Source organism: Nesoenas mayeri (genome assembly GCF_963082525.1).
Source record: "Nesoenas mayeri genome assembly, chromosome: 20".
Classification (NCBI taxonomy): Eukaryota; Metazoa; Chordata; class Aves; order Columbiformes; family Columbidae; genus Nesoenas; species Nesoenas mayeri.
Window position 1 is genome coordinate 5,356,986 of NC_137569.1, and position 133,718 is coordinate 5,490,703.

Here is a 133,718-nt window from a genome sequence, read left to right on the forward strand (position 1 = left end):
CAGGGATAAGTCTTGTGGGACTTGTCCCGTGAAGTTTAAATGCCGCAAAGTACCCAGCGGTTTGCAGGATTAAGTCCGTTCATGTGTCGGCCACTTAATGAGCTAAATATCCATTAGCTTATTTATAAAGCCAGGGATACAAGAAATGATCTCATCTGTGTCTGGAAAACAGCACAGGGAGGTGAAAGAGCAATTCACAAACCCCAGCGTTTAAAGACAAAACAAAAAACCCCTTCAGGCCAAAGACACAGAGCCCTGCTTGCATCAGATCAAAGGATTTCAAACCACCCGCTTGTGATGGTGACAATGAGACACCAGTGACACCGCCGGTGGGATGAGTTCCTCCGGAGCAGGACGGCCGGCACAGCTGGCCCTGCAGAACTTGGCTCTTGCCATCGCAGCGGTTTTGAAAGCAAATACATCCCATTGTCTAAACACGTTGGCATCTCTCTCACGCACAAGGCGCGGGCGTTTTGAAAGCGGCGACTGTACAACGGGAGCGAGCGGGTCCGCCACTCGTCCCCGTGTCAGCTGCCAGCTTGCAAGCAGCTATAGAAGTGTAAACACTTTAAATATTACCTAAAGCTCTGAAGGAACACCATTAATGCTGCTAATGAAATCATACACAGTGCAGCCCTTTTCTTTGAGCTGCTTATGAGTGGTGTCAAAATTCACACTATTAAAGGTGGGACAAGACAGAATTTAAATCCCATCCCCACCATGGCTTTTTGTTCCAGACTTGCAGTATTTTCATCATCCTCTGCCTCCTTTATGGTTGAGCTTGATTTGTCAGCTAAAAGGAACTGAATTTAAACCTTAATTCTCCCTCCACAGGCGCTGCCATGTGGCCCCATCGCTTTCTGCTCATCACGGGCAACTGTTGGTTCAGCCGCTGCGGTTTGGCACCTTTCCTGGGGGGACATGAGGAGGCCAAATAATAAATAACAATAAATAATAAACAAAATCCCATTGCTGTTGGGGACAGGCTCCTTTGCTGGATCCAGCACCCTACCCTGGCGGTGTTTTTTCCCCACTTTGCAGCGGCTGAACAGCTCAGCCTGGGGTGTTGCTTGAAAACCCTTGGTTTAGACCCATTTATTTATTCCCAAGGTTGTATCTTCAGGTCTTGAGCGAGGCAACGTTGTGAAACGGGTGAAGCCTGAGCCCCTGGGCCAAAGTCTGGAAGAACAGTAAATAGGGGAAGGATGAGCAGGACCTTCAGGAGCTCCCTCTTCTTGTTTGGTTTCCATCAATCATTTATTTTTACGGTGGGCTTTTGAAACAGAACGTGGCCTGTAATGCTTGATATGAGCTCGTGGAGACGCTGCTGGGTTTGCTACAGGGAGGGGAATGGCCCTAATTGAAAATAGAGGAGGTACCTTCGTTAGAGAGGTGATGGGAGCGGTGGGACCCAACTGAGAACCCGAGGGTGTGAAGACATTTGAAACCTGCGCCCAACAAAAAATGGCCTGTATGAAACGATAAATTAACTGTAGACAAGCGACGAAATCCAGACCTTGCTCCCTGTCCTCTGCTGTAACCACCGGATAACATCCCCCTCAACCATAAAACAGATGTTAAATTAAAAAAGCAGCGCGGAGAATAATAAAACACAGCAAAGAAATCATCTACCAAGCTTCTGCGCCTTTATGCGAAAAACCTGGGGCACAATAAGAAACAGTCTCTTTTCTTTTTTCTTAAGAAAACCAAAATTGCACCAGCAGAGACAAACAATAAACCCGTCTTCCTGCAATAGCACTTGGAAATCAATGAAAGAGAACAGCCATCAATGTGCTGGTTTTCCAGACTGCGATGGGGAGAGAGGGAACAGAAATAGCAAAATCAGGAGCGCTCGGCCCATCCTGCATCCAACACCCCCCACGGCTTCTCCATCATTTCCTCGTACACACACATACAAAGAGATGATTAACAGCAAATGCTAAATGCCTCCACCTATTGCCATAGGAACCTGCTGAATTCTGTAGGTGTCATCCCTGACATTAACTTCTGCTTGTTCTCCTACATCCTATCCTATAGGAATATCCTATTTCTTGTTTTCCTGAGGAAAAATGAGACTTTCTCCGCCAGAAGCAGAGCAGAAGGGGCAGAACTCCGGCCAACGTGCTGCTGACGCTTGTAAAATGAAATAGGAAACTTGCTTCACTCATGTGGCCGGCAAGAAGCTTTTACCCTTAGATCAGGGCTTTCGATTCCAAATACTTTGGGTTCCTTTGGAAAGAAATCCCAGCCTGGCTCTGCAAACAGCCTCTGCCTAACCCAGGGTGGATGGAAAATGGTTTTGTTTGGTTTATTTTTTTGGTGGGTATATCCACAGCTCATTGCACAGACGTGATGAGAGGCAGCAATGATGGCAGCAAACCATCGGGGACCCAGATCTGCGATGTAGCCCCTCAAATCAGCCGTGTCCATATGGAAAACCTCCCCACGCCAACCTGGGGCGAAAGGCAGATCTGTTCTCCCCACCGATCGTGGTAAAGCACCAACCTGCAGCCGCTGACACCAGCAATACATGGTCCTGTTTATCTGCAGAGCCCCCATGAACTACTCTGTGCAAAGATGTGAGACATTAATCCTAAAATGCATTTATTTCTATAGATAGATATAGATATAGAGATAGATGATATAGATAGATATAGATAGAGATAGAGATAGAGATAGAGATAGAGATAGAGATAGAGATAGAGATAGAGATAGAGATAGAGATAGAGATAGAGACAGAGATAGAGATAGAGAGAGAGAGATAGATGATATAGATATAGATATAGATGATATAGATGATATGGATATAGATAGAGAGATAGAGATAGAGATAGATGATATAGATATAGATATAGATTATAGATATATAGATATATAGATAGATAATGCACATTCATGTACTGGAACAGGCCCCCCGGGGAAATGGTCACAGCACCAAACCTGTCAGAGTTCAAGGAGCATCTGGACGATGCTCTCAGTCATATGGTTTAGTTTTAGGTAGTCCTGCGAGGCGCAGGGAGTTGGACTCGATGATCCTCATGGATCCCTTCCAACTTGAGATATTCTATGTTTCTACATACATATATATATGAGAATTTCTGCCCTGGTCGGTGTTTTCGGTGGGGTGGCCTTGGCTGGCTGCTGGGGGCCCACCCAGCCGCTCTCTCCCTCTCCTTAACAGCACAGGGGAGACGATACGCTGTAAAAAAAGAGCTTGTGGGTCAAGATAAAGACAGGAGACACCCCACGGCCACCAAACCACCGCTCTGGCGGCTGCAGCAACACCCACCCATGGTTTGAATGTCCAAAATCATCCAACAAGTGCTTTTCACCAGCATCAACGCAATGAGACACAAGCAAGGCAGCTCCGCTATTTCTCCTCCAGTGACTAAGAAAATGTGACTATGCGATCAACCCTCATGAATGTGTTTGGGGAAGGCTGCCAGTGCCTGCATTTGATTTTTTGCCTAAACTCCAGCCAGCTTAACGTAACATCAGCTTGGAAGCCATAAAACATGAGACAAACAATGTAAACCAATGCAACCAGCAAAATTTAACAGGAAACAGGCTGTGCTCTTTATTTTCTGGATGGGAGAGCAGCTGGCCAGCACAGCCACGATTACCTCTGAAAGTCCTCGCACCCGTTTGCTTATTTGCAAGCAGGTCAAAGTGAGCTGAAAGTTGATTTCATGTAACGTGGGGTTTGGTATAAATCAACTGTATATGACTTAATGTTGGACAAAAGACAGAAAAGTCACAAAGAGAGAGAGATTGAATACCATTAGGCTAAAAGACTGGAGAAAAAGCAAGTAGCGGGATGAAACTGATGTCTGGAGATGCTGGGATTTATTGCTTATCTAAGGACTCATAGCAAGGGGAGCGGCACATGTCGCCACAGGAGTGAATGTCTGTGCCACGGAGCTACAAATAACTGCACTTAAAACCTCTTTGGGGTATTTTAAGGCAGGGAACAAGGCTGGCAGAGAGCTCAGTGTCACTTCTCTCTGCAGCAGATATATTCTCACCATGGTCAGGGCTGTGCTGGAGGGTCTCAGCTGTGCTCATCGCTCCCAAAATGACACCAGGGATAAAGCCGGAACGTGGTGCTGGGAAGGCTGGGAGCCAAGCGCTGAGCCATCAGGGCCAGCTCACGAAGCGCCCAGCTGATATCATCCCTCTCACAGGCTGATCAAAGTCCACTAAAATCCATTTCCATTCATTTTCTCCCCTTATAGAGCTGCTGCGAAACCCTGGCGGCAGCGCCCACTCAGTGCTGCGTGTCCCAGCACTGGAGTAACGTCACCAACACCTTCGCATTGCCAAAACCACCACCCCAAAGGAGGTTTCACCAAAACCACCACCCCAAAGGAGGTTTCGCCAAAACCACCACCCCAAAGGAGGTTTCACCAAAACCAGCCACTGCCCCAGGTACCACCCACCTTGTGGAAGAGCATCCTGATCGCCCCCAGCCCAAGCGACGCAGCCCCGACTCACGGCACTGCCGAATTTCACCTTTTGAGGCTCAAACAGGTGATTCTGGTCCCCATGGGCAGCGCCGAGCGGCTCCGGGCAGACCCCGTCCTTCCCACCGCAGCCACCGACTGCCAAACGGATCACCAGTATTTGGAGATGGGATCACCAGTATTTGGAGATGGGATCACCAGTATTTGGAAGCAGGATCACCAATATTTGGAGAAGGAATCACCAATATTTGGAGACGGGATCACCGATATTTGGAGAAGGGATCACCGATATTTGGAGAAGGGCTGAGCCTGTTGCTGGAGCCTGATTTCAGGCAGATCGGGAGGATCTCCGCACGTCGAGAGGCGGCTCAGGACACGCATCAGGTCCTCGGTGATCTCTCCCCACCAGCTGCTATTTCTTCCCCACCCGCTTTTATAGGAGCCTGATGGCTCCCATTGGCTCGAGCCACGCTTATTCTAGTGACTACTATGACCCATTTAAATTGCGTTAAATTATTTCTCAGTTCATTGTCCTGCAGAGATTAGTTACATATAAGCATATTTTAATGATTAACTATTGGGCTCTGCTGAGGCCCCAGCAAAAAAATGCAGAATCCGCAGCCTCCTGCCGTCCCTCCCTCCCCTCCCGCCAGCTCCCCACTTCATCACCACTCTCACAATATTGATGATTGTCTTCAGAGCCACCGCTCCTGGCCTGATCCAACCAGCTCGGCTGGCACTGGAGGGACGGCTCCAGCTCTGAGAGCTGCAGGAAAGCAGAGAAAAGGGCTGGAAGAGCTCAAAACGAAGCAGCAACTTTTGGAAGTTAAACCATGAACAAGCAGCGTTAGTAGGGTCAAACGTAGGTTTTGGAGTGAATCACAGGCTTTCTCGGTGCGCTGTGCACTAGAGATGAGCTGGAATCCACAGTCAGACCTCGGTCTCTGTTGATGTGATGGAGCACAACAAGATGCTGGTGAAGTGAGCCGGGCCAGCCAGGGTCAGTGCAGAACCACGGATGCCACCTGCGGTGCCCTGGGCAGTTCTTCCTACACACACTGACAAGGCAATTTGGGGCTGGATTCACCTTTTGAGCCACTCCAAGCATTTGTGCACAAGGAAAATATGTCAGAAAGCAGCAACTGCGCATCCTTACGTGCACAGAGCCCTGTCTGAGCACCCCCTGCTCCTGCACCCACATCCGCAGGGCAAAGCACGTCACTCCGTGCAATAAAGCTGAATGGGATAAGTTGTATTTTGCCGGAATAATATTAGACACTTGCACACTGCTCATCACTGCGTGGGGATGAGTTACGCGCTGACACCAAAAGCACCGCAGGGTTGGGGGGAATGTCCCTGTCACCGGCTCGTGCTGGACCCCGGGAGCTGTGTGTATCACCACGACCTGCAGCTGGCTTGATGAATTAACCACAACTTCTGCTATAAAGTCATCACAAGCCTTGCCAAATGCCACATCGGTTTCCTCCCAGAAAAGGCAAATTCAAGTCTTCATCTTTCCCTGCAATATTAAAGCAGGAGAGCGATCGTGAACCAAGCCCATGGCCACCCCAGCAGCCGCTCTGTGGCTGCTCTCCGCCAGCTTTTTGGAGCAAGAGGAGCATTTTAGGGCCATTTCCAGCCCAAATGGTGCTTGAGCCACCTCCTCTGGTTTCTTCAACCGCTGGGGTCCCAGTGACACACGGACCGGGGGTCCCGTCCCCCTCGGCGCAGCCCCATGCGGCTGGGAAAGAGCAACTTTGTGCGGCACCCACGCCTGGGGCAGGACGTTGCACAGGAAAAGGGAAAATGTTTAAATTGGCCCGAAGCGGCCCATTTCCAGCCCCAGCCGCCCACGGAGGCTGCGGCGTGGGCAGCTGGCAGCAACAGCGCGCGGGGAGTTTTACGGGCTTTGAAGGAGCAAACCTGCTGGGAAGAGGCGGCTGGATCCCGTTGGGTTCCGTGGGTGGTTTTTGCGCTTCCTTTTCCCTCCGGCTGCTGCACCCCGAGGAAACCTCCAGCCCTGCCTGCTTGTGGCGTTTTCTAAGGAAATCGGTGACTAATACAAAAGGGAAAAGAAAACACTTTGCGGATTAATTTGAAGAGTATATATACATAAAAAAGTAACCATTTCTTAACATAATACAGCAGCAGCTTTAAGTTTTCTGCTGCGGCTGGTGAGGCCGGGAAGGGGCTGGTCCAGAGCCGGCCTGGGATGGGGAAACAGGCTCAGCCAAGTGCCTGAGATGGTGAACCTGGTGTGGCAGCTTCTCCCATGGGACAAGGGACACCGAGTGCCTGATGCATTGGGATGGGGACAGGGATGCCACTTGCAGAGGTATCAAGGTGCTTATCCTGCATGTTTCCCCCAAAACCCACCTGTTTTGTGTGCACCCATATTTCAGAGCTCACCGTGCATCGCTATTCCCTAACAGCCAGCTAACTGAACACATCTAATTAACAAAACCCAGCAATTTGAATCAGGCACAGAGAGCTCAGCCCAACGCGAGGGCAGACACTTGAACCAGAGCTGCTGATAAAACACCCCAAGTTCATCCGGCTGATTTCTTCCCTCCTCCATGGGCACCATAAGGAGCAAAAAACCCAAAGGTCCTTTTAAGACTCGGCAAAAATCTCTCCAGTCCAACAGAGTGCTTTTTTAAAAGCCTTTAGCATGTCTCCAGGGGCGAACTTTCACTATATATAAATATATACATATATAAAGTGTTGGAGAGCTAGGAGAGCACACCTCCCCCTGCTCTCCGCTGAGCTGGATCATTTCAACAACTCAGACTTTCTATTTTTGGATGGCTTTTTCCCTGACGGCATCTGGTCTGTAACAAAAGGGATTTGCTCCCCTGAACTGACATCCCGCGATGCAGGAGCCCCAGGGACCCTTAGATGGGGCCGGGGAGCCGGGCTGGCTCTGCGCCCCCAGACAGCCCTGGGTTTGGTGCGGAGGGCGAGGGGTTGGGGTGAAGGGGGTGGTTTATCCCGGAGTTGTCCCCAGGGTGGCACAGGGGGTGAGGACAGGCAGAGCTTTCCCCACAGATGGGCACAGCTCTGGTTTAATCTCAGGTTTAACGTGTCTTTCTCCATCCCTGATGCTCTGCGGACCCCACACCCAATCTCCAAGGGAACAGGTTGGGTTAATGGAGGCATCGCCCGCTCAGGGGATGGGCTGACACCCGCCAGCACCCCAACCCCATCATGGAAACCTCTGCGCTAGCAAAGCTCTGGGTAAAGCAAATATTTACCTTTAATTTCAGGGGAGTGCTGCAGGGGTCAGACACTGAGGCTGGGACAGAGCCCAGCGAGAAGCTGCTCCTCCAGCGGCTCCTCACCGTGAGCACAGCAGGAGCTGCACCCAACACGTGCTTTATTTCTGTAGCTTTTGAGAAGATGAAAACAGCCAGTGCATGAAGAGCAAGCCCGGCGGGAGGAATCACCCTGCTGTAGAAACATACAGGTCCCTGATGTGCTGCAGCAGCCCAGCGCTGACCAGAGTGATGGGGAAGGTGCCCGGTTACTCGTTTCCCACTGGGATTGATGGTTTGAGCTCTTCCCCGTCCCCTCCACACTGATATCCCAGGTGAAAGCACCGCTGCACAGCCCCGCTGCTGCCCCGGCTCCCATCAGATCTCACCGTCCTGCAGCCACGTCTGGCTGGGAAGCGACAGGGCATCCGTGCCCACGCTGTCCTGCTGTCCCTAGAGAGACCAGCGGGGGGGATTTTTTGGGGTGAAAGATGGAGGACTGCACGAAACAGCTGGGTTTGGTGGTTTTTTCTTTGTTTTTTTTAGCCGAACAATGGATTTTCTGCCTGGTCCCATACAAGCGAAGCGCCGGGCGCCTCCTGCCAGCTTTCCTCCCACAGCTCGGCAGGGCACCGAGCGGGAGCCCGGCGGGGCCGAGCACGAATTGCGCACAGCCCGGTAGAAAGAGAACAAGGGGTGGGATGTGCAAACATGGGCTCAAAACCCCAGCGGCACGGCGAGCTCTTGTGCTCAGCACCAAAGCCCAGCCAAGGCAACCAAAGCCACCACCCGCCACACCAGCGGCCACCAGCGTCAGCTGGGAACAGCCCGGTCCCCATTCAAGGGAAATGCTAAAATAAACCACAGAGCCGTGCTGCAGCCAGACCTGGGGGGCTGCACAAATATGCACCATCGGCGCCGTTTTGCAGGTGGCCATGAGAAAAAGCCCCAACGGCAAGTCTGGTTGTAGGAAAAATGAAGCACAAATGGGGATCGCGGTGCCAGGCATCCCCGGTCCTCCCGCGAAGCAAGTTAACACAATAAAGAACCTTAATGCGGAGGGAAAATAATTCAAGCAACATATGCAGGGAGACTCTCGCTCGTGGCAAAGTTCTCGGGGCTTAACAAATGTTTCCCAAGCGCTCGCTGCATTTGAGTTGTGCTTTGGCCAGAGCTCTGATTTTCTCAGCTCAAGCATTTCTTTTTGCTCAATAAAAACTTTGGAGCAGGGTTTCTTTCTGTGGGAACAGAAAATATGTTCTCTGTCAACGTCTCCGGCAGCTCCAACTCAAACAACGCTGCCATCGACCCCCTCGGGGACAGCGGCTGGACCCCAAACTGCACCTCCGGGGCAGCCCCTTGGAAAGGGGGTTTCGTGACCTTCCCCTCTCTGGGAAGGACACAAACCCATCACTTGTGGTTTTAAAGGCTGTTTTGGGCTTCTTTAGAGAAGAACCCCATGGGGGTTGGTTGCATGCAAGCTGCTGTTGAAATATTTTAAAGAGCTTTAACATCCCAAGCTGCATTCTAGTTAAATTTCTCTATTTCTTCTAAGGTATGACAGTTTCAAAAACGTGTCTGGTTCCATTATTCTTCACATGTCAGGGCTCTGCTGCGACCACAGCAGCCACACATCGACCTCTGACGCTGTATCATGATGTGGCTGGTTCATTACTTTAGGGCTCGATGTAAATCAGCCCGGTTTGGGTGACCTCAAAAGCAATAGCTTTTTAGTTTGCGAAGAGCAGACCTGAGAGCAAACACCACAACACAAACAAACCAGAGCAATTCCTCACCTGCACGAGCACGGACAGTGGATTTTAAAGAGGTTCTTGCTGGAACGCAGATGTCACAATCCCGGCTCCCTTCAAATGTTACTCAGCATCTCACTTCTAGGGAAATTATAGTTTGAGTATCTTGAGGCTGAACAAGCTATTAATGCATTTGTACAACTTTAATACATGTATCCATCTGGAATTGATTTTTATAAAAAGGTTAAATACAATAGCAAGGGAAGGGGTTCTTGTATCTTGTACAATTCGCATACGACAGGAGGCAAAACGGATGTTGGCAAAAATCCACTGCGATAACCAATCGGCAATTCCCAAGATGGAACATCCAGCTACAGAGATCTGTTAAAATATCCTTGCTGGCTAAAGATACTTGTGATCTGCTTCCATCTGCTTTTCGTAAGTTTAGAACAGGCTTCAGTGACTTAATTTTAGAAGAAGACAGATAAAAATGTAAACACTCGTAGCCCAAGGCCACAGCACATCAAACAACATCAATGGCTGCGAAGAGCACAAGTGCTAATTTTAAAACTAACGTCATTCAGTGATATGATCTACTTATCCGTTTTGTCTTGTTGCACATTTAGAGATTAAAAGATATATTGATGTACCACAAAAAACACCAAGGACTTTCCTTCTCTAATGCTACACTTACCCAGTCAACACACACCTTTACCCTCCAGCCTTGCAGTGCATTTAATCCAAGATAAATTATCTTTAAGAGGCAAATACACTTTCCAATAACTTCCTTTCCTCTCCACACATCAAAGAAATAAAAATACCATGGAAATGCTTATCACAAATCCCCCAGACACTGGACGTTATCACTCCTTTTCATACACGGCACAACTAAAGCTCAGAAAGGATAAATTTTTTGCATAAACACACAAAACCATGAGAGAAGTGGAGGAAAGAAAGTCAGATACTCTGATTCAAGGTCTTGTATCTTGTCCATAAGCCACAAAACTCCCAAGACGTACTTCAAACTTTATTTGTATTCCCAGTATGTTACAATAATTATAAAAGAATGGCCCGCAGTCACAGTATAAAACCAGTGCCATGTGTACCTCATGATTTTATGTATAAATACACAAAAGATTTATTAAGATCATCGATGCTTTCAACATTAAATACTTGATCCTGAACTCCTTAACCAGGCAAAAGCTCAGCACACAGAACAATCTGCTTCCACCAGGACAGATTCTCAGTCTTTTAAAGTAGATCAGGACTCCAGTGCTGACTCATTCATTTATTCCACGGTCAACAACATGTTCACAGGACTGATCTGTCTACATAGAAATATTGGAACAAATGTTCTAGGGAAAATATACACCCCACACCTACATTTTCTTCTGTTTGTGTTACTAAGAGCCTTGCCATTCCAGTCCAGAGCCTCAGCTGCTGCAAACTGGTCCAACTCAGCTGATTTCAGGGGCAATATGTTGATTTAGCTGATGATCGGGATCTCTCTTTATTAAGTACGGACTGTCAGACACCCTGAGAACAGTTACCTGACCCCCAGATCCTCCATTTCCATGCCAACAACCCATGAGAAATTGTCTGGCCGGATTCTGAGTAGTTTCTTGCACAATATTCTACGCCCCGATCCCCTAAACCAGCCCTTTTCACACATGGCTCCACAAGCCGCCTTTGTATTGCAGACTGTGTTCTGAAAACCAGTTGGGCAATTCAAAAGCATATGAAAGAAATTATTATTATAGCACTGCTGTGATAATTAAAACCTTGCCAGCTGTATATAAGCCTATTCAAATGTACAGCTGTTATATGGGTAGTGGAAAAAATACAAAAGCTTCAGATTCTGTGACCCATTTCTCAGGGTGCTGCATTATGAACTCTGTTACTACCATCCCCGTTTAGGACAAAATGCCAAAACAATAGCGTCCTTTTCCGTGCTTTCTTGTGAACAATTGTTTCCCTCATCACCTCTGAGTAATAAAAATTGTAATATATTTTACAAGGATCTCCAATACCAGATTAAACTGGTATCAAGTAAAACAAAACAAAATAGAAAAATAATAGCAGATTCTTCTCTGTTGAAATTGTTGCCAGCTTTGGTCTAGATGCCTCCTACACTTGGTCACCTTTGTCTTCTGTTGCCATTTCTGAGTCTCTCTGCTGCTCCTCTGGATCCCCTGGCAGAATGCTGGTGACCGTCTGGAGTAGAGACTCAATCTGCTCTTCCGTTAGTCTTTCCTCGCTTTCTTCCACCATCTGCAGGTCAAAAACAATCCAATGCAATCATTAAACCCACACTTCCTTCCTCAGCCCCAAACAGAAGGACTCAACTCATCGGGAAATACTCATTTCATTGGATGCAAGGCATCGTCTGAGCTCATTACAAAAGCATTTTACAAAGGGGAATTCTTGCAATACTTACAAAAATATATAAGAGATCCATTGTTAACCATGACAATTGGTACTCTAGAATGAGACGCTGCTTTCTTTACAGCGAGGAGAACACCATGCTTGGCACAGGATTTCCTCCCTGCTTTCTCCTACAGCCTCTCTCAACCTCCAGCTTGAGCCAGGCTTTTTGTTAAGCCCCTGCACAGACCTGCTTTCCAGAGCTATATTCCTAAGTTCCTGTGCTTTCATGTGGGAACTGAAATAAGAAAACCCGAAAGTGGTTACTTGAACCTCTGTATCTTACCCAGCACCCAGAGTAGAAGTAAGCAGGCCATAAAAGAAAGCACCTAATCCTACAGCAGCCATATGTTAGTGGAATTAACTTAGATTGTGACATTCCTGAATATAAAGGCATGTAAAAGCTCTGAGCAACACAAAACCTGCTGTCACGCATTAACAATAAAATTCTGTACGATTAATTAGGGACCTGCTCTAACTGTGGAGCTGTGGGAACTCTTATATCACTGCTACCATAAAAACAACTGCCCTAATTTATAGGCAGCTGTTAAAAGGAAAAGCTTGTCAGAGCGCTGGAAAAGCAAGTCAAATGAACTCTTCAAACGCAAACGAAACCAATTAGGATTGCGGGGTTTGAGATTTTCTTTTTTATCCAAAGTGCTTTAAAATGTCCTTTGAAGAGCAGTGATTTATATTAATTATGGTTGCAAGTCAACACAGGTTTAATCAGTTCTAGCTATCAATTGCCAGCAATTCGGATGCATCTTCTAAAGGCAGAGTGGTATATTGAATTAACTTTCTTTTTCTCCTTCAATGTCCTACGAGCCCTCTTTGCACAATCCGATCATCTTTCATCAGCCATTACCCACAGATCCTTGACGAGAGGAAAGCGAGCGCGCCCGCATCCACTCATGTAGCAAAAGGCAGACAGTGAACATCCATTTGCAAATGACAGTTTCTGGGGACCATCCTGATCAAAGGACGATATTCTCCGCAGCGTGACTTTCCAAATGCACTTAGCTCAACAACTACCATGGGACCTTGGCTCTAAAATCAGCCCTGGCTCTCATTACCAACAGCCGCTCTGCTGTACCAGTTAAAATACACTAAAAATCCTGCCAACATTACCCTTCTGTGTCGGCAACTGCTGCAGCTGCTGAAATGGGATCAGAGAATTGTCTTCTGGAGTCCATTCCAGAGGTGACACCTCAGTGGCTTGACCAGCGTCCCTCGGAGCATCAACATGCGCATACGTACCCTCTTTGCTGCCAATAGTGCTGACAAAGCCATTACTCTACAGATGACCTACACTATTAAGCTTTGTAGCGCATTATCAGCCTTGTTTTTGGACCGGATTTTAGTGTTATTAATTACTGTTACATTGAACCTTAAAGGTGACAGCCCCACAGCAGCAGGAACCGTACAAAGAAAAAGCCCCCGTCCTTTGGACAGGCAATATCGCCCAGGGCACAATGATTTATCTCTCAGCGGCCAACACCTCTGGCATTTGTTACCATCCCGCTGCTCTTCCATCTTCAGGAAAACGGCACCATGCCTGGTTTAGGTTTGATTTATTGGATCACATGAAGCCTGCCTCTCTTCTCCATTTAAATTTCATCCCTTGTCCTTTCATCTCCAACCACTTTCTCCTTTAGGTACTTCCTTAAAGTACCCAAAGTTAAACAGAAGGATTTGATCAGAAATTAAACAGATAAAAGAGCGATTTCTGATTTCTAGATCAGCATCAACTCTTCTCAACTTCTGCATTTAAGGCAGAAAATACTTACGCAAGTGTCTAACACTCCTTACGTGCTCCTGAGTGTTGAAGGAGCAAAGCCCCAGCTCCCAGTATGAGCCATCACAGTGATGTGGTTTGTGTTGGCCGAATGCAGGAGCCTGCAGGACAGACAAACTGCAGATACCCCTTGGGACATCAGCAGACGAGCTCTGGTGACTGCTCCAGCAGCTCAAGAAATCACGCTTTACCAGAAAGATGATGACAGAAAATAGCCTCTCATGTTTCAGATGCTGTAACTGATGCCTCGTTAAACTGTTGAGGAAAGCGTCTTTAAAGAAAGGTGCTGGACACTGTGCTGAGGAGTGGGTATTGCAGCTCCAAATTCCCTTCTGTTGACAGATCCGTGGTCTGTGCCAGAGGGAAGGGGCAATCCCTTAAACCACAGCAGCAAATTCATCAAGGGCTCACCTCTCGGTGCCTCCGGGACGTTGCACCCTCACTGGATGAACAGCTTATTATTCAAAAGCTGATGCTTCAGTGTTATTTTGCTGTGATACTATTCAGGAGTTCAAAGGATCAAAAGCATAAACTGTAAAAATCAATTCTTTTCACTCTTCAGAGAAACAGCCCGAGCAGCAGCTTATGAAAACATCAGCAATTAGGAAGCAGCAAAGCAGCGTGCCGACGGGAACAATCCAAAATGAAGCACAGAGGGCATGTAAATTAAGTGACAAATGAAACTCTCCTAAAGGAAAACGTATCAAGGGAAACGAGGTCACTCAGAGGCTCATTCTAGATCCAACAGATGTTCGCAGAGTCTTCTAGTTTTGAGCTATAAGCCAAAATACGTTTGATACTGACAGCACTAGGAAATTACGTTATGTTGCTCAGAAGAGAAATTATGCATAGGAAAAAGCCTAAGAGGCAAAAAGAAACAATTGTATTCAAGTACCTACTTTTCCAGCAAGAATTTTACAAATATATGAAGAAACACCTATGAAAATTCTTGCTAAGTTCTAACTTGCAACTGGCTGAAACTGCTCAAGCAAAAGATTCAAACCATACGCAGTCAGGAATGCAAAGTTTATACTAAGGAAAATAAAAATGCAAACGTTTTTAATCAGTGTATGACATAAGATGTTTATGTTGGCAGTGCCACACACGCCCAATGGAAACACATTATCCTCACAGATGACGCCATGTGCAACGCGTAGATATCATCGACCAAACCCCCGCCGAACTGTGTATTTGCAATATTCAGGGGTTTGTGCAAGTAACAAAATTGGCCAATGTTCCAGTAACACAATTTGTAGATAAAAAGCACCCTGATGTGCAGCGAGACAAGGATGTCTCCTTCTCAGGGCCGAGAGCAAGGATTTCATTGAAATGAGCAGTAAGTCATGTCAGCTGTGCTGCTGCTGGTAATAAATAATTCCCTAGTCATTACTGCTTTTCAGCATTCAACTCTATACCACAGCGAAATAATGACAGTGTTTTTGCAGCAAATGTTGTAGCATATTCTGTCACTCATACATATATACAGTATGTGTTTCCTATGAAATGCAACTACATGGTCAAGGTCAATTCAGTCAGGTCAGGCCTCAATAATAACTTTGATTTCACCCCAATCAGTAAGAGTTAGTTTTTAAACTCTCATCACAATATACACACACACACTAAGCAATATTCACATTACATTTAATTTCCCCCCAGCTAATGCTCTAGACAATATCACCTATAAAGAAGGAATCAAGGAAGGAAGCAGCCAATTGTTATTTGGTAACTTAATTGGTATAAAATCCTTACAGCTGAATAAAATACCTTTCAAGCCTCAGTACCTAGAGTTCTTTCTTATTGATAAAAACAGCCACACCTCTAGAACTGTGGAATATATAGGAAATAATCAGAAGGCAGCCGAAGCCACTGTGCTGCTCAGCTCTGAAAGCAATGCCACCTTTATTCCAAGTCTAATAACCAATTCTTCACCTTCTCAAGCGCTTTGGAGCTACAATCGTTAAGCCACAGCTTATGTATTGACTTAATTTCAAGTGCCCAAGAGGTCTAACTAACTTAACTGGACTTAAAGCTTAAAATGAAGCAAACTTACTAAATGGAGAGTATGTCAAGCAAAGGATGCTGGTTCTGTTCTGCCTCTCCAGACACATCAACGCGTGGGCTTTCTAACAGCAAAATGAACCGTGCATCCGACATCCATCACTGACTCTGCCTACAAGAGAACGGACAAATCGCTCATCAACTGCAGAATTAAACACTGGCAGGTGCCTTCCCAGTACCGGAACCGCTACCAGGAACGGGGCTTATTAAACAAAAGCGTGTGTGGAATATTTTATTGCCACGCAGCCTTTCCAAGCCACACATTTCAGAGCAGCTTTTATAGATGGAGCGCTATGTACGAATTTCTCAGAGGAATAAAACAACCGTAATTACCAAATTGGAACGTAATAATAGAATAACATTAAGCGGTAAGTCACTTAGAAACCTGTCGAGAAATTCTCATGGCATAAAGTTATTTTCAGAAGCTTTTAAAGGTTTTATTTATGGAGAAGGTAAACCAGAAACTAACAGCCTGACTATCAAGAGAACTGCAAAGATTAAGGTGATTATTCATAAAATAGATCTGTAAATCAGTACGTTCGTAGTGCCATGTACACATGTAAGCACAAAATATGAACACACACATATGTATACATGCATACTTGTATCGATTTTTATATGGGTGAAACAAGGACAAAGATTTTAGGAACATGCTCTCACTAACTATAACCACCTCTTTTCTTCCCCACTTACCCAAGTAAAAGCAAAGTATAAGAGATTCATCATCCTCTCTGTGCTGCTTTTATGCTTTCAGACTAATGCTTATTTCATTTCGCCTCCTGAGACAACACAATACGCTGCCAGTGTTGAAGAATAAAGAAAACCACACTGAGCAACTCTAAAAAGATCTGAAAAAGCTAAGAAACCATCTCAAGGATAAGTAATATATGATGGGTAACAAACCTCAGCGTCACAGAACAGAACAATCTGTGGGTTAAACGCTATTGTTTATTTGAATAATAAGCAAATAATTCTATTTAAAAAATGATCAGTAAAATATAGCAAAAAAAAAAAAGGGGGGGTTCTGATGGCTTCCAAAGCTATCAAGCACATAATTTAACTGCAGTGTAGGAGGCGACATATTTTATGAGAAAATAACTGCTATTTCCTCCTTTGAACGGTAATTTGAAATTGTTCGGCATTAACATGCTAATAGAAAAAAGCACATAAAAAAGAAATAAAGTTAAAGAGTGAATGATTGGATTAATGTCCCTCAGAGATAATTAACCAAGTATGCAAAGAGGGAAGCAAAATAGATTGTTGAGAAATTAAAATGTTTAAATCCTCTAATATAATCCATTTTCTAGCAGGATATTTCACATGATCATTTTCTATTCAACAATAAAAGACAAACTACCAGGCTGGTTAAGCAGGGCGTATATCACAAAGTACAAAGCTCTCTGAGATGGAAATCCAGGTTTAAAAAGCACAGAATGAAAATCTCGGAGAGGAGAATGTGGAGCAATTTGTTCATTAGCAAAGATGATGCTTTATCTTCAAACGCATCACGGTTCAGCATTAAGTCGAGCTGGACCAGTCAGGTTTAGAGCAACATCAGTGTCTTCTTTTCCCCCTTCATGAGAGCAGCCCCACAATCACAGGCCCTGGTTGTGAGATGGTTGTGATGATCCTGCAGTGTTATGGCTATAGGAGGATTTAAGCAATGTAATGAAAAAGTGAGCTGAAATGTCAGTGATTGCTTCAGCATTGTCCACAAAGGTCCCTTTCGAGGTCCCTTCCAATCCCTAACATTCTGTGATCCTGTGAATCACTGAGCCAGCAACAACAGATGTTAAAGATTAAACCAGGAGGTCAAGATCGCTGCAATGTGTAGTGTTTTACCCCATGGGATGTGAATTGGAATTTCATGCTCCTTTTCTTGCTATTGTTGTTTCAAAATAAATCCTGTCACACAAGCCACAAAAGACAAATGTGAACAATACAGCAATTTATGCAAAAAGACTTACAAAAGAACTTGAGATCAAAAACATCACAACATAAATTGGCTTTTTAGCTTAAATGCAATTTTATCAGAATTGATTTATTGTCTGTATATAACTAAGGACACGGAATTTTATAGAAGGAAAATAAAAAACCCAAAAAGCTGGAGAGGCAAAAAAGCAAGAAGCAGCAGTAAATACCCTCTTGCATCAGCTATTAAAAGCCTATCAGGTAAATCTGACTCGATCCCATGGACATGCAGCATTGAATAAAAGTTTGCGATGTCAGAACTATTTGAGCAAGTGAGAGAGATGGAGAATCTGTCTCGTTTGGCATTTTGTTTAAAGCTGCTTTTTTAAAAAATAAATGCCTACATTAGATGAAGTGGTGAGAAGTTCTCATCACCATTTCTTTGCGATTTCCACTGCAGGAGTGACTCGGAGCTGTGGAGTGGCAGGGCCAAGTTCAAAGAGAAGAGAATGATGGCAATTCCAGACCCAGCATTCATTCTCTGCAGTTGTCTCATCCACCAACTGCAGCGCATTGACCTGCCTGCATGAAATTCCTGTACGGGTGATCTTCTCCTCCCGACATCAAGGAAGAAAATGCTGGTACCCTCCACGGTTCTGCAGTGTTTTATACCCAAAGATGAGCAGAGACGACAGAGGTTTTGTGTGTTCAAAGACGTCGCGCTGCTATAATCTCTTTCCCATGTCCTCACCAGAAACCAAAATGATTCAAGACAGCAATCGAACAGCAAAATCATTTCCTTGCCACAGCTCCTGATCTCTGTATTCCACTAACAAAAATGGCCCTTAGTTTCCTAGCAGCTGTTGAGCTCAAAAGACTTTGATGTGCTTTGATGGAAGAGTAAATGTGCTGCAATTTTGAGGAAGCTCAATTTAACACAGTGTTAACAATCCAGTCAACCTAGCTTACTGTCATACCAGTTTTGGAGAAACTTACCCTGGGAATTACAGGGGTATTGCAATGTAACAGAAGTAACTGCATCCCCAATACTTCCACAATGATACAAATTCAGGCTATTCCCCAAGTGTATGAATATTACATTTTCCACAAGTTGCTTTTGCTCATTAGAGAAGGGTTACATGTCAATAATAGGCTGATAGGGAACTCAAATCACTTACCTGCATTCTGTAAGTTTAGCAATGAGTTTTATCAAACTCTGTCATTGCAAACCTTGGAATAGCCGAATTGCTATGCTCACTACAGAAACCTGACTTCCAATATAAAGGCCAAAATTTCTTATACTTGCCTTTAATGTCACTATAAATGTGACACAGGGCACAAAACTACGTTCAGTATTTTATGGATAGGTAAGGTAATGCGGAACTAGGGAAGATAATGAGGGCAGAAGGGATAAGACAGCCAAAACCACAGTCACCTGAAAGCAGCAAAAGGTGATTGCATTTTAAAGAAGAAAAGGGAAAGAAAGACCATATAAGGCCTACATGTGAATGTAATAAATCTCTGCCTAAGCACATGAAGCTAACAAAGGTATGAGACAGGATCTACCTCATCGCTTATGAATAACTTGCTAAGCAAAACCCATTGAAGCCTTAATGCTCTTGCCTGGGTTGATGACTGACCCTGATCTCTTCAATCACAAAACACAGGATCCGTCCCTCAGCTAGAAGCATTTTATGAGACGCCTTCAGCATTTCTATGTCTACTCCCTGGCCATGAAATAAAAAATAGTCCTACTGGTACCTCTTTAATCCTTCCCATTTTTGCTGCAAAATACGATACTGTTACTACATAGTTTGGTTTCAGGATAAGATTGTAAACAGATGTTCTTAATGTAAGAGATCTTTATTAAAACAATATCCTTATTATAATAATCTCTTTATTACCACAGGATTTTGTGTTTCTAAGGAGATACACTTCAGAGTATATAACCATCTACTTCTATTTAGCGACAATCCCTCTTTACACCAGACTTATGCTTAACAGATTGACAATGGCTACTTTCCATCAGAAAGTCCATTTATAACCATTTCTCACTCTGTGCCACAGCTCAGAATTCCCCATCAGTCAATACTCATTGCTTTTTAGCACGTTTGGTTTTACTATAACACACAACCCTGCCATCCAAACAACCGTGTCATCACAGCTGTCAAAAAGCGAAGTGCCTGATCACGGAGCAGCAGCAAAAAGTCTCAGGTTAAACAGATTTAGTTGCAATACTGTAAGTAACCCTTCATGACTGCAAGGGGCATTTTCAGTATGTGACGCTGCAGCAAACAGAGGTGGAGAATCTGGCTGAGAAAAAGACGGGCAAGTCTCTAAGGAGGCCTCAGGAAGCAGAGTGGATTTGAAACCATGAATGTAAAGACGTACATAAAGGGAAACATTCAATCACTGACCATGAGAAAGCAATTATTCAATTGATCTTCAAGGTTAAAGCTGTTTTCATTTAAGTTTTGGACAGTCAGGAGGATTCTTACTTACCAGCTGTATTTCAACTGCCGTCACAGGCCGGTGGTTCAGCAACTGGAGCTTTTCTGCCCTGTTTGAAAGCAAAATGTAAACCAATCTGTGTTACTATATAATTTGAGGATCCCCTCAAATGACTGGTAAGATGCAAATACATTCCTGATAACTTAGGCATGAAACGCCACTGCCAGGAATAATTCTGAGTGGGTTTGCAGTGAGGTTTAATCGCCAAGATAATTTGGGTATTTTAAATACAATACTTTCTAGTGTGTTTAGACATACCGCTGTTGCCACCCCTAGTCTAAGGTAGCAAGGCAGACGTGCTTAGATCATTACTGTACACGCATTAATTAGCATGCACTGTTGCTTTGTTTAACGCTGTACAGAAACACCAAATGACTTGTCAAAGACCACAGATGGCTTTGCTATGAACACGCGGCCACAAGAACAACTATCACACCTAACAAGTTACCATCCATCGGCCAAATGGCAATAACTCATTTATTCTTTAGGCCAATGTCTTTTTTCATACATTATTACAACGGGTTGAGGTTGTACTTTTACACACGCATCTTTGGGCAAAGAGAAATCTTCAGCCCTGTTCCCAAGTGAATCCACCTTTCTGTTGTGTTTCTACACCTTCTGGGCACCGCACAGCAAACCAGGCGAGGACTGAGCTGGGCTGGACACATAGAAAACCTCTTTTTCCTGGCTTGTTTTTGACTTGATTCAGTGCACAGTCCCACTAAGACTCATACGACCACAAACAGCAAGGCAGCAAAGATATAGAAAATGCCAAAACAACCCTCACCACCCCCAATCAGTGCCCGAGTTGTGAATGTACAGTCACTTATTGCAGTTTGAAAGACAAGTGATAATTCACTGATTTACAATAACCCAAACACTTCTGATTACCTGCCCACACTCTAATGCAGACAGAAAGCGACTCTATAAATTCCAATTTGCAGCCCTGGGTCTTTAGCATAACAGCACTTCAATCCATAAAGGCTTCTTCTGGGTTGACTTTAGATACGAACCGGGTTGCATCTGGATTTTTAATAGTCCAATTCTGTTCTCCTCCGCTACACAGGGGAGAAGCCAGAAAGACTTGTCTGGTTTTGGTACTTAAACACAAACGCTTTAATACTTAGAGACAGTTTAGCGCTACTGAAGCCGGTGGCAAAATTCCTGATACATTCAGAACCGTCATCAAGCTCATCCGGTCTCATTGCTTCTCTGGATGTATTTTCACCAACTAGACATCAGCTCTACTTTCTCATCAAGAAATCATGAGACCTCACAAATGTCCATTAAAACACTTTGATCATTAAAACAGAAAAAAAGGGCCATGAGGGGAAAAAAAAATCATGGACATCTAAAAATCTTTTTTTGTTGTTTTGGAATACGTGATCAAAGCAGCACGTTCATCAAATTGAAACCACAGCATTTAGGCAATAGATCTGCAGTCAAAAATTATTAATTTTACTTCATACTTAAATACAAATAATTCTAAAAACAAAGCAAAACCCAGCTGTAATATGCTACTAATGCATATTTCATTAATTTCAGAAGCTCAAAACATTAATGACCACATAATAGCAGCATGGCTAACGATCTGAGCTGATCTTTGTGCTTTAGAACAGAAAAGCACAATAATACAACACTCCCAAAGATAAAACAGATGCTTAAAAGGGCATATGAAACAGTAACAAACGCACTGTTATAGTAAAAACATACAAATGCAGTGTGATAATAATAGATACCATGAGTAAATGACCTGAATGTGCATATTTGGGAAAATCTTGAATGATTATTACTTGACACACAGCCTCTCCTACCAGCCATTTATGTTTATGTAGCACAAATTTACGCGTTAAAGTGAGAACTGACAGTCAACACACACGATTGCCCAGTTTGTGACGCAGCGGCGAGCTACGGTTTTGAAGAATTAAAGCCTAGAATTTTTTTAATTATTTAAACGGCTTCTTTAAAGCATATTTAAACTACTCCTGAAGAGTTTCCCCCTGGTTTATTGGAGCTGTGGGCGGCTTTGAGGAGCAGACGGCCGCTGGAATTCGCAGCCCCAGCTCCCCCACGCAGGCGTTTACAACCGATGGGGCGACGTCTACGTGTCTGGAGATATTTCAGAGACCCCGTCTCACTTCCAACAGCCTCCAACACCGCCTGTCCTTGAAACCCAACACCTGGGACAGCGTATAGCGCTGTCAGACACCGCAGTGCTTTAGCACTTGTGTATATTCACCGGGCGAAGTTCAGAGCGAGGTGGTTACACCCCTCAGTTCCAGCAGGACAGGGAACTGCTGGAGAGAGTCCAGTGCAGGGCAACAAAGATGCTGAAGGGAGTGGAGCATCTCCCGTGTGAGGAAAGGCTGAGGGAGCTGGGGCTCTGGAGCTGGACAAGAGGACACTGAGGGGTGACCTCATTAATGTTTACAGATATCTAAAGGGTGAGTGTCAGGAGGATGGAGCCAGGCTCTTCTCAGTGACAACCAGTGACAGGACAAGGGGTAATGGGTTCAAACTGGAACACAAGATGTTCCACTTAAATTTGAGAAGAAACTTCTTCTCAGTGAGGGTGGCAGAGCCTGGCCCAGGCTGCCCAGGGGGGTTGTGGAGTCTCCTTCTCTGCAGACATTCAAACCCGTCTGGACACCTTCCTGTGTAACCTCATCTGGGTGTTCCTGCTCCGGCGGGGGGATTGGACTGGATGAGCTTTCGAGGTCCCTTCCAATCCCAAACATTCTGTGATTCTATGTGATTCTTTAGGAGAAGCCCGTGATGAGCGATGTGTTGCTATGACATGGACGTGCTCACCCGTGTACGTGTCAAGAGACTGAATTTCACCGTTCAGGAGGCAGGAGCTGACAGCCAAAGAGAATAAGGCCCTTCATTTACCCGCTGGATACGCCGAATGAGCAGCACCAGCGTCAGATTTTCCTGGCTGACGTCTCCTGAAGGAAAAATCCCGTAATAGCACAGATTGGATGACCTAAGAGACCCTCTTCAGCTAAAACACTCATGATTGTGAGAGATTTAGCGATGGAGACTCCTTGTCTCAGACAAGAGCTTTGCTGATACCAACCATTGGGCTTTGTTAATCTGGAGTGTTGGGATGTGTATTCACAGCCCTGAAGAGCAGAAAGCAGCTGTGAAGAGGTGACACGCAGACGGGTGGGTTGAGATCCTGCCCCCGGCGACAAGACCAAAATGCTCAAAGAGACACGTTTTCAATTGTTCCACCTCATCTCCAAGCCATTCTGCCATTGCTTCTGTAAAATGCTAGAAAATAATGCTAATCATGATTTTCAACTTCAAAATGAAAGCCTGCTATTTTAAAACGCATTTGTGAAACATTAACAATTCACAATGGAAAGCTGCAAGAAATCCTCATATATAACCAAAAAGCATGCACAATTCAATATACTAAATGTACACTTACTTTACAAATACACCTATTCTTTCACTCTCTAAATTCCAAAATTGGAGAAGGGGATAAGGAATTTTATAAAGGAGAGGAAAAAAAAAACCAAGAAGAAAATTCCATTTTAACCACAGAATTGTTCAAAATGTCTGTTTAAAAAAAAGAAGAGCTCAAACATTTTGGGTCCCACCCTACCCTTTTAATCCTCTTTTCTGCGTCTACAGAACCACATCAAACATGAGAGGGGACGATTAAGGCGCATCCAGGCTGCAAAAATACAGGAGGATGCTAAGGAGAAGGCCCTTTGTGTCAATTATAGCATTAATCAGTATTTAAAGGCAATTCCCAGTGCAGTGACTGTTTTCTCTTCCCTCCTTCACAATAACTGTTTATATTTCCCCCCTACCCCATTAACAACCCCTTGGCAGTGCGGGGTTTGATCCTGAATATCGCGATTTAACAGAGGACACAAAGGGATGGGAATTAGCTTGGTTAGCCAGATTTATTAGAGTGCTTCGGTTTGGGAGAATCAAAACCAAAAGCCAAACGTGTTTCCACTGGTGGGAAGCAGTGAATACATCTCCTTTGTTTCCCCATGCTAATCACTTACATCTATTTGGCAGCCTGATGTTTACAAGACTATTAAGAGCGTGGCTGGATTTAACACTGAACTGCAAGCATCACTGTTGGCTAGTGTATTGCCAAAAAGATAACGTATTCTTAACTGCTTCCATTTAGACTGCCATAAGTAATAAAAGGAGAGAAATAAAACCTTAATGTTGATGAGAGACAAGTACTGAAATACTTTAGACCAGAATTAAAATGGAGAACGGGTCATTTAAGGAATCAATGAGAGACAAAACCGCTTCCTTGTAGAACTGTAGCGAACCACATCACTGCCATAGAAGAAGTCCTGACAAGGTAAAGGTAAAATAACATCTTCAGTGTACAAAAATCTGGCCAATTCGCCTAAACGAATGTATGAAAGATTTAGTGTTTTTTCCTCAAAAGTTGCGAAACTGTGGCGCCTGGTGCATGGGATGGAGACGCAGACGCTGGTGCTCTGGTCCACATGTCAATGTTATTCGCCTTATTGTCCCGGCCAAGCACATCTGTGCCTCAGTTTCCAGCCATCCAAATGTGCAGCTCTCACAGGAGAGCTGTGATGATATCTACTTGTAAAGCACGTCCCCCTCCTCCAAAGACCTATCACACCTCTGCTAGAGAATGCAAATTCTATTTATCCAGACCTATTTTGAAACAGGTAGAGCTCTATTATGTTTATTATAGAAAGCTTACTGGCAGAGCTGGGAGCAATAGAACTAAATTAAAACCAACTATACATCATGACTAAATCAGTTAGTGAAACTGTTCACGTTTCCTGAAGACAAGAAATACGGGACACGATAAAAAAGGTCACCCTTCAAAGACTTCTTGCTCATAAGCCATTAACATTGCTGTAAATCATTAGGGAATAGGTGGAAATTTTGCAGTCAGAACAAAGGGATCTCAGAAGCATCACTTCAGCAAAGATGGTATCATTCAGCGTATTCGCGGTTTTTAAAATGTGTACAGAAGAATGAGAGATAATTAGCAAGTAAGTCATTAAAATGTGTTATCTGGAAAAATTTCATGCCTGTTTTTGATCTGCAAAACTCTCAACTGGAAAAATGACTTGGAACATCAAAAAGGAATTAGCAGCAGGGTGTGAAAAACCAAAAGCTACATAAAAGACATTTCATCTGAAGGTGCTTGTGTAGTGTTACAGGGCTTTAGAAATTATAAATACTAATTAACACTGAAAAATAATAACCGTTAAACATGGTTAACATTGTATAATTACGATTTAAGCAAAGCATTTCTTTTATTTATGTAGAGACTGAATCCAAAGACATGAAGAAATGACCAACTAACCGCCATGTGAAAACTGGTAGCTGGCCAGTTATTTGCTGATCAACCCAAACACCATTCTGATATTGCGAGATGGCAAAGGGATAACTGACTGTAATCGAAAGCATTTGGACAAATCTGTTGACACGAGTGTGTGTACACTGGATACTAAGATTTCTTGCTAGCATGCACACAAATTAGAACCTGAACACCCGCAGTTCCATCAGAAATAAGCTCTAAGGAAGGCAAATTCTGCAACCTGAGCGTGCACCAGTATCAGTGCTGACTATAGTATTTTGCATGGGCACAGACACGATGAGCATGAATTTAGTTCATGCTCCATTACATCTAAAAAATAAAAGGAACTTTTTCCAACTGAGATGAATCCATCTTTAGACGTCCTACAGCGTGCGTGTTTACACTTAGGCTCATTAAATAAAAAGGATAACTTGTCCCGTGCAACCAAACAGAAGGTAAAGAATATTTTCAGCTTAATTGCCCCCGGAAAGTAAGTCTTTGTATTTTCTCTGGACTGTCTGGATTTTAGTAACACTGTTGAGAACATTAAAGCTGCTCATTCAAGAGAAGAATAGATATAAAAGATGAGTGACAGCTGAAAGCCATTTTCTCACATAAAAGCAAGATTCCACTAATCAGAGTTAATCGTCCAGGCCACATCCAGCAGTAGCTGAGACCCAGAGCCAAGATCAGCATTTCCAGCTGAGGGCAAAGCCCTGTGGAGCGGCTTTGGGATATACAAAGCTAGGACTATGGGAGACAAAAATGTGTGGTTATGGGGCAAAAAATGGGGTCTGAGGTCCACATTTGAGGGGAGAGTATATATTGCAGGATGTGAGTATATAAGATTGTATTAGTGCAGCCCTTAACAATCAAAAAGATAAGTTCTAGAACACCAAAAAACCACCAGTGTCTTACGTTCAAGATCACACTGTGTATCTGGGTAGACAGAACAGATAAGGCATTGCCACAGTGCATGATAAATTCACAGATTCTAAAAAATAATAAAACCAGTTAGTGTTGCACAAATTAAGACAAAATGTATCCTATTCTGTCAGCAGCAAGCCAAATATTTGCAGCGTTTATATTTTAACCAAAACCGTATTATGTGTCTTGATATCGCCCACTGGCTAATGAACTAGACTGTATGTAAATATATGCACATGCACGTGTTGTTTCTCTAGTAAGAGATCTATAGGCACGGGGAAAAACAGAACAGTATTAGTGCCAAGATGCAGCACAAAGAAAAAAGCCTAAACCATGTGTGATTGTGCAGAAGAGAAATTTACCCTCAGGAATGTACGTTTTGTAGTGGCTAGAAGAAATCATCAACAGCGGTATACGCAACAGCGTGTTATACCACTGGCTGGAAATATTTAAGCGCCAACCCCTACGGTCCTGAATGGAGCGCGGCAGCTCACGGGAAACGCTGTCTGAACGCCCATCGCAGGATTTGGCTGAGCAGCCTCTGAGCCGCGGTCGGTGCGATGGCAGCAGCAGCCGCGCGTGGTCGGTGCGAACGTACCGGGGTTACGGCTGTGCTGCAGCATCGGTGCGTTTGTGCAGGATGGAATCTGAGGGCTGCAAATCAGATCTGAACGCAAAGGAAAGAGAAAATAATCGAGCAACGCTGCTCCAGATCAAAAGGTTAATTTCAAATCAACTCAGAGGGAAACACACAATAGTCTCTGTGAAGACTATTAAATGATGCTGTTGTTAAACTAGCACCAGGCTGACTTTGGTGTTGAATGTTCACTTTGAACGTTCTGGAGGAGACAAAAATTACAAAGTAAATCACTCAGCCTCTAATATTGCTGAGGTTTATATTTGTTGTGCTTCTTGGCAACAATGAAGGAAAATACTTTTGAAAAGTACCACTAATTTTCAGCTCAACACTTCCATGAATGTGTTGATTTAAAGACAGAAAGGGGCAATGCTTATATCCAATTTAAAAAATTATAATAATATGCAGTGATTGCAAATTCGATTATTCCAAAATCAGATCTAAGATACACTATCGGGAACAGGAAGAAGTACAAGTAGAGCCAATTTTCATCTCACTGCAATTACAGCTTAATAAATATTCTTTTCCTGCCACGCTGTTCACACTGGCTTACAAAATATGAAGCCATTCCAGGGACTAAAACTGGAAAATTAGCTGCTAGTGGCATACTGTACTTCCAAGTACAACACAGCTTACTGTACTGCAGCGTTAGCCAAAGCTTGAGGCCTCAACAAGGTAATAATAAAATTCACTACTCTGCCAGTTCACAGTTTTTCACTAAAATAAATCCCCTCAGTTCTACAGTTTGAATTTTATCAAAACAACTGAAAAAGAAAAACAAACTGTGCTTTCACAGAATCACAGAATGTCAGGGATTGGAAGGGACCTGGAAAGCTCATCCAGTGCAATCCCCCCATGGAGCAGGAACACCCAGATGAGGTTACACAGGAAGGTGTCCAGGCGGGTTTCAATGTCTGCACAGAAGGAGACTCCACAACCCCCTTGGGCAGCCTGGTCCAGGCTCTGCCACCCTCACTGAGAAGAAGTTTCTTCTTAAATTGAAGTGGAACCTTTTGTGTTCCAGTTTGAGCCCATTACCCCATGTCCTATCATTGGCTGTCACCGAGAAGAGCCTGGCTCCATCCTCCTGACACTCATCCTTTAGATATCTGTAAACATTAATGAGGTCACCCCTCAGTCTCCTCTTGTCCAGCTCCAGAGCCCCAGCTCCCTCAGCCTTTCCTCACACGGGAGATGCTCCACTCCCTGCAGCATCTTTGTTGCCCTGCGCTGGACTCTCTGCAGCAGTTCCCTGTCCTGCTGGAACTGAGGGGCCACAACTGGACACAATATTCCAGGTGTGGTCTCCCCAGGGCAGAGTAGAGGGGCAGGAGAACCTCTCTGACCCACTGACCACCCCCTTCTAACCCACCCCAGGATGCCATTGGCCTTCCTGGCCACAAGGGCCCAGTGCTGGCTCATGGTCATCCTGCTGTCCCCAGGACCCCCAGGTCCCTTTCACCTGCGCTGCTCTCTAACAGGTCATTCCCCAACTTATACTGGAACCTGCCATATTTTACTGACTGTATCAGTGAGATACATGTTTAAATGCCTTTGAATTTGCTCCATTTAGCAAAGCAGCTACCTGAAATTACCATGAAAGGTTTAAGTCGTGTTGTTTGTTTTTGTTTTTTAATTTGCCCTTTAGGAAACACGATTTAGCTCTGCCTGTAACACTAAAGAGAAAAAGCCATCACAAAATGGATGGCCATCAGCGGAAAACGTATGCTGGTCTGTTAACCTGGTATTTTGAGTGGCAAATATGAGCAATAACAAAGAAAAGATTTTCCAGGAATGGCACCATTTGCCAGCACAACACTATCGGTTCTGTAACTAGAGCCAGAACATTTTTGGACACCGTATGCAGACTGATGAGCAACACATTCTGCATGGTCAGTACCGCGAGTTCGTAGCAGGAGAGCAGGAAAAATGAGAATTCACTTGATTAAAAGCTCCACTCTTTGAATGTGCCTCAATTCTGGGTGCTTCTCTTGTTGGTGTCTGTTCTTTACTACCTTGAAATTCTCACATACAGCAGCACAACCTAGTGCTCGTGTGCTGCAATAACAGCCTGAGCAGGGAAAGCTCCTCACCAACCACCACCACCAGGTTTTTAGATGTAGCTGAAAATCCTTCTTATATTCAAAGCCCTGAAGCCCTTGTGTTAGATGTCACTGAGCCTAATTAACAGTACAAACACACTGCTTAATTGTTTCCTCATTGATTAGAGGCAGAGTCATGACATGGGATTTCAACAGCGGAGGTTTAAAGATGAGTGGGTGTTTCTGACCAGTCGTGTCTTTTAACCAGAACCTCTGCTCCCCTTGCAATGAGAAAACAGAAAACATCGCTGTGTCCTCACTGAGGACAGACACCAACTAACGTGTATCTCAAATCACATCATCCACCCTCAGAAAGCTGTTACCAGCAGAGACAGCGTTATCACTAGCCGGAGATGAGGGGAGAGAGCACATCTCTGAATGCCTTACCTAGTAAGGAAGCAGCAAAGACACCCTCTGGAGTTCATTGCTCTTCGTGGGAGGAAAGGTCATTACAGAGAGATCATGTAAGAAAGGTCCTGGAGAACAAACATCACAGGTTCCTTCCTCTCAAAGGGGAGGAAAGCTCTCAACTGAGTGGAACAAAATCTCTAGCGAAGCCTTTTAAATAAATAGCCTCTTCATCCCACACAACGGAAATTATTAAAGTCTTTAGTTTTTAATTTATTTAACGGTGGAGCAGTGTTGAAATTATCTTGGTTATGAACCAAAGTGCAGTTCAAAATTTCCTTGGAGGCATTATTATTTTAAGTGGTTTAACATAAAGTGCATTATATAGCAATTGCACACCATATGCTTCCCAGGTTTTGGTGAGAAGAGGCTGCCAGATGGGCTCCGATACTTCTCGCTTGAAGTGTCTGAATGGAAAAGATTAGAAGAGAAAGTGCCAGGACCACACTAAGCAATTCCATTTCTTATTCTGTAAAGCATGTGGCAAATGTGGTGCAGGCCAGTTCTTTACCAGGTGCCAAAGTTATTAATTAAAGTTGTAGAGACACAATAAACCAAGGCTAGGTTGAGTTTTTTTGCAGTTGTCTTACTCTGTTCAAAACCCAATTCCAACTTACAGTTTCTTCCTCAGAAAACATTTACGAACTTGCACTTGGACCATGTGAGATCACGCTAAAAACTGAAATACTGACAAGAATCTGCTTGAGAAATATATTGGAAAACACAGGCCCACTTAAGGAAATTCTCGTCCATACATGCGTTAATGAGCAAGGGAGATGATGAGTATTTAAATAATGGCAGAAAATACTTGGAATACATTAATAAAAACCAGACAGATTATCACGCTGTTACACGGGGATGAGTTTTTCAACATTTTCATGAGCTTCTATTTTTACTCAAAGGCACATCTCTACTTACTTGGTTAGTTTATGGCCTTTCATTGCGATGAGGAAATCTCTCACGGTCTCAGGACTCTGGTACCTACAGGGTGTTTTTGAAATGTACTTCAGTGTCTGCAAGGGATAGGAAGGCAGTACACATTATTTCACAGTTACTATTTGCTTTACCAGTTGTGTATGAAACAAGTCAGTTTGGGAAAGTCTCCTTTTAAAAATTACTCAGATTCTTCTCAAATTGAAGTGGAACCTTTTGTGTTCCAGTTTGAGCCCATTGCCCCATGTCCTATCATTGGCTGTCACCGAGAAGAGCCTGGCTCCATCCTCCTGACACTCACCCTTTAGATATCTGTAACCATTAATGAGGTCACCCCTCAGTCTCCTCTTGTCCAGCTCCAGAGCCCCAGCTCCCTCAGCCTTTCCTCACACGGGAGATGCTCCACTCCCTTCAGCATCTTTGTTGCCCTGTGCTGGACTCTCTCCAGCAGTTCCCTGTCCTGCTGGAACTGAGGGGCCACAGCTGGACACAATATTCCAGGTGTGGTCTCCCCAGGGCAGAGCAGAGGGGCAGGAGAACCTCTCTGACCTACTGACCACCCTCTTCTAACCCACCCCAGGTACCATTGGCTTCCTGGCCACAAGGGCCCAGTGCTGGCTCATGGTCATCCTGCTGTCCACCAGGACCCTCAGGTCCCTTTCCCCTACGCTGCTCTCTAATAGCTCATTCCCCAACTTATACTGGAATCTGGGGTTGTTCCTACCCAGATGCAAGACTCTACACTTGCCCTTGTTATATTTCATTCAATTTTTCCCTGCCCAACTCTCCAGCCTGTCCAAATGTCACGATTAGGTGGTATCATCTGCTGATGGATCATCTGATAGATATCTGATGATAGCAAGTTCTGCCCTGGGTCTTAAAAGGACAGAATATCTGGAATCAAAAAACCCAATAACAACAAAATCCATACAACTACACAGTTAAAATACAGGGTGGGTTATTCTTTTTGTGATAGATTTCAATAAGAGCAGCTGCACCTCTCTGCCCTGACAGCACAGTCAGCCTATAACCTGAATAAACTATCCGCAGAAAAGTGGCAAAAACCCCCAAATGTCACTGTGGGTTTTTTTTAATAAGTGACATTTGATACAAAGCTATTAATATACAGCCCTAAGGATGTGAATTGCTCCAGCTTGGGCTAATTTGCAATGGAATTCCACAGCGCTACTCACTTCATACATGATTGTGTTCAGATTCTGCTGACCAGAGCTCTGCTTGTTTTTCCCACTCTCTTTGCGCTGCTGCTTAAGATCCGTAAGTAACTGGAACACCTGGGAGCAAAAAACACCATTCAAGAGTATTTCACTTAGAAATATTACAGTAGGAAAACATAAATGAGCAATGCAAAATCCTATCAAGCAAACAACAAAAATCATCGTGGCTTCTTTGGTGAATGCACCTGCAATTGGAATTAAAATGTTTTGGCACCAGAATGATGACCAGGTATGTAAATTGTGGGGTATGAAAATCACATACAGGTCTTGCCGATTGCCACTGGCAATTTCCAGCTTCCAAAGAAGTACACAAGTGGTTGATTACAACTGCAAACTGCTGCTTTAAAACCGGGACACAGACAAACTTACCTCAAAGTTACTCAGCAATGCGGCGTTTGCATCTTTTCTAAAAGGAAAAATGAAAATGATTATTTATGTTCCAAATGAAACTGTTTAGAGTTTTCTTTGTTGAGTCACGTAGACTCTAAAATAACAGAAACTATTTGCATAAAATTAAAAAAAATCCCCAAGAAATCTATTTTTGGTGATTCTACAATTATCAAACTGGTGCCACCCCTACAAAACATTTTTCCATGTTACATAAATATACAGTACATTTTGCACAATTTGCCCTACATATCATAATACACCTGGACTACATAATCCTTTTACTGAGCCACTCTATTTCATTCACTCACCCAAATTTACAAACTAAATCCAAATTTCCTTGGGCCTCCAGTTTTACTTGAATGAAGACTGAGAGGAAAGTAATGCAGATTACACACACTATTTATTAGTCAAGAGCATGGAAAAAGAAAATACAATGACTATTTTAGCACCATGTACATATGTGTGTGTATAGATACAGCCAGGGCACTATATTAGACATACTGTACCGAGGGAAAAAAACCAACTTTATTACATTTCCTTGTTATTTATTCTTTGAATCTTTATGTGCCCACTTCTTTATTAGCAGGGAAAGGTTGTGAGTTTTCTATCTTCCACCAGCCAAACACTTCCCCACTAACTCTATTCCAATTAAGCACAAATCCTTATCCACCACTGGTAGGCTGAATGCACTCAAGTGCAGATTTAGATTAATCGCACCTCAATTACTACCGGATATTGTAATTTTATATTTTTAAATTCAATAAAGGAGAAAACCTGACGCAGAACATCCTATATTCCCCGAACAACACGTTCTGCTGAGCAGTCAGTAGCCACAACAACAGAAAGTTTCCATACAAAAGGAAAAAAAGGCTTTTCTCAGGTCTGTGCAGCAGCTTATAAAAAAAAGGGGGGGAGAAAAAGGTACAATGTATTGTTAAGCACCATCAATTGTTTGAATAGAACTGTCACGTTCATCACTTTCAAACGAGTTACATGTGTCCACAAACTTCCACAGGTTCTATCATTGTTTTTAAATGAAAAGGACCTTCTAAAATACGCTGAGATGAACTTCAACTTCCATTCCGCTGACTCGAGTGAAACTTCAGCAAGTGAGCTCACACACGCATTAGTTTTCATTCATGTTTTACAAACCATATAGCTTTTGGTGTTAAGTAAATGCGATTCTTCAGAATGTTTGCATTCAGGCTATTGCTACAGAAATCCCTATGGATCAAAGACATTCTTTGTTAGAAATAATAATGCTACAGAATAGCTATATAGGGAATTACTCCGTTCAATAAGTGAAAGGGTCATATAGAGTAAATACGCTACTGTGCAAACAGGTCTGTTAAATCTGAAGTTAAATTATTTAAGATGATTGCTTCCTTTTTAATTCTACAACACTTTATTATTTGGAAAAATACTTATATATTTTTTTCTAATAACGGATAGCAAACGAATCAATCTCAGCTCCTCAAAAGATTTTTGTTGTGCTGAAATACCAGAACTATAAACTGAAGCTTTTGCAGAGCTTAAAGCAGAAGTACAATTTTCTTCAGTCTTAACTCTCATGAATCCAAAGTATTATTGAAAAAGTCTTCTGCATTTAATATATATATATATATAAATCTATGTAGCTCCAAAAATATCACTGACACTTCATCTTTTTAAATCTACTGCTTAAAATATGTTGTATGTTTAAACCAGGCTGCTGTTCATGTTAAGGCTAATTTAGTACGAACCCATAATGCAGTGGATGTTTCCTATTTATTACCTGCTTTGGGATTTTATATATAGAAGATCTCATTATAATAGTATAGAAGATTTAATGACAATAAAGCGTCCATGGATAACGTGAACTATAGATCAGGAAAGGGAGGGCAAGGGAGATGGGGACGGGGAGCGGGACCCAAGCTGAACCCCGACACCTTCTGTCCAACAAGTGAGATTTTTAAAGCAAACACAAAAAAACCTCAATTTCCCATCAGGATGCCTGAATACACTGCTGGTTATAGGGGTGTTAAAGGCCAAATATACCCCCCATACACTGCAGGCAGGCCCATATAGATATACCCAAATACACTGCACAGTGGCTCATATAGATATACCCAAATACACTGCAGGGAGGCTGTATAGATATACCCAAATATATTCAGGGAAGTGACATAGATATATCCAAATCCACTGCATGAAGGCCCACATAGATATACCCAAACATACTGCAGGAAGGCTCATACAGATATACCCAAACATATTGCAGGGAGGCCCATACAAATATACCCAAATACACTGCATAGGGACCACACAGATAGATGCAAATAGACTGCAGGGAGGCCACATAGATACACCCAAACACACTGCATGGAGGGCCATATAGAAATACCCAAATGAATTGCATGGAGGCCCATACAGATACACCCATATATACCGCAGGCAGACACATATAGATATACCCAAACACACTGCATGGAGGCCCATGCAGAAATACCCAAACACACTGCAGGGTGGCACATATGGATATACTCAAATACACTGCATGGAGACCATATAGACATACACTGCATTGAGGCCTATATAGATATAACGCCACACACACACTGCAGGCAGGCAGGCCCGTACAGATGTATCCCACCACCCCGGCCCCGGAGCCCCCGCTGCCGCCACACCGGGGCCGCAGTTGGGGGCGGGCGGCAGCGGCCCGTCCCGCCGCTCCTTACACCTCCATCCTGTCCGCCGGGACAGAGCCCTGCGCTTCCTCGCCGCGGAGCTTCCTCTTAGGCGCAGACACGCCGCAGCTCTAGAAGTTTTGGAGGCCGGGACGGAAGCGGAAAAGGAAGGAGAAATAAGGTGGAGGCAAAAAAACAAACCCAGCTGCATTGGCCGGGAATCGAACCCGGGCCTCCCGCGTGGCAGGCGAGAATTCTACCACTGAACCACCAATGCCGGTGATGAAAAGTTTGTCTCCGCCCCCCGACTTGTAGCCACTGCGAACAAAAATATTCAATGTTAAAACGGCAACTGTGCCAGAACATGTCCTAAAAAATAGATTCTCTGTTGTTAAATCTGACGAGGGGGAATTGTATAGGTCCTCCCAAACCAAATCTCTAGTCACATGCAAAAAAAACCCCCACTGTAAGGCTGAACTAGTTGTGTAACACTCCTATAGTCTTTTAAAGCACCTGTACACATCTCATCAAGCTCATCGGCATCACACATCTCTTCCTGCCATTGCGGGGATTCTTCCCCATTTAGTCCACGTGCTACTAAATTTTGCAAGAGCCCTTTTAATTCTCCAGTAAACTGCAGAGACGTCATCGAGTGCAAATAGCTGAAAATCCTGTTGGCTACAAGCAAAATTGTCTGGCTCAGAGACCAAGAGTCAGGGGAACACTAATTAATTTATTTTGCCATTATCACTCAGGTAAAAGTCTATATGCAAACACACCACTAACTCCCAAAGGAGTCACATACACCTGCTTGTTTGCAGCAGAGCTGTAAGAGCAATCTAGAGAACCAAATGTGTTAAGTCTTCTTGTGCTCACAACCTCCAGCTTGCAATACTAGCACAAAATCCCCATTTTCCCCCAAAATCAAGCCTGAAGAAAGCCCACACCCACTTGTGGGATATTGCTTCTCCTTGGGGTGTTGCAAATCCTAAACCAATTCTGACTAACGTGAGCAAACTGCAGCGCTTCAGGAGCAGTTTTCAGTACCAAGAGAGGGCAACAAACAAATTAATTCTCCAGAAGCAATTTTCATGGAATCTTAAGGAAAAAAGAGCCTGGAGAAAGCTCTTCAACCTGCAGGCTGCCAGCAGTTGGGCTGACTCGGTGGATGGGATGGAATGGATGTTGTGCTTTTTCATGTCAGGATTAACTGACCTTGTAAATTGGCCAAAACTGGCACAGCAAATGCTCTGTAACATCTCTGCCATGTTTAAAATGCTGCACGTGAACCTGCCTGTCAGGATAAAGGGAAGAAAGGAAAGAATTCTGGCTTTCATCGGAAAATACCGTACCTCCAGACTATCAGAGTTTCGTTCCAGAAATCTACTAACCCTTGCCTGCCTCTCATGGCTCTCTTTACATATGGGTTCAGAATCATATTAATTTTATTTCCCCTTTGCATCTCCTGTTTATTTCACTTCCCCAGCACAATTTTATCATCTTCACGTTAACTTTTCTCCAAAATTTTCATTCCAGACTTTTGCTGATATACTTCTTTGTAATCCATGATGATGACGCCCAACCGCAGCTGCTGGGAAGAATGACCATAATACAAATGCCCCTCTCAACAGCTTGCTTTTTTTCCTCAAATAGAGATGTTCTTCGCATATATTTTCCAATGGAAATATACAGCCTGTTAGGGTGGAAATACATATATGGACCAACTACAGGTCTACTGACATGCAAGTGAGAAAAGAAATAACTAAGAGAATTCATTACCCTTACATACAACTTTTTTATAAGCTCGGTTCACTTTTATTACTCCTCTTTACGTGTTAGACAGTTATGCTACACCATCCATAGGGAATGCAGACATAGGTTTTTTCTAAATGTGCTTAGCATGTCAACATTTTAAGCATTGGCTTGTGATTGTTACCGCTAAGGCTTGGTGAGAGAGGGGCCTCGGTATTAACTATTGAAAGCAGGGGGCCTAGTAATTGCTATTGAAAGCAGATCTGCGGGGTATTTGTGTTCTTTGTCATGAAAGATGTTTACTGTATTCAGCATTTCGCTGATCACCCTATAGTGTCTTTTTTTCTTTTACATTCAAAATTCATTAAACAGAGTTGTTGGGGTTTCTTTTTAACAAAAAATGTCAGCACTGCTTCACACCAGTCCAGCTGACAGTGCGTTTAACTGGTGATTTCAGCCCACAGAGCTTTTTTGCCTTTTTCTAAACCAAAATGACAGTTAGAAAAGTTTTTAAAGAAGGTGCACTGTAGCAGTTTGTTCCATCCTTTTTCTTCACTGGGCTCAGTTATGAAAACAAGTCCTATTACGAAAAGTGTATTTCTAGAAAGCACTGCTTCAGAGCTACGCTCCCCGACTATCGCGCTCTTCCAAAAAACAAATGCTCTCCAGAATAAATAGTAAGGCTGTGACTGATTACAAAAGCAAGTACAAATGAAGTTAAAATCTTTGAGGACATAAAAATGTTAATTAAACCTCTCCATGCTGCAAAATGGAGAATTTACTCTCTAGTGCTACCTCATTGTACATCAGCTTGGAAGGGTGTAGGTGGGAATATTAATGTATGAATAATGTGCCATGTGCTGCACCAGAAGGGAAAATAAGACCATATTTTGCAATGCTATTTCACTGTTTTCACCTCCAAAATTTCAACTCTCCAGCTCTAAGTGTCTTTAAGAAATCCTGTTTCTTCAATGTTCATTTTACATGGACAACTTCTGCTTGGATTTACAGTTCCGCTTCCGTTTTTATTATAAAAATATTACTCTACAGTCTGCATTGCTTATTATACAGAAATGATCGTTATTGCCTGTTTCATCTGAAAATGGGAGAGAGAATTAATAATCTCCTAGTTACAAACTGGGACAGGAGTTACTCAGCGTACTACAAGCAAACTAATCCCTATGAAGTTTGCTAAACACACAGTGATACTGCTGACAGATCCCATGTGAAAGCACGCGCTCCTGCCACATGTAGTATCAGACATAGATTAATAAGATTAATAAGATCTTATTGACATAGATTCACTCTGGTTATAAATTCAGCGCTTACTATTTTCCCAACACATCAGCAATCTCCCGTCAAAGCTCAGAGTAAGGACAAAGCCACTCCTAAAGGGTGAAGAGGACAAGAAAAAGTGGTAAAAAAGAGGCATTTCAGAGTAGAAAGGAACATGATCACAAAATAATCAAGCACTATTTCCCAATGGAAATATCCTAGTGTGAAAAGGAAAAGGAGATAAGTTGCGGAACTGGGAGAAAAACAGCAGGAAAGGAAAAAACAGTCAAAGGATGTGGATGAGAGAATTGGAATATGTTTCCTGAGCTCTGTGAAAGGTTTGGACCATGCAGATGGAAAAACATGATACTGTAGTAGCACACGCAGGCTGACCAGCACAGATTCTGCTTTCTGTAGAGAGGCTGCAGAAAAGTGCCCTGTGTCTGAGGATTTAATGAAAAATTGGTGCTGAGCTGTCACTTTGCAAGTTGCTGCTCCCAAAGCTTTCCTGTATTTTAAATCGGTTCTTTACTTCCTTGATACTTAAGGTTTGATGACAAGGCTGCACACCCCATGGCCACAACCTGAGGCTCACAGGAGCCTCTTGGCAAGAGTCAATTGGTGACACAGGGAAGCCTCAAAGCTGCAGCATCCTTACAAGTGGGGTGGAAAGTCTTATCCACACAAATTGGAAAGGGTAACTAGTGCCCATCTATTTTATTGTGTGTTTGCTGGGGTGACAATGAGGACAGGGCATCAAACCAAGTGCGCTCATACCAATGATTACTTATTAGAGGGGTATGACACAGAGTGATGTGTCTTTTAGTACAAGGCTATTCCCAGAAAAGGAGCTGACCTGTCAGGGAAAACACACAGAAGATCCCAGGGCACTGCAGAAAGAATAACTTCAACAAGCAACATAAGAGCATCTCTCCCAACTTCTCTCCTTGCAGCAACCCTGGCTCCAAACTTCTCTCGCCGACTTGCTAATCGTGCGCTGGGCAAGCAGGGGCCAGAGGCAGGAGAGGGGTGGGAATGGTGCAGGGGCTGAAGGGGGGGACCAGAGTGGGGCTGACCCTGGGGACACCCCGCCCCGCCGGGGCGGGACGAGCTGCCAGCCCCGCTCCAAGGCATGTAAAAGCGGGACAGCGGAGCCAGAGAGTAGGAGCAACCAGCCGGGACTGCGCTGCGGAGCAGGTGAGCAGGGCTGCGGGCCCAGAGGGACCAAGCGGGCAGCGGGGACCGTGACCTGCAGCCAGACCCGGGACCAGTAGCAGAGCTGAGCCTCACCTCTCGCTGTTCCACAGGTTGTACCAGTTGCCACGATTGCTGCACAAACGAGCAAAACGTCGTCTGAAATGGCAGCCGAGGTGAGGGTGAACTTTGCTTCTCTGGCGGGGTGGTCTTGGGGTGCTCTGGCAGACGCGAGCTGAGCTGCGTGATAACCCCAGCACGGCAACCTCCCATGCTCATTTGGGTGCTTCTCTCTACTTGATTTGTTTTCCTGGGGTTTAGAGAAGGGGACTGAAAACATATTTGCTGCAATAGTTCTGACAACCCACCTCTCATTCTGGTGAAAACCCATGGTAGTGAAGATCTGTTTAAAATGCCTCTTCCCCATCCAAGCGCTTAGCTCCCAGCGCTGGCTTTTCACACCCCGTGCCCTCTCCCACTCACCCCAGGGGATGGTTTTCCCAGCACGGAACTGCAAAACTGGGCTTTTTCAACTATGATTTCCCCTGCCACAGCTCCTACTGACCAACCTGCTTCAAATAAGAGATCTCTAGCACCCCGTGCCTGCATTCTACCCGCTGCAGGCTCTCTCCCCCCAGGCACGCTGGTTCAGACAGTCGCTGGGGAAAAGGTCGCTTGGGGCCACCGCTCCCAGCCCTGCTCCGCCCGCTGTCCATGGTAGCTCTTCCCTTTTAATTTTATCGGAACATTTGTGATACGGAAAGGTAGCCAGACCTTCCTGGAGTCTGCAGTTTAACCTGATTTACGCTAACTTTATGCCAAAGCTTGCAAGAACATCATGGACTCTAGAGACACTTCAAACGTTTCACAGTTACAGGAGTGTTTGAGGATGTGACTTTTGCTGGCTCACAGCTCTTTGTTAACTGAATATTTTCTTATAGTCTCCCTAAAAGAGTGGGGTTTTGTAAATATTATTTCAAGTAACAGTAGACACCAGCTTTCACTATAACCCTGACTCATTTTCTCCCTGCCAAGAGACTATCAAAGGGTCAGTGATTGGCAGCTGCCTTAAAAGAAAGATCCATGCTGGTCCTGCACCATATGCCCTGATAATAATTTGTAAGGACAGGACATACTCTGTCCAGAGTCCTGCAGAGGTAAAGTATCTTGGAGGATTCCTTAGCAAGACCTGACACCTCAAGGGCTAAGTTCTAGTGACAGCGCTATGTTTTCCAGCTCTACAACTACTTGCCAAAGGTCTCAAAGTCTGGGGCTTTTCTACTCAGTGGTACAGCACTGAAAAAAATGTTCCTGAGTACGTCCTCAGTTTTACTTGAATAAGGAGTGGGATGGACATCAACTGATTTTTAGGGGATATATCTGTAAGACTTTTGACTCATTGCTTGCAGGGAGATAAAATGTTGGGAGGAAGGTTTGTCGGAAGCACAGATCCAGTCATGGAGATGCTCAGCGCTTCCATTACCGTTGATCAGAGACTGGCTGAAGTTGATATCCAGGGGAGCATGGCTTATGCCAAAGCCTTGGAGAAGGCTGGGATCCTATCTAAAAGTGAGCTGGAGAAGACCCTGAGTGGCCTGGAAAAGGTATTTATTTCTTCACATCTGTCATGTATGCTGGATGAATGGCTACTTCTCTGACAACATCTGTAGTACCCTCCCCGAGTCGCCCTCTGTACACTTGGAAGCATTCTGGGCAGGGAACTGATGCTAAAATTCCATCCTGCTAAAGGCACTAAAGCCCAAGAGCAGGATGTGAACCAGCTGACAGCCCCAGTGAGAGCCTGAAGCACATGGTCAATGCTCATTGTGGCAGCCCCAGTGCCTCAGTGGGGTGTGCTCAGTGTGACCTGCCCTCTCATCCTCTTCACACTGAACATTCACCAGGAATTGTTTCAGTATGAATTAGCAATATTCCTTTTCTGCTGGCACTTGGGATCCTTTTGAGTCTGCCTGCCTGAGTTAGTAGGAGGCAATGCATACATAGCGCTGTATAGGGTCAAAGAGAAGTCAGCAGCTAAGCAGTTTTAAAATATCCATTGTTGTTGCTCACCCACCATGGACAATGGTGACTCTATACAATATTTGTATAGGAAAACCTTTGTGGACAATGCTAAAGCAATCACTGTCATTTCATCTCACATTTTCATTACATTGCTTAAATCCTCCTATAGCCATAACACTGCAGGATCATCACAGGTAGAGAGATGGATCCCATCAGCGCACTATAGAATATCTGCACAGAGCAAGCAGCCAGCGCTGGCCTGAAAGAACAGGAATACCAGAGCTCGCATGAGATTTAACACTTTGATTTCCATTGGGATGGCAGAAGTTGTTGTTTGCTGGGGACACTTAACAGCCCTGACGCGCAGCAGGGTAACAGTGGTGGCTGACTGGTGTTTCTGCTGATGTTTGTAGATCTCTGAGGAATGGTCTAAAGGAGTCTTTGTGGTGACCCCAACTGATGAGGATATCCACACTGCCAACGAACGCAGACTAAAGGTTTGGGTCCCCTAACCTCTTGTTCCTGTTCCTCTGTAGCTAGATCTGCCTGACGTTAAGTGCATGCGCCTCCTTCCCACTGTGAAATTCCTCCGGACCTTTTGATACTGAAACCCCAAGCGTACTATGAAGTATCTCCAAGACCCATTTTGTGGAAGAGGCACTGTACGAACATAGAACCCAAACTTGCCCTTCCCAGGAAGAGATCCCATGGCTACTTACAGGATCCTAGAGCTGAGTCCCTTCCAGGCAGGGAGCAGGTCTGCTCACATGGAGTCTCCTCCTTAGAATACAGAGACACTGACAGAAATCCTCCTCTTGTCCTCAGGAGCTGATTGGAGACATAGCTGGAAAGCTGCACACTGGAAGAAGCAGGAATGATCAGGTATGTACAGAATGTTTTCCTTTGTATACCCTCTACCACCTCACTTCAGGAGACCTCAGACCAGATAGGCCTTTGGCTCTTTTCCTGGAGAACCAGATACAGTGACATTACCACATCAAAACGATCAGATTTTGAGAGGAAGATGCATCTTCTCATCACATAGAACAAGGAGGGGTTTACTTTACAGTAAAAATGGCCAATCACCAAGAATATCACATTCTGCTTTGACTGACTGTGGCCAATCTCATGCAGGTTGTGACCGACTTGAAGCTGTTCATGAAGAATTCCCTCTCTGTCATCTCCACTCACCTCCTGCAGCTCATTAAGACCCTGGTGGAACGCGCTGCCATGTAAGTCCTTTTCCAGATCCAGGACCTTGGTCTTGCAGGGGCAGGAACCTCCTAGGCTTGCTCTTTGATACCAACCAGGACAGCAGTAGGGTCTTCTGTGGAGGAAGCTGCAGACAGGCAGTGTCATAACACAGGGAAAGACAACAGACCCTAATTCACCACAGTTCACGTGACAAGAGACTGTCCTCTTCCCCCAGTGTATCCTGGCAAAGGAATTGAGGTGGGAGGTCCACAAAGGACACTACAAGGCATCAAATCCATCTGAAGAAGTTGGAAACTTGAACATGATTCCGGTTGCAATGCATGAGAAAAGCTCAGCTGTGTTAACCCCCTGTCTAACTCTCCCCACACATCACACTCCCAAGCAGTGGTGGGCTGGTGAACTTTGCCTGCCACAGATGGATTGCTGGACCAGGCAGTTTCCCAGGGAGGCCAAGGGCAGACACACCACACTGCAGGATGGGGAGATCTAAACCCAGTATGCTTGGGTAGCAGGTGACAGGAGCACATAGACCAAATTCAGCACAACACAAGCTAAAGAAGTTCTGTTTGTCACCTTGCCACAAAACCCTGCAGTGTACCTGCCACTGCCCTCTGTCCTGGCAGCTGCTGCTCACCTCTTTGTCTCCTTTCACATGCAGAGAAATCGATGTCATCCTCCCTGGCTACACTCACCTGCAGAAAGCTCAGCCCATCAGATGGAGCCAGTTCTTGCTCAGGTAAGCACCTTGTACAGTTGGCTGCAGGAAGCCTTCTGCACCTTGGGGCCTGCTGAACTGGAGCCTAAAAGCACATTATCCTCTGCGGGAACAGCAGGGGGGATGACAAACGAGGGCTCATCTTGCAAACTGTTCCTGTGTGGCTCTGACAAACCCAGGACCCAAGCACAGAGTGGGCAGTAGAGCTTGTATGCTCCAACCTTTGGCCACAGTTACACCTCACTAATGGGGTAACATGGAGACACTTGTATGGCTGCAACTGTTCTACTTCAAAGGGACTGAGTGCCTGGGCTCCATTTCAAGCCTCTTCTGTTTGAGAAGGGATCCCAGGCTCCAGGCATAGCAGCACATTGCTTGGGAAGGGAAGTGACATGTTCTGACTTCAGGTGCTTCATCTCTCATGACTTTTCCCAGCCACGCAGTTGCTCTGACCCGTGATTCTGAGCGCCTGGGAGAGATAAAGAAGAGGATCAACATCTTGCCTTTAGGAAGGTAAGTTCTACTGGTTGGGGAATAACTGAGCTTTGCTTTGCTCTGTAAAGTCTTCAGAGATGCCTTCCCTGCTTCCTAGAGCTCAGTTTTGCTTGGGGTGTGCAAGGTATGAGGCATGACTTCTGTTTCTTTCTCCCCTGGCAGTGGTGCTTTGGCTGGCAACCCACTGGAAATTGATAGAGAGCTTCTGCGAAGCGGTAAGTATCTCCCTATGACTGAGCAGCACAAGAATACTTGTAGTATCTAGGAGGGAAGCACTGATTCATGGCTCCCAATGGCACCATAAAGCATTGTTCTGGAGCCAAGGCCTTTCTTTCTTAAGGGTTTTTACTGCAATGAGACAGGCAATCCCAAGTCTGATCTCCTCTGTCCATCTCTTCCTTACAGAGCTGGACTTTGCCTCCATCAGCCTCAACAGCATGGACGCTGTTAGCGAGAGAGACTCTGTGGGTAAGTCTCATCTTCCCACCACTGTTTCAGAAGCAGGCTTCTGAGACCTTTGCAGCTGAACTCCTTTAACAAGGGCACTGAAATCCCTCACTAGGAAGTAATTATACAGAAAATCTGTTTGCTCGTATTTCAACTCCAGTCAGGGCTCCCTGGCTTGTCAAGCAAAAAAGCACCTTTTCACCTCCCGATTTCCTGCCCTCTCTGCAGTGGAATTCCTCTCTGTTGCCACCCTGCTGATGATCCACCTCAGCAAGATGGCTGAAGATCTCATCATCTACAGTACCAGCGAGTTTGGCTTTCTGACTCTCTCTGACACTTACTGGTAGGTTTCTGGTCTCTGGGGAGTAATTCTCCTCAGCTATCCCCTCCAGAGAGAGTGAAACAGTGGTTGGGGTCTCCCTGCTGCACAAGGCTGACACAGCATTACAGTGCTGGCAGAAAGGCAGCCTTAGGGTGAACACTCCTCACTAATGACCGGGTACTTCTGATTCTGGTAACACAACCAAGTTTGCATTCACCAGACACTCCTCCCCAGCTGGCAGACAGAACTTCCTCCTCTGCTGGCAATGCCTGCCAAAAGTCCTTCCTTAATTAGCTGGGTTTGCAATCCAGGAGATTTCCTGTCTCTCATGGCAGCACAACCACAGCCCTCCTTCTCTGAGGTCCCAATAATGCTAAGACTGACCTGCTGATCCCAAGTCTGGAGGGGCTCTGAGGGAAGCCTCCTTTTTTGCTGCTTCTTTGGGAGATGGGACGGCATGGTAGCTCCAGACAAGACTGCAAAAACAAAGGCCCTGATGTGGGAATAATGAGAAATTCAGAGCACTCAGGTCACTGCATACTGCTTTCCTACACCTTAATAAAGGCGTTTGGGGAAAGTGGACCTGTGTGTTGGGTTTGGAGGGCTGGGTCAGTATGACCCAATACCTGTCTTAGCCTGTGTCTATAGGGGCTGGGGTCTTGTTCACCGTTACACTCCACATGCCTTTCTTTCAGCACCGGCAGCAGTGTGATGCCTCAGAAGAAGAATCCCGATAGCCTGGAACTGATCCGCAGCAAAGCTGGTCGTGTGTTCGGACGGGTGAGCCTGCTAAACAAAGAAGTGGGATGGGGAAACTACTCATACTGGGGATGAAGAATCCTGCCCCTTCTTCTTGCCCCTGAGTAAAGCAATGTGCCCAGTCCAGGCTCGGAGCCTCTGCTGGGGCAATGTGCTTCCCTCCCCAGAACTAACTGCCTCACCTGTTTCTCTCTGCAGTTGGCTGCCATCCTCATGGTGCTCAAAGGACTTCCAAGCACCTACAACAAGGATCTGCAGGTAAAACAGATGTTAGTTCTCACACCATCTCTCTGAGCAGACACAGCCACCTTCTGCTCTTGAGCACTCCTGCCACTGCCCTTCCCTCTACAGACCCTGCTTGTGTGTGGGGTGCTGAGAAAGGGGCTGATGCACAACATGCTGCAGCTGAAACCCCTGAGCAGGAGCCCCTGGGATGACAGGCTGCTCTGGTGGCTAAAATGCTTTGGCTGTTGAGCTGCATCAGGTTGACTTACAGCCATTTCCATCCCTCTTCTAACACAGGAAGACAAGGAGGCTGTCTTTGATGTTGTGGACACCCTGAATGCCGTGCTCCAGGTTGCCACTGGAGTGATTTCTACCCTCCAGGTAAGGCCTCAGCCACTTATTAGTGAATATGTTTGGGAGGGACGTTCTGTGAGTAACACAGGTAAACACACATTCCCAAGGAGGAGCTGATGATAATGTTTCCCTCTGACTCTCCTCCTGCAGATCAACAAGGAGAACATGGAGAAGGCACTGAGCCCCGAGATCCTGTCGTCTGACCTGGCTCTCTACTTAGTTCATAAAGGAGTAAGTATCAGAGAAAGATGTGCAGTTGTAATCTGTTTGGATACAGAACACTGCTCAGCGAGGGCCTTAGATGAGGCCTTCTATTCTGTCCCCAGGTGATGACCAGTTTGGGTCAACAAACTCGGAAGCTGGAAACCTATTCTTTATATGTATCCAAAATAATGGAATTGCTGCCAGGTGGACTTGATTGTAATTTACAGGTGGCGTTTTACCACCTAATGCATCCATTCTTCACACTCCAGAAACTCAAATTCACATTGTATTGCCCTAAGTGAAAACAAGCCAACCAAAAAAGGCAGCACATCCATTTTTTCCTTTGAGGCTGTACCCCAGTTACTTGGTCACTGACTGCAGCCTCTGCTTCTCACTATAGATGCCATTCAGACAAGCCCACGTTGCCTCTGGGAAGGCCGTCCACCTCGCCGAGTCTAAAGGCATCACCCTCAATAATCTCAGCCTGGATGACCTGAAGAGCATCAGGTTTGTTGCACTATTGTTTTGCCAAGACTCCCCTGAACATGTGCATATCAGCTTCCCTTGTATGGGCCTCCTTATGGTGCCCTTCCCCAAAATGCCTTGGCCAGACAGCTCCCCAAATCCTCCTGGTCTGAACATCAACACTGCTACCAGTGGGCCAGAAAACACTGATGGGCTACAACATCACTCCCACTCAACTCCAGAGGGGCCTGGGCAGCCCCTACTGGGAGAGACTGGAAGAAACTCATACCATGAACTGGAGGCACCAGTTTCACTCCAAACTTATCAGTCTTGCCTCAGAGCTGACTCTTGGTCTGCCACCAGCAGCGGCTGCCAGGCACTCCAAGTGCACAAGCAGGGCTGCAGCAGATCTTTCCCCTTGGATAAAGGCTCCATCTCTGCTCCCTCACCCTCCCTACAGGCACTAAGCACATAAAGCAGCCACCAGCCCCAGCACTCTCCACTCACACCTCTTCTCTTTGCCTCCCCAGCCCCCTGTTTGGCAGCGACGTCTCCCAGGTCTTCAATGTTGTCAACAGCGTGGAGCAGTACACGGCCATGGGCGGCACCGCCAAGAGCAGCGTGACTGCCCAGATCGAGCAGCTGCGGGAGCTGCTGAAGAGACATAAGGAACAAGCTTAGAGTGTGGGGAGATATCCCGTGGATGCAGCATTGTGCCTATCACACTAATCTGGAGTTAATAAACACTGGGTTGCATTGTAGTTCACTGAAAATCTTGTCTTGTGTCTTTCTTCTATGAGGCAAGATTGAGCTGGGCTTCCTTGGCCCTAGCAAGCCTTGGGGAAATGTTCACTGGTATGTGAAAGAAAGGGGGTTCTCCCCTTTCTTGCAGCGGAGCTGGGTGATGGGTTGTTCCTGGTAGTGCATCTGCAACTTATGCCACAACTTCAGCTATCACTGCACTCAGGAGTATGCTTGCCTGCCTCCCTGCCTTTCTGGCAGGGGGGATTAAGTGGCCAAAAGAAGCCTCCTCACCACCTGGCACCACAACTTGTATAGCCTTAGGCAGGACTTTGCCAGCAGGTCAACCCACAGGTCATTCCAGCCCATCACAAAACCAACCTTGGCTCTGGTTTACATCAAAACACAGGGGCTGCACAGTCCCAGGCCAAGTATTTTCCTCTGTGTGACCCAGGCCAAGCCAGTTGGAGCACAATGCTTGTACAGAGATGGGCATGGCTGGCTGCCTCTTAGAAATCTTGTCGTTACAAAAGATAATCAGAACAAAGACCAGGAAAAGCCTTACTTGGGGAATGAGAATGCAGCAACCTTGGCTCTTTCAGAGGATGAAAACATTTGATTAAACAACCACTTGAAACATTATTCCCCACTATTGTTCCGCAGTGATTTCTGCATGGAATATGCCTGCTACTTGATTCAAAAGGTAGAGGAAGAACAGTTGTTTACAGGGAAGGTGGGGCAATTTTCACTAAACACTAAACCATCTTGAACCTGACACCTACAGCACAGTAGCACTAGCTTTGTCATGGACAATTTCTTTTCTGTCATAGCACTTTAAAGCTGGTGCCTTGCTCAGCACCCTGCCCTCCATGCTGACACAGGAACACGTTATTGACTCAGTACTGCAAGAGTCTGTAACAAACATAGGTAATGACAGTAATGCAAGAATTGCCTCACCACACTTAGGTTAAGGGCTGTAGCACAGACAGTACAAATATGAGCTTTATCCCCTGCCATTAATGAAGTCCCTCAGCAGACACAAAGTGCTTTCATCCTACCTTTACAGCATTTGTGCTTTAAACATGCGGCAGAACCAGCAACAGAACATCCCTTTCTTCAACACTTGCTCTCCAGCCTCCATCTCCCTTATTCTGGCCATAAACCTGATCTATTCTGGCATTTAAAGAACAGCTCATTTCAATCACTGCTCCATAAACCTCCCTTGTGTTCACTGTGTTACTTCCTGCTGTGTTTCCATTTGGACACTTGTGGCTCACTCTACAGATAAGTTAGCTGCAGCCACAAAATCATTTCTGTACGTTTAGCTGATAGAAGTAAGGAGCGAGAGAGGGAGTGGACACCAACTCATCACCAGCAGAGCCTGAAGAAGGGATGTTTCCTCATCTCCACCTCACATTTTTTTTTTTCCAGTCCCATAAGCTTTCTCATTCTGTCCTGTTCCTCTCTTTTCCCCTACTTGTATACTCCAGCTCCTGCTCCATACCTTCGGAAGCCTCAGCCAAACAGATTTTCTCTCACTCCCAGCAGCACATATCCAGCATTGCTCCTGTTGGCCAGTGCTGAGTACCACAGGGCCCCGCCAAACTGAAAGCAAAAGGGAGGGTTTAGCAGATTATCACATCTCAGTTTCCTACTTAAATGAGTAGTTCACGATCACTGGTACTTCCCACCCATCCACCCTTTTCTTAATATTGTGAAATAATTCAGACTGGGAGGGACCTGTGGAGGTCTCTGAAGCTCCAGAGACATTCTAGGAACACGTGGTCCACAGTATCTTCAGGCGCTCACCATCACCCCGTTGTAACTCATTGTGATTTGGGTTTTTAAAGCACTGTCCCTTACCACAGGAAGATCTGTATCGGCAGAACGATCAGTGGCTTGGACACTACTCTAGACTTGGTCTTAAATCCCTTCCCCATTACAGACCACAAGAAGGGACGTAAGCCAAGAATTCTCATAGATCATGAGCTGCTGAAACTCTCAGCAGATAGCTACATAACTCTGATCCAAGACCCAAGCAGGTTACAAACCTACAGAAGGGCTCTTGAAACATTGCAAAAAGTAGTGAACTCTTCACTGGGTTCCCCGAAGGAAAAGACCTCTACACCGATTTTACACTCTGGAACAATCCTGCTGAATATTTTGTCTCCTAAACAAATTGCTGTGCCCAGTCTTTTTATCCCCTGGTTCTCTATTGAAGAAGCTGAGCTAATAAAATTTCTCTGCCACCACAACAGTGTTGTGAGAACAGATGCACTGCACAACTGCAACATCCCCTGCAGGCACCATGCATGAATTTAAGGCAGCAATATCCAAATGTGGCCATCTAGACTGGACTCCTCTTTGCCGGGAGCAACACAAACTAACTTAATTCTTCAACCATTTATTTTCCTTATGTTACAGAGAGATGCACATAGAGAGAAGTGAAAAAAAAAAAAAATAGAAAGAGGCCTGGAACTAACGGAATAGAGACTGGAGCTTTCACTGTTAAGTATAAGCATGTAACTGTTTAAATACTGGTAATATTTAGAAATCAAAGCTGTCGTTTATCACACAAACAAAGGGTCAATTATACAAAACACAAATAGCAAAACAGATACAGGGGTGCTCTCAAAGTGCCACAGAAATCCCATTTTCCCTTTTCTAGCCCTGTGGGTCACAAATGGTCCCTGAGGGGGAGGTGCCAGGACCAGTGTGGTGCCTTCTAACCCCTCTGGCTGCAGTGCCTTGGGCACCCTCCCTTTTCCCTTTTGGCAATTCCTGTAGTTTTTCCAATGGATGTACAATCTTTGCATGCTCTGTGTACATTCCACGTAGTCAATCTCAAGCCTGTACCACAAACAACATGATGTAAAGCCTCTCCTTGTATATGATTCACTGTGGGTGTAAATCTAGTCCTTACTATTTTGCCAAATTCATAGCAACCTCCTGTGAAAGCCCAGAATAAGGACAAAGACACTCATAAAAGATAAACATGGCAAGAGAAACATTACAAATGAGGGACTTCAGAAGAGGAGGGAACTTGGCAACAAAATGGCTCAGAGAGTAGTGTAGACAGCATGATGCCCTGTTCATCTAGAAGTCTGAAAGGGAACAGGGACATCACTCCAGGAAAAAAATGATTGTAAGAGGAAATTTTTGAGAAACAGTGAATTAATAGTTGGCTATGAATCCAGATACAGTGTTTGAGCCTTGTTCTGGACTGGTACTAGAGGCAGCATGCTGGAAACTCAGCTGCAAAAGGTACTTGCTCCTTCAGGTTGAGTAGCCACAGCCAGGCTGATGCCGGTTGTCACTCTGCCCGTGTCCTCTCTGCTACAGAAAGCAGCACACCCTAATCACACAATCACACGGTGCCCTAGACTGCGGCACACAAAGGGAGTGAATAGTAGGACAGAGAAGCATATAGGAAATATGGTTGGACTAGGTCCCTTCCTACCTGAATTATGCTACGGTCCTGTGACAACAGGGCTGGTTAAAGGGCAGAAAAACCAAAAAGGGGACAAGCAAACTGGGACGCACATTGCAGACTCTGACCGTGCACGAAGAAAGAAAAAAACATGCCGTAGTAGCACATTCCCTCCTGCAAACCAGGAACTCCCCTGTGCTGCGGGGTGGGAGCAGGGGAGGGGGGACCGACGCCGGGCCGACCCCGGGGACACCCCGCCCCGCCGGGGCGGGACGAGCCGCCAGCCCCGTTCACAGGCGTGTGTGTAAAAGCGGAGCCCAGGGGCCGAGACCGGGAGGGACGAGCTGGGACCGCGCTGCGGAGCGGGACCGGGGGCAGAGCTGAGCCTCATCTCGCTGTTCCGACCCCTCTCGCTGTTCCGCAGGTTGTAGCAGTTGCCCGGATCGCTGCGCACACGAGCACAACGCCGTCCGAAATGGCAGCCGAGGTGAGAGTGAACTTTGCTTCTCCGGCGGGGGCTCTGACAGACAGGAGCTCAACCGAGTTAAAATCCAAGTTGCTGCCGTTCCCTTCAGGTTCTTCCTTCTACCTGGGAGAGACAAATGAGCGATGCGGTTCATTCCTGACAACCTGCGTTCAGGCGGGAGGTGCTTTATAGCAGCTTGTGTAAACACTTCTCTGTACAAAAGCTGTATTTTCAGTTTCTGTGGTTGGTAGGAGAGACGTGACTATCATCTTAGTGAGTCATGCTTTCTGCCTTCCAAATGGTCACTACAACCCTGGCCTCCTCTGCTCTGGGTTACAGACAAGTGGCCATCAGCTGCCACACTGTACTGGAGAGTCCTCGAGTTGAAGTTAATCTTTCAGTTTTGATTCTACTGATTGCAAGTATATATGTGTTGCAATGTTTCTGCTGACTTTCTTACTTTAATGGAAACACACAATATTGAAGTTATACCTGGATAGACCCGTTCCCCATTCAAGCACTTGACTTCTGGCACTGGCCTTTAATTTAGCATCCCCCATGCCATGCTCCTGTGGGCACCAGGTGCACACTGAGGATCTGTAACACTTTTCTTTTTCAATTCTGATTCCCCACTTTTCCTTCCATCAGCTTTTTGACAAAGTTACCTTAAAGATATCAAAAAAGACGTGCTGACACTCTTACCTCCGTAGACTCTCTCCTGCTGTCCTCTCAGGCATGTTGTTTCAGCAGGGATGGGCAGAGATGTGGAGACAGTCACTAGGGAAAACGTTTCCAAGGTTACTCAATAGTGCTGTGTCTGACTGATAAAGCTCTGGCACGGATTAGTCTACAGCTGTCCCACCAGCTTCTTGCTGTCCATGGTAGTTACAGTGCACAGTGTGAGAGGAAACTTGACAGAGCTGTTTAAACCAAGTAGATCAGTAATTATGACCCACTCTGCAATGGCAATTGTATTTAGGCCCTTCTTTTAAATGTCCTGCAATTTCTGTTTTGTGCCTGCTAGCACTGGGGAGTTGCTTCTGAAATCTTAGATAAGTTGTAAGGTATCTGCATGAGTAAAATTTAAATCCATTTCAGTGTGAGTTTGCCAGAGTTAGGGCTTCAGTGGATGTCTTACCCAGACAAGCAAAAAGCTTCTGATCAAGTGACATACACAGCTCTTAGCTAGTGAATCCATTCAGTTGCTGAATCACTGGTGAAAAAAGCTTACACACCCCTACTGTGATGCATAACTGGAATTGTGTACCTGTCTTGGGTCACCCAGTGAAGTCGTCATACAGATGACACATTCAAGTGTGCATGGTTACTCTATGAATCTTGGTTAGGGTAGAAAAACAACTTTTGGTTTTATGTATTTTAAAACCTTTTTGTTGAATTATTTTTCTGAGTATTCTTGATGCTGAAACATACCTAGACCTTCCTTTTTGGAGTCTGCACCTTAACCAGTTTTATGCTCACCTTATGCCAAAGGCTGCAAGCACATCATGGACTCTGGAGATGCTTCAAATGGTAACTCCAAGCACTTCATAATGTGACTTGTGCTAACCTACAACTCTTTGTCAATCAAACAGATCACTGGATGTTACATGCATAGGACCATAACTGAAGTTATTAGGCCTCTTTAATAAACTTCTTCCTCTCTCTCAGGGGGATAAACTTTGGGGAGGAAGATTCAGTGGAAGCACAGATCCAGTCATGGAGATTCTCAATGCTTCCATTACCTATGATCAGAGACTGGCTGAAGTTGATATCCAGGGGAGCATGGCTTATGCCAAAGCCTTGGAGAAGGCTGGAATCCTATCTAAAAGTGAGCTGGAGAAGACCCTGAGTGGCCTGGAAAAGGTATTTATTTCCTTCAGAAACTGTTGTGCATGCTGAAACAAATGGCTTCTTATCTAACAGCATCTGTAGTAGTCTCCCTGATCTGCGGTTCTAAAAAGCACCATTTTAAGTCCTCATGTCCTATTGTTTAGACCCTGGTGCCTTGGTGAGTTGTGCTCAGTGTGACCTGCCCTCTCATCCTCTTCACACTGAACATTCACCAGGAATTGTTTCAGTATGAATTAGCAATATTCCTTTTCTGCTGGCACTTGGGATCCTTTTGAGTCTGCCTGCCTGAGTTAGTAGGAGGCAATGCATATAGCATTGTATAGGAGTAAAGACAAATCAGCAGCTAAGCAGTTTTAAAATATCCATTGTTATTGCTCACCCACCATGAACAATGGTGACTCTATACAATATTTGTATAGGAAAACCTTTGTGGACAATGCTAAAGCAATCACTGTCATTTCATCTCACTTTTCCGTTGCATTGCTTAAATCCTATGCCCATAACACTGCAGGATCATCACAGGTAGAGAGATGGATCCCACCAGCGCACTATAGAATATCTGCACAGAGCAAGCAGCCAGCGCTGGCCTGAAAGAACAGGAATACTAGAGCTCGCATGAGATTTAACACTTTGATTTCCATTGGGATGGCAGAAGTTGTTGTTTGCTGGGGACACTTAACAGCCCTGACATGCAGCAGGGTAACAGTGGTGGCTGACTGGTGTTTCTGCTGATGTTTGTAGATCTCTGAGGAATGGTCTAAAGGAGTCTTTGTGGTGACCCCAACTGATGAGGATATCCACACTGCCAACGAACGCAGACTAAAGGTTTGGGTCCCCTAACCTCTAGTTCCTGTTCCTCTGTAGCTAGATCTGCCTGACGTTAAGTGCATGCGCCTCTTTCCCACTGTGAAATTCCTCCGAACCTTTTGATACTGAAACCCCAAGCGTACTATGAAGTATCTCCAAGACTCATTTTGTGGAAGAGGCACTGTACGAACATAGAACCCAAACTTGCCCTTCCCAGGAAGAGATCCCATGGCTACTTACAGGATCCTAGAGCTGAGTCCCTTCCAGGCAGGGAGCAGGTCTGCTCACATGGAGTCTCCTCCTTAGAATACAGAGACACTGACAGAAATCCTCCTCTTGTCCTCAGGAGCTGATTGGAGACACAGCTGGAAAGCTGCACACTGGAAGAAGCAGGAATGATCAGGTATGTACAGAAGTGGTTGTTTTTCATCCTTCGCTATCCCTCCCTCATCTCAGTTCCTTAATCAAATTTCTTTATGCCATCTTTCGCATGTTCTGACTCTCTCCAGCATGTACTCCCTAGGGCATTAAACCAGCAATGCTGCAGTGACTCACCTGCACAGGGCTACAGGCTCTGCAGCTTTGCTTCCAGGTGGTATAAGGCCACAAACTTGCAATGAAATCCCTTTCAAAGCCTACAGAAACCATGACTTTACTGGCTGGGTATCAGGCATCTTTCAGGATCAGTCCTTCTAATGATGACAGACTTGTGTCTGTTGGGGATTTTCTGATCCAAAGTTGACAATACCTGAAAAGTCCACTGTAAAGAATGGACTTTGGTTCTGTTCATGAAAAGCAAGATACAGCAGCTTTCATGAATCAGTGACCAGGGGTGTATCTGGTAAGAGAAAAATGTCCCTTCCCATCACATAGAACAAAGAGGGGATAATGCTGCCAAGGCTTTCTGCTGAACAACACTTGGTCACCAAGAATATCACATTCTGCTTTGACTGACTGTGGCCAATCTCATGCAGGTTGTGACCGACTTGAAGTTGTTCATGAAGAATTCCCTCTCTGTCATCTCCACTCACCTCCTGCAGCTCATTAAGACCCTGGTGGAACGTGCTGCCATGTAAGTCCTTTTCCAGATCAGCTGTGTTAATCCCCATCTAACTCTCCTCACACATTACACTCCCAAGCAGTGGTGAGCTGGGGAACTTTGCCTGCCACAGATAGATTGCTGGACCAGGCAGTTTCCCAGGGAGGCCAAGGGCAGGCACACCACACTGCAGGATGGGGAGATCTAAACCCAGTATGCTTGGGTAGCAGGTGACAGGAGCACATAGACCAAATTCAGCACAACACAAGCTAAAGAAGTTCTGTTTGTCACCTTGCCACAAAACCCTGCAGTGTACTGCCCTCTGCCCTCTGTCCTGACAGCTGCTGCTCACCTCTTTGTCTCCTATCACACACAGAGAAATCGATGTCATCCTCCCTGGCTACACCCACCTGCAGAAAGCTCAGCCCATCAGATGGAGCCAGTTCTTGCTCAGGTAAGCACCTTGTACACTTGGCTGCAGGAATTCACCTTGGGGTCTTCTGTGAGGACAGTGGTGGGTGACAAGCCAGAGCTAACCTTGCAAACTGGAACAGGAACTCCTCGTGATCCTGTGTGGCTCTGACCAACGCAGGACCTAAGCACTGAGTGAAGGCCAACTCCCTGTACACTCTGTCTTTTGGCCACAGTTACCTCTTGGGTCGTGTGACATTTTCTGACTTCAGGTGCTTTATCTCTCACATCCTTTCCCAGCCACGCTGTTGCTCTGACCCGTGATTCTGAACGCCTGGGAGAAGTGAAGAGGAGGATCAATGTCTTGCCTTTGGGAAGGTAAAGCTCACTTTCTGTCTAATCCTTTGGGCCACACTTTGCCCTGTGAAGTGGCTAACAGGCAGATCTTTACATCCCCTGAAGCACCAGGGTTTGTATACCATATGTGCTGCGGAGCTGTGAGGTCGCAAGCCCTGCTTCTCTCACCAAAGAGGAGAGTCTTCCAAAGAGAAGACTCTCACCACAGAGACACTGTTCTCCCTTCTTGAAATCAAGAACTGCAAGGTTTTCGTCAAGCAAAGCTCCCTCTTCAGAAGCAAACTTCTGGTTTAGTCCAGAGTTTGGAGCCTCAGGCCACGTTGTGTGACACCAGAATGAACTTGGGAGGGAAATCTTCAGAGAGGTGTCATCTCTGCCTGCTAGAGCTCAGTTTTGGTTGGCATGTGCAAGGTATGAGGCATGACTTCTGTTTCTTTCTCCCCTGGCAGTGGTGCTCTGGCTGGCAACCCACTGGAAATTGATAGAGAGCTTCTGCGAAGCGGTAAGTATCTCCCTATGACTGAGAGGCACAGGACTACTCATACCTGGGAGTAGGGAAGCATTGATACATTGTCCTGATGTTATTTTGGACACATTGCAGCACCTTAACATAGGGATGGAAGGTAATAAATACAAAAAATAGACTATGCTCTGATACTCAGTGACACAGGCGGAAGGCAGCTCCTAGTGACTTGGTAAGACAGAAGGCTTTTTACTACCATGAGACAGCAGATGCTTGTAGGTTTGGAGCATAACCAGAGCCAACCCTGCTGCACACTAGCTGCCTGGTGCTAATAACAGAACTGCATTCTGCATGTTTGTGTTCCTGGGACTACTCAAGGGCTCACAGTCACCTCCACGCTGAGACAGTTGTTCCATGCAAGCTCCAGACCAGCAAAGCCTAATCTCCTCTGTCCATCTCTTCCTTACAGAGCTGGACTTTGCCTCCATCAGCCTCAACAGCATGGACGCTGTTAGCGAGAGAGACTCTGTGGGTAAGTCTCATCTTCCCACCACTGTTTCAGAAGCAGGCTTCTGAGACCTTTGCAGCTGAACTCCTTTAACAAGGGCACTGAAATCCCTCACTAGGAAGTAATTATACAGAAAATCTGTTTGCTCGTATTTCAACTCCAGTCAGGGCTCCCTGGCTTGTCAAGCAAAAAAGCACCTTTTCACCTCCCGATTTCCTGCCCTCTCTGCAGTGGAATTCCTCTCTGTTGCCACCCTGCTGATGATCCATCTCAGCAAGATGGCTGAAGATCTCATCATCTACAGTACCAGCGAGTTTGGCTTTCTGACTCTCTCTGATGCTTACAGGTAGGTTTCTGGTCTCTGGGGAGTAATTCTCCTCAGCTATCCCCTCCAGAGAGAGTGAGACAGTGGTTGGAGTCTCCCTGCTGCACAAGGCTGACACAGCATTACAGTGCTGGCAGAAAGGCAGCCTTAGGGTGAACACTCCTCTCTAACAACCAGGTATTTCTGATTCTGGTAACACAACCAAGTTTGCATTCACCAGACACTCCTCCCCAGCAACTGCTGGCAGACAGAACTTCCTCCTCTGCTGGCAATGCCTGCCAAAAGTCCTTCCTTAATTAGCTGGGTTTGCAATCCAGGAGATTTCCTGTCTCTCATGGCAGCACAACCACAGCCCTCCTTCTCTGAGGAAGGGCTTCTTTGGAGGGGCTCTGGGGGAAGGCTCCTCTTTGCTTCTCCTTTGGGAGCTGGGACTGTGGATTTGCTGCAGACAAATCTGCAAAAACAAAGGCTCTGATGTGGGAAACATGAGAAGTTCAGTGCACTGTTCTACACCCTAGAGAGGTGTCTGGGCAAGTGGGACCTATGTGTTGGGTTTGGAGGGCTGGGCCAATATGCTGCATGACCTGTAGGAACTGAAGTATTGCTCACCGTTACACTCCACACGCCTTTCTTTCAGCACTGGCAGCAGCCTGATGCCTCAGAAGAAGAATCCCGATAGCCTGGAACTGATCCGCAGCAAAGCTGGTCGTGTGTTCGGACGGGTGAGCCTGCTAAACAAAGAAGTGGGATGGGGAAACTGCTCATACTGGGGATGAAGAATCCTCCCCTTTCTTGCCTCTCAGTAAAGCAATGTGCCCAGTCCAGGCTCAGAGCCTCTGCTGGGGCAATGTGCTCCCCTCCCCAGAACCAACTGCCTCACCTGTTTCTCTCTGCAGTTGGCTGCCATCCTCATGGTGCTCAAAGGACTTCCAAGCACCTACAACAAGGATCTGCAGGTAAAACAGATGTTAGTTCTCACACCATCTCTCTGAGCAGACACAGCCACCTTCTGCTCTTGAACACTCCTGCCACTGCCCTTCCCTGTGCAGATGCTGCTTGTGTGTGGGGTGCTGAGGAAGGGGCTGATGCACAACATGCTGCAGCTGAAACCCCTGAGCAGGAGCCCCTGGGATGACAGGCTGCTCTGCTGGCTAAAATGCTTTGGCTGTTGAGCTGCATCAGGTTGACTTACAGCCATTTCCATCCCTCTTCTAACACAGGAAGACAAGGAGGCTGTCTTTGATGTTGTGGACACCCTGAATGCTGTGCTCCAGGTTGCCACTGGAGTGATTTCTACCCTCCAGGTAAGACTTCACCTCTTGAACACAGCTGAGGGGCACATTCTTTGAGTAACACAGGCAAAAGAGCTCTAGACTCATTTTAAAATGAAGGCTCTTCAGTTCATCACCCATACTGCTCATTATGGCCCCCACTGTCAGCTACTCAGGAGGTCGGAGGGTCCTTTTAGAGCCATGTCCCTTCCAGATTAAGTCCCCTCACCATGACTGCTAATGTGTCTCCAAGGTAGAGCTGATAATAATGTCACCTTCTTACCCTTCTTCTGCAGATCAACAAGGAGAACATGGAGAAGGCTCTGAGCCCTGAGATGCTGTCAACTGATCTGGCTCTCTACTTGGTTCGTAAAGGAGTAAGTATCAGAGGGAGACGTGGAGATATGATTTGTTTGGTTGCAGAATACTGCTCAGCGAGGGCCTGAGATGAGGCCTTCTGTTCTGTCCCCAGGTGATGATCAGTCTGGGTCAGCAAACCTGGATTCACATGGCATTACCCTAAGTGAAAACAAGCCAACCAAAAAAGGGAGCACATCCATTTTTTCCTTTGAGGCTGTACCCCAGTTACCTGGTCACTGACTGTGGCCTCTGCTTCTTGCTGCAGATGCCATTCAGACAAGCCCACGTTGCCTCTGGGAAAGCCGTCCAACTCGCCGAGTCTAAAGGCATCACCCTCAATAATCTCAGCCTGGATGACCTGAAGAGCATCAGGTTTGTTGCACTATTGTTTTGCCAAGACTCCACTCAACACGCACGTATCAGCTTCCCTTGCATGGGCCTCATTATGGTGCCCTTCCCCAAAATGCCTTGGCCAGACAGCTCCCCAAATCCTCCTGGTCTGAACATCAACACTGCTACCAGTGGGCCAGAAAACACTGATGGGCTACAACATCACTCCCACTCAACTCCAGTGGGGCCTGGGCAGCCCCTACTGGGAGAGACTGGAAGAAACTCATACCATGACCTGGAAGCACCAGCCCTCCCAGGAGTTTCACTCCAAACTTATCAGTCTTGCCTCAGAGCTGACTCTTGGTCTGCCACCAGCAGCGGCTGCCAGGCACTCCAAGTGCACAAGCAGGGCTGCAGCAGATCTTTCCCCTTGGATAAAGGCTCCATCTCTGCTCCCTCGCCCTCCCTACAGGCACTAAGCACATAAAGCAGCCACCAGCCCCAGCACTCTCCACTCACACCTCTTCTCTTTGCCTTCCCAGCCCCCTGTTTGGCAGCGACGTCTCCCAGGTCTTCAACATTGTTAACAGCGTGGAGCAGTACACGGCCATGGGCGGCACCGCCAAGAGCAGCGTGACTGCCCAGATCGAGCAGCTGCGGGAGCTGCTGAAGAGACATAAGGAACAAGCTTAGAGTGTGGGGAGATATCCCGTGGATGCAGCATTGTGCCTATCACACTAATCTGGAGTTAATAAACACTGGGTTGCATTGTAGTTCACTGAAAATCTTGTCTTGTGTCTTTCTTCTATGAGGCAAGATTGAGCTGGGGTTCTTTGGCCCTAGTGAGGCTTGGGGAAATGTCTACTGGTGTGTGAATGTGAATGTGACGCTGGTTATGGGGTGTCAAGCTCTGGGGAGCTGGTAGGTAGAGAGCAGCAGGAGTGTCAGTTCATGTGTTGAGGGAGGCTTGTGTATGTCCACAAAAGAGATGCTTGGTACAACATCTACAAGAGGTGCCACATCTCCATCTATCACTGCCCTCCTCCTAGGATTTTGTTTCCCTGCCTGCCTTCTAGCAGGAAAAAAAAACAAAAACAAAGAAAAAAATAAACCCAGACTCCTCTTGGCAGTGGAACTTGCATAGCCACAGGATGACTTGGCCAGCAGGTCAACCCACAGGTCATCCCAGCCCATCACAAAACCACCTTTGGCTCTGGTTTACACCAAAGCACAGGGTTGCATGGTCCCAGGTCCAGCTCTGTGTGACACATGCCCTGATTTACCACCAGCCCAGCTGGGGCAGGGGTACTGTTCTCATCCAGGAAACAAACACAGACTTCAAATAAATGTACTGTAAGTTTAAAATCAATCAGACAGCATTTCCTTCCTTGCTTGCCTCTGTGATACTGTTCTCCACCCCGCTTTATTCCTAAAGAAGTTCTGAGAGACATGAGTTAAATAGAAAATGTTACCATGCTTCACAGATATGGTTTTCCAACAGAGATCATCTTCTCGCCTGTCCCCAAGATGCCATGTGGCCATCAATACTCTTCTTTGCCGTTTCCAATAACTTCTCACCCTCCTACTTCAACAAGTGGCTCTGAAAATAAAAGTAAGCAAGTAAGTAAACAAAGCAAAACCTAACACACCCCAAAAAAATCCAGCAGTCCTGGGCACAGCCCAACGCCTGCAAGTGTTTTTATGCCAGGATACCGACGACTTGGGCTGGGGGCACCTGCAGCCCCATGTGACACTCGCCGGTGTCCCCGCTCGGGCTTTGCAGCGGCTCCTCCCGCCGCACCGGGGCGGGACCGGCCGCGCCGGGCACTGCCCACAACCAACATGGCGGCGGCAGCGTCTGGCAGCGGGACGGGCAGCGGCATGGTGGGGGGCTGCTGGCTGCTCCTGCTGCTGGCGCTGGGCCGGGCAGCCCCGCCGGCCGGGATGCTCTACCCCCGGGAGACCCCGTCCCGGGAACGGAAGGAGCTCGGTGGGCTCTGGAGCTTCCGCGCCGACTTCTCGCCGGGCAGGGACGCCGGTTTCGTGCAGCGCTGGTACCGGCAGCCGCTCCGGCAGGTACGGCGGGGCCGGGAGCGGGGCGCGGGCGGCAGCGGGGTGATCTCCCCTCCCGGGAAGGGCTGCCCTGCGAACCGGGCTCCCTTCCTCTCCCGAATGCACCTTTTCCCCCGTCCTTCCCCACCGGGGTTGCGGAGCTGCTGTTCTTTGCCCCCTGCCCTGCGCTAATTGTTTTATCGATCTGCAGAGGGGTTATTAAGAGACGAATTGCCGATCGATTACAGCAGTGCCTGATTGTCCCACTTCTGCTCAGAAGCCAGAATGTATCTGAATGAACTACAGCCACCTTTAGCTGTTGTAGGAGTCCTTGTGCCGCCAAAGCCATGCTGGCCTTGCACAACCTTTACCTATAGTCAGCAGCATAAAATCAATAAAAACGTGCCTGAAAAGGGCACTCCGGAGTTGTCTACTTCAGAGCATCCCAGTGCAGGTAATCAAGTCCTAGTGTAACCGAAATCCACTATGAAATTAACACCATTAACTAAAAGAAAGAAGTTACATGTTGTATGCATAAAATTTATGTGCCCATCATCATTTCTATTTTAGCCCTTTGGCTGTTTTTTTTCCAAATTGTGGAAGGAGAATAGCTGAAAGATGCTGTGCTGCTAGAAGTTTTGTAAAGAGACAGGCAGAGGAGAGGGATCCTGGACTATGCCTCCCCAAAGCAGGGCTGGATGTGTATGCTCAACCTACTTTAGACATGAGAGAATCTCCTTGAAGGAGACACACACACATGGCCATCACAGTCAAAGGTTGTTCTATACTGAATGCTAGAAAATCCACTTTGCCATACAGGGATTTTCTGCAGTGCTGGTACAGCGTGATGCTGAGTCGGCCATGCACATGATGCTCAGCCCTGGGCGACCAGACCTTCCTTGTTCCGCTCTCCATGGAAGGGTTTCCGTAGGAAAGGGGAACTGCTCCAGCTGCACGATGCTGCAGCGCTGGCGTACGCAACACCCCCAGTGCAGCAGGTGCTAAAAATGCACAGCTCTATTTTGCAATAGCATCTGGTTACCACAGTGTCAAATGTATTACAATACTATCATCCTTATATTAAAAATAAGCAAGTGAATTGATTCCACTGTAATCCTAAGGAATGTGCCTTGTGTTCAGGGAGGGAGAAAGGCTGGACTCATCCCAAACAATCTCTGCAGACCTTCCCTGGGGGATTTGGCCCCAAATACCCAGTTTGTGGGAAGTCCCAGGCTCAAACAATGACCTGGGCATTTATTCTTTTTTCCCTTAGAATCATAGAATAATTTCAGTTGGAAGAGACCCTCAGGATCATCGAGTCCAACCATAACCTAACCTAACTCTAGCACTAAACCATTTCCCCTAGAACCTCATATAAATGCCTTTTAAACCCCTCCAGGGATGGTGACTCCACCACTTCCCTTCTCCAGTTCCGCAATACTAGAGCCATGAATAAAAGCATTTCCCTACCATAAATCAGGAGGGGAAAAAGTCAAGAGCAGCTTCTTCCTGTAGGAACAAGGAGGCTCCTGGGCCTGGTATCAAAAAGGACTTAGACAGGACCTGTGACAGACCACACCAGTTTCTAAAGAGGTTTCCCCAAGTGTTTCCACTCTGCAAAGGGATTGCAAGGCTGTTAGTGGAAGGGGACACCTCCAGCTGTCCAGGTTGGACTGCCAAGACAGTAAAATCTCTGTTTTTAAGTGATCTCCCTTTCTGTGCAATTCCTGCCAGACTGGTCCTGTGATCGACATGCCAGTGCCCGCCAGCTTCAACGATATCACTCAGGACCCCAGCTTGGAGAACTACATCGGCTGGGTTTGGTACGAGAAAGAGGTGCTGCTTCCTCTCCGCTGGCTTCAGGAGGATTTCAACACAAGAGTGGTGCTCCGGTTTGGCAGCGCCCATTACTACTCCATTGTGGTACGATTCTGACTGGATTTTATATCAGTCTGCTGTTTTCTTAACTCTTGGCTGTTTTCCTCCAGCCAAGAACTTGGCCATCGTTTCACCAGTCTCTCTTCTCTGATACTCCAATATCACGGCTAGTAAACAAAATATTTCCTTGCTGCATTATCTGCCCAAAACTGTGTCTCTCAGTGACGCTTGTATGTGACCCAGACTTAGCTCCCTGTAAAGAAGGGGCTGCCAGACTGACCCCTCAGGGAGTACGAGCCCAGAACAAGGTTCAGTGTTCCTGGGATTTCCAACTACTCTTTGCTGGGCTCCCTCCCTTCTCCGCACTGTGCTTGCAACAAAAAAATAAACCAATAACCTTGCCCCTTGGGCTCACAGGTGTTTTCTCTTGCAGTGGGTCAACGGAGTGCAAGTCATGGAGCACGAAGGGGGGCATCTCCCTTTTGAAGCAGATATAAGCAGCATTGTCCAGGGCAGCCCAGGGACCCCGTGCCGCATAACGGTCGCGCTCAACAACACACTGACACCGCACACTCTGCCTCCAGGGACAATTCAGTACATGAACGACAAAACAAGGTGAGTTGGTAAAGCGCTGTACTGCTGAGCTTATCCCAGGGGTGAGAGAGGGGAATTTATTTGGCTGATGGTTCATAAGACCCTCTGAGCTTATGCTGAAATTCATCAGTCGAGTAGGGAGGATTTTAGGCTTTGGCGTTATGAGGAATCCACACTGAGTCATTGCATCTGTTTTATACAAAGGAAACTGAGGTTAAGTGATTTGCCAAGCTGAATCAATGGCAGATTTGAGAAGCTTGAATTCAACTGGAAGCTGCACATACCAGCTATCCTGAAGGATCAAACCTATTCAATCCATTAAATGTTTGTTAACTGGTAATTCCCTGCAGCATAGCAGCAGTAGCACTACTGAGAGATAGATCCATCCTGTTGTAAAGACTGTTTTACCAGCTAGTGTCTATTTTTACATCGCTAGCATCCATATGCTGCCTTCAGTTCTTGTGTAATGAAACATAACGTAGCCATTTCTCCTGTCTTGCTCTCTCAGGTATCCCAAGAATTATTTTGTACAGAACATCAGGTTTGATTTCTTTAATTATGCTGGAATCCATCGCCCAGTTGTGCTTTACACCACTCCTTCTGTCTACATAGATGACATTACCGTGACAACTACTTCATCAGACAATGTTGGTAGGTCCAGAACAATTACAGCAGCTATCTCAGGCTCCAAATGGAGATGACGAGGGCAGCAGAGAAAATATCCTGCAAAAGTCTGATTGAATTTGTTTCATAGTGGCTTTTCTTGAACCTGAGCTGGTCTGTTGCACAGCTCAGCAGCTGCAAGAATATGGCAAAGAGTTAAGCTATAAGAAAAAAGTACTTGCAAGAGACTACTGTTAAAGGATGATCAGGTGTTTCTCAAAGTAGAATTTCTCAGTTGGGGCAGTATTCCTGCCACTTAAAGCAGGATTATCTCTAAGTAACAGAATTATGTGACATATAAATTTTGCTGGAAACTTCTGAACCTCAAGACAGAGAGGTCATGCCTCTTAGATTCAATTCACGCCACTCTGTTGTTCTACATCTCCCTAATTTCTTACTGCTGCTGTATGTGAAAACCCTCCAATATTTGATGCATATATTTTTCTTTTCATGGCAGCCTCTGATTGTCTTTTTTTCCCTTTGAACCAGCAATGGTGCAATATCAGGTGTCGGTTGTTGGCAGCACACTCTATTCCTTGTCCCTGAGTTTACGTGACCAAGAAGGGAAAGTGGTTGCTACAGGCGATGGGCCAGTTGGAGTGCTCAAAGTCCTGAACCCAAATCTTTGGTGGCCTTACCTGATGCACGAGAACCCTGGATACCGCTACTCCTTGGAGGTAACAGTGACATTTCTTCTTTTCCACGTGCATTCGCTCTGAATGTGTAATAGGGTTAAGGAACTGCCATACAGTCCACCTTCCATGCTCATCTTCTCCCACAGATCCTGCTCATGTGACCACAGTAGCATTGCTAATTATGCAGTAATCAAATCAAGCTGATGCTGAACTCAAAGGTCTGTTGATGAGAAGAGATGGGCACACCTGGGGTGCACACATGGGCTCTCAGATGCTTGTCCTTCACATTTAGGGCCCAATCCATCCCTTGTAAAAGGAGCATTTGAGATGGTGCAGGGGAGGAGATATTGCAAAAGCAGTCTCTGAGGAGAGGCTGCCAACCTCTGCCATGTAATGAGCTTTCTTCCCACTCTGGAAGATGGGAGTTCAGCTCCCATAGCACAAGCCTGGAAAATTCTGAGTTAAGGATGAGTAGTGACATTTAGGTGTAGAAATTAGGGCAGATGAGATGCTGTTTCCAGGGGCTCAGGTTCGTAGCTCTTGTGAGCAGATGACACATCCTTGTGAAGCCCAGCGTGTCACTTGTACCTCCCCTTTGGAAATCCAGGTGAAAATGCAGGCTCAGGTCAACGGGGCCTTGCTGGAGGACTTGTACACGCTCCCGGTCGGCATCCGCACCGTCCACGTCACCAGCACGCAGTTCCTCATCAACGGCAAGCCCTTCTACTTCCACGGCGTCAACAAGCACGAGGACGCAGACGTAAGTGTGCGGCACCCGTAGCGGGGGCACCTCAGGTCCCTTCGCTTTGTGCTGCTGGGGCAGCAACCGCTCTGGCCTCCCCTCTCACCCAAAGGGGCTGTTTCCTCACACCCTCCTCCCAGGCTGGGAGCTGCTGGGGGGAACGTTTGCCAGCATTAAAGGGGATACTGTGTCCTGCCATAGTCATAACGCTCCTCTCAGGATGCAATAACCAGCCCAGGTGTGCTGGCAGAGGAGCTAAACAATCTCCCAGTCGTGGATTCCAGTCAGAAATAGAATCATTTCAGTTGAAATCATCAATCATTGAATCCAACCATAACCTATCCTAACTCTAGCACTAAACCATGTCCCTAAGAGCCTCATCTAAACGCCTTTTAAACACCTTCAGGGATGGTGGTTCCACCACTGCTCTGGGCAGCCTTTTCCAATGCCTGACAACCCTTTCCATAGAGAACTTTTTCCTAATATCCAATCTAAACCTCCCTTGGCGCAACTTGAGGCCATTTCCTCTTATCCTATTGCTTGTTACTTGGGAGAAGAGACCAACACCCTCCATGCTACAACCTCCTTTCAGGTAGTTGTAGAGAGCAATAAGGTCTCCCCTCAGCCTCCTGTTTTCCAGGCTGAACAGCCCCAGGTCCCTCAAATGCTCCTCAAAAACGCTCCGCTGAGGCAGCAACCACTGTTGTCTCCCCTCTGACCAAGGAGTGTGTCTCCTCACTCTCCTCCCAGGCTGGGAGCTGCTGGAGGGGCTGGAGTGAAATTTACCAGTATTAAAGGGGACCCCACGTCCAGTCCTGCTGTAATCACAACCTCCCTCTCAGGGCACACGGGCCAGCCCAGCTGTGCTGGCAGAGGAGCTCAACAATCTCCCGGCCACGACTTCCAGTCAGGAAATAGCGACTCACAGGTTCCCCACCCTGGGAAATGCCGGGGACAAAGTCTCCGGCGCGGAGGTTTGGGCTGCGAGGCGCAGCCCGGCCACAGGGCGGCCCCGCAGCCATGTCAGACGCTCCGTCCCGGCCCCGCCAAGCCGCTCACCTCAGGGACGGTTCGTCCTCCTCCTTCGCGGCTCCCGCAGCGCAGACTCTCCTCAGAGGAGCACCCAGAGCCCTGGGGGCCGGGCCCGCCTCCAGCCGGCCCTCCCTGCCTGCCTCCCGGGTCACACCTGTGGCAGGAGGGAGGGAGAGGGCGGCAGCTTGGCCGCCACCTGCATCCCCTCTGCTGCTGCCAACACCCAGGGCCTGGCTGTGCGTGCGGCAGTGCAGGAAACAAATTACCTTGCAAATATCATAGGCCCGGGCAGGATCTCTCAGCAAAGCGTATTTTAATAACGATTTTGCAAGATCAGGTGTTCTACCTAAAGGCAGGCACGCGGAATAGGGCAAAAAGCCCCTGCTTATATCCTCCCCAGCTCCCCATCGGTTGGTACTGCAGGGTTTATAGACTACTCGATGTTTACATATTTCATTCATCTAATTATAACAACCCCCTTCCCCTTATCAATCTATTTAGAATATGGATTCCTGGCTCTTTGGCTTATCTTCCCCCTAGATGTATTTTTTTTTTAATACAGGTATCAGTATGCATTCTGGGATTAGTTCAAAGCGACTTTGTTTTACATCAAGCGTTCATAGTCTGTTGTCTCTCAGTCCTTCCCCCTCTCTGGGGTCAGGCGCCAGGCTCTCAGTTTTGTAAAAACAACATCCCTTTGTTAAACGTTCCTTACAGCAGTGCCCTCAGAGAGGCAGATGATGCACGGGGAGGTGGTGCCGTCACTAGTAATGGCGCCCAGGGCTGGAAATGCCCTGGCGTGAGCAGGGAAGCGGCCGTGCCCAGCGAAGGTGTGGGGTGAAGCGGCGGCCTGGCAGTGTGATGGGTGTGATGTCTCCCCATCCAGATCCGTGGCAAAGGCTTCGACTGGCCCCTGGTCATGAAGGACTTCAACCTGCTGCGATGGCTGGGGGCGAACTCCTTCCGCACCAGCCACTACCCCTACGCCGAGGAGATCATGGACCTGTGCGATGCCTACGGCATCGTGGTCATCGACGAGTGTCCGGGAGTGGGCATTAAAATACCGTAAGCAATTCACCTTTTTTTCTGTGTTCCTCAGAGCCGCTTCAAAAGCGTCCTCCTCCCATCCACAGTGCCCGTTGTCCTGATAATGGACGTACTTTGCTCTATTTAGAAATCAGCCCATTGCGCCACATGGGCCCAGTGAGGTTGGCCAACCGGAGGGCGTTTTGCCACATGGCCATCGTGTCACTTGGTCTGGCTCAATTAATGAGCCCAAACCTTGACCCTGAACCAGGCAGCGCTTTGGGCAGAAGCCACATTCAGTGTCAAGGCTCAGCTGTGCTTATACACCCCAGGGGCTTGAGTTTTCACAAGGAAAGGAAGAAGGGGACGGATTTTATGCCCTCACCGGGTCTCATGTCCTTTTGTCTTTAAGTGAGAGCTTTGGGAACAAGTCTTTGCAGCATCATCTTGTGGTGATGGAGGAGCTGATCCGCAGGGATAAGAACAGGCCATCAGTCGTGATGTGGTCAGTAGCCAACGAGCCGGCATCGGAGCTGCCCCCAGCAGCTTACTACTTTAAGTAAGTGCGTCTGTTTGTACACAGAGCTCAGGCTTGAATGTTGGGAGATGATGAATCTTCTTCCTTTAGGATGGCACAGAGAAGTAGTAAAGAGAGGGCAAGCATTTTTTTGGGAACCCTGAAACAGTACCCACAGATACACACTAAAAGCATAACTGCTGCATGCATTAAACTGATGCTCAGAACCACACAACAGCCTCAAGCTGTTGTTTCTGAACCACTAAGTCTCTGGCAAATGACCAGGAGTCCATTTGGTCTGAGCATCCCTACTTGACCTACGGGTCAAGCAAAAGCAGACCTGATGGGAACAGGATATTCCCATTACCAAAGGAAGACAAATGCTAAAATATTTTAGAATTACAGCAAAGCTGTAAAATAATTTGCCTTTAATTCTGAAGAGAAGGTTCTTCAGTGAGTGCTAGTGATTTGTTCTGCAGGGTATTGTGACACCCCACTTCAAAGCTACCACTTAAAGTCTCTACAGACCCTTTGGTTTTATTTTTAAAGAGATTTAAGCTTTGGATAGCCAAGAGTCATCTCTGTAATGGGGCAGGACTGTCCCTAGTAGCTGTAAGTGCATTAAGAGGTAACCATGAATTTTCATTCAGAATGATCCACAACCTCCCTGCAATGTGAAGGCAGCAGCAGAGCTTGACCCTCCCATTCTGCCTCATCTCCCTCAGTCAAGGTTTCCTCAAAAGCAGCCAACCTTTCTGCCTTGTGCTTTTTAGGAACACATCGCAAGAGTTGTTTAGAAAACTTCCACTGCCCTTCTCACATTTTTATCATTTTCAAACTCACTGTCCCTTCTCCAGCTTCCAAGCTGCTGGCACCAACACACAAATTAACATGTCCACATTTGGTATATTATACTTTCACTCTGGTCTTTTTTTAGGTGGGATAGCAACCAACTTTGTGATGGATAAAGGCCTCTTTGCCATGATATTCATACTCCTGCAGAACTGGCTAGAATTGCAGGCACCTTATGGCAGGTGATCACTAAGTATCCTGCAGTATTTAATGAAATGGACTCTGCCTGCTAAACCAAAAGCAGCTCCAAGTGTCTGCGGGGGGCAAAAGGACAGGGAGCTTGGGGAAACGGGGCTGTGCTTCTCCATGCTGTTGAACTCTCGCTTTACTGTTTGCAAACAGGACACTGATAGCTCACACTAAAGCTCTCGATCCCTCCAGACCAGTAACCTTTGTGACAGATGCTAATTACGCTCTTGATCTTGGTGTAAGTTCACTTTATTTTCTAGCTTCATACATTAAATTTCCTCCTCTTTTAATTCTTGAGTGAAGAAGTATGCAGGATCAGACCCCCTGGATTCCATTAACATTGTCATGTTTTGCTGTTCCATTGACTGTGTTTACTAACACTCAGGATTTTTCACCTGCAAATAAACCAAAGCTTAAACCTCTTTAAAATGCTAACAGCCCTTGTAGAAGTCTAAAGGAAGGAAGCTTTGCTTTAATTCCTGCTTTAAACTGCTCTAGATCTTCTTTGGCAGACGTCTGTTAATGTTGAATAATCTAAAAGCTCTACCAGCTTCATAGTTGAAGTCCTAGAGCTGTATAAATAGCCAAAAGGCACTTCTCTGGGATGTCTGTGGCCACAGCGTGAACCAAGGATCTTATACATAAAGGATCCTATACATTTTCCCCCAGAAAAACAAAACTGGTGGCTTTAGTTCTGGCTATCGCTGTTTCAGATGCACACACAGACTGACATCCCATCCCCACAAGCCTGTTCCAACTTGCTTGGGGAGACACAGGAGAACAACCCCAAAGAACAGATCTCATACACTGATGTTGTATTAGAATTTTTTTTCTTTTATTACAAAACATGTTAAGAGAACATTGAACAAGTTACATACAGCATCACTTCATCTTTAGTGGGCTTTGCGCCCTTTTATCATACTGTTTGTGTGGTAGAAATGGCATATAGCTTGCAGAATGCTTAGTATTGCACCATTGATGCACAAATTTAGTTGCTAGTCAAAATATTTGACCACTGACTTGATAATCACATTCCAATACTCAAAGTACATCTAAGTGTACCAGCAAGCCAGAGACATCTTGGAAACGCAAAAACTTCTAACAAACCTGAGAATTAAATGGGTTGATCTTGTCTAACTCTTTGCTTTGACTTCCTAATTCTGCGAGAAAAATGCCAAATTAATACACTGTTAGCTTGTTAAATTTATCCTGCTGTTTTTTCTGGGAAAGACGTCACACTGGGAGGGCCTGAGTGATGGGGAAAAGACTTTATTCACATGTAATAAAACTGTAATCCATGAAATGAACCAAAAAGAAGATTTAGCTTTATGAGTGAAGGTTGTCTGCCTTCAGCTCTGTGACAAAATACTCTCGCCTTGTTTTCTGTAGGCTCCTTATGTGGATGTAATTTGTGTAAACAGCTACTTCTCCTGGTATCACGACCCAGGCCATCTGGAAGTTATTCCACTACAACTCACAACACAGTTTGAGAACTGGTATAAAACCTACCAAAAACCCATTATCCAGAGTGAATATGGAGCAGATTCGGTTCCCGGACTTCACAGTGTAAGTGTCAGGTGGAAAGAAGCACTGCTCTACTTAACAGTCAGCAAAACGTAATTAGAAGAGATGGAACCATCGAACCTTTTGAGATGCATTAGCTTGTAAGAGTCTGGAAGACTCCAGGATTGTAATCCTGCTCCACAGATATCGCTGAGCTTTACTACTGACTACCCAAGGTTGGATTCTACCTAAAGAGAAGTTTTTAGCTTTGTGTAAAAGCACTGAACACTCTGACATCTGTACTTTGGCATTTATAGAAAATGCTTAATTGGAAGATACAACACTGGGGAGTGGACATTCATTTCATGATGCTGTCCTGCTCCAAAGGAGTGGCACAGTCCTGTACCGTAAAGCACCATGAGCAAGCAAAACCACACACTCGCCCAAAGTAGAATATATCTGGCATTGCATTTGTATTTTACGTGCTTTTCCCCCCTAATTTCAGTAGTTGCTAATCGTCACTAACTAGCCATTGTTAATGCAACAGCAATGAAAAGACCGAGCAATTGTAAAGCTTGTTTTCAGGAAGCAGGTTCCCAGTAATAGGAAGTTAACATACGGAGCTTTGCTGAGTTTAACTGTCCCCTCTATTCAAGGCTGCATTTGTTTTCCTGGCTGTAGGATCCACCTCTCATGTTCAGCGAGGAGTACCAGAAAGCCCTGCTAAGAGAGTACCATTCCGTTTTTGACAAAAAGAGGAAAGAGTATGTGATTGGGGAGCTCATATGGAATTTTGCTGATTTCATGACTAATCAAGGTAAGCTTATATTTATACCCTAAACAACTCTCCATCCTCCTGTCAAGTTTTAAAGGGTTGATGATACACAAAGAATATTGTGCTGTAGGGTAGGACAAAAGGGGCCTCTGCTTACCAAGGGAGAGCTAGTGGGTTTCTGTGATGAAATCCAGCACGGCCAGAGCCAAGAGGGAAGGTCCTGCCTGTACTTAACGTGTCCCCTCTCCAGCCTGAGCTCCTACATGTCCCACCCAGGACATGACGCTGCACTAGGGTAGAAGCAAAGGAAGGTTGTGAGCAGACCCAGGTTACTTTATTTCTTGGCCATCCTCAATTCAGAGCTTCAGTCAGCTGGTAGGGATGTGTCTCGCTTCATATTTTATCTACAACTGCCCTTAGTATCAGAGCACCTTAAATACTGTATTATTAACTCACTAGAGGTTTAGCAATAGAGGACCAGATGCCACACTGGTAGACAACTGTCTATCATGACACTCCACCCACTATTAATACATGATAAGTGCATTCCCAAAGTATGAGGCATTACTTTACAGAGCAGTCAGTCACAAATTGAATTATTACAACTCAGAGGAGACCCAGTAAGAAACCAGTTATGCACTTGCCACCTACAGTGAGTTAGGGTGGTGAACAGTCAGTGGGAATTCCAGGCAGAGAAACACTATGAAGAATAATCTTCAGAGCACCAATACAAGTATTAGAAAGCTAAGTCATTGCGGAGCAGCTGTCAGAAAAGTAATATCAACGAGGAGGATGGAGAAAATGTAGACAAGTTCACACACACATACGTAATTTCAGTCTCTCTACATGTTGTGATCATCTTCTCTAGTTTCCTACAAAAACTAAACTAGGCAAAAAGGATACAGACACCACTAAAGGACAGTACAGTCAAACAGTAATCGACGTCTTCACCATCAGATTTCAAGGTGGAACTAATGGCAGAAGGAACATCCACTGTAAATCTAACACTGATCAAGTTAATGGGCACACCTGAATTAACTGTCATCGACTTACCAGTTGTAAATATCATAAATTGCAGCTATATTGCTCAGTTACATCAATTAATCTTGCCAAGATGACGCAAATGACATCTGCCGAGTTCCTCGTTGTACCTGACTATGTGTAGAAGAAAGTACATAGGTCTCTTCCACCTAATCTGATTTAGTACATACACCATAACAGTTCACAGCAGGAGATAAAAGAGCATTTTATATATACTTGCTTTATTTTATAACTTCTCTACAGGGACCACACGTGTTTTGGGGAACAAGAAAGGAATATTTACCCGCCAACGACAGCCCAAATCAGCTGCATTTGTTCTTAGAGAAAGATACTGGAAGATTGCAAATGAATCAAGCTGTCTTCCTCCTATAATAAAATCACATACCCTCTTTCTAAAATGAAATCAAAAGGTATAGTGGCTGGCTACTATGCTGAACTTGTTCATTAAATTCCTGTTTAAATAATATTTATGCCTGACTCAAGTCTTGCAAGTCTAATGCAATTTCTAGCCCACTTGAAATAGTTACTATGATACAAAGCAGATCAGAAACACTAGTTTCCTACACTTAGTCATGTCTGTAGGCTTCCTGTTTCCAGGTAGTAAAATGAGTTTCAAGGAGCTGAAGTTAGAGATTCTGACTGAGGTATCTGTTTATGGCAAAACCAAAAAAAAGTCACATGATACAAATCAACACTGAAGACTTAAAAAAAATCCACGTTACTCTAAATGAACATCACACCCCTCCAATGCAAATGAGGTTTTCCAGTTATACTCCCCTAACAGCTACACTACTCAGATTACAGCAAATTGTCCACAGGATTACACAAGAGCACAATTTATATTTATAAAACTTCTCTTGCTGGACAGAATGTATGTGGCTGGCTGAGAAATTCTGAGAGTTCGCAGCGTTCAGGAAGTGTATGAACCACCCAATACTCCAATACAGTACAGAATTCAAGCTACAGCAGCAAAGTGGAATATGTTAGATAGGTATTTATTACAACTGAACTTTGCTTAAACCTATTTTAGTCACAGTACCAGAACTACCGCTGTTAGATGCGGTTTTACCTTCCAGCGTGGAAGGGCTTCCTTCATATTAAATTGTCACTATGCACTACAGTAAGAGTAGCCTTGAGGGCAAATTTGATCTCAAACTTTTTGATACTGGCCTGAGATATTCTGGGGTAGAGCAATGTGTAAATTAATGTGCGCACACTACTTCAGACAGTAACGTAGTGTGTAGTAAGGTCCCGTTCGGGCTGCACACCAGTTCTAGGCCAGGCTCTAGGCTGGACTAGATTGTGCCAATACTCACAGAAGAGCTTGGAACACTTAGTTTGCAAACGTCTTACTGCAACGTCCCAGGGTGGGCCAGGAGCAGCATCCCCTGTAGCGGAACCACAAGACTGGAGGCTGCCTGCTGAATCTTGGAAGTTGGCACAAGTATGTAGTTTCATTATTCCAATTCATGGACACTGTGTGAAACTGTTCCTATAACTACTACTTCTCCAACTGGCTCTTCTGCTAGTACCTCAAGAAAATACAAAGAAAATAGTTGCTCTTTTGTTGTGTGGTGGCAAAATTCTCTTTTCTTTAGATGTGGTACAGTAGAAACCAACACCTTCCACACTGCCACAATAAGGACATACATATTTACTGCTGACTTCAAAACGTTTTTTCTTGAGTTTTTAAGGGAAAAGAAGAAACATACTATCAACATTCCTTACGGTTATACCGTGTTAAGTTTACAGATTTTCTATAGAACTAAGAACCCAGGATATAAAAGTCTATCCATAGTAAAAAGACACTTGCTCAAATGTACCGTGGTATAAGAGTGAAGACCGTATTTAACCCCACTACCAGTGTTTGAAAGTCATTTCAACTTCTCAATCTCTAGACATATTTTTAAAAGCATTTTCTTCCCCATTTCAACAGACACGACATACCAACAGCTGCCCCATCAGAATATGGATAAAGACTTGACATTGTCAACAAATCACAAACTAGGGCTCGCATCCCCGTGATAACACACACAGGGCTTGCACTTGCAGAAAAGAATAATTCAGTCCAACAAAACAGAAGCAAAGTTTAATAGCCACGCGTATGGCAAGCACACATTTCGGAGTCGTCGCTCCTGCTTGTTCTCAACAGCCCAATGCAATTGTAAACCCACCCCTTCCTCATCACTCTCTCCCCCCAGATCCCGGAAAACATCACAGCAGCTTCCAGATAGGTTGTGATCTTGTCAGAGTGGAGTTAAAGCAGATCTACGGAATCAAGGAAAGCAGGAAGGGATAAAAATAACACACTTAACATTATTTTCTTTTGCATGTCGCTTAAAGAACTGTAAACAGTTAAAGCGTCAAGTCAACGCTGCTCAACTGTTACGCCCATGTGCACACAACATTCCACAAGACACGATGAAGCTGCAGAAATTCTGTGAACTGGTATTTCTGGGGACTCAAGTGCTTTAACCCACTAACACAAAATGTCTTTGACAAAAAAAATAATCACAACTTAGTACATTTCTAGAAACAGAATTACAGTACTGACTTTAAAAACAGTTTCTAAGGCTCAGACTGAGTCCAAAAAGGCCTCTGGGTTCATTCAAGCTCATATGTCTGGACTGCATGAATGCAGCATAAGAATGATTGCAGCAAGACGTCCACAGGTAATTTCTACATTTATTTTTTATACCAAAAAGTTATGTGCAACAAATAGAATTCGTACATATTTACAATGTTTTACCTGTTAGCAAAATTGTATCCTAAACTTCCAATAGAGAATCTCTCAGCCTATATTGATAAAAGGAACATCTGCCCAATGACTCCATTTAAATGGATGTTTAATTTGGAGTTTAAAGCACTAGTAATAAATAGTTGATGGAACATACTATACAGAATAAACACCTAATATTTAGGCCATGCTTAATACAGTTTTATGGTAACAGAATACTTCATCTTTTCTGGACCAGTTTTTTCAAACAACATCGGCAGAACCCAAGCTATTTAGATATCCCTTTGACTTTAGCCCATAGGAATTCAGAGAATTGAGTGCTGCCTGAAGCACCTCACCGACCTTTTGGAACAATCGCAAGACTCCGTACAGCAGAAGACAAAGGCGTGCTACAGTACGCAGAAACCTCCCAACAGAGAGGTTCGTTGTCACTTCAGAGATCTAAGGTGGTAGGGAATGTTTCATCGGCCTTGGCATCGCAAACGCTTTACGGTAAGAAAGTTCCAAGAACGTTCATTTCCTAAATGAGACTTGAATGCTTCGTTGGCCTTAAGAGGAACAAGTACCTTACAGTAAGAGGATTTCAGGAATGCTTAATTCCTAAGCAGGTTTTGGGATGAGGTTCTTTGGCCTTTCCAATCAGCCCCTCCCTGCAGAAGTTCCAAGAGCCAGAGCAGGGGGGGAAGCCCAAATTCAGAACCACTGTTGGTAGATTATTAATTTTCTCTTCTCCATTCTCAAAAATGTTGAAACCACAAGTGCAATGTGTGCAATGATCCCCCCTCCCGTCCCTCTGCCACATCAGGTATTATTTACTAGCTTTTTCAACCCACATTCTTGTACCCTCAAGATTTCTCAGAATTTGCCTTCGGATTTGTAAGGCTCAATATCAGTCCCACACTCGCCACGACATTTGTTTCAGTTGGGGGCAGTTGCATGAAACACTCATCAGATTTCTATCACATTACTAATTGTAACCTGAGCCATTTTACTGGAAGAAATATGCTGTTTCTATCATTGGGAGCAACGAGGAAAGAGTCAAAGAACTAAAAGCAAAAAGGTCCAAATTTCTACTGCTAATCTTATTTTGCCCCTTATTCAGGCCAACTGCATTTCTGAAGCACAAAAGAGAGAGCAGAAGAGACAGGGCCATTTCTAGCAAATCACTTCCAGTAAAAAGTAACTGCAAGAAAAGCGCACACGAGACAAGAGAGTTCACAATTAAGGATCAGATTTGCAAGATCGTGCACAAAGTGTAGCTGCACATTCTTCCAGAGACCAAACTCCATTTCCATTTGATCCCTACGTGCACACAAACAAGGACTGCAGACGTGGCTGCCGAAAATCTGGCCCTAAACAATTTTACTAAACAAACTGAATTAACAGACTATGCCCACACAGACAAGCACAAGACACAGTGAAGTTAGTCAACACCTACACTTTCAGCTGATGGGGATTTTCTTCCTTTTTCTGTTTTCGGTGTGTACTACACCCAGAAATTGGACCAAGTCATCATTGATTACACTTGTCTCCATTGCTGCTTGTTCTGAGATATCAGCGCTGCGCCTAAGCATTTCAGGCAGCACGTGTTCACCTCTTCCTTGGATGAAAAGATGCCTTAGCGTAGATCCCAGGAATGCATCGAAATAAATCTGTACAACATATTAAACAGTGATATTGCCCCAAGGCTTGTAAAAGAACAAAGTAAAACCCTGAGGGACCAGTTGAACATCATTCACTCCCCTCATATCAAAGTTCAAGGCATTTGAGAGACAGAACTAAACATCAAGACAAGCTTTAACTATACTCTGGTCAATACAAAACGCATTTAATGAATTGTTGTCTAGAACTGTTAGACAAGAGGGACAAGTAATTTAGTGTTACATGCAACAGATGTTACTCATACCACAGAACTCTATACATAAAAGCAGTTTCCACCTACATCCTTGATACAAACCAGAAAATTACTTCAGTAGTAATTTAAATACTATTTTGTGAATTTCATCTAAAAAGTCTATTTTCTCTATGGAACACTGCATGTTTCACAGTTAAGTTTATCCTCAGCAACTTAGTGTTTATAATCCACTTAGCCATACAACATCAGTGTCTCTCTGACATTCATGTTTAAGAAAATAATTCTAAAATTAGTTTAACTAATTCTTTAACTAAATGGGTACGCAGTTGGAATTCTTCATATTTAGAAGCTGACAAGGGCAAAAAGCAGCACAGCACCAATTACAGAAAGTAGCTGAACCTACACATTTTGGTGTCACAGAGTCTGAAACACAAGTATTTCACTTTTCCAAATCACATCATCAACCTTCTATCGCATTGATTTAAGGTAACGGAAACAATATTGCTACCACTTCTCAGTCTAAAAACTAAAATAGATCTCTTAATACTCTTCTATGCCCAGTAAGTTTGCTGGGAATTTTGTTTGTTTGTTCATTTTTAAAGCAAGGACACTTCTGCCTGCCAAGTTCAACACAAAGTATTTGGTTTAAGATTTTAAGACAGAAGGCACTTCTAACATTCAGCCTTAGAATACTGAGTGCAGAAACAACATTTACAATTTTGTTCCTTTGTTTAAATCTGCAGTTTAATTTTTTGTTTCCAATTAGTTATTAGAAAGAGCAATGATAGCACTATATCATATTTCATTTTCAAGAGCACATTTACTTACATATCCCACTAATCAGGTTGCCCTTCCAAGAGATCTTACGTGTGTCAGGCCTAAAGTTCATTTCCCAATATAGCGCAAACCAAAGATCCTGACGAAGATCAATTAAGGAACTGCTTCTTCAGTGCACTGCTTGGTTATCCCGCTCAGGCAGTGGCTTCAACTGCAAATTGCAATTCTATACTGCAGCATTCATATAACATCAAACATTAGTAACACTGGCTGGCTGACCACAGTTTAAAAATGAATCAGCTCTGCACGGAAATTAAGTCCTTTTAAAGAACGCTCTTTGATACACCGACCCCCAATCCACATGTAATATCCCAGAGGCAGCTTTCTGTTGACCACATTAAGCTATTTTCATTCTGTACAGAAATTAATGACGTTGTGGTTAAATGAACATACTTCAGGTTTCAGCTTTAATTCCATTTTCATTACTGGAGACAAAATAGAAAATAAAAATGGAACAAACCCCAACTATCATTCTTGCGAAAGCACTAGCAGCGAGTGCAGCCGCGCGGTGTTCTCTACAGAGGTCACTCCTTCCAGCGCGTCAGTCGACCATTAGCTGAACACTCTGACAGCTCCTAGACTAACAAAACCGATTGTACAGTGAATTCTCCAGGGATGAAACCAATGTGTCTAATTTTATTTACAGTATAAGTCCTAGTCAAATCTAAGTCCATCAGCTAAAAAAAAAAAATACACATACTGTAAACATGGCAACATTAAATATGGTAATGCTATTCTAGAATATTTAATGTCATGATCACATATTGTTATACCTGAATTTATATACAGGATATTTTAGAGCAAGTGTTACCCACTTCACAAGTGGAGGGGGAAGAGAGAGAGTCTAGATTTTGCTGTGGCTAAAACTCCTTCAAAGTAAAGTTAAAGCTTGTCTTTGATTGCATTAGAGCTTTCTTTCATAACCACATTAAAGTTGAATATTAGCACAAAAAAAATTATCTAGGGCCCCTTCAAATTTATAATTAAAAATTCAGTTATGATTCTCAGGGAAAGTGTCTGATATGGAGAATAAAAAATTACTGCAAAATAAACTTAATGGAAGTTGGGTCTTCAGACTGTCAGTCAAAAGTTCAAACAGGCGTTATTCCTGTTTGGGTTGGAGTTGCCGTTTCCAGGCCTCGTTCAAATAAACTAGTCGTTTGTAGTTGATGATAAAGAGAATGAAGTTCAGCAAATATGTGATGACGCAGACAATGCAAAATTCCTTCAGCACGAAGTACAGAATGTACGCCAAGTACAATGACCCTACTACAGACACTATGGAGGATGTCATGAGGATTAGAGCTGCTACTGCACTTGCTGTCATACCTGCAACAAGAGAGAGAAAGTTACTCCCGCTGCTCTCGCTCCCCCATTCCACACAAAGCAAAAGGCCCAAGTGCTCTAACTCAAACCAGAGGCTACTCAGCAAGTTTGTGTCACATAACAGTCTCTTTAAAATATTGGCAGTTCAAGGTGGCTGAAAAAATCGCTATTTGGAGGGGAGCTTCTAGGTTCTGAATGGCCCTCCTTTGATAAAAACTATGTGTAGTATTTACCATCTTGCATGTTCCTGAGTGATGGGAAAGCTATGGGTTGGTCAAGTTATGCCTATAAATATTAATAGCTTTATAGAAGAGCATATAGTTATGAAGAAATAGGCATACATTACATTTCATGCACTTGTTTTGCCCGCTATGTCTGTTACTCCTGCAAAACTTGTAAATTCCATTTTTATTTCCTCTCTTTTCTATTGTGCAATCCAATGTTAAATTATTTAAGTGAAAATACCAGTGCAGCAGCTCTCCTGGGATTTATATTATTAACAGCGTAGCAGGAGAAAATGAAATTGCTCTTGTTATCAGTTGGGGTTTTAAGCCCTTTTGACAGACGTATCGTTAGATTGGTGCTAAAAAGAAAAATCACATGCATTTGTCTGGTCTCTTGCAGATTGTGCAATACATAATGCACTCCTCTTTCATCACCACAGACCTGTTATATATTTTAGGCTCCAAACTGAATTAATACTTACCAAGTAGCATCTGTAGTATATAAAACACGAGTCCAAAAACACTGTTTGACTGATTTATTGCACTGTCCTTTCCAAAGATGGAACCCAACAGACCGAATCCTCGACCCCATCTGTAAAATAGTGAAACTAATTAACTTGTATTTGAGTACCTATTGCTTTACATCAGTATTTTCAATTCATCACTATTGGAAAAAAATTAGATACATATATTCTGACATGACAGCTGCAGCCCTATGTGAAGTTCAAGGGTATCTTAGAAAACCAAGGAGTTTGCAACAGGGAGTACACTTGGTACAGCTTTATCCCACACCTTGCTGAGCAAAGTTATTTGGCACAGCGGGAACTACCAAGTTCGCACAATTGCAACATCACCAAATACCACGTCTGCTGCCTTGGTCTTTAGTTCAAAGCTCTTTTGTCAAATAAATGCTTCTTTTTTCCAAGAACTGCTTCAGCAGCTCCCTCCACCGCAGCAAGCTGGACACTTGCTTGCTATACAGCTGAGGAAGAATGTTCACATGTTACCAGCACTTACCTCACTGGCCCCAGAGCAAGATCAGAACGTTTGCACTTCAGCTGCTCCTGACCAGCCTAACACCTCAGGAGGAGCCCAACTCTGACAAGCAGACAAGCTGGGGATGGTACCATAACATTCACAGAGCTCGTTTGTTCAAGCCCTGGCACTGTGAGACATTTTGAACTAGTGCCTGAGCCACAAAGCGATTTTCAATTTTATAGCCAGAAGGCAGAAAGTGGCACAAGCCCTACAAAACTGCTACTGCAATAAGGCGGCTAAAAGACTAAATTTGCAAATATATTTGTGCTAGAAACCACTAATTTGATGCCCTAAGGCAGATTGTCATTTGTAAAAGCAAAACGAGGACCGTATTTGTTGGTGTCACTTGAAAATATGAAAAGAAGTTAACACTACATTAACACGCAACTTAATTCACTTACAAGAGAACATTAGGACATCTGCCAGCGTGACTTTGGAGCGTAGGGTCAAGAGCTACATAAATGCAAGGCTAGGTTTACATTACCAGGTTAACTGTCACATAACCAGATATAAAGAAGTGCAGTTCCTCAGTGCTGTTGCGGCACACAACACTAGCGTATGGTTTCCTCATAGACTGTTGCACTAGAGGCAATGGTTCTAGTAAAACAAGCACAGGTTTGCTCTGTGCAGGGCACAGGAACATTGCTGGTGTACTTCACCACACACCTGAGACCAGCGAAAAGCTACCATCATGTTACAAGCAGTCTCCTCACAGGAGAAAGGTGCCATGACAAATACAACTTAATACAATCTCCAAAATGCTGCATAATCTCATGGCCATTTGTGCAATATTTTCAAAATATATTTGAATTTCAATGCAAACTTAGTAACTGTCTGCAATTAACTATTATAACCAAGTCTTATGCTCTTCTCCCCCAGAAACTGCACGGAAAATTAGGTACCAATTCCTAAAAAGCACATCTGTCAACTGCAGGATCCTGAATCCTGCCCTCTCCCTGCCCTACCTGTATGCTCTGACTTCTGATGCTCATGAGATCCTCTTGGGTTTGAGAGTGAAATCAAGCTTAAAAACATCAGAAATTTTTTAGGTTACAGAATCTGACCCCACAGTTATTCTGCAAGTGAATGAAATGTTGCTAATGGAGAGGTAATGAATTCAAGCCCTTCCCGGCAGTCAGTGTCCTCAAGTAATCTCTGTTCATAGCTGCAAGAAGGTCAGAGCATGGTGAAAGCTTTTTCCACATGCAGTCGTTCATTAAGTATCTTGTTGGCCTTGTAGTAGCTTTAAGGACATCAAGTATCACATTTCAGTCCGTGGAGAACGGCTCTAATCTCACATCTTATTCCTCACACCTTGAGACAGCTAAGAACGCTGGGGTTAAAGCAGCAGCACTTCTTCCAGCCTTATAAGGTTTGAAGTGCGAGGAAGTTTTCTGCAAACTGAAAAGCAAAATATTTAGACTTTGTATATTTCTATCTCTATCTAATTTGTCTACTGAAGAGGGTAAATTGTCTCCTAATTCTATCAAGAAGTTCACAAAACCCACTAAAATGGCCCACGAACCAAGTACTTTTGCAAGCAATTGGAAGAAGGACGAAAACTGAGTGTGATAATCTTCCTGATCACACCTGAGTTAATGGTAACTTTGAAAATCAAAAGCATTTGACAAACAACTAGCAAGAAGAAAGACTGCAGTCCTAACAGAATAAACTCCAAGAATTAAACATCACTAAAAGGGACTATAAACTGCTCTGAAGTTCTTCACGGAACTTGCCTTTCTTATAAAGCAGATAATTTACAAGGACTATTGTTAACTTGGATCATTTTTCTAGACACATAATACTAAGTAAAATGAACTAATTGAAAAATTGCTTGCACAGCAAGAGAAAAGCCTTGTCCAACATCAGCTTTGTTCTGGGACTGCGCTGTGGCTCCCGTCCCTGCAGCAGCAAGTGTTGTTAAAATCAGGCCGGAGTCGCCCTGCATGATTCAGAGCCCGCTGACAAACACCCTGGCAAGCCCAGCTCCGCCACACCCCAGCTTCACTCCTAGTGAAAACAAAAGGCAATCTCAACTAATTCAAGGAAGTTTTAAAATCAAGACATCTTCCTTCATGTTTTAAGTCACTCGACTTCCCTCCCTGTTCCATCTGAGTCACTTCTCATTTGCAGGTGTGACTTTGAAGGGTCTTGAAAAAAGTTTTCAGATTAGTGATTCAAGAAAACTCAAAAGTGTTTCGATCTGTTCATATATTTTTCCAACATCTAACATTGAACACTACAGTGACCTTGAGTCCAAGGTGCATTTGCTTTTATCAAAAGGAGGTCTAAAAAAAATCACTTCCACCCTCTAAACAGTGTCCATTTTGGTTTGTGATCTTTAACTAAGTTCAGAAGTGCTGCACTTTTAGAAGTTTAAAGCTGTATTTGCACGAACTTGACACTTCTTAACAGAAAGACAAGAACAACTGAGGTCATTTTGATCCTTAAGTGACATTATCTCCAAGAAGAATCTTGTAATGTTAAATCATTACCTCTTTTGCACAATCATGAATATCCTCTGTGTTCCAGAACAGCGTATTATGGGAGTACGCTTCAACTCTAAACATTTTAACATAATTTAGCAGAGACAATACCGCTGGCAGAAAGGCAACCAGGAGCACCTGCTGCAGTACGCTGGCATCTCAGTCATTCTAAAGGACAAGTAAAAAACCTCCCTAACAAGTTAAAAGCTGTAAGAGTTATCAGGATTAGCTCAAAAAGCAACAGAATTGCAAGCCTGCCAAACAAACAAAAGTATATAGTCAGGAATCAGATTATCATCTTACCCACTCTCTGTAAGAAATGCTATACTGTTTTTTCTAGCCAAGCACCCCAATTCTGACAGTTTCCTGCAGATCCCCCAAGATCCCCCCCTTGACCTCAATCATCACTAAGTTAAAACTGAGCTTAAGAAACTTCTAAACAGGAGCTTCACTTGCATCACCACGCTCAGTAGCTCACCTTGCAGCGCTCCTGACTGTACCCAGATGTTTTCTGAGCACATATATTTGACCTCCACAACATCCCCCAGTGATGAATTCCAGAACCACATCACCTTCGTTTCACTTGACAATCCTTAGTTCTCATGTCAGGAAAAGAACTAACTATTGTATATTCATTTTAACCTGAAAATAACCATACTAGATGAGGTCAAGTCCAGCTGGCTACAGTATCACATCTCGCGAGTAGCAGATGCCTTGAATAAAACACACACCTCGTACTTCCCAGTGCACATTCCAGTCTCCTAAATGCCTGGTTGAAAATGCCATCAAATCCTTCTGGACACCAGGTTACTAAATGGTATATATGATGAGAACACCCTGCATTTCAGCGGGTTTTCCAACACATTTCTTTCTCTCAATTTTTAGGTTTGCTGCAATGAAAAGGGCAAACAATAATAGAAAAATACTATATTTTCAGAGAACTGTAAGTAAAGAACTCAAGTTTTGTCACCTGAGTAGTAGTATATTACTTAAAGCCCCTAATTTCAGGATTAGTTTTCATTCCATAAGCATTATTGTGTTATCAAACAGCAAGCACCACTTACCACTTTGTGGTAACCCTGAGGAAACAATAAATATTATTTTCTAAAATAAGGTTACACTTGATAAGTGATATGCACATTTCCTTAAGTGCCATCTGACTTCTGAGATAAGTTGTGGTACAGAATGGAAGTTCTCAGGAGGGGAGAACAGCTGGCCTGTGCGCACACATCGCCTGCTCGTATAAAGGTCAAAGGATCTGGAGCACTTTCATACTCTGTAATGTTAAGAAACTTTGGTTGCAGTTTTTGTACAGCTTCACTAGAGGATTTTGGATTAAACATGGTTCATGGTTACAAGGTCATTTAGGCCACTCTAACAGTTTTAATAAAGCAAAAGCCTTCAATTATAAGCCACAAGAAAAAAAAGGAGATTAAAAATTCCCATTTGTAAGCTTGCCAAGAGTGCCCCAAATTTTTTATTCACTTAATTTCACGTTTAAATCTCTTAGCAGTATTTACCATAAACAAATGGCATTTTGTTCTATATATCCTCCAGCTCTATCTCAGAAATAGTCTGAAAAAATCTCAGTGTCTAGATCAGCAAAACCTCAAGCAGACAATGGTTAATTCTTTTATAGCAGTCTTTACAGAAGCACTGCTTATTCAAGCTACAAGCCAACAGCATTGTATTCCTTCCACATAATCTCTTCTATTAAGCTGTCATAAATGAAGTCTGAATTTGAACTACAGGCACTTTGTGAAATTTACTTTGCATCAGGCAAAAGATTTTTCGGCACTATTGCAAACTCCAGACAAGCTAGAAATTATACATTTATGAAAAGCAAAAAATACACATGTTCAAGATCAGATAGCTGCAAGGCTGAAAAAAACCTCATGTAGTTAGGACACTCCTGTATTTTATAAAAGATGCACCTCAGCCACTCTGCATTCTACCAGTCTGAAGTCATCAATTTTGCATTAAAAAGATGAGACAAAAAAAATCACTTGAACTACCAGCTTCGCTGTTTTGGGAACAATTTGCTTTAAGAACTAGTGAACTTGCTTTAAGAACTAGTGAAGCTGGTTTTCTACAAACGTTCCTGAAACCCTTTCCTTCCCCAGCACACAGTAACCAGACCCCTCTGTGCTCACCCCTCCAGTCTCCCCAGTCAAGTCCATTATCTATCCGCTCTGTCCCAGTCCTATTTGCCCACGTGCTGCCCGGCCACCCAGATGGCACAGATAACCTTAGCTCACACAGGAGGGCTTTCTCCCCTCAGCACAGGTACTACTTTGAGTCCCATTCCCTCCCCTTTAAGCACCGAGTCTATTTCTATAAAACTTTAGTAATTTGTATCCTTTGTTATATTTTGACGTACAATTAAAAGAGAGCGTCAAACCTTACCTCGAACAGAAAGAAGAATGAATCCTTGCTGCAGAATAATTGAAAAAAAGCACCATGACACCTGCTATCTAACAATTTGCAAACCTCAGAAATGAACACCAACCAATTTAAAATTACAGAACAGATTACAGTGGAGTCTCAGGAGGCAACATTTTCATGTAAACTCTTTTGGCAGCTTAAGAACCACAAATATGTTCCTGTTGAATGACCACCAGCTGTGCTACACTCTGCCCTTCTGCACTTTAACCAAACTTCTATCTTTTTCTATAGAGAACTGAAGATGCCTCACAAAAACTACTTGGCTAAGATTAAAGGTATTGCTGACTAGAAAAGAGCCAAGCCTTGCAAAACCAGTAATATTGGGGGAAAAAGAAAAGGCACACGGGCCTCATTTGCGTGCACTGGTTCACAAGAAGGGCCCAGACAAGCTTTTCTGCAACCTGCATAAAACCACTTTTACCATTTCTCACCTTACACCAGTCGCTATCAATTTTGAATAAAAGATACTAGGAAGGTATCTCTCCAACATCATCTTCTGGATGAGTCAGTCTCTGATTTAAGATTTTCCATGCTCCTCCCTCTGCATGCTGGTAATTTTTACAACATTTCTGTTCTCACTGTTGTGCCAACACCAGATTTGGCTTAAAAGCAAGATTTGGAAATACTAATAGCTTATTAGGGGAAAAAAGTCCTCCTCAAAGACCAGAACTCAGTTACAAAGTAACTCAGCTGAGGGAGGAATATCCTAATTCTAATGATTCTCTACATTTAAAATTAATCCAGCACCGTGATGTGCTTTTTAAACTCAGTCCACTGCTGGGGTCACCAGTCAAAATGTGAAGATTGTTCATTTAGTTGTGTGACTTTTTATTTAAGCTAGATTTGCTGATGGAACTTGGAATGTAACAATCTAGAAGGCAGAAAAAGCCACAAAGTACAAGTTTGTCACCGATTTAACGCTGCAGAGTTAACTCTGGTAATCAAATAATTTGTGATTGCTAGTGTAATAGCTTAATGAGAAAAGAAACTTAGGGGAGTGAAACGTGCATTACTTGTGACAACAGAGGAACACAATATCTGAAACTCTACTGTCCTGGCAAAATCTAAATTGTAGTCAAACGTTCCTTTAAGAAATCAAGTTTCGGAGAAACTTCGGTCACGTAGCAGTAACAAGGAATATTCAACTGGAGAGAGAATGACTGATGGATGGGGAGCTGTGGCAACATGGAGAATAAGTTTGATTTCTGTCTGTGATATCCCTACTCCAGAGTTTAACAGCTTGCCCTCTGGTCTTACTTTTAGAGCAATGTTCCTCTTTTGTCTGGGCCCTGTATGGCATTGAAAGCACATTCTTCTCCAAATATGGTTTGACTGAACAGAACTTGCACGCTCCTTTTCCACAAACTCATTTTACCACCTGCTGTCACTACCCTGAGCTATCCTGACATTTGCAATATTTCAGTCTTTAAGCACAATTCTCCTAGCAACTGCTAGTGAGATTTTAGTTGGTTTTATCCCTAACCATTCACATATAGAATTCCTACAGTAAAGTATTTACAGGTCTCACCATGGCACACTTAACATTTCAGCTGCAGCTCTGCTAATGAACACTATAATTACCAGGCATTACTTCATAATTAGAAATATCCAAAGTATAATTGGAATTATTTTACTTCTTCAATGAGTTTAGTAAACATGCATTAAAACTATTACTTCAAATTCCCTGTCTCAATAGCAGCACTAAAAAGCTAATGAAGGACCAATTCTACACAAAAGCAGACTACAGAGGCTACTTAGGTGCTTAAATTCCTGTTATTCTCTTTTTACCTCTATAGCTGTAGTAAAATTTAGATTATTGACAATTTGTGGTTTAATCACAGTAGCCTACGCATAATTTTATTCTTAAAGTTTAAGCTTTCTGTCAAGCTTACTGAAGTCTTCTTGAAACTTCTCAATTCAGGACACTTCTCAAACAGAGAGATGAACAATCACCTTCACAAACTGCAGATTATCTGATGACAGGCAGAAAAGCAGAGTTAAATCCCTCATTCAGTCACAAGAGCCTCCTTTCAGACATCCACAGATACACATCTTTGTGTAACATTACACAATCCCATCTCTGTCACCACAGAAGTGGTTTTAAGAAGAAAAGTTCCCTGTATGTTTTACCAAACAATGCAACCAGCTTCCACCCTGACAGAGTATAGACATATCCTCGCCCATTGGCTCGTTATGATAATACAGCAAGTACCTTTATAAAAACGGTGACAGCTTTTACACAGGTTAAACTGCAAGAAAAACAAAACCAAACTCAAGTTCTCATTCAGCTGAAGACACTAATACAATAATAAAAAAGTTATCATTAAAAAAAGAGGAAGCACTTAAGATATAAATTTCCTGAAGAACCCAACCCCTCCCCTTTCCAGCTCGTTACATGTATCTTTATATACCTATATATAGATTCACACACACGCAAAACAGTTTTGAGACTGCTGAAAAATCATCTTATTTCTTTAGTTGAAATACTTGAGAACAGGCTTTTAGAAGAGTTTAATGTCCAAATTACACCCCAAAGCATTTCCTGCAGCATGTTTATACTGGTAGCACTTGTAACTATGCAGCAGACTAACTCTCTTCGTTATTGTAATTCAATCAACTGGTTACTTAAGTCAAGCTAGCAGCATATGAAAATTGATACAGCAACTGAAGAACCACTGTCAAATAGAACACAACAGCTCAAGTAATTACTGACAGGAAACCTGGAAAATAAATCAAGATTTGGACTGAACATTTGCTGCTGGGGCATGCTGATATTTCTTGAATTAAGAATGTCCTCTGTATCACAAAAGCAATCTTCTGTGCTGCCAGGGACCATTATAATGAAAATGCAATTCAGTTACTCTAATTAAAACACCCCAAATCAAATAATCTACACTTGTCCGTGTTTATGTTGGCCTCAACCACTAGTCACACCCGCAGCATTTTCACTCTAACGTGCATTCGCCACTAAAGCGCCTGTCACTCCAGCTAATTGCCACTGATTACAACACAAAAATCGCGGGTGTCTCACACTCCAGCCCGTAGTGATCCCCAAATAAACCCGTTCCCACACCAACCCCCCGGCCAAGGGGCTGCCGAAACCGGGAGCCCCGCCGCCCCCGGCCCGCCCGCCCCATGGCCCCAGCACAGGCCCAGCTTCCGGGTCCCTTCACGCCTCAGGGAACCCCCCCCGGGACAAGCCCCGGCCCGCGGCCGCCGCCGCCCCCCTCACAGAGCCGGCCGGACCCCCAGCAGCCCCTGCCTTAACCCCGGAGGCAGCGGAGGCAGCGCTCCGGGCCCCACCGCTCCCCACACCCCTCAGCCCCTTCTCCCTGAGGCGGCGGCGCCGCCGGGTCCCATCCCCGCCTCACCTGGAGGTGATGGCGGCGGAGCAGCGGACCCGCTCGCTGAGGTCGCACAGGGCCTGGTAGTGGAGGTCGCGGCCCTTCTCCCGCTCCAGGTGGCAGGCGTAGAGGGAGAGCAGGATGCCGGCCGCGCACACGGCGGAGCGGGCCACCCGCTCCCAGCGCGGCACCGACACTCGCAGCAGGACGGGCGCCGCCATCTTACCCCCTCCCTCCGCCTCAGCCCGCGACGCGCGCCCGGCGCCGGCCGGCCGCGCATGCGCGCACGCACCCCATTGGTTCGCTGGGCGGGGACACCACCCCTCCCGCCCCGCCGGACGTGGCGCTCCGCGACGACGTCACGTCACGTCAGGCCGAGGGTGGGGGGGCGTGGCGTGGCGAGTGGTTGTGGCGCCGCCTGGCGGGCGGGAGCCAGCACTGCGGGTGTAAAATCAAGATAGATCACCAAACAAATCGTGTGCTAAATTATTAACGACTGAGTAAGTACGGATCAAATTTCACAACAGTTCTACCTCTGGTATATGGGGACTTAGGGAGTAAACTCTTAGAACTATATTTTAATTATATTCCAAGTTATATGGTGTAACATGTGCCCTTCTTCTCATTAAACAGTTCATTCCTTTCTGAAGCTCTGCTGAGGTTCATAACTCGCAGCAGCTTCCCCAAATCATTCGTGTTTTGTCTAAAGAACTCTCTCCATTTAATAAAGTAACTGTGGTAGCGCTCACTTTATCATAACAGCTCTGGATCTGGTCTCATGATCACACAGCAGAAGCCCTGACTTATACTTTCATTTATTCTCTTCCATTTGCTATTTTTATCACGTTCCCCTCGACTACACAATACCGGTATTTTAAAGCTGTCTTTCACCATCTGTCTCCAAACTTCCCAGATTTTTTTTTCTTTTTTTCTTTTTCTTAAAAACAAAGAAAAAACAAAAAGCAGCCACCTTCCCCTGTGTGTGCAGAGCCCCAGGCACAGCTGGGACAGGGTTTGGCCTTACCAGAGCAGCTGGGGAGCCTGGTGCTCTCATGATATATTCTATGGTAAAGTACGTTGAGTAAAACATAATAAGTTAATAAGTTAATTGATAAATACATTTAAAAAGATAGAAGATTACACGCCAGCCCATGCAGACGGCCGTGTGCACGGGGTTGAAAGCAGCAGGAGGTGCCGTGGCTCCTTTTTGGGACAGTTAGCGGCAAACCGCAGCTTTTGGGGTGAAATGCAGCGATTCTGTGAGGGGTGTCTCGCGTGCCGCCTCTGGCCTTCTCCAGAGAGCGCGACTCTCGCCGCACGTTAAAACGCCGTTTATCGGTCCATCTTTACAGATGCAGCCGCCGCCCTCGCTCCCTCCGGCCGCCCTTTCCCGCCACGCGATGGAGGGGGCGTGGTCGGCGGAGGGGGCGTGGTCGGCGGAAGCCACGCCCCCGTGTGCCGGCAGTGACGCGGCGCGGGTCGGGTGACCTTCAGAGGCGGCGGCAGCGCAGGGGCTGCGCTCTCTCTTTTTATTTCCTTTTCCCCAGCTCAGCGAACCTCTCTCGCCGCGATGCCGAGGGGCGGCCGGAGCCGCACGTCCCGCGTGGCGCCCCCCGCCAGGTGAGGGCGGCTTGGGCCCTTTTCTCTCCCTCTCCTTCCCCGCCCCCGGGTAGGCCGCAGGCGGCAAAGGCCTTTGTGCCATTGCGGGGTTGGGTGGCGCCCAGCGGTGGGGAGGGGGGTCCGGCTGCTTTGGGCTCGGGGTAGGCGCTTGGCGGGGATGGGAGTGGATCTCCTCAGCCCTCGCTGGGCGGCAGGGCCCGGCCATCCGGTGCCTGAGCGTTAAGGCCTTACTTAATCCGCCCTTTTAGGTTATATCTCATTTCCCGCAAAATAACGCGGTCCTTTGGGGCGTGGGGCTGCGGCTGGTCCTTAAAACAACCAAAAAGAAGCCTGTACATCTTACCCTTGTTCATAAATAACAACATTGAGTTCTTGCCATCAACGTGCAGGCTGTAACAAGGAGGAACTGCACATGCTCGTTCCCTGCGACCAGGCGGCCTCTGCCGGTTTGAATTTGTTAATGTGAGGTTTCTCTTTATGTCCCCGCAGTCGGGCACCACCGATGAGAGCTGCATCACCAGCGCCTGCTGCTCGGGCGCCTGTCCCGGCGGCGGCACCACCGTCTGCTGTGGCTGCTCCTGCACCGAAGCAGCCTGGCCTGATGGCACAGATGGCGACAACTGCTGCCGGAGTCGCTGTAGGCTCTGCTGTAGGCCATACCATAGGTCATGCGCTTACCGGGGGATTTGGTGGAGGAAGCAGCTCTGAGCCTGCGAGGCCTGATATTACTTATCAGGTAAGAGAACATAACTGGACACCAGCTGATGCGGCACAGTTAACTTGTGACATCAACTCTATGTAACCTGAGGTGATTGCTATAGACTTAAAAACCACAGGAGTCACAGCTGGAAAACTGGGGTAGCTGTAGAGATTAAATCTCCAAGGTGACTACCACAATCACTATGAAGTATCACAGTATGTTTGGGATTGGAAGAGACCACAAAAGATCATCTAGTCCAATCCCTCTGCTGGAGCAGGAACGCCTAGGTGAGGTCGCACTGGAACATGTCCAGGTGGGTCTTGAATGTCTGCAGAGAAGGAGACTCCACAACCCCCCTGGGCAGCCTGTTCCAGTGTCTGTCACCCTTACTGAGAAGAAGTTTTTTCTCAAATTTAAGTGGAACCTCTTGTGTTCCAGCTTGATCCCATTACCCCTTGTCCTATCATTGTTTGCCGATGAGAAGAGCCTGGCTCCATCCTCATGGCACTCACCCTTTATATATTTATAAACATTAATAAGGTCTCAAAAGTAGTTCAAAGGGGTGCGTGAGTGCATGTTGTTGGGTAGTAGTGGTGTTTTCTACTGTAGTACCTCTCTGATTCAGACAGGGCTTTCGCTCCAGGTCTACTGCAAGATCTTCTTGTGCCGCTCAAATGTTAAGATAATGCTGTTGGCTCATCCAGATGATATCTAGAGTTACCCAAGTGTACCCAAAGTTACCCAAGTGTTTATAACTTGCAAAACTGTTCAGTGTGTGTCATGCTGCTGCTGGAAGCTTCATACTTCAGCCTGTTATTTATTTTCCATTTAAAAAGTAACCCAGCATTTTGACTAAAACACAGGGAAGAAATACACAGCAAGCAGTACTGGGGTGGTTTGGCTGTGTAAAGGGACTTACGGAGGTTTTTGCTGTTTCAGGAGCCCCAGGCAGCTCAGCCTGCCTACCAGCAGCAGCAGCAGGCACAGTTTGCTCCTTGCCAGTATGAAATGAAACAATTCCTGGAGTGCGCGCAGAACCAGACCGACCTCAAACTGTGCGAGGGCTTCAGTGAAGTACTGAAGCAGTGCAGGTTTGCTAATGGTAAGTCAACAGTGCTACCAGAGGGCTACTAAATGAGCTAATTAATAAAATTATTGTGGGAATGTCTTGGTTTTTTCTATCCATCTGGTAAAGAATGGGGATTGCTACAGAGCACAGCACTGAAGTCACTTAAAGGAAGTTGCTGTTCTGTTTGGCCTTATAGCAAAGGAGGGCTGGACTGCCTGCTGTTCAGGGATTAACTGTGATAACTTTCTTACCTTACAGGTTTAGCCTAAGCCTTCAGAACAAGGTTGCTGAAGACCATCTTACAAGAACTGACCTGTGAATGAAAAAAAGCTTCAGTAATAAAGTTTGATATCTTGTTAGTTCACATATTCACGCTATTGTCCTTGTGGCTTAACGCCTGCTGTAGCCGCTACAGATGTGATAAAACTTACAACAGCAAATTAACTTCGCACAAAATGAAAGAATGAACAATAAAGTGGAATGAGCTAATTGGGGTTAACCCATTTGGTGATTGTGTTGAATGTATGTGATATGGTGTCTAAATAAACTTCTCTCTCTATAAGTACCTGGCTTTAGTGGACTTTGGAGTTGAGTCTGCAGGGTGAGCAGGCAAGGGCTGGTTTTGGCAGGATTCTGTCCACTCACCAGCTGGAGTTACCAGAGTTTGGGAGCACTCATGGCTTGGTGGGTGCCAGACATCTCCTGCTTGAGCATTTGAACCCTTCTGCTGGTTGAAATACACAATGATGAGGAGCACGGTGTCTGACTCCACGCTATTCTGGATGCAGTGGGGCTCAGTTCCCCAAGGGCCTCCTGTTGTACTCTTAAAAACAAACTCTATATTCAGATTCAAGGGGTTCTGAGAACTATTTTCCCTCTGCTCTGAGAGGATCTCTACCTGAGCAAACCAATGTGCTATCAAGCAGCCGTGCAACCGCAAGATGATGCGGTCACGCCAGACTGGCAGTTCCCAGTAATGCAAGCAGGGGCTGGAGGACTTCTCTTCCTCCATCTTGTGGTCGGTGTCCTGGGCTGACACATGAGAAGGTGATGGCGGGTGGTGTGGCCTTTTCCTCCTCCCACCCAGCTTAGACAAGTGACAAAGCTACTGCTGCCACATGAAGAAAAAATAAATCTCCATTTTAAAAGTATTTAGTGATGCAAAGTGCAAATCTTCCTTTTTCTATTGGAGTGAGCAGCTAGATCCTGCCCTGCTAAAACCCCCAGAGCCTGCAGAGTGAGCACCGTCCTGCTCTCCAGCGGTGTCACAAACCCTGTGCTGCGAGGGGAGGATTGTGAGTACCGGGAAGGTGTGTTCTCACAGGGGAAGGGAGGGAATAACCTTGTACCGAAAAGTGCAATCCCTGTTAAAAATACTTTCATAACATGACCTGTTTTTCCTGAACTGCTTTTGTGCTGTTGGGTATTCTGCTTGTTCCCGAGAGCCCCCGTCTCTGACCTGCAGTTCCTAGAAAGGAAAAGCTAAAACCTGTATTCAAAATGGGGGACAAGGACAAAACTACCTTTGACGGTGCCACCAGCAGCTTCGTTTCTGCTGATCAAGCTCATGTTTCAGTTGCCAGGTGCTTCACCATCCTGGTGAAAAGAAGAAGAAAGCCCAGTTTGGGGCAGAAAGGCCTGTACTGGGCTGGTGCAGCAGACAGCCCTACAATTCTCTTCCTGAGCAGGCAGGGAGATGCATTTATAGAGTCATCGAATCATTTGGGTTGGAAGAGATGCTTAAGATCATTGAGTCCAACCAAAAACTAAATCTAGCACTAACCCACGTCCCTGAGAGCCTCATCTCTGCATCTTTTAAACCTCTCCAGGGATGGCGACTCCACCACTGCCCTGGGCAGCCTGTTCCAATGCCCAACAGCCCTTTTTGGCAAGAAATTGTTCCCAATATCCAATCTAAACCTCCCCTGGTGCAACTTGAGGCCATTTCCTCTCGTCCTATCAGTTATTACTTGGGAGAAGAGACTTTTAGACTTTGGGAAAAGCACAGTGCAGCCAGTAAAACAATGTACAGCTCACAATGGTTGGAAAGCCAACAGCCCACGCAGGAGAGCCAAGAGGGGCGACCCGGCCAAGTCCCCCCCGCGTAGCATGACCAGCTGGAAGCGGCTCAGCCGCGAACCGAGCCGGCGCTTCCCCCCGCGCAGGGAAGGGTTAAAGCTCCGGTGCGCCGCGGGAAGTCCCCGAACCTCCGCGCTGCTCCGCGGCTCTTCCGCTCCCCTCCCGCTCCCCGCGGCCGCCGCCAGCAGCTCCTTCTCCCGGGGAAGGGGGGTCCGCGCTCCCCCATCACCTCCCTTCCAGCCGTGGCCCAACATGCCCCCCCGCCCGCCGCGGCTGCCAAGTCGCCCTGCGCTTTATTTTTGGCTCGGCGGCGGCGGCCAGCGCTGAGCGGCACCTCCCGGGCCCGCGGCTTCGGCTCCCGGACACCCGGCGGCACCCCCCGGGCCCCCAGCGGCAGCTCCCCGGAGCCCAGGCCCTAAGCCCGGCCCAGCCGCTGCCCTTCGCCCGTCCCGGGGAACCGGCGGACCCAGGCTGCCCGCAGCGAGGTGAGGCCGGCGGGGGCGCCCTGCGGGAACGCGGGTTTGGAAGAAAGCGGCTTCAGGAGACGGTGCGGGGGGAGGATTTGGGAGCCGAGGGGGGGCGGGTAGCTACCCCAGGAAGGTTGATTTCAGGATTATTTTAAGCATTATTATTTCCCCGGGGGCTCCTTGCGGCCGCCAAAGCGGGAGGGGTCGGTGCAGAACCCCCCGCCTGGGGTGGGGGGATCGCGGGGGCCAGGACGGGGATTTTTGGGGTTCAGTGCCATAACTGGCCTGAAAGCTGACTTTGGCTTGAGCTTTGCAGAGCGATCTCAATCAATATTTGCATGTTATTGGATATTTACCAAGGCAAACATTTAAACCCCTGTTGTACAGCAGCGGGGTGACAACGTCCAGCACCGGCACCGTTAGCATTTATTCCTCCAGCTGCCCCAAGACCGACAGCGTCCCCTGATCCCCTTTATCCCCCCCTTGCTCTCCCATGGAGCTCATACAGCCCTGATAATAAAACCAGCTTCTCCTGTTGGTGCTCCCTGCCAACTGTTTATATAACATCAGGATGTGTTAAACAAACTCTTGGGCTCTTTCCTCCCAGAAGTTGCACAGACCCCCAGCATCAGTGCACAGTTGCTCCCCTGCCTCCAGCCCTTCGACACCAGCCCCCAGGACTTTGATTTTCAGCTTCCAAAAAAAGAAAACCCCAAACTGTTTGTTTTCCCCCCCCACCCTGGAGATATTTTTTTCCCCTTGATGTTGCTCACAGTATTTCCAAAAGCTAAAATTTTACAAATTAAATCAAACTCATGGCTGTTTAGAAATGCTCCAGCCCTTGTTAGACAGAGACCTAAACTACAGCATCAATCCTTATAACCAGGTCAGGACAGAGACGTATTGATAGTAAGATTTAAATGGACTTAGAGATGCAAACCTACCTGGGAGTGTCCTGGCAGAGCTATTGCCACCTCAGGGAGAAGGGCAAAGGAAAACTCACCACATCTGGGTTCTCCTGCCCACCTACTGTCCCTCCCCCAGCAGCAAACTGTCAGCCCAAAGCGACAATTTTGCTGCCTGAGCTTACAAGAGCTGCTTTCCACACCAGCTCCTTGGTGTCTGGGTACGTTTGCACAGCAGCTGGATTGGGACAATCGAGATTTCAGCAGTGCCAGGAGCAGGGACAAGCTCAGGGTGTCCAGTTCTCAGGGCACAAAGGGAAAAATGCCGGTGAAAATTAGCGATCAGGACTACTGGTTATTTTGTTTTGCCTCCCTCTATCCCAGAGCTCATGATATTGTCATACTCTTCCTCCTTGTTATACTAAAAAACAAACAGCTGTCCTCATGCTGGCTTGGCCCCGGCTGACCCCACACAACACGGCTGTCCCCAGACACTCGATCCCCTGCCTATACCCTGACCCGCCAAGCCCCCCTTGCGACCCATTTTCCCTCCTTAGTCCTTTTTCCTTCAACTTTAAACACTGTTTTTTTCCTCCTTGTTCTCAGGCAAACTGCTCCAGACAACTTAGTAGAAAAAAAGGCAAGGAGATTTTAGGGCTTCGCAGGGGTCTTTGGGTGGTGCTGGTGTGGGGTGACCTGGGGACCTTCCAGCCTGCCTTGGATACCGCTTGCCTTTGTGAGCTTGAGGTGCAGCTCCGCCGCTGCCCCCCCAGCGCTCCCCATGCTCTCCATACAGCACTTCGGCAGGAGACTCAAAAAAGAATTGGTCCAGTTGCTTTCCCAGGTGGGAGAAACCAGGGGGAGTGTGGTGTAGCCCTTAGCACTTGGTCGGAGCTGGAGGACGATGGTTTTGAGGTGCTGGAGCTCTTCCAAAACCTCAGCCCCAGCCAGGCTACAGCGATCCGGTGGGATTTCTCCTTTTCTCAATGGGATCTCCACAGGGTCCCAAGGGCAAAGCTTTGCGTTTCCAACCATCAACATGTCCCGTTTGGTCTGCGGTCCAGTATCATCATCATCCTCCTCTTCCCTCCTGGATGTTTTCTCCTCTGGGAGGGATCGAGGTCCCTGCCCTGGTGCAGTGGGTGCCCATCCGTGCTCTTTTCTCCTTGCAGCCCTTTTCTGCTGGCAGACGAGCCCGGAGTGTTGCCAGACAGGAGCCAGAGATGACCAAGGAGGAAGACTTACCGGACTGGAGCTCATCCAAGGAGTTCTATGAAAAATATGAGCCGAAGGAGATTTTGGGCAGGTAAAGCTTGTTTTTGGCAAACTGTGGTTTCACCTGCTCCTATACCTGAGAGAAACAGCATCCCCTGGGAACCCAATATGAGCAAGGCCCATGGCAGCGTGGGGTTAAAACTAGCATGAAAAACCATTTCCATCAGCTCACGAATTTCTGCCCCACCACAACAAAGCAAAACCCACCCGCACATGAAACACCAGCCAGCCCAGCGCTGATGGCTGCTGAAGTCAGGCTGGACGGGGAGGAATGGAAACCCCCATCTTGTCTGTGTTGTCCCTGGCAGGGGGGTGAGCAGCGTGGTCCGTCGCTGCATTCACAAAACCACCCAGCAGGAGTACGCCGTGAAGATCATCGACATCACAGCGGGGAACATATCGCCCAAGGAGGTGCAGGAGCTGCGAGAAGCCACCGCCAAAGAGATCGACATTCTCCGGAAAGTCTCAGGCCACCCCAATGTCAGTAAGTGCAGCTGTGGGCATCGGAGCAAGAGGGTTTTCTGCCCCATTTCTTCCTTCAGGGTGTCCCCAGGAAGGGGTTTTGGGGTGAAATCCCCAAAGGGTCAGACCTCTGATGGTCCTAACACAATGCAGGGCACCTATTCAAAGCATCATTTGCTTTACCTCTGCACGTGTGCCACCAGTGCCCAGGTCATCTCCCAGCCAAAATACTAATGAAGATCAACTCCTCATTACTTCAGTTAGCAATTAGATCAGCACTTTTTAGTCCATTAATGAACAGGAACATGCTATGCACTGTCCTCACAGCCCCTGTGTTCTATTGCAGTCCAGTTGAAGGACAGCTACGAATCCAACACCTTCTTCTTCTTGGTGTTTGACCTGTAAGTACCAGCTGCCCGTCTCCCCGAGCCCATTCCCATTCTGCAGGCAGCCACCAACACCTGCCCCAACTTTTTATGGCCCAAAAAGGGGACAAACAGCTCTTGCTTGAGGTAGAAATGAGCCTCGATTGCTGTGAGCTGGCTCACTGCAGCCTGGCCGGCAGTGTTTCCCCTCCGTCAGCGGCTCAGCACTGCTCAGGTTTCCCCATAACCTTTGGCAGGAGCTGTTGTGCATCCCTGCGGGTTATTTATATGCTCGGTGGGACCGGGGTGCATGTGACACTGTCCCTTCTGACACCGGGGCAGCGCGATGGGTGGCAGCGGAGGGGGATGGCACCGGGAGAGCCCCGTCCCTGTCCCATCCAAAAACCTGCCCTCTGCGGGAACAGCCTTTCCTCCTCCTGTCTGATATTTTTGCAGCAACATGTAGGCATTTTTACCCACAAGCTGGCTCGTCACTTTGTGCAATGGGTGCCCTAGAGCTGTCAGGACTCAGTGACGCCCCCCCGTTGATCCTCCCCACAGGCTTGGGGCTGGTTTGCCATTGCAGCTCAGCTGCTGCCTCTGTTTTCCCTCCCACGTGCAGGATGAAGAGAGGGGAGCTCTTTGACTACCTCACCGAGAAAGTCACCTTGAGCGAGAAGGAAACCAGGTAAGGCCAGATGCAGAGGGCTAAAAATCATGCTGCAGCAGCTGAGCGCAGGTTCGAAGGCTGACCTGGCAGCCAGCACAGCGCCCACGGGCAAAACTGCACCCCAGGCTGTGCCCAGAGACGGGGGCACAGTCCTTGTCCCTGTCCCCATCCGCGGGGGGATGGTGCCGGTGGGTGTTGGGGTCAGGAGAGCTGCTGTCACCTGCCCCCAGGAAGATCATGCGCGCGCTGCTGGAAGTGATCCAGTACCTCCACTCCATCAACATCGTCCACCGGGACCTGAAGCCAGAGAACATCCTCCTGGATGACGACATGAACATCAAGCTGACGGACTTTGGTTTCTCCTGCCAGCTGCGCGAGAATGAGAAGCTCAAAGGTAGGAAGATGGTGAGGTGGGCACAATGCCAGGCTGGCCCAGGGCCGGTAGAGCCAGCCTGTTGCCACAATGCCCAGGGCCTGTTGGTGGAGTCTCTCCATCCCTGGAGTCTCCCTGGGGCCAGTCTCGCTGCCATGGGTGCACATAGGTGCCTCTTGGCTCGGGGTGCCCTCCCGCTGGCGCACGAGCCCAGCTCTGCCTGTGGCACGGCCTCCGCGCCGCACTCCTTACCGTGAACACGTTGCTGCCCGTTAGGAAAACCATCCCGTTCTTCCCACTGCTTTTCTCCCCAAGCTGACCCTCATCACCCATCCATTTACTGCCCAACATTAAAGTTGTTCCCCAACTCCTACCCTGCAAAGAGCCACATATCCAACAACAAGCATCGCCCCCATCGCTCTCCTCACTCGCATTTTAGCCATTATAACCCACCAAGAGAAGTGACCAGTGAGACACACACAGGTTGCAGTTAATCCCTGCAAGCGCCACCGCTGCAAAGATCCCACCTGGGATGCAGATCCCCTCACCGACTGCTCAGGGGACGACACCAACCGTCCCGAGCGGCTCAGGGGGATGCTCTGCCCTGTCTTTGCAGAGATCTGCGGCACCCCTGGCTACCTGGCCCCCGAGATCCTGCAGTGCTCCATGGACGACGAGCACCAAGGCTACGGGAAGGAGGTTGATATGTGAGTGAGATGCTTTCCTTCCCACCTCACCCTGCTCCTAAAACACACGTGGTTTGAGGCACAGCAAGAGTTGTGCAGATGGGGACCAGTGAGTGTTTGGAAGAAATTAATTGATGCACCAACAAACACCCTTTGGGGGGTGTGAGGGGCTGTCCTGGTGAGCGGGGGGCTCTGGCACAGCACTGGGGGAGAAGCAGCCTGGGGACGAGCCCATGTCCTCGCTTTGCCCTGTCAGCACAGAAAAATCACCTCAGGGCTGGGTCCAAGGTCCAGCACTTTTTAAACACAGCCCATAGCAAGACACAAGTCCAGGGCAGCCCCTGAGAGAGCGCCCGGCTCAGGAAAGCCCCTCAGAGCCCAGTCTGAGCCCTGCAGGGACATTGCCACCATTTCTGGTGGCTTCAGGCTCAGGTGTGCAGTGCTGAGAGCTGTAACGAACCGCTTGAGACATATCAGGGCATTTTGGCCCCTTTTCAGTTTAAATACCCCCATTAAGCCCAGCACCAGGATGCTTTGCAAATCTGAACTGAGGCAGCCCCAGAGCATCCAGCTTTGCTGGCACCGCCACATCCCACCCTCCCACACCCTCTCCCTCCCCTAAAATCCCCGAGAAAGGTCAATGCCACCAGTTCACAGCATCCATGAGCACAGCTCCACATCAGCTCAACACAAAAACCCAAAACCACTCCCAACAGCAAAGCAGCTTCTGCTCCTTATTAACCATCAGGGCTACCGAGCTCCAGCAGTGAGCTCAGCCTCCCTCATCACCGAATGCCCTGAGTTGGAAGGGACCCACAAAGATCATCAAGTCCAACTCCTGCCCCTGCATAGGACAACCCCAAAAATCACACAGTGTGAATTCAGACACTGCCCAGGGCAGCGCCCTGGTTTTCTAGGGTGGCAAAGCCCAGCGTGTCCCATCTGGGGGGATACGGATCTGTGTGGGTGTCCCCGGGGCTGGAGGGTCCCACTGGCTGCCCGCAGGTGGAGCACCGGGGTGATCATGTACACCTTGCTGGCCGGCTCGCCGCCCTTCTGGCACCGCAAGCAGATGCTGATGCTGCGGATGATCATGAACGGGGACTACCAGTTCGGCTCCCCGGAGTGGGACGACCGCTCGGACACCGTCAAGGACTTGGTAGGTGCTTGGGGACGGCAAAAGCTTTTTTTAGTGGGGGCGGGGGGATTGCAGATACCTGAGACAGCCCTGGTTGATGTGGTGCCCTGGTGCAGATCTCCCGGTTCCTGGTGGTGGACCCGCAGCAGCGGTACACGGCCGAGGAGGCGCTGGCGCACCCCTTCTTCCAGCAGTACGACGTGGAGGAGGTCCGGCACTTCAGCCCCTTCCGCAAATTCAAGGTGAGCTTGGGGATGGGGGTGTCTGCACCCCGACCCTCAGCCCCGGAGCTGCAGGAGCTGCGCGGTGGGATGGGTTTCCCAGCTGAACTGGGAGAAACCGGGAGTTCAGACCAGCCAGGTTGGTGGATCTGGGCTTTGGCTGGATGCAGCAGTCTGGGTGGAGACCCTTCTCCAAGCGCTGTTTAATTTACTTTCTGGTATTTACTGAGAGCTTTTGCACAGAAGGGAATTAAATAAGAAAAGGGGAAAGCCTGCCTATCCCCCAAATGATTTTAAAAAATACTTCTAAGGGGAAATTAATGATCTTGACATCATATGGGTGCATCAAATGATGCAAAAGTTGATAAAACAGAGAAATCCTTTCCCTATAGCTGGACATGAAGGCAGCGTAGAGGTACTCAAAATGGCATTAGGTGACACATTTAGGCCTGAGGCACAGTTTTAATTTAAGGGCACACTTGGAGAAAGCCCGTACCGCTCACACGGGACTAAACACCCGTGCCAGGAGCTGGGTTCCCTCGCGACTCCTCCACATCCACATGGGATGCACTGGGGCCAATCTAGTCCTGTTGTGAGCTTGGCCATGAATTCCAACGTGTTCCCTCCGTGCTGCAGGTGATCTGTCTCACCGTCCTGGCGTCCGTCCGTATTTACTACCAGTACCGGCTGGTGAAGTCAGTCACCAGGGAGCTGGTGGTGCGGGACCCCTACGCCCTGAAGCCCGTCCGCAAACTGATCGACGCCTGCGCCTTCCGCACCTACCGGCACTGGGTGAAGAAGGGGGAGGCGCAGAACAGAGCCGCCCTCTTCGAGAACACCTGCAAGGCCATTTTGCTGACCCTGGCAGCCGAGGAAGAGCTGTTTTGATCGCCGCTGCGTAAAACCGATGAGTTTGCTTAGAGTTAAGGCGAGTAAAATCTTTGAAAAAAAAAAAACAACCAACCAGTGATTTGTTTTGCCTTTTCTTTTGCCGGCCTCAGGGCAGGTGCAAATGCAAACCCAGAGGGTGGCTGCAATTTTCCCCCTTGGGATGGGAAAGATCCTTAAGATCGAGTCCAGCTGTTAACCCAACACTGTCACTACCCCACGTCTCTGAGAACCTCATCTCCGTGTCTGTCCAACCCTCCAGGGATGGTGACTCCACCACTGCCCTGGGCAGCCTGTTCCAATGCCCAGCAACCCTTTCTGTAAAGAAATTGTTCCCAATATTCAACCCCAGCCTCCCTTGGGCAACTTGAGGCCGTTTCCTCTCGTCCTGTTGCTTGTTCCTTGGGAGAAGAGCCCAACACCCTCCATGCTCCAAGCTCCTTTCAGGCAGTTCAGAGATCAGAAGGTCTCCCCTCAGCTCCTGTTCTCCAGCTGGAGGTCAGAGCAGCTCTGTCCTGGTCCCCCCACACACTCCCTTTTGCTTATTTAAAACAGACACCTAAAGGGGAGCTGTAATATCCACCACACTAAAATGACATTAAAGCCAAACCACGCTGCCTGCCATTCCAAATCACCGCTCATGCCGGATGCCCCAGTGAGGAGAGGAGTTTTAGCTGAAAGTATTTATTTTTCATCTTTAAAACTGTCTGGGTTTAATGGACGTGGCTGCCGGGGGATACTGTTCATCTCCACAGGAGAAAATGCCTTTGGGTCTTCCCGAGTGAGCTCCTCAGAGCTCGGGTCTGGTCCGGTGTTGCTTGGCCGTGCCGGGGGGGACGTCGGCAGCGCAGCGGAAACTGAGGTTGTCGGAGGCCGAGTCCGGCGTGTTCCCCATTCTCACAGGGAAAAGAAGAGACACAACGTCAGAGATCCTTCCTAGTCAACGCTTACATCATGTAATGTGGCCTAGACTAGAAACATACTCCACTTCCCTTGAACAGCTTCAAGAAAAGCATTGAATTCCAAATATTTGATGGAAAATACACATCATTTGAGAAGCAATTAGTTATAGCAGCAAAATCTTTAGCACTACTTGTAGCCTGTTTTCCTAACTGCTTCTCAGAAAAAAAATGAGTAGGAACTGACAAAAGTCTTAAAAACCCCCTTCCAAATAAAACCAAGCCAGAAGAAATTACTGCAAATCAGTGCCCGGACGTCGCCCGGACCTACCTGGTAGTCACTCGAGCTTTATGATTTGCAGACCCATCTGCGGTGTCAATCCACGAGGCACCTCTCAGCACCTGCATTTTCTGAGCGCGCTGCCTCGACAGCCCTGGAGCCGTGTACTCGGACGCCGTCCACTCCCACGTGTTCCCCAGCAGGTCGTAGAGCCCTGAGACAAATATGCGAGAGCACATTTGTAAGGGCTGCAAAAGCATTTTGGTGTATGGGACGGGGCGCAACATTCGAAGCATTGCTCCAACAGCATGGTTTAATGGCAAGACTGGGAATTGGAAGCTATTTTTTGTGTTGCAAAATACCCCCGCCTCACAAATCTCACATTTAAATGTGTCTGGTTGCTTTCCACCTGCGTGAGGGCACGGCATCCGCTGCCCTCCAAACAGCGTGCTTGGGACTTTCAGGTAAATCCCACCGAAGTGCAAAATAACTGACTTGTAATTAAGAGCAGGGGATAGTTTGGTGCGTTGAAGTGCACCAGGTGCATGTCAGCCACCTCCAAAAACAACCACCAGCGCTTTTGCTGGGCTTGGTGGTTCTATCAAGATGCTGACATGATCCCATGTCATATTAGAAACCTTGCTATAATTATGGGATTTCATAATTAGCATTGAATGGGTGTTAGGAAGCAAATGGCATCCTCAAAACCAGGGTGGGGGTGTCTGCTCCGTACCGTAGCTGTTCTGAGGAGGGAACGCTGCCACCGGCGAGACGCCGTGATAACCGTCATCAGCCGTGTCCACCCTCGGGAACTCGCCCTGCAGGAAGACGATCACTCCAAGACCCATCATGGAGACAACACCAAGTCCTGCTCTTCACAGGACTGTGTTACACTTAGATAATGCAAATAACTCTGTTGCAAATTAACTCCACGCAGCATTCCTGGCTGAGAGAGGAGATCACCTAACGTTCTCCCAAGACAACCTCCCTTGCGAACAAAGTTATGTATGAACTTTAGGTTATGAATGAATTTTTGGAAGCACTGAAATCCCAGTTTCCCAGGGAAGCTGAGTTTGCTCCCTCTATGGCTATTTGGGATAACCCACCAGCAGCCGAATTTTGGACCCCACGTTGTTTGCCAGCACCACGCCGCCTGCTCGGGCAGCCACACGCTCTGTGGTCCAGCTAAACTCCACCCTCGGCAGAGCTCAGCATAGATGGGATGATTTTTAGGATCTTACCTGCCACAGATTCGTACGGTTTGGCTGAAACTTGTTTCCCCAGGGATAGACCCTTCCTGCCAAGGAGGAAAAGACACCGTCACCCCTGTGTCCCTCCAGCCTCTGCGTTCGTCTATTTTTAACCAGGTTTTTATGACCATCCTTTTCTGCTCAGCTTGGGACACTGGGGGCGGTTTCTATGAACGGGGCTTGTTGGTCTAATCCCTACAGACGCTGCGAAGGAGGCGAGATGGGAATCAGTGTCAGCTCCTGTTCACAAACCATCGCTCCTGCCAGGGAGCCCCACAGTCCCCACAGTGATCCCCACACCAATGTGTGTGTGTTGGGGGTCACTCCATGCCCAAACCCCCGATACGTTTAGCTAGCAGAAATGATTTGTTTAAGAAGATGCATGAAGATCTTAGATAAGCCCCTTCTTCCTATATTATTATTATTATTACTATTACTACTACAACTACCAATTTGACTTCCAGGCCAAAAGCAGCAGTTCAGCCCCGCAGATTAACCTCAGAAAACATCCCTGGGTGGAGGTTTGGATCTGGTAGAACTAATTACTCGATGCCTGTTTGGCGGAAGGTCAGAGCCTGCGGTACGTACGCTCCAGCCCTCCCCTGGCAGCGAATTCCCACTCCTCCTCCGCCGGGAGCCTCTTCCCCTTCCAGGCACAGAACGTCCGCGCGTCGTTCCAGCTCACGTGCAGCACCGGGTAATCCAGCCTGTCCTTTATGCTGGAGCCAGGGCCCGAGGGCTGGGAGGAGGAATCACATTGAACAGATGTTTTGATGAATTTTTCAATTAAAAAGGGAATAACGGACAGAACAGAGCGAGGCAGGGAATGTGCAGCAAGCAGAGATGCTGTTTTTTCCCCCCATTTTCAGTGGATAAGGTTCAGCACACACCAACACATCCACGCTGCCAGCACAGAGAGGACTCACCACACCGGGTTTGGACTCACTTGTCGCCAAAAAGCCTTCTCGATGGGCAGCCACCATGGGGCGGACTGGGAAAAGAAATGACACCGCATTAAAGCTGAATGGCAACACCCTTTCCCCTCCAACACCATCCAACAGCAGCATGTGTAAATAAGAGCGGCTGTTAGTCTGGAAATGGTTAAATGCTGCAGTTTGAGCTGGGTTGTCACAGGCATTTTACTAGTGCTTTCCAACAGAGCAGAGGCATTTGCTTTTAAAAATGAAAAAATATCAAGAAGCCCATGCTGCTTGGTTTTCTATTTCAAGGTTTGATTAATAAAGTACTTTGAAATGTGCTTTGCTCTCTCCCAGCTCACCAGAGCATCTCGGGAGTCCTGTCCAACAGTGTTTGGAGAGGATGTAAACAGGGAAGCGCCATAAATCCACCCAGGCTCAACCCAGCTGTTTAGTTTCAAAAGCAAAACAACCCAAGACTAAATTAAAAACCACTGAGAATGGCCAAACTCTGCACAGAGAGGGAGCTGCTCCGCAGCAGAAAAGCAACACTGGCAAGGGTCTTTTTTACTTAAAGCAGAGAGGTCAGAAATACCAGCACTGAAACAACCCCATGGGGTTCAGATTTACCTCCAGCTTTTGGGTGACTTTTTTTTTCAGCTCTTCAGATACAAAATCCTCAAAGACGAAGCTCCAGCCAAACGCTTCTGCTTCGGTTTTGTATTTCTTGTCTCTAACAAACTCCCTGGCACAAACACAACACGCTCAGGTGTCTGGGTAAGAGTTCTGCAAGAGTCCCACCGCCAAATACAGTATTCACAGCAACAAAATCCCTTAAAAGCCATTAAAACCTATGGCTGCTGTTGGTTAAATGTCCCCAAAATGCACATAAATGTCACATACTGTGAATAATCTCACTCTACTCCTGTCCCGTTTGTTTCCCCATTACTGTGTGGTGCTGGGCAGCTACTGGTGTGTGGAAATGTTTTTAACCAAGAGCTCAGCCAGGCAAATAAATTCATTTTGCCCAGTGCATTTAGTGGTGCTTTGCACAGGGGCTTCCATGAAATACGGGAGGAGTGGTCCCCTGTTTACAAATTGGAATGGAACCTATAGGAGCCTAAAATCTGAAACAGTACAGTATGGCTGTATTAGTAAGAAAAAGGCGCACACAGAGATTCGCAAAGAAAATCAGAAAAAGGGAAAATAGGGAGAAGGAAAAAGGAAAAAATAAAATTAAAAAAGAAAAAATGGGAAAAAAAGAAGAAAAAAGAAAAAGGAAAAAAGAAAATAGAAAAAGGGAAAAAAGGGAGAAAGAAAAAGGGAAAAAGGAAAATCAAGGGAAAGGAGAAAAGAAAAAAGTAGGAAAAAGAATAAAAGGGAAAAAGGGAGAAAAAATACAATAAATGATAAAAAAAGCAGCATGTTTGCAAGCTGCTCTGGCAAGATGCTTCAGCTTGCACCTGGAGAAGGGATTTATTACTGACGGACACACATTTTGGCTCTAAGGAAGTGCTGGGAGCACCCAGGCATTGGCACCAGACCCAAGCAGCTCCCAAGCCCCAGCACCAGCCCCCACGTACCCCCGAGAGCCGAGTGGAACCAGACGCGCTCCCACCTGAATTCCCGGTTGGTGACGGGGTACTTGTCGATGGCGAACGGCTTCACCGTCACCTCCCGGCCGGGCTGCTCTTCATCCCTCTGCTCCAGCGAACCGGACCCCATCCAAAACCTGCCGCCGGGCAGCTGCACCATGCTGTCCTGCACCCCCAGCGCTGGAAGTGAAGACATTTGGCGTGAGGAATTTCATTTTTAAACACGACCGCGCAGGACAGCACGTGTTATTTGTCAGAAAGTCACTTTTATATGCTAGAGGTAGGGTGCAATCTAGTGACTCTGATCAGCATTTGTATAGGTCTGTATTTTTTTGATTACAAGCCATTTAAAAGTCACATTCTCAGTGTCTCTCTTGGGAAAGTGACGGCTCCACTGGGCTGAAACCAGCGAGGCAGCTCCTTTGCGATTAGAAGAAGGGAACCGATGCAGGGAGAAACTAAAGCGGTTTTTCCGGCTTCCCTGCCAGGAGATGCAGGAGCGGCAGAGGCGGCTCTGACCCTCACCCAGCGCCCAGCACCCGGCCAGGAGAACCAGCCCCGGCCCCATGGCCCCGGCAGCGGCGGCGGCGGAGGGACCGGACAGGGACCGGGGACGGACCGCCGGGCTCTGACCCAGAAGTGCTGCGGGGCTCCGGGAAGTGGTTCCGGGCCCTTCCCCGCCCAGACCCGCCTCCTCCGGGGCGCTACTTAAAGGAGCCTTCTTTATTCTATTTTTTTTTTAAGAAAAGGGATGATTCTGTAACACGGGAATTGCACGTAAAGGTTAAAAAGCGTCTTGCCTCTGCACATGGTGGAGTTCAGCCTGGAGAACAGGAGGCTGAGGGGAGGACCTGGTGACTCTGCAACTGCCTGGAAAGAGGTTGGAGCATGGAGGGTATTGGGCTCTGCTCCCAAGGAACAAGCAATGAAACAGAAAACTGCCTCAAGCTGCGCCAGGGGAGGTTGAGATTGGATCTTGGGAACAATTTCTTAATGGAAAGGGCTGTTGGGCATTGGAACAGGCTGCCCAGGGCAGTGGTGGAGTCACCATCCCTGGAGGGGTTTGAAAGATGTGTAAATGAGATTCTTAGGGACACGGTTTAGTGCCAGCGTTGGGTTAACACTTGGACTCAATGATCTAAACGTCTTCTACAACCAAAATGGTTATAAAGAGGCTACAGAGGCCACCAAAACCGCCACCAAAACCACCACCACCCTTGAAGTATGCAAAATTTCACAGCAAACAGGGCATATCACTACTTGTTCATAAATACTTCAAAGCAGCAGAAACACTTGAAAATCTGCCAGTGGGTTATGAGAACTGAGGCACAGCAAGTATCAAAATGGATAATGGGGTCCAGAAACCGCAAATCAAGGTGTGTTGCCCTGCATAGCTCACAGACACTGTGAGCAGAATGTTCAAGAGCCTGGCACAAGGAAGGTAAAGTTATAAATAACTGACAGAAGTGAAGCACAGAACATAACAGTTTATTGAGTAAAAAGGAAAGCAACTTCAGTGGTACACTTCAGTGAAACAAATAATAAATAACAATTTTAGAGCCAAATATTTGAATAGTTGCTAAAATTTTGAGTGGCCACATCTACCAAAGGGGGGCTGCTTGTTACAGCAGAGTAACTTCCCGTGCTGGGAGAACCCACCACGGCTGAGAAAAGTGCACCTGGGGGTGGATTTCTCGGACATTCCATGGGGCGCTACCAGCGCTGACCACCGTCGACAACAGCGGATCCAACTCAGCCTTTAAGGGAGGACATTCCAGCTCGCATAATTTCATCCACTAAGAGAATGTTGCTAGCGATCACCGTGCTAGAAATATTCAATAAATATTGTTAGAATATCCATTTTGACACCGTTCAAAGACAACCCAGCTTCATTTCTGCTTTTCAAGACAGTTTCCCCTACATGCAATCCCTCAATTCCATATTTCTCTCTCAATTTGAACCATCAAACACCTGCTGCTATTTAAAGTGAAAATACTGGAACATTTACCATGAATGAAGCAGTTGCTTTTTGACGTTATAATTATCCCAGATCCCAGCTGCTGCAGCTACCATTGGCTCACCTACAAAAGATGCAAAACAGCTTAAATCACCAGTACATGTAATTCCAAGCGAGACTTTCTGCTGCTTAACATCTGCTATTACTTGCTATGTACAAAACTGTTCCCATGTGCTTCATCTCACAGAGAACCTCAAGAGAACACACTGAAATATTAAGGCACGTGAACACCGACGGCAGCAGCGCCTGCCACTGCATTCTGCACAGAGTTAATGAAACGAGGTACAGCTTTCTGCATTCAGAGTAATTTTATTCTTGATGGAGTTGAGTCAGGACAGTTTTTTTACTAGAGCATCACACCACTATTTTAGAAAGTTCTTACCAGTGTTCAAATCGACTCCAGCGAGTTGTCCTGATTCTGCGTGCTCTGTCTGAACCTTCACTAATGTCTCCTGGGGATCGTAACCAGAGTTCTGAGCGAGAACCTTTGAGAGAATAGACATTATTTTGTGTTGTTAACTACGAGACCTCCAGCAGAAAAAGTGATGGATCACTACATGTTTTAAAGCCAGTTTATTCAGGAGTTCCTCATACCTTAGGAATGATTAGCAGAGCATCAGCAAAAGCTTGAACCCCAAGCTGGGCTCTCCCTTTTACATTTGGTTTATGCTTCACAAGAGCATTGGCTACTGCCACTTCTAGTGCGCCTGCTCCTGGGACCACACACCCTGTAAGGGAAAATGCAATATTCAGACTTCACAATAAGCATCCATCCCTATTTAAACAGATATTTTTAGTGTAGTTTGATCTCTTCCCTCATCGTTAAGAAGACAGCTTGCATCATCATGTAAGTACTTAAACAAATTATTAACTGCTTGTAAAATACAAGGTATAAGGACAGTAACTAAAAGCACTTCTCATTGAAATACACTCAGCTTGGTGTTTGACTGCATTGGATATCAAACAAGTCAACAGAAAATTCACTAAATTTGAGGTGAATTTCAACAAAAGATCATTAACATTGCTCAACCGAGAAGAGGCTTACCATCCTCAATAGCGTTTTTAACAGCACGCAGACCATCTCTTACTGCATCCTTGATCTGTGTGAGCGTATGCTTGTTCGGTCCCCTGATCAACAAGGTGACCGAGCGAGGGTTGTTGCATTTCTCAATAAAAGTGTATTTCTCTTCACCCTGTAAAACAGAGACACATATTCATGTCATGCATTTGCTTAATCCATGTATACACATACTGAAAAAAACTGAATAGATGCTTCCAGACTGAGTTCTGTACTAAGAGCACTTCAAGAAGCACCGAGAAGCAGAACCACCTTATTTCAGTTTTCTCAATTTTACAGATGTTAAGATGGAAATAACAACAGGAAAACACTATGACGAGAGCAAATATCCAGGTAAGGTTCACACACAAGCAGACACTTGAATGTGAAATACCATCAGCCTTTATTCATGCTTCAGTGTAGCTCTTAAAAAACACTTCAGAAAACTCACTGATTAGACATAGCAAGACAAAAGCAAAGCTGGCAGCACGTGAGATCGCAGAGGTGTGTTTAACCTGCCTGGAGCTGAAAGCTCAGTCGTACGTACCAGCGTATACTCGTAGACAAGCCCCGCGTGTCCCAGACAGTCGGGAGTGAGATCCTCCACAGAGTTCATGGCAGTACCACCACACGCAAGGGTCAGTCTGGAAGAGAACACGGACAGCTTAGCGCTTGCCTTGTATGAAATAAAATCTGAAGTCCATAACCTAACAGCAGTATTTCAGCACGCAGACCACCACACTTCCTCAGCCTGGAACAGTTCGGTTTTGTTTGTGAATGAGCTCTTCACAAAAGTAAGTTTGTAGAATTAAGACTCCTCTATGGGTGTCTACATTTGAAGCATATTGATAGCTCCAATTCCTACATCACACCATGTGCTGAACTGACATTTCTACAGTTTGTACAAACTACCCTGAGTTACACCCATTAAGAGGTGGACAGACTAAAGTAGACTTGTTAGTGCAAGTCTCTGAAGGTGGATTCAAGCCAGACTTGACTCACTGTTGAAGTTTGAAAAAGCAAATTATTCTACCCCTCCTCTCTCCAGGAACTGACCTTTCCATGTTCCTCCTTTTAGCTCTCCGCAAAGCAACTATTCCTTCTTTTGCAAGTGCATCCAAGGAAAATGGGTCAATTCCCTAGAATAGAAACAAAGAAAGTGACCATCAGGACAAAGAAAAAGCTAAACACACCCTTTCTCAGTCTGACACTAGCAAGTTCTCCCTCAGGAATCAAACAAGGTCTCAAGTAGGAACTGTTTGCCTATATCCCAAAGCACATCTGACTAGGTTTAGCTATTTCTGTTTGAAGAGCTCTACAAAATGAGTCAAACAGCACAGTGTCTGCCACAGAAGCCAGCATTTCAAATTTAATTTTTCTAGATGGTTTTACCCTTCATCTCACCTTCTGGTTGATCACAACAAATCCTTTATCTGAATCGCCACAGACTTTCCTTTTCAATTCTATGATTTTCTTCACTCTGTCTTCAATGAACTTTCTTTCTGCTTTCACTAGTTTCTCTCTCTCTTCAGCACTTTTGTAGAAAAATCCAGAGCTCACCTCTCTGAAAGAGAAAAATAAACAGAACAAAAAAGCAGTAAGACAACCACGCTCTGTGCTGTAGAAATAAGCGTAACAAAACAACCCTATCACCTACATTAAAAAATCCACAACAAAACAAACCAAAAACAAGAAATTCCCTCCAAAACCAGCATGTGACATACAGCTGTTTCTACTCTCTAGTTCAGAGCTTTTCCATTTTAAACTGAGCAAACTCTGAACTATATTTAGATGTTCACTCTAGAATGTAAAACTATGCCCAAGAAAGGGGCATAATAACCACTACAAAGCTCTGCCTTTTAAAGATCTTTTCTCAGCCACCAGGCTTCCCCTCTTTCAAAAAAGGACTGCAGGAGCATCACCTCTTCCATTCCTCCTTCTACACTACTTACCTCACTCAGAAAAGTCTGTGCAGTCCTTTTGCTTATTTAAGCACACCTTACTCATAGAACAGTCTTCTAAGACAGGAGCATTTTCTGCTTCTCATCTTCCTGCTGCGTTACTTACGTTTTCTCATATTCCAGAGACACATTGCAAGTAAGAACATAGGCATCCTCCACTCTTTTCTTCATGTCAGGATGACGAGCACCATGGTCCAAAACCAGCCCCCTAATCAGCCTGAAAGATTGAAAAGCAGTTTGTGCACCAACATACACATACAGAAGACACGGACTTCAACAAAGTGCAGACTGTTCAGAGAATTGACAGTGTAAATGGTCAAACACGATGTGCCTGTGTGTTTGTGTTGGGAGCCAACAACGATCATGTATCCCACTTCCAAGGGCATGCCCATTCTCATACAACAAGCATGCCAATCAGTGTGAAAAAGGGATTTATTCTGGCATAGTGTCTGACTGCATTAGCTACCAAGGAAAGCTAGTGCAGAATTCGTCCATGCCACTGAGGAGCCTAGGGAATATCCAGCTAGATGACTACAATCCAGTTTCCATTTATCAAGTGCTGTTTTGTGCTTGTAATGAACAGATACAACCCTAAAGCATAACTGAGCAGATATTATTACTAAGAAAAAACCTATAAATTCAACATTGTTATGTGATAGTCTAAGCCACTGTCACATTTTGCTATTTAAAAATCTCTTTTCGGGGAATCAAGTTCAGTGACTGAGGAACTTCTGCTGTCTAGATAGGCAGAAATACACATTGCAGCCTTTCTGTCACCTCCTTCCCAGTGACTTTTCCAGTGGCAGCTTTAAGATATTCAAGTTCTAAAAAGAAGACAAAAACCCCCATGCCACTCAGATGTCAGGACACCAGTAAAGTGAAGGTCAAAGATACTCATTACTTACGCTGTGTCAGTTTCTGATTTGTGCTTCATCTCCATGATTTCTACCATGTGGAGGTCAATAGGCTCATTTGGTTTTCTAACTGTCAGAACAGAATCTACTACAGCCTGAAACAGAGAAGGGAAACATAAAAATCCCCCAAAGGGCCATCAGTTTTCTAAAGCACAAGTTCTCATCTGTCCTTCCATCCTGCACTCAAATGATAAGCACAGCAGTTTAAAACCTGGACCTCTTCACACAAAACGAGGCAGAAAAGCCACATACACCTACCTCAGTCAGGATGTCAGCAAGCTCAGAATGAACTTTGGTACGGAGGGATGTTCTGGCAACATCTATAAGGGTCTCCCTGTCCATTTCCTTGGTGACTTTGACCTGCTCCAAAACTTCAAGTGCTTTTTCCTTTGCAATCTCAAATCCTTCTGCTACTATTCTAGGGTGCAAACCCTAATGCAAGAAAAAAAAGGGAAATCATTAAACAATAGAACATGCTACTTCATCACAAGTGGAACCTGTGAAAACATAGGGAACATGTAGACTACAAAGACAAGAAAATGTACAAATGTACTGTCCTTCTGAATACATGTAAAAGGAACACAAATCCTTCTAATGCAGAGGAAAAGCACAGATTGTTTTAGCACAGAATTAAAACCAAGGGAACTACAAAGCACACTTGGGTGTTCACTGTGCAATACGAACGCCTATTCTCTAACTTATACCATCCAAAATACCCAATTTCAGGCAGGATCTCTTGCTAACTTACAAGTAAAAGAAGCCTTTTCACTCCTCACACAAAAGTTAAAGCAGATATTCAGCCAAAACCTTATTAAAAGCTAGAATACCCGCAATAAGTGGTTTTGATTTTGAACAACGTTAAGTCCCCCTCTCCAGCTTTTCCCCACGTTACAATTTCTGTAATGCACTCATTTTAAGCAGAAATATTAATTTTCCTGTTTGACTTTTGAGTACTCAGCATTGAACACAAAACAAGTTGAATGGTCTCAGATGAAACTTTTCATTTGTCTACCTACCAAAGAAATACTGCACACATACCTCAGAAATATAGAGATCTGCCTGCTTTAGGAGTTCTCCAATAATCAAGACATTTGAAGTGGTACCATCTCCAGTGATGTCGTCTTGCGCTGTTGCTACTTTTGCTATCAAGGAGGCTGTGGGGTGTTGTATTTGCTACACAAAAACAAGAAGCTGAGCAGTAAGTCCTGCTGCACTGGTACAGGAAGCAAGCAATCTGAAATCAGCTACACAAAATATTTAAGGACTAGCTGATGTTTTAAGGATTCACATCAATTAATCAGGTTTCAAAAAATAACACCAATTAACAACAATAACCACTTTGACAATAAGTTGAATTAATCAATCCATGTAACACTATCTCCCCCCTCAGATTGTGCATCTATACACAAAAATGTTGAGTATTAAGAGCCAAACCAGCCCTCAACTCACCATGAGCTTGACAGAGCCCATTCTCCTTTAGGCAAAGGATGCACCATCACAACCAGACTGTTGCTGTCACCAAAACCAGCACGTTCAGAGCTAATTTAGGAATCTCTCCGTGATCAGCTCTATACAAACCCTAGCTGGTTTGCTACTCCTTTGCCAGTTTATTTTACTCATTCTTATGAAACTAAAGAACATTCGATTAGTTTGTTTCTTGCCAGTTCCTCTGCTAAGTTATACATGTGGTGTTCCAGCCCATCATGCCTGTCTGGCCAAACATCACAACCACCACATACAACTTTATTTTACTTACAGAAGTCAGTTTTTAATTAAGGAACACACACATCATGTAGCAATTCCAATGGCTGTGTGAGGAGTATTTTAACATAGGTTGAATCCTACAAACCTACAGAACAGTATCTACATTTGAAGAGACTGGTGCTTGGTAACTGAACCAGAGCAAGGTAAAATAAAATGGGACCATTTTTACTGTTGTTGAGCTTTTTATTGTTATTTTCTTCAAAGCACTACCTCTAGTGTGAGAGAACTTACCTATTTTTTTTCCTGTCTGCCACATCACTGCATATACTAACTTAAATACTTCATGCTGAGTTACAATAGCCAACTAGTGGAGTGTAACACTCCACAAGGGGCAACACCAGCCCTCCTGGAACCATCACCCTATGAGGGCAAAACTGTGATACATCCCCAGGCAGAAAAGCATTATGAGCTGCATCCATCACCCCGATTTAAACACTTTCCAAGCCACGCGCCCACAAAAATCTGCTGTCCTCTGCCTGCTCAAGCACAGCAGAATTGCGCCTTCCGTAAGCAAAGCAAAAGGCAACAGAAGCGCCCATACTATTATTTCAACAGTTCACATTTTAACATCTACCAAGCTGCACTCATTTACCTTTCTCCCAAGGGGCATGTGCCCCTCAAGGCACAGGGGCACACACACAGAAATGCGGGTGGGGGGGCAGCGGGGACACGGTCCCCTGAGCCGCAGGCACCCAAGACGCTCCTGCCTCCCTGATCCCCCCCACGGTTCCTCCCCACCCCGCGGTGGGTGCCAGCGGCCGCTCACCATTTCCTGCAGCAGCACGTTGCCATCTTTGGTCAGCTTGATGTCTCCGGCCCCCGACACCAGCCTGCGGGCGACACAATTCGGGTGAGTGCGCGGGGCCACGGGGCGGGCGAGCGGCCCCATCGGCCCCGACACACGTGCGCTTCCTCTCCATTCATTCAGCCCCACCCGGCCCGCCGGCCTCCGCCTTTGTTCCCCGCCGCACGGCACCGGCAGGAACGGCCTCCCCGGGCGCCCCCCGCCTTTCTCCTCACGCTTTCCCCTTAGGTCGCGAAGGCCGCCCGCGCGCACCCCCCGCCCCAAAAAGCCCCGCCGGGAGATGCGGGGGGTTCCCTCACATCTTCATGGTGCCCTTAGGGCCCAGGTTGGTCCGCAGCACATCCTGGAGCCCGCGGGCCGCGCTGATGTTCACGGCCAGCGCGGCCTGGGCACGGGCCACCTCCGCTTTGGGGTTGAGCGCCTTCACCGCCATGGCCGCCGCTCCGCTCCGCGCTGGGCCAGGCCGAGCCGAGGGGCGGGGACACCGCGGGCCGCACCTCCCGGCCCCGCCCCTTTCTAGAACACTCCGAGGTGCGTGCGCGCCCATTGGTCCGTGGCCACCTCTGCCGCGTTACTATTGGCTGCAACGCCTGTCACTCCGTCGGCCCGCTCCCGCCCGCCGCGGGGGTGCCGTTGGGGCGCGGTAGATGCCGGGGAGCGCGGCCCGCAGCTCGGGCCGGCCGGGCGGTGCGGTGTGAACGGGGCCTTTGGACGGGCAGAGTCGCCCGGTCATTAGTCCCACCCGCTCATGTGACACACACCCCCCCGAGCAGGTTCGCAGAACCGTGAGAATAAATAATTAAACCCGGCGATTTATCACTAGATCGGTAGAATTAATAGTTAAGCAGGCAGGATTAATAATCAAAATGGTTCCTGGTAAAAATTCAGAGTTGAGGTTAATCAAGTCTTGCCTTGCTATGGAAGCTGCCGGCGGGGCTCACAGCCGGAGGGACCAGCTCTCCCAGGGCCATGCTGAGGTTTCACATGGAAGAAATGATGTTAAAATCAAGGCAACATGGACAGGGAAGAGTTTGGCCTACATGGCCTGCCAGGGCGCAGTCCTTGAGGCTGGTCAGTGCTTGTGTTATACCAGTTTGGGGCTCCCGAATTGAGGAATTTTGACCATGTCCCTTAAGAGCAGCTTGAGAGCTCCTTGCACACACTGTAGGCACAGACCGCACCTGGTTTGGCTCCTGTATTGCCCCATCCGGGCTTGTATTGTACTCCCAAACACCCATCCGCTACCTCTGAGCAATGGGCAATAGCAGGCATGACACAACCCTCTCATTATTTCAAGTATTTCGTAAGGAAGGGACCTGCCCCCAGAATAATCATGGCCCAGGGCTGCGGAGGCGTGGGTGCCAGGGAGATCCACGCCAGGTGTTTTTCCGTGTTCCCATCTGCTCTGGAGGGTGTTGCCCCCAGCAAACAGGGACATTTTGCCTCAGTAATTAGTACAGGGAAAAAAGAGCCTTCCCCAGTGCTCATACACCAGGTGTGAGGACAGTGCGGGGTAAATTTCCCCCACTTCATCCCACTTTTTGCAGCGGGGAGCTCTGGATGCAGCCCTGGACACTGGGCTTGGGCAGCTCCCCAGCAGCAACACAATGAGCTCAACGTATTTTCACGTCACTTCCAGTAGTACAGTCTAAACCCACGGTTTGGTACAATTCTGTCGCGCTGGTGTTTTGAGGGAGCTTGACCGAAGCAGTGAGTGTCAGTGCAGACTCACCGGTTTTGGCACTTGGCTGTGGCACCTGCTGGGAATCCATTCTGCTGCTTTGGGGGAGGATCTCAGGTTTCTGGGCAAAACGCCACGCTGTGCAGGATGGTCATGCACAGCCTGTCCATCTGACTTGGCAGGGCTGGAGGGGACAGCTGCTAATATGCTTGGCTTTCTGGTTTTTAAATGTTTTAGATGGAGTTAGTGTTTGAGTGTAATACAGCACAAGTTTGGGGCCCTTTTGTTTAGCGTAGCGGTGCATATGCCCTGTGAAATATTTTAGTACTTTAGTACAATGGCTGGGCTTTCTGTTCTGTTACTGTCATAATTAGAAATAAACATTAAACATTGCAAAATGCAGGAAATTACACTTGACATTTCATAATTGGCCCTGGGACTCTCCTGTTAATATTTTCACTTTTGTTGAGATGCTGCTGGTCTGCTGAGAACATAACAAACCAAAACACACCAACCCAGCCCTGAGAGGCTGCAGTGCCGATATTTGAGGTGCTTACCTGCAAAGCCCAGCTGGAACACCTGAATCCCCAGCTCTGCCCTGGATTCTGCAGCCAACAGGTCACACACAAATATTTTGCTACTCTTGCTTCTCCGTTTTGTGGGGTTTTTTTGCCTCGATCCTGTCCTGGAGCTGTTCTCAGCAGAGGGCAGCCTTGTCAAACCCATATACATACCAGCGGGCATGATTTATTTCATTAAGTTTTCCTCGCTGCTGTTCTGTGACCCTCGTAGGTGATGTTCTGTGGAAATGCAGGAATTATCCGTCCTCAACACTTGTGATGTGATGTGGCTGTTCCCCAAGCAGCTTCAGGTGAGGGGAATTATTACTGGGAGAAAATAAAGCAAATTTTAGTTTGCATTTTAGGTGTCTTTTTCTTTTGGTAAGAAACATAAAGCAAATTTTCAAAGACATTCTAGTCTTTTATGTAGGTGGTCTCCACTTTTTGTACAAATGAAGGGGTCTCGTACTCACATACAGCTGCTGTGCTTGTGTCCATAGTCACACGTCCACGTGGGCTTTGCTTTTCACTCCTCAACATCTTCGTGAAGTTTCCAGGCAGAACTCTCTGTGTTTCTTTCCTGGACCACATGCCTGAGGATAGATAACAGTTCTCATGAGCATTTTCACATTAAATCCCCATTTTGCAGCATTTTTCAGACATCAGGACAAGCTTTGCTACATTTTTTCAGTCTTAGCTATAGTTGTTGATCTGTTCTGCGTATTTGTTTTTAATACATAGTAACAATACAATGTAGAGGCTTACTAGGCCTAAATTGTCCGTTGAAATCAATGGATTTACAACAAATTACACCAGGTTAGAATCCAAACATTTAACTGAATTACAACCAACATGTCTGTTAAACTAATAAATACAGATTCCCAAATAAAGGGAATATATTTCATGAAATATTCAGCAATTCTCTTAGTCAAATCATGCAATGCTTATCTTGGCAAAAAAACCCCTTCTGAGATTCTCAGTAGAAGCAGCTTTCTTTCATCTTTATCAAGATCTGTTTGCATTTAACCTTATTCACAGAAACAATTTCTAAATCCGTTTTAAAAACATACTGTTCTGTCATGATAAAACTAACAAACAGGACCAGGCTGAACGGTGAACCATGTCACCAGTTTTGCAGCAGAGGGGCTTGGTACCAGCTTTTCCTGGCACAACAAGTTACTGATGATGCTCGTGTGCTGAAAACTTCTGAAAAAAAACCATAAAGGAAAATAGGAGAGGCACACAAGGCTATTGATTTTAATTAATGCATTTAATTTTGAGTGGTAATACTGCCAGAATGGCAAAAGAGATTATGCATAGAATGTGACTGGTGTATCCAGTGATGCAGAACAGCCTTTCGAGACGGGCAGCAGTCATAAGACTCCTATCACAAGCAAATGAAGCTAAATCAGCTAAATCAGGCTTTTTGACCTTGAACCAAACCACCACAATCTGGGCTGGCGTTGCCTGAGCAATGGCCACAGTCACGCCTGAGGGAAGCTCCTCTGCGGGTGCCAGAACACAGGCACACACAGGTTTTACAGTTTTTCCGTTGCTTGTGACAACATTGCGTTTGGGGAAACAAACCAGAGCCTTCTCATAAGCAGAAATGTTAGTTTTGCCTTCAAAGCTTTTGATGGATGTTGATTTGATTTGTTTTGTGCGTGTGACATCGCACACTGATCCACTGAGTAACACCTTAAGCCAAAATGCAACATTGCAATCTTAACTCGCAAATCCTTTCATCTCATCCGCGGCGAAAGAAAACGTCCCTGCCTTGGCTCTGATTTCACGCCAAGAGAAACTCCCGACTGCTGCTTGTCAGAGCTTCTCCTCGGCTCTCACCCCTCGCCCTCCCGCGCTGGCGGAGCGGGGTGAGTTTGCACAGACCCGTCTCGTTCTCCGAGGGGACAGCAAGTTCCCCATCATCCTGCACGGGGTCTGCTCCCTGCCAAGCCAAGCCTAGCCAAGCTGGGAGCGTCCCAAGCTGGGCCCGAGCGGCTCCTCCCCCGACGTAGGCAAGGTTACACCTCTCTTCCCTACGCCTGTCAGCGAACAACTGGGCTTCTCTGGTTACATGTGTGCAACCTTTTAAAAAAACCACCCAGGCCGGCTTACTCAGCAGTTTATAAAAGAGTGATTTACAAAATGCGGCTTTCTTCCAGATCAGCCCGTGCCGTTGTATTTATGTGACTGAAGGTCTCAGCTGATTCCTTCTTTTCTTGTGCAGCAGCAGCAGCAGCAGCCACGGCCAGTACAATACTGTAAGTCACTGGGAACGTTTTTTTCTCTCAGTTTGGAAGGGGTTGGCGTTTGGTGTAGCAGATCCATAACACTTACCATGTTTCTCTAGCATAGAAAATGAAGAGTATCTTCTGCTGGGGCTGTGACTGTGCTGCCCTGCAAGCAGCAGCAACGGCGTGGTGCCTGTTTTATAACAGCAGCATGAATGAATGATGCAATCATGCAGGGGGGAAGCATCATCGTATTGTCAGGATAGGCAAGAAGGGATTGGAGCGTTGGGAGGTGTATGTCAACATCCATCAGGTTCCCTCTACCGCTTTTCAATTACTTTTTAAAAGGTGCTTAAATAAATTCCCTGTTAGGCATTGCTGTTCAGTTACTAGTGTTTGGCTGCAAACAGCTCCTCTCTTGGCTTGCACACAGGCTTCTGTTTCTACCTTTAAAAACTGAACAGAAAACCAGAAAATGTGAACGAAGCTCAATGAGGTTAAAGACTGAATCTTTCTGTTCTCACACCGAAAACCATAGAAACTCACAATTACAGATGGATGCATTGAACTTTTAAAGAGTGGTACTTGCAGGAATATAAACAACATTAAGAATTTGCTTAAATATATCTAATCTGCTTAAATATATCCCACTTCCTCTAAGGCTTTCAAAACATATCGCTAATACTGAGAATTAAACCTCGGCATAAAAAAAAGCCATATTACTGTATTATTCCCACTTTACAGACATAGGACTAGCAACAATGAGGATAAAGTGGTTTGTTTAACCTAATGCCATGGAAACGCTCCTGAGCAGTAGTGGGAACAGGTCATGAGAAAAGTTTCAAGAGCAATTTTCTCCAAATCCCATACCCTAAGCAGCAGTTTCCCTTCAATGCAATAGAAACAGTTTAATGTGGTTGCACTTCTGTTATTCTCACGACATGTTCAATGCAATGTTACTCTGCTACGGGAATGTATTTCAGAGTGATTCTGTTCTCATCCACACCAGTGCAAACTGGGATTAACTTCACCGATACCAGGGAAATAACTCTGGGCAGAGTGAGATCAAAACTGGGCTGCTTGTGCAGCCACAATTTTCAGCACAGTGTTCACTCTCCCCTTGTTAAATAGGAAAGTGAATCAGAATAAAACCACCAGAGATTGTTTGCAAACTGTAGGATATTCCCAAGTGATGCATTTCAAAAGATATTTTAGGTAAAATTTCATTAAGATTTGTTCAGTCTTCATTTCACAGCAATAAATGTGAACATAGCTGAAATATGATAACAAGTGAAGTCTAGTCACAATGAGGATTTTGAGGTCTCGTCAAGATCTCATCCAAATATATCAGCCCCAGAACACCTGGAATTCCAAATACCATTTACGTGTTCCTTTTGCGTTATATGTCGCAGATACTGCAGATGTTTGAGTTTTTTACAGTGTGGCAAGTGCCCTTCTCTGAAGGGTCAGCAAACAGAAAAGATTTCAGTTGTTTTCCTTCAACATGTGGTCTTACATAATTCCTGGGTTTGCTTCTGTGACTCCACCCTCTCTGTTACGAAATGAAACTATTTCTTGTGGAAACGGCAGGTTGGCAGGTTTTTTTCCACACAGCCTAACGAAGTACTTCATAGTCTGGAGTCAAAATCTCATGGGAATTCCACTTTTCCATTGTGATTTCCTTTTTCTCCATCTTTATCTCAAGTTCCACCCTACCTCTGTCACCCTTTCCTTATGTCTTCTCTAGTCACTTCTTTGCCTATTGCTTCTTCTATTCTGCATTTTTTTCTTTTCAGCTTTCCCCCCCAATATTTTATGATCAGACCTGTTGAAGTACTTGCTGCTTGGGTGCTTTTTCAGCATGCAAATAACAGGATGGGAATAGATTACCTATCAGAAATTCAGTGGCAGAAAGATCAGACATTTTCTACCCATGTTTTCCATATAGAGACAGAACTCATTTGTGGGAATTTCATTTTTCCTACCATCTCATTGATGCATCTAAGCAATGAGATGCCTTGTATTTCAGAGTAATTAATCTTGGCCAACTGTAGTAGCCTATACCACTCTGGGATAAAAAATTGCTGTTCTCTTACTACAGCTGTTAAGAGATTTGTCTGTAGAAAGGTTTTACACAGCTTCAATTCTTTTTGCTCATGGTTCCAAGTGACACCTACCTGTGGACAAGCCACCATATCTGTCCTTATTTCCTCTGATCACTTACCTGGAGGTGAATTCTTGTCAGTGTCCCAATGGATGCCGCACTGGGATGGCCCAGTGCAAATTGTGAGAACAAGGGAAGGAGCAGAACATCCTCTCCTGCTTCAATTTCCCCCCACTCCTGTTGCCCATTACTCAATCGCTAGTAGCCTTGCCTTATGCTCTCATCTATGTTTGGGGCTACAGTTTCACAAGTTACTGAAATTGGCGTGTTACCATTTGGAATGGCATTTGCCAGGCTCCAGAGCTGATCGTGACCCATGGAGCTCTGCCAACAACAGCAGAAGAACCTTATTTCATGCCAAATAAATCACCTCCGACTCCTAAAATTTGCTTTTCCCACCAGCAGGACTCCCTGCAATAGCTGTAGCTGGCTTCATAGGTTCTCTTTGCTCCTGTATGAGCTTCCTTACTTTATAGTTCATCACAAGTTCTCCAACATGTGACAATACATCAGCCAAAACTAGGTCTGGGTTTTCCAGGACTCAGTGCCTACCTATAGCAGAAAGCGGAAATGTTTTAGCAGTTCAGTGGCCAAGAGAGATCAGGAACTAGTGATGCATTCTGCATTGTTTAAAAGACAATACTTCCCTTCCAACTTGCCATTTTTAGGCACTATGGTGCCTAAACCACAGCCTGAAACTCTTGGAAGAGTTATTGCATGGAATAAAGAGAGGACAGGGTTAATTCCAACCATCACTCCACAACCAGTATCCATAATTTTTCCTCTAGCTTATAACACATTTCTCCATCAAAGTGCAGAGTCCCCCACAGCAGTGGTCCCATCATTGTAAGGAGTATCCAGAAAGGAAACAAGCGTGGGAAATGTGGATACCAGAGGGAATGAAAAGTTAACGTATCTTCCTTTCTGCTCCCAATTTGTGTTTCTAGTGGTAAGATTTTTCTCAGAGAGATTAAGATTTCAAAGACATGTATTCAGAAATATATTCAATGTTCCCACCAAGAAGTCACATCACAGTGCAGTGTCCTCGCATGGTGACATTGCATCATAATGTGGTAACGTTGCAGTGCAGCCTCAGGTTAGCATGAGGCAATGTGACAGCTTTGCATAATAAGGAATCAGTGCTGGAACACCATGACGCAAATGTCACACCAGAGTGATGCAACAAGTTTGTACAGTGGAGCAAATCTTTAAAATTGGCACCAAACCCATGGTTGAATATTTGGTGACTTTCTAATTGCCAGGAGGTGGGAGAAAATTAACACCCTGCCATTTAAAAAATGTTAGTGGATGTATTTTTTTTGTTAATTCCACTGCACAAATATATCTAGCAAATGGCTGTCAAGGCCTACCCTAAAGTCAAAGCCCTCCTGCTCAGAAAATCAAAATCTTCCACTGAAAAGACAAACACAGTGCCGTGGAGCCAATGTCAAGTCAAGGCTAACGCAAAGTAAACTTGGCATTCACGTGTTGCCTGTTCACCTGCTGTCGAGTCTTAGCTCAGAAGCAGTCTCTGTTTGAGGGCCTCTTTTATGAGAGAGGTTTCTCTTATGTGCCGTGCTGGTGGCACATGACTGTATTCTTTATAGAACAATATAAAGAACCACGTGCTGTCTGCAGCAAAGAATTCTTTAGTGAGGCTTCTAAGGCTAGACCAGAGTTTTACAATATGTGCACAGAACAGCTCTGATGCACGAGGAGCAGAGACCTGTCCTTGTTCAGTCCTTGTTTCTGCCTTTCCCAGAGGAGGAGTTTGTCAAAGCCCCTTTCTGGACTATCTCCTCTTTACTCTCACTTTTGCTTTCTAGCACACTGGGGAGGGTGATCCCAGGCTCTGTCCTGCCTTCCCACACCCAAACCAAAAGCACAGGAGGGAAGAAGAGGCTGGGTGACATCTGCTCTCCCGTTCTCACTCACACCTGCGATGCAGGTGAGCACAGCAGAAGCTACTGTGTCACCCTGTTGGCCTTGTGCAAAAGCCAAGAACCCACTTTGGTTACTATAGTAGTGTGTTCACACCAGAACACTCAAGAATAGCTAGAAGGACCCTCTCAAAAAGTACTGTTTCATGGCTGCCTTTGGATAACTTTGCCTTTAATCTGATTTGCTCTCTTGCTATTTCATATCTACCTGGTTGTTGAACAGGGATTATCACTTAAAAATAAGGCTCTTAGCTGTTCACAACTGGATTCACCCCTTAGATTTGGTGGCTTCATTTATACAGACTTCTACCTTTCAATGTAGGACCAGAGTATTCTCTTTTAGTCTATACACATGAACATATAAAAGATGAGTGTGTGTTCTATGCATTTTTCAGTTATTATGGTAATTTTTCTTAAAGCCTTTTGTATTGCAGTATTCACTATACAGTTACTAGTCATGGGAATAAAACCAGACGTTTCTGCTCCTGCTTTGGCCGCTGTGATCTCGCAGTGAGCGCACAGAACTCACCACAGGCAACAGCACTGGTTCTTACCGTGTGTGATCCCTGGGTGACGCCTCCCTGGCAGCAAGCTACACCAGAACTCATTACCTCCTGTACTTTTCCACTGTGAGGTACATAGTCATCATTTTCTCCATCTTCACTGGATGTCTTTTGTATCTAGGGGTGCAAAGTTTGTCCAAAAAGGGCAAAAAGTTATTTTGTGGAAACTTGTGTAAGACCTCTCACCATCAAAACTCACATGATATATAGGAGAAAAATAAATTAGCTTAGTGAGAGGAAAACAAAATGTGAAGGTACATAACACAAAGAAGGTATATAACATGCTGTTTGATGGTATTTTTTCCCCTATCCCAGAAAAAGAATCTGCTACCCAGTTCAATTACACAAGATGTCCAGAGACACAGCTAAAAGATTAAAAGAGACAACTGAACAAACTTTTACAAAAATCTGGGAAGTGAGTCTAAATTCATACATTGGTAAAGTCCACACTGAGTTCCCTTATTAAAGGGTGAAGCACAAGATGAGTAGGGCAGATTAGAAAATACTTGATTAACACCTTGTGTTTCTGATCTGCAGAAGTGCTCAACGCATTTAAGTGGGCATATATAAATGGGAAGAAAATGAACTTTTGTCAGGCATTGTTATGCAAAAAGTTGTGTCATAATGTGATATCTTAACAGGCTGAGTGAAGTTCTCAAAGCCCAAGACTTTGCTGGATTTTATAAAAGACTAATTCCAAATGCTAATGGCCAAATCTTCTATGCATTCATAGATGACGAGAATATTTAGTTTATATTAATCAGGACACAGAAAAGGATCTAAACCTTCATGATTTAGGGACAACCACTCACTGGTATGTTTAAGATAGTTATGTCTGCTGTGATCAGCAAATCCTTAAGAGCTGGGTGTCTTTCACTGTCTCCTGGAGCAACTACTTTGACACACTAGACTGGGTCTGATGAGAAATCAGGATCCATTTGAGCAGTGAGGGCAAGATGAGACAGTGAATTGCAAGTCTCAGACAGCAGTTGGCAGTCTGATGCTTCAGCAAATGCCAAGTATTACAACCTTGAACCCCCATGTGAACATCAATGGGCCGAGCCTGCCGGGAGCAAATCAGCAACTGCCCAAAGCTCCACGGCCCACCTGTAACGTACACTGAACATCAGTAGGCAGCAACAGCAGGGAGCAAATCAGCAGCTGAGCCAGACCTCCACCACCGCTCCCGCTCTTTGATAAAAGCTGGCTACCAGGCTCTGCTCGGCCCTACTCACAAGAACCAGACTGGTTGCACCGATGGCTCAAGACAGAGTGCAGCACTGTCACTCAGAGAATGACTTTATCTTGTCCTCTCAAAGTAAGAAGGTTCCCAAAAGGATGGCGTCCCTCCTGGAGATGAAAGAAATCTTCCGCAACGCTGATGCAGTGTGCTTTGATGTGGACAGTACAGTCATCAGGGAAGAAGGCATCGATGAGCTTGCGAAGTTCTGTGGAGTTGGAGATGCCGTTGCAGAGATGTATGTATATTTGCTGTTTATTTCATAGGAACAGTAGTAAAAAATAAGCATGGATAAGGTTAATCTGTGACAATGAATTTATAATAGGGATTAATTCAACTCTTTCATAGGAGATTGTTACAGTTTAAAAAGGATTTTAGGAATAATAAGTGGAATTAATGTATACTGAATAACTTTTGGAATTATGAAGCCACTAAACAAAACTATACTGATACAAATTTTGTGATGTAAACTTATTTGACAGACTAGGATCAGCCCCCACCATTAAACTTGGCTAAGCACTAGCAGACCTGATTAAGAGGGAGGAGAGTGGACAATTATCTTAACACTTCTCCAAGACTAATGTTTCTACTGAAACTTGTAGAAGTTCTTTTGCTTTCAGAGAACGGCACCTGGGCTGCAGTTTAGGAAAACGGGTCCCAGCGGCTCCAGTGCAGTTGCAGGGGGAATGAAGCAGTTTTCCTTTGCCCTGCTGGTTCTCACAAGAGCTCTGATCTGTGGAGATGATCTACCAGTGGTTGCTACTAATCTTTGCAGTGTCCTTATCTTCTCCTTTACAACATAGATGCAGTATAACATAGAGCCTATGGACTCCTAACTTGTTCCTTGCTGTTCTTCTTTAACGGTTCTTGCGAAAAGCCTCTACTTGTTAAGTGTCACTGATTTGTTTTCTTTGGATGACAATTTAGGACCCGCAGAGCCATGGGTGGTACTGTGACATTCAAAGCAGCTTTAACGGCACGACTGGGTCTCATACGTCCTTCCTACGAGCAAGTGCAAAAGCTAATATCTGACAACCCACCTCAGCTAACACCAGGAATAAGGTAAGAAGAATTTCAAATGATCTAATGAAAGTGTTCTGCATATGGCATAAATCAACAACATTCTATGACATTAGTGAGGCTGGTTTAGATTGCATTCCTACTCCATTTCCATGTTGTTTGTGTACAAAGCTTCTGTCAGGAGCTTATAATGGCGTGACTCCATATCAAGTGGCAAAGCATCTGTGTAAGAAGAAAACAGTCCTACATGTTAACTGGCATTTAGCTGAGCATTCTGGCTCGAGGATTAAATGGGCATGGAAAATAATCTGTTCACTCACAGCTGTTTTTTGATGGGTGATGGAACTGGGAGATTTAAGACCCAGTGTGAACTACAGGCTCGGTCTATTCTGCAGTTATATTACCTCTCTCTTACACTTCTGTGTGCCGTCACACTGCTGGACTCAGCTTAGGGGATCCATTGCTCAGAGCTACCCATTCTGCACTGAAGTCCCTAAAAAAGCATTTAAAAATGATTAAGGAAAAATACATACATGTGTGTATATTCATTAATCTTTAGGTTTAGAAAAAACATTCACTATTTAAACAGAAAAGGGTTTTTTTCTGTTCAAATTGTTTTAAACAATTGAAAATAATTTATTTACTACAAAACTTGGCTGTAGCACCAAGTGTAAAATATTTTTAGCATACAGTTTTTAGATGATATTGTGCTTGTATTTTCTGCTTGAAATGAAGCAGATGCTCAGCTTTTTCTGTAGAAGGGATAGCTCACTGTAACTACAAAGAGAACATTGTTTCCTTGTTTGGAATCACATGATTTTCCTTTTCATTCCTTCCCTTTCTTCCTCCTTTTCTGTGTTGCCTGCTTTAAGCCTCCACTTTGCTTCTTAGTATTGAGCATTTTTGCTCTTCCTGCTGCCACTTGTACTGTTCAGTATTGCTGCACACTGATCCTCCTGCCTGCAGAGCCAAATCCCAGGAAACTTTTTACTGCCTTCAAGCCCTGTTGACTGGGTCTGAGAACTTCTATTTTCTTGATTCCTTTTCTGTAGCTGTGCCCTCTTCTAAAGATGGTATTGACATCCAGCATCTGGGGAATCAACTCTTCAAAAATGTTTGCATGCTTTTCAGGCCACTTTTGTATTCTGGTGCAGTTTGCCCCATGTTCCCTACTTTTTTTCCTGCATTATAAATTTTGTTGCTGGTTTTGTACTTAAAAATAATCTGAACTGCATCTGCTCTCTCATTTGTTTCAAGGGAACTAATGTGAATTTCTAGGGAATGCTTGTTTCTGAGCAGCTAAATACCTGTTTGTCTCTTGATGGGATGGTTCTGTTTGGCTCTTTTCAAGCAAGGTGTATGCACAAACTTGCAAGGGAAAGAAGGAAAAGCTTCTTGATGGGTGGAGCTGGAGAGCAGCACACATCCAAACTAAACTGGACTAACACAAAGCACGGGCAGCCCCGTTTAGGATAGATGTATTTTAACTTTGCTGTCCCTAGACGCTCCCAGGCACTCAGGTTTGACGACTGCTCTTTCTTGCCAGGGAGCTGGTGAGCCGGCTTCACCAGCGAGGGGTCCAGGTCTTTCTGGTCTCCGGGGGATTTCAGAGCATTGTGGAGCACGTGGCCTCGCAGCTGAACATTCCAGCAGCAAACGTCTTTGCCAACAGGCTGAAGTTTTACTTTAATGGTGAGATTGCCTTCATATCTCTTTTATCTGCTAATTAATGCCACTTTTTTGTTTCAGACTGTCAGATATTGGGCTACAGATACTGTCCAGTCTATATGACCCTGTTAACAATCCAGCTAGCTCCAAGTAGGAATTGCAAGACCTTAGTAAAAACATGAGTTCAGGTCATTTTCCAGACATGAAATAGAGCTGTAGTTACTTTTTAATGGCAAGCTGCACCAAAGGTAAAAAGTATTACAGTTGCTGACATTTCTCTTGCTCCTTCAAGTTTAAATAGTTTCTTACACTTACCTGCTTTCAGAGGCAAACTTCACTTTCAATGACTTTGAGGTATGTATGAAGACTGATGTACATTAGTACAGCTGTTCTGGACTTTAAGCTAGTGTATTCAAGCAGAACTGTAGTTAGTGGGGTTGTTTCTTACTCAGTGTTTCATACACTGTTTATACGTTATATTGGATGCTGCTTTTTAAACGTTTACACCAAAATGACGGGACCAGAGTGACTGGGAATGGATTTGTAACACTACTCATACAGGGTTTCTATTTTAGTCCTAGCATTTCAGCTCTTCGAAAAGACCCCCCCGAAATGTGGTTAAAATCCCAGTTTTTACACTTACCTTCTAATTACTTTGAGATGCTGATATTGTGAAGCTTACAGGACTGCATGTAATTAGCTGTTAGGCATATATCTTCTTTCACTTACAAGAAAATACGCTATATGTCTAACTTGTCCTTCCACTGTGTTCTAGGAGAATATGCAGGATTTGATGAAACACAACCAACAGCTGAATCGGGGGGGAAAGGAAAGGTTATCGCTTATCTGAAGGAACAGTTCCAATTTAAGAAAGTAGTTATGATTGGTGATGGAGCTACAGACATGGAAGCCTGTCCCCCTGCTGTAAGTACTAAAGAACCGGAATTCTAAATTCCTTTTGAGCAAATCCTTTGCGGGGGGGCAGAATAAAAAAAAGTGTGGTTTGAAGTTTTTATAGGACTTCAGGGAAGATCTTCAGCCCTTCCCACAGCCCGAGGGAGATCTGTGTGGGTAGTTTTCCTCTATGAAAGCTGCATCATGCAATGGTTGATTTCTTCCAGTTCAGACAATCTCGGTTTCACCCTCTGAGCCAGGATCTGGCAGGGTCTAGCAGGGCCGTGTAACACGCTAATGATCCGTCTCAAATCAAGCTGGTATTATCACGTCTGCCTTTCCCCTCCAGGTCCCCACAGTACTCGCTGCTGCAGAGGTCTTACCCTGCCAGTTCTGCACCTTGGCGAATGGTGCTTAGTGCGAAGGTCTGGCACAGATCTGGTGCAAGAGGGTTCACCTCACTGTGCAGTGGCGATAGGTTTGAAGATAACGGTCCTGACAGGGTGAAATAATTAAAAATTAATAAAAAGACAGCTTTTATAAACGGTTATTTCACAGAGATCTTAATTCCGTGTCCCTCTTAGCATATTTCTCTACAAAAAGCACCCAAATATCCCTTGTTTGCTAGCGCTGAGGGACAGACATCCTGGTGCATGGAAATGCACGATAATGAACAAAAAGCTACATTGATGTGAGTTATGTCAGCCAGGTTGCCTACTGTTAAATATGTGCAGCACCAAAGTGGCTTTGTGTTTGCCGAATGCTTTCTACCTGAAGGCAAAAAGCAGCAGTGGAAATTTTCAACGCTGCACTTTCACTGCAGATGGTTTTCTAAGATGCAGAAATGATGATTGTTCCTGGTTAATGATTGATGACATGGTTAATGGTTATTTTGGTATCTATCAAATGAGGTAAACAGAGTTAAGATAAATGGTACAGGGATAATTGTGAGATGCTGCAGGCACGTCTGATTGTGAACTCATTCTTGAATATGAAAGTTTAATGTTGCATCAGATTTGCAGTAAACTCTCAAATCTGAACGATCTTGAAGTTACAAGGTACTGAGGCACAACTTTGCTATTGGAATGAAACTCTAGTAACCAAAATTCAATGCCAATTAAGTTCTTGTTAATAAATTTGAAAAATTAACACGAAAAGTAAAATAGAGGAAGAGGTCAGAGAAATACCATCATTTTAAAATCCAAACTTAACTGCTGAGGAGCTCCATTCCTTACACGGGACTGCAATAACATATATGCCCATTCTTTCTGTTTTGCCAGGACTGCTTCATTGGATTTGGAGGAAACGTAATCAGAAAGCAAGTAAAAGAGAAAGCTAAATGGTACATTACTCACTTTGACGAACTGCTAAAAGAACTGGAAGAACGATAAATTATACAGTAATATAACATATTTAACAACTATAAATCCATTATACAATTCAATTAAACATATATTTGTTTGCAAAGTTGTGTTCTGGGTTTTTAAATTATTCTGGGTGGTTAGCACCTTCATCTCTGGCCGGGAGCTCAGGTTGCAAATGGCACCATTTTACTCAAAAATTTTGTAATGGGAAAAGATGTTTTTTAAAAAAAAAACTTGGCCTTTCAAGGTGGAAAAGGTCAGTTGATTATTCACCTACGAGTGAAGACCCAAGGCAGGAATTTATCAGCAAGTTAAAAATACCTTAATGGATTTGCCCCTGGTCAATATTGCGTATCTATTGTTTCAGAATCATTGAAGCTAATACCTCTACTTATTTTGGGTGGCAAAAGAAGAATGAGGGGGCTACAAATAAGAAGTTTGTCTAATCAATAGCAATAAATAAAAATAATATAGTCTAAATGGTGAACAGTATGGTAAGTCCTTTCCATTCCAAAGAATCTCAGAAATAAACAGATATGTTAGGAAATATTACTACATATCTCTGATTTCATTAAAATATGTAAGAGAACCTGAGATGCACATTTTAAAGCAAGTGATCTAGTGGTTCCCATACCTCAATAAAATACTTCAAACTAAACTCCAAAAGGGTGATTTTGTAAAACGGTCACACTGTTTACTTAACTGTTTTATTTATTTAACAATCCCACCCATCAACCTATAACTGGATGGAAGCTAATTCATCAACCTTTAAAAAAATTGTCTACTGATTAAGAAAATACTCTGAAACTTATCTAATCTCTGCCTCAAGTGTGGATCAACCACTCTTAAACTGTGCTAGAAATAAGTCTAACCTGTTCTAAGTAAGTACTACTCAGACCTTCAGGTAACAAATCCCAGTTTTTTAAGGATTTGTCCTTTGTGGCTGCAGTGTCTGATCCAAGAAAGTCCTTACACAGCGTGTGTTAATTCTCCTCCACTCTGCCACATATTTCATAGATAGGAAGAGAAACAACTGACATTTCTACCTTCCAAAATCTCAGAGTCTCCACAAGATAATCACTACAGGTTTACACAACTTGCACTAGATTTTCTTAATTTAACGGGATTAAATCAAGGCGCAGTGAGAGAGCTCCTGTCCAGTTGTTTAAGCATCACCAACAATTAAAACAAATCCTAGTTCTGTCCGTTCTGTGATATTATCAGATATTATACAGGGGAAAGAGCCATTAACAAAGCCCCAAAGTGATGGATAGCAGCTCTCAATGATGTCATCTAATGTTTTTGGCAAAAAACCCTGAGGTACTAATTGCTTGAAATTACAACAGCATTTAAGTACTGCAGAGTAAATGGTTAAAAGAAAACAAATCCAGAAACAAAGGTCTTATGGCTTTTTAGAGAAAGGCATACAAATAAACAGCTATACTGAATATCTATATACAGAGTTTAAAAAACTTCACAAAAGCCAAGACAGACAATAGTTGGCAGGCTGCTCACCGGAAGTCTTCTGGGAGTATTAAACACAACCTCTTTTAAATTCTTCCTGGGAATAATCTCAGCCAGCTCCATGGGCAGCTCGTGTACAATCATGCTTTTGTTTAGGTGAGACTGCAAGAGTAGAACAAGTATAAACTCTTGCTGCTCTCATTCAGTGTGTTCCTCTGCGATTCTATAGTTATGATGCATTTCTTTTGAATTAAAAAGCCACTTAAAAAAATCTAACATCCAGCAAATCAGCTGTAGCTGCAGGTCCTCATCCTACAAACTGTGTCATGCTTAAGTATCTGGAATTTCCCTAACACCACAGTCAGAAGAGGCTCTGGGCCACAGAGATGTTAACATTCATGGTGGTATCTTCTGCCAGTCTGAGTGCTATGGAAACATGGCCTTGTGCCAGTGATTTCAGAAGAGCACTTTAGGTCTGACTGGTTTGGGAAAAAAAAATACCCACAAACCACACCCCCTTCCACTGGGCAAATATCAAGCCTGACCTCTAGTTCAGGAGGTACCAAAAGGATTCCTGAGCTTCACGAGAGGCTGAGCTCTTTTGTCCGCAAAATACTGGAAAAAAATAGGAGGGAATAAAGCAGCACAAGGGAATTTTCAATGTTAACAACCAAATTACCGATTTACCTGAACGTATCCCATCACAGTAGCACAAAGCCTGGAGAGTAGCACGTGTCAGGGAAGTAATATCTGGTTTTCAGGTGGGTCTCCTAACTAAGAGCACGGGCAGCAGCCCATTTCTTTTAATGTCATTATTCAGTGAGGCAGAATTAAGTTATATATTCAATTTGCATGAGAGGGCTTCTTAAAAGAACAGTTCGCAGTCTTTTCTAGGAAGACTATAGCACAAGTTAACTTGGTGTTTGTGTCTTTCTTACAGTGGAACAAGAATAGATATTAGAATTATAATACCAGAGACCCTTCCAGGCACTGTGCCCCACTTTTCAACCACTGAAGTGACTCCAGTTTGAATTGTACAAATTCTGCTCTACATAATGCTGAGGTATTGCTAGCCAAAGGAAGAAGACAGACATGGCTGTGAAATTAAGAGGGGAAAATCACAACAGTGTTGTCAACAGGGGAAAACCAACTTCAGAAAGGGTTCAGGTGAAGGGAAGCAAGAGAAGATTGGCATTACTTATTTATCTACTGTGTTACATTCAGTTAGTTACAGATCACTATGTAAACTCAAGTGACAGAAACTAATCTCTCTCTTATGACAGAGCATGAGTTTGAAGCTCAGAACGACAGGAGGCACATTCGCAACACAATGAACACCACCACTGGGAATTCACATCTGAAGAGACTTGTGCTGTACGATGTCACCCCACAGGACATCCAGTTATTCCTTAGATTTCTTATTCACGCAAAACTTCACAGGCCTTGAACAACAAGAGCTCTGCCTGAGTGAGTTTAATTCCTAGTGCTCCTGGCTGAAGGTAAGAAACACGTATTGCATCAAAACCCACAAAATCCTCTAAGTCCAAAAGTGTTTTGCCTCTGACCAAAATTCCTGGTTATGAGGGGTAAGTTTCAAGGAGAATTCTCTAGGAACAAGAAACATGAGAGGATACTGGGAGAAATAACAAAGACTGGAAGCTGATACTGATTTACAAGAAGGAACAGCTGAAATGACATACTTGGTCCACTGAGTATGCCAAGCTAAGAACGTCAAGCTAACATAGTACAGAATTTTACTCAATAAAATCCCATCATCAGTTGACAACAGGAGGAAAACATGAAAACAGACAAGAATCAGATCAAATACTTTGTTCAAATGAACAATGGACTGTGAGCTGGCTGAAGGGAAGAAGCCAGAGAGTCGTGGTCAATGGGGCAGAGTCCAGTTGAGGCCTGTGTCTAGTGCAGTGCCTCAGGGGGCAGTACTGGGGCCTGTATTATTCAATATATTCATCAGTGATTTGGATGAGGGAATAGAGTGACTATCAGCAAGTTTGCTGATGACACCAAGCTGGGAGGAGTGGCTGACACGCCAGAAGGCTGTGCTGCCATCCAGAGACCTGGACAGGCTGGAGAGTTGGGCAGGGAAAAATGTAATGAAATATAACAAGGGCAAGTGTAGAGTCTTGTATCTGGGCAGGAA

General features: G+C 45.6%; 10 protein-coding genes across 11 annotated transcripts; 6 read left to right on the plus strand and 4 right to left on the minus strand.

Moving 5' to 3' along the window:
• Positions 1-11,196: 11,196 nt before the first annotated feature.
• Positions 11,197-34,908, minus strand: CRCP (CGRP receptor component). Its single transcript, XM_080357288.1, has 6 exons — positions 34,843-34,908; positions 32,105-32,141; positions 31,694-31,792; positions 30,486-30,580; positions 20,159-20,216; positions 11,197-11,739 (listed from the first exon to the last, which is right to left on the minus strand). Exons 1-6 carry the CDS (start codon positions 34,848-34,850, stop codon positions 11,596-11,598), a joined length of 441 nt encoding a protein of 146 aa, XP_080213414.1. The 5' UTR covers positions 34,851-34,908; the 3' UTR covers positions 11,197-11,595.
• Positions 34,909-38,853: 3,945 nt separating this feature from the next.
• LOC308048004 (argininosuccinate lyase) lies at positions 38,854-46,916 on the plus strand (the record flags this gene model as incomplete). The annotated part of the gene is made up of 18 exons (XM_080356843.1): positions 38,854-39,015; positions 39,126-39,188; positions 40,422-40,616; positions 41,448-41,531; positions 41,860-41,916; positions 42,169-42,266; positions 42,908-42,985; positions 43,400-43,477; positions 43,622-43,674; positions 43,865-43,927; positions 44,135-44,249; positions 44,924-45,008; positions 45,186-45,245; positions 45,510-45,593; positions 45,717-45,797; positions 45,893-45,997; positions 46,171-46,277; positions 46,766-46,916. 18 exons carry the CDS (start codon positions 38,854-38,856, stop codon positions 46,914-46,916), a joined length of 1,719 nt encoding a protein of 572 aa, XP_080212969.1.
• Positions 46,917-50,216: 3,300 nt separating this feature from the next.
• On the plus strand, positions 50,217-59,287 carry LOC308048005 (argininosuccinate lyase-like; the record flags this gene model as incomplete). Its single annotated transcript, XM_080356844.1, has 17 exons — positions 50,217-50,240; positions 50,831-50,893; positions 52,541-52,735; positions 53,465-53,548; positions 53,877-53,933; positions 54,505-54,602; positions 54,946-55,023; positions 55,281-55,358; positions 55,787-55,839; positions 56,270-56,332; positions 56,540-56,654; positions 57,271-57,355; positions 57,530-57,589; positions 57,854-57,937; positions 58,201-58,281; positions 58,530-58,636; positions 59,137-59,287. The coding sequence occupies 17 exons, from the start codon at positions 50,217-50,219 to the stop codon at positions 59,285-59,287; spliced, it is 1,476 nt and encodes a 491-aa protein (XP_080212970.1).
• Positions 59,288-60,436: 1,149 nt separating this feature from the next.
• Positions 60,437-74,199, plus strand: GUSB (glucuronidase beta; the record flags this gene model as incomplete). Its single annotated transcript, XM_080357348.1, has 12 exons — positions 60,437-60,670; positions 62,381-62,569; positions 62,958-63,139; positions 63,627-63,769; positions 64,271-64,458; positions 65,024-65,176; positions 67,077-67,255; positions 67,629-67,775; positions 68,928-69,012; positions 70,164-70,340; positions 70,959-71,094; positions 72,337-74,199. 12 exons carry the CDS (start codon positions 60,437-60,439, stop codon positions 72,492-72,494), a joined length of 1,971 nt encoding a protein of 656 aa, XP_080213474.1. The 3' UTR covers positions 72,495-74,199.
• Positions 74,200-75,417: 1,218 nt separating this feature from the next.
• Positions 75,418-88,628, minus strand: VKORC1L1 (vitamin K epoxide reductase complex subunit 1 like 1). Its single transcript, XM_080357072.1, has 3 exons — positions 88,413-88,628; positions 79,555-79,664; positions 75,418-78,851 (listed from the first exon to the last, which is right to left on the minus strand). The coding sequence occupies exons 1-3, from the start codon at positions 88,604-88,606 to the stop codon at positions 78,625-78,627; spliced, it is 531 nt and encodes a 176-aa protein (XP_080213198.1). The 5' UTR covers positions 88,607-88,628; the 3' UTR covers positions 75,418-78,624.
• A 1,213-nt stretch (positions 88,629-89,841) lies between these two features.
• Positions 89,842-92,339, plus strand: CHCHD2 (coiled-coil-helix-coiled-coil-helix domain containing 2). Its single transcript, XM_080357094.1, has 4 exons — positions 89,842-90,005; positions 90,495-90,741; positions 91,645-91,807; positions 92,033-92,339. The coding sequence occupies exons 1-4, from the start codon at positions 89,956-89,958 to the stop codon at positions 92,041-92,043; spliced, it is 471 nt and encodes a 156-aa protein (XP_080213220.1). The 5' UTR covers positions 89,842-89,955; the 3' UTR covers positions 92,044-92,339.
• Positions 92,340-94,115: 1,776 nt separating this feature from the next.
• PHKG1 (phosphorylase kinase catalytic subunit gamma 1) lies at positions 94,116-101,359 on the plus strand. The gene is made up of 10 exons (XM_080357130.1): positions 94,116-94,338; positions 96,398-96,531; positions 96,809-96,984; positions 97,309-97,363; positions 97,950-98,015; positions 98,228-98,391; positions 98,987-99,077; positions 100,062-100,215; positions 100,311-100,436; positions 101,052-101,359. Exons 2-10 carry the CDS (start codon positions 96,449-96,451, stop codon positions 101,301-101,303), a joined length of 1,167 nt encoding a protein of 388 aa, XP_080213256.1. The 5' UTR covers positions 94,116-94,338; positions 96,398-96,448; the 3' UTR covers positions 101,304-101,359.
• A 623-nt stretch (positions 101,360-101,982) lies between these two features.
• On the minus strand, positions 101,983-107,993 carry SUMF2 (sulfatase modifying factor 2). Of its 2 annotated transcripts, none has more exons than XM_080357225.1 (9): positions 107,924-107,993; positions 106,268-106,424; positions 105,280-105,394; positions 104,679-104,723; positions 104,321-104,471; positions 103,724-103,779; positions 103,216-103,300; positions 102,534-102,696; positions 101,983-102,199 (listed from the first exon to the last, which is right to left on the minus strand). In XM_080357225.1, exons 1-9 carry the CDS (start codon positions 107,949-107,951, stop codon positions 102,094-102,096), a joined length of 906 nt encoding a protein of 301 aa, XP_080213351.1. In that variant the 5' UTR covers positions 107,952-107,993; the 3' UTR covers positions 101,983-102,093. The 2 variants fall into 2 exon arrangements, with proteins under 2 accessions (XP_080213351.1, XP_080213350.1); XM_080357224.1 differs by lacking the exon at positions 107,924-107,993 and adding an exon at positions 106,770-106,996.
• On the minus strand, positions 107,712-115,202 carry CCT6A (chaperonin containing TCP1 subunit 6A). Its single transcript, XM_080357223.1, has 14 exons — positions 115,062-115,202; positions 114,724-114,787; positions 113,232-113,366; positions 112,452-112,625; positions 112,185-112,288; positions 111,386-111,496; positions 110,723-110,882; positions 110,375-110,457; positions 109,866-109,962; positions 109,307-109,454; positions 108,856-108,989; positions 108,644-108,746; positions 108,253-108,325; positions 107,712-108,069 (listed from the first exon to the last, which is right to left on the minus strand). The coding sequence occupies exons 1-14, from the start codon at positions 115,193-115,195 to the stop codon at positions 107,997-107,999; spliced, it is 1,593 nt and encodes a 530-aa protein (XP_080213349.1). The 5' UTR covers positions 115,196-115,202; the 3' UTR covers positions 107,712-107,996.
• Positions 115,203-119,063: 3,861 nt separating this feature from the next.
• Positions 119,064-130,123, plus strand: PSPH (phosphoserine phosphatase). The gene is made up of 6 exons (XM_080357267.1): positions 119,064-119,267; positions 125,228-125,382; positions 126,072-126,206; positions 127,711-127,856; positions 128,608-128,756; positions 130,007-130,123. The coding sequence occupies exons 2-6, from the start codon at positions 125,243-125,245 to the stop codon at positions 130,115-130,117; spliced, it is 681 nt and encodes a 226-aa protein (XP_080213393.1). The 5' UTR covers positions 119,064-119,267; positions 125,228-125,242; the 3' UTR covers positions 130,118-130,123.
• The last annotated feature ends 3,595 nt before the right edge of the window (positions 130,124-133,718 follow it).

Coding starts and splice junctions, on each gene's coding strand:
- CRCP (XM_080357288.1), bottom strand. Junction 31,793..32,104: donor CATTGCTGAGTAACTTTGAG/GTAAGTTTGTCT, acceptor TTTTGCTCCCAG/GTGTTCCAGTTACTTACGGA. Junction 11,740..20,158: donor CGGCAGTTGAAATACAGCTG/GTAAGTAAGAAT, acceptor TTTGACCTGCAG/ATGGTGGAAGAAAGCGAGGA.
- VKORC1L1 (XM_080357072.1), bottom strand. CDS start 88,606: ATGGCGGCGCCCGTCCTGCTGCGAGTGTCGGTGCCGCGCTGGGAGCGG. Junction 79,665..88,412: donor TCCGCCGCCATCACCTCCAG/GTGAGGCGGGGA, acceptor ACTATTTTACAG/ATGGGGTCGAGGATTCGGTC. Junction 78,852..79,554: donor TATACTACAGATGCTACTTG/GTAAGTATTAAT, acceptor CTCTTGTTGCAG/GTATGACAGCAAGTGCAGTA.
- CHCHD2 (XM_080357094.1), top strand. CDS start 89,956: ATGCCGAGGGGCGGCCGGAGCCGCACGTCCCGCGTGGCGCCCCCCGCC. Junction 90,006..90,494: donor CGCGTGGCGCCCCCCGCCAG/GTGAGGGCGGCT, acceptor ATGTCCCCGCAG/TCGGGCACCACCGATGAGAG. Junction 90,742..91,644: donor GGCCTGATATTACTTATCAG/GTAAGAGAACAT, acceptor TTGCTGTTTCAG/GAGCCCCAGGCAGCTCAGCC.
- PHKG1 (XM_080357130.1), top strand. CDS start 96,449: ATGACCAAGGAGGAAGACTTACCGGACTGGAGCTCATCCAAGGAGTTC. Junction 96,985..97,308: donor CTCAGGCCACCCCAATGTCA/GTAAGTGCAGCT, acceptor GTTCTATTGCAG/TCCAGTTGAAGGACAGCTAC. Junction 100,437..101,051: donor GCCCCTTCCGCAAATTCAAG/GTGAGCTTGGGG, acceptor TCCGTGCTGCAG/GTGATCTGTCTCACCGTCCT.
- SUMF2 (XM_080357224.1), bottom strand. CDS start 106,812: ATGGGGCCGGGGCTGGTTCTCCTGGCCGGGTGCTGGGCGCTGG. Junction 104,724..105,279: donor AAGTCACCCAAAAGCTGGAG/GTAAATCTGAAC, acceptor TTCTTTTCCCAG/TCCGCCCCATGGTGGCTGCC. Junction 103,780..104,320: donor TGCCAGGGGAGGGCTGGAGC/GTACGTACCGCA, acceptor CCTCCTTGGCAG/GAAGGGTCTATCCCTGGGGA.
- CCT6A (XM_080357223.1), bottom strand. CDS start 115,195: ATGGCGGTGAAGGCGCTCAACCCCAAAGCGGAGGTGGCCCGTGCCCAG. Junction 112,626..113,231: donor CAGATCTCTATATTTCTGAG/GTATGTGTGCAG, acceptor TTCTTGCATTAG/GGTTTGCACCCTAGAATAGT. Junction 108,326..108,643: donor TGGAGTCGATTTGAACACTG/GTAAGAACTTTC, acceptor CATCTTTTGTAG/GTGAGCCAATGGTAGCTGCA.
- PSPH (XM_080357267.1), top strand. CDS start 125,243: ATGGCGTCCCTCCTGGAGATGAAAGAAATCTTCCGCAACGCTGATGCA. Junction 127,857..128,607: donor GCTGAAGTTTTACTTTAATG/GTGAGATTGCCT, acceptor ACTGTGTTCTAG/GAGAATATGCAGGATTTGAT. Junction 128,757..130,006: donor TGGAAGCCTGTCCCCCTGCT/GTAAGTACTAAA, acceptor CTGTTTTGCCAG/GACTGCTTCATTGGATTTGG.